General features: G+C 39.5%; 13 protein-coding genes and 1 long non-coding RNA gene across 15 annotated transcripts; 9 read left to right on the plus strand and 5 right to left on the minus strand.

Moving 5' to 3' along the window:
- The first annotated feature begins 8465 nt into the window (after window positions 1-8465).
- Window positions 8466-9854, plus strand: LOC107303781 (dof zinc finger protein DOF5.7-like). The gene has a single exon (XM_015834474.2). It carries the CDS (start codon window positions 8539-8541, stop codon window positions 9592-9594), a length of 1056 nt encoding a protein of 351 aa, XP_015689960.2. The 5' UTR covers window positions 8466-8538; the 3' UTR covers window positions 9595-9854.
- Window positions 9855-16065: 6211 nt separating this feature from the next.
- Window positions 16066-17772, plus strand: LOC102706365. Its single transcript, XR_423305.1, has 3 exons — window positions 16066-16123; window positions 16519-16583; window positions 17712-17772. It is a non-coding gene; the product is annotated as an uncharacterized LOC102706365 (long non-coding RNA).
- A 7656-nt stretch (window positions 17773-25428) lies between these two features.
- On the minus strand, window positions 25429-32648 carry LOC102706084 (arabinosyltransferase XEG113). The gene is made up of 11 exons (XM_006650241.3): window positions 31760-32648; window positions 30606-30862; window positions 30235-30370; window positions 29768-29862; window positions 29610-29663; window positions 28959-29072; window positions 27970-28068; window positions 27741-27860; window positions 27144-27230; window positions 26366-27045; window positions 25429-25728 (listed from the first exon to the last, which is right to left on the minus strand). Exons 1-10 carry the CDS (start codon window positions 32481-32483, stop codon window positions 26875-26877), a joined length of 1857 nt encoding a protein of 618 aa, XP_006650304.1. The 5' UTR covers window positions 32484-32648; the 3' UTR covers window positions 25429-25728; window positions 26366-26874.
- A 6645-nt stretch (window positions 32649-39293) lies between these two features.
- LOC102704410 (protein POST-ILLUMINATION CHLOROPHYLL FLUORESCENCE INCREASE, chloroplastic) lies at window positions 39294-41629 on the plus strand. Its single transcript, XM_015835266.2, has 7 exons — window positions 39294-39663; window positions 39734-39818; window positions 40116-40194; window positions 40354-40467; window positions 40599-40711; window positions 41076-41183; window positions 41277-41629. The coding sequence occupies exons 1-7, from the start codon at window positions 39485-39487 to the stop codon at window positions 41394-41396; spliced, it is 798 nt and encodes a 265-aa protein (XP_015690752.2). The 5' UTR covers window positions 39294-39484; the 3' UTR covers window positions 41397-41629.
- A 60-nt stretch (window positions 41630-41689) lies between these two features.
- LOC102705798 (DNA-directed RNA polymerases II, IV and V subunit 6A-like) lies at window positions 41690-44803 on the minus strand. The gene is made up of 6 exons (XM_006650240.3): window positions 44637-44803; window positions 43457-43490; window positions 43202-43374; window positions 43065-43116; window positions 42245-42312; window positions 41690-42165 (listed from the first exon to the last, which is right to left on the minus strand). The coding sequence occupies exons 1-6, from the start codon at window positions 44669-44671 to the stop codon at window positions 42096-42098; spliced, it is 432 nt and encodes a 143-aa protein (XP_006650303.1). The 5' UTR covers window positions 44672-44803; the 3' UTR covers window positions 41690-42095.
- A 5160-nt stretch (window positions 44804-49963) lies between these two features.
- On the minus strand, window positions 49964-62476 carry LOC102704692 (paladin). The gene is made up of 19 exons (XM_006651512.3): window positions 62227-62476; window positions 61433-61564; window positions 60394-60465; window positions 59922-59992; window positions 59741-59840; window positions 59565-59663; window positions 59072-59198; window positions 58700-58833; window positions 58568-58627; window positions 58246-58481; window positions 55622-56051; window positions 54813-55136; window positions 54099-54704; window positions 53841-54014; window positions 52379-52606; window positions 52030-52313; window positions 51665-51943; window positions 51388-51510; window positions 49964-50486 (listed from the first exon to the last, which is right to left on the minus strand). Exons 1-19 carry the CDS (start codon window positions 62386-62388, stop codon window positions 50354-50356), a joined length of 3774 nt encoding a protein of 1257 aa, XP_006651575.1. The 5' UTR covers window positions 62389-62476; the 3' UTR covers window positions 49964-50353.
- A 7263-nt stretch (window positions 62477-69739) lies between these two features.
- LOC102704968 (lysine--tRNA ligase) lies at window positions 69740-77033 on the minus strand. The gene is made up of 17 exons (XM_040522651.1): window positions 76776-77033; window positions 76610-76685; window positions 75410-75484; window positions 75147-75312; window positions 74972-75065; window positions 74044-74129; window positions 73721-73803; window positions 73392-73472; window positions 72546-72671; window positions 72173-72455; window positions 71729-71825; window positions 71454-71610; window positions 71025-71168; window positions 70870-70938; window positions 70411-70554; window positions 70242-70310; window positions 69740-70076 (listed from the first exon to the last, which is right to left on the minus strand). The coding sequence occupies exons 1-16, from the start codon at window positions 76883-76885 to the stop codon at window positions 70272-70274; spliced, it is 1830 nt and encodes a 609-aa protein (XP_040378585.1). The 5' UTR covers window positions 76886-77033; the 3' UTR covers window positions 69740-70076; window positions 70242-70271.
- Window positions 77034-77260: 227 nt separating this feature from the next.
- Window positions 77261-85579, plus strand: LOC102705241 (DNA-binding protein SMUBP-2). Of its 2 annotated transcripts, XM_015835825.2 has the most exons (15): window positions 77261-77422; window positions 77511-77603; window positions 77691-77759; window positions 78437-78526; window positions 78612-78695; window positions 78968-79132; window positions 79843-80030; window positions 80205-80277; window positions 80614-80667; window positions 81296-81553; window positions 82179-82385; window positions 82498-82601; window positions 83475-83619; window positions 84363-84497; window positions 84938-85579. In XM_015835825.2, the coding sequence occupies exons 1-15, from the start codon at window positions 77309-77311 to the stop codon at window positions 85109-85111; spliced, it is 1953 nt and encodes a 650-aa protein (XP_015691311.2). In that variant the 5' UTR covers window positions 77261-77308; the 3' UTR covers window positions 85112-85579. The 2 variants fall into 2 exon arrangements, with proteins under 2 accessions (XP_015691311.2, XP_015691310.1); XM_015835824.2 differs by lacking the exon at window positions 77261-77422 and having other exon boundaries at window positions 77515-77603; window positions 77686-77759.
- Window positions 85580-88358: 2779 nt separating this feature from the next.
- LOC102705514 (inositol monophosphatase 3) lies at window positions 88359-91430 on the plus strand. The gene is made up of 10 exons (XM_006650239.3): window positions 88359-88528; window positions 88611-88661; window positions 88849-89036; window positions 89137-89221; window positions 89403-89457; window positions 89546-89589; window positions 90574-90642; window positions 90723-90823; window positions 90913-90969; window positions 91067-91430. Exons 1-10 carry the CDS (start codon window positions 88472-88474, stop codon window positions 91161-91163), a joined length of 804 nt encoding a protein of 267 aa, XP_006650302.2. The 5' UTR covers window positions 88359-88471; the 3' UTR covers window positions 91164-91430.
- Window positions 91431-92329: 899 nt separating this feature from the next.
- On the plus strand, window positions 92330-94135 carry LOC102705235 (probable cytokinin riboside 5'-monophosphate phosphoribohydrolase LOGL5). Its single transcript, XM_006650238.3, has 4 exons — window positions 92330-92667; window positions 92734-92862; window positions 93100-93284; window positions 93389-94135. Exons 1-4 carry the CDS (start codon window positions 92380-92382, stop codon window positions 93789-93791), a joined length of 1005 nt encoding a protein of 334 aa, XP_006650301.1. The 5' UTR covers window positions 92330-92379; the 3' UTR covers window positions 93792-94135.
- A 206-nt stretch (window positions 94136-94341) lies between these two features.
- Window positions 94342-100090, minus strand: LOC102704962 (kinesin-like protein KIN-12C). Its single transcript, XM_040522006.1, has 15 exons — window positions 99725-100090; window positions 99493-99636; window positions 99284-99367; window positions 99058-99183; window positions 98908-98967; window positions 98718-98771; window positions 98535-98627; window positions 97930-98025; window positions 97581-97729; window positions 97238-97384; window positions 97036-97165; window positions 96054-96965; window positions 95885-95980; window positions 95057-95806; window positions 94342-94708 (listed from the first exon to the last, which is right to left on the minus strand). Exons 1-15 carry the CDS (start codon window positions 100016-100018, stop codon window positions 94457-94459), a joined length of 3387 nt encoding a protein of 1128 aa, XP_040377940.1. The 5' UTR covers window positions 100019-100090; the 3' UTR covers window positions 94342-94456.
- A 13689-nt stretch (window positions 100091-113779) lies between these two features.
- On the plus strand, window positions 113780-115714 carry LOC102705520. Its single transcript, XM_006651515.2, has one exon. The coding sequence runs from the start codon at window positions 113803-113805 to the stop codon at window positions 115372-115374; it is 1572 nt and encodes a 523-aa protein (XP_006651578.1). The 5' UTR covers window positions 113780-113802; the 3' UTR covers window positions 115375-115714.
- Window positions 115715-118151: 2437 nt separating this feature from the next.
- On the plus strand, window positions 118152-120029 carry LOC102722734. Its single transcript, XM_006664919.3, has 2 exons — window positions 118152-118923; window positions 119594-120029. Exon 1 carries the CDS (start codon window positions 118215-118217, stop codon window positions 118896-118898), a length of 684 nt encoding a protein of 227 aa, XP_006664982.2. The 5' UTR covers window positions 118152-118214; the 3' UTR covers window positions 118899-118923; window positions 119594-120029.
- Window positions 120030-125837: 5808 nt separating this feature from the next.
- On the plus strand, window positions 125838-129146 carry LOC102723012. The gene is made up of 3 exons (XM_040522541.1): window positions 125838-127092; window positions 127666-127838; window positions 128325-129146. Exons 1-3 carry the CDS (start codon window positions 125838-125840, stop codon window positions 128922-128924), a joined length of 2028 nt encoding a protein of 675 aa, XP_040378475.1. The 3' UTR covers window positions 128925-129146.
- The last annotated feature ends 13375 nt before the right edge of the window (window positions 129147-142521 follow it).

Genomic DNA, 142521 nt, shown 5'->3' on the forward strand with positions numbered 1-142521 from the left:
TGTCTACACCGCCAATCTCGTACAGTGGCCTGTTCGGGTATCGTATGGGCTTTGGAACTAGTGCACTCCATCTCGTTTTATGGGCTTCAGCCCATTTGGCAAAGTGAGGGCAGAAGATGGGCTTCGGCCTAGCCGGTCTGATGGAGGAGAAAGGATAATAGGAAACGAATTTGGCTGTTTTATGATCGATTTGGTTTTGGATTTTGTAAAAAAAATAAAAAGGACATAAACTGCTGAAGAAGATGGCCGAAGACAGTACGGAAGAAAGCTGAATTAAATAAACTAAAAAACTTCTGTCAACTTTACTTTATTCAAAATAGCTCCTAATTTATTTATTGAAAAAATAAAGTGAAATGTATTGGAACAAATTCAGATAGTCTCCCCCACACCACTCCACCAAAAAAAAAAAAAATCAAATTTAGGCTTTCGGAATGATTTCGTTACTTCTTTTCCCAGGTTTGTACAACTTCTATCTCCAAATTACACAAACGCTCATATACAGGCGCATCCCCCTCAACATATGTACAGACATGACTCCGTTTGAAAGCGATAAGCGATAATGATTTTGGATTTTTTTTATTTTTTATAGCTATTTGAGGTTATAAACAATTGAATTAACTAGTAAAAAAGTGAAAAATCTAGCTTTAGAAAGATCGGATGAGAAACTTTTATAAAATGTTTTACAACGTTTAACTTTTTAAAAAACGTGCCAGCAAAAATCAGTAATCCATAATGACGTATGAATACATCTTGGTAGTAATTTTCTTTTAAGCTGGGACAAGCCTAACGACAAATACAAGCACACAGAACTATATAGGCCGCGCTCGGCAACCACCCATAAGTTACCTTATAGCCTCTCGTTTTTCGCGCGTACGCTTTCTGGGGTGATAAACGGTGTATTTTTGTAAAAAATTTATATAGAAAAGTTGTTTAAAAAATCATATTAATCTATTTTATTTTTTTAAAAATAATTAATAATTAATTAATCATGTACTAATATATTACTATGTTTTCCACGTCGAATAACTACCCACCTCCACCCTCCTACCGAACGCAGCCATAGAAACCGAACACAGCCATAGAACATTATCACTTCTATCTTTTCGCTTCTACTTATATGCATATGTCAAAATTTAAATTTTTAATCTTAAATTTAGAGTTGATTTTGAGATTTTTTTCACCCAAGTTTATTTTCCAGTATTGGCTTTTAATCGTAAAAAACATGTATAAAAGTTTCATTCATAAATTATTTTTTATTTACAAATATATCGTTTGACTTTTTTAAATAAAAAACTCAAACGATCATCCCCTATACCTATCGTAATGCCTCGCTTTCCATGAGAGTTAAAAAATATTTAATAAAATTTATGTGTGAAAAAGTTTACCCCTGTGATCGGTGAGTCTACGATATGCCAAGGTTCCAATTAGTTTCTTTCCGTTAATGCCTAAACGAGTCCCAAAGTTCGAAATGGAAATTATCTCAAAGCTCCACTTCTTGTATTCGAATTCTCTTCCAAAACCATATCGACGAATCCCATCGAATTTCATCGTCCCACTTCCAATAATTTTAAAAAAGGAGAGAGATATATCAAATGGCACCATTAGTAGTTCTAAACAGGATATTTTATTTGTCTTGTGTAGGTTTTTAATTCTTTGCACATGATGTCGGGTTCTAAAATTGTTGTTCCAAAGTGGATTTCTTGAATATTGCGATGACCTTGAGCTAATAAGCAAGTCACCCTTTGATTATATTGCACCCATAATTTTTGAACTAAGTATGTTTATTGCAAAAATTGCATGATCGGTTACACTTGAAATGTTTGACCGTGGACCGTGGACCGTGGTCTGCAAGGCAACAGGCTGGCCTACCTATCTAGTTGCATTGATCATTTGTTGATAATTGTTATACTCTGTTTTTCTTATAACCTCCCTTGTGGTGCCTCAGTATCAGTGGCGGAGCTAGGATTTAGGGTATGGGTGGTCCGACCAATTTTTTTCGTAAACACAGGATGCTAACACACACACACACACACACATATATATATATATATATATATATATATATATATATATATATGCAAGTATAGATAATAGAATAGTCTACAAGTATACTATAATATATGAATAAAGCATCTTAAAACATATAAAATTAGTAGTTAAGTAAAATTTTGATTCAAAGAAACATATATGTCTTCCCCGCAATAAATTAGAAGCTTAAATGCCTAGAAAAATTTAAAGAATATTACCGTACTATTTCCTTCTTATCAAGTCTATGCCTTCTAAATTCTAATGGCTATAAAAGTATTCATTATATCTTCTGCATCCATTTTAAAAAAACATCCCGCTCAATAAAGATGATCATGTTACGTCATTTGCGAGAATATCAATCAATAAAAATTATTATTTTTTAGGTATTAAGGGTTGATTAGTATTTTATTTTGGGTGGTCCGGGGACCACCTGGACTACCCCCTGGCTCTGCCGGTGCTCAGTATGTGTGCACTCCTACATGAGTGCCAATAGTCACCCTCTTGACTTAAAACTTGAGAACATCTTGGATGAAATTGTTTTACAAAAGCTTTGGAAAAGCTTGATACCTGGGTTGGTTCCTTGTGAAAGAAAAATGAGTTTTTAAAAGAAATTCTCAGGACACAAGATCGTTGGTGTGGTGGCTGTGTGTTGCCCTTAAGGACGGATTCCCTAGTATTCCATACAAGTATACATCAGTACATACATATCGGTGGAATTGAACACCCATATTTGAGTACCCAGTCGATTAAGGGAAACTGTGGATGCAGATGAAATGGATTTGTTAGGAGGGGATGGGGAAAGCTTCCTAGGCTTTTTGGCAAAACATGGTCTAGGGCCTAATCTGTGTATGGTCTTAGAGCCTCTCTTGTTGGCATAAGGTGAACTTGGGCTTGCCTGGGAAATGCCTTGTTGTAAAAACCACTAAGTCATCGGCCATGACCGCACAACACGTGTTGGTGTTTAGAGTAAGTCATGTCATATGGGTCAAGTGTACCCGTCTACCGTGGTTAAAAAAGTTTTAGAACAACTGTGCCCATGATTATGGGTTAATGCAAAATGGTTCATAGCATAGTTTAACAATTTTACCATGCATTGTGAAAATATGTGGTGATTTAGGAAACCTGTGTGTTTCTATGAATTGGCTGTCTAGGACAGCAGTCAGCAGGACTATGGAATGCCGTGAAAGAGAATGGTTATCGAGGACAACAATATTCAAGGAGTTCAAATAGTTATTTCGGGTCATGAAGCCAATCTTTAGGGCAACTGGAGGAGTTGTGCAAAAATTTGGGATGGAATCAATTTTACTCACAGTTTACTCCCATCTGCCCCAAGCCACAACAATTCCCCAATGTTGTCGGTATCCCAATCGTTGCTTCTACCTCCGACTCTGCCCGCTGTGTCGGTGTCACCGGTTCGCTGCCTCGTCGCCCCATGCACCTGCCAGCCCGTCGCAACCCCCAAGCCCCCATAATGCCTCCCAACCTGCTGGCCAATTCCCGACTCCGAGAGCTACAGTGATAAATAGCCTACAACCAGCAGTAGTTGCCGCATCGAGTAGTGGATCATCCAACAAAGACTAGGGAGGCAGCCAGGTCACGTATGGTGAGCGGCGTGATCAAATTTTAGGCTAGGAATGTGGCTTGCAGCTATATATTTCTAGTTTGCTTTAGCGTGCCATCATCTAGAATGCCCTATTGGGCTTCCTGAATGAGTTGCTTGTATCTAGCATGAAGCGAGGAATCTCATCTCATTTTAGAATCTGATGAGCATTTTGCCTGGTTGCGGTGAAGATGACATTGAGCAGCAGGAGGCTGTCTAGTAGATCATGTTGTGAGATCATCAGGTAAGCATAGTAGCGCAATAAAGCTATTGACCACCAGGTAGTCTCTTGAGTTCAACAATTTCAATTTATGGTCAACTCTAATAATTCTCAATTGAGTGTTATATCTGCTATGTATTATATACCTATTAGTTTAGAACTATGTGATATATTATATATACCGAATATTAGGCTTGTGGTTTCCCTTCCCATTTTGAATACCCGGCATTAAGAAACGCACCAATTGATCATAGCTCAGCTCTCTAGGTTTGTACTTCTTTAATTCTTTTTTCTACACATCAAGCGATTTTGGGGAAGCAAACATACATTGATCTTACTGCTAGGAAGCTGTAGTCAAGCCGTTCAACACATTTGTAAACCCTAGAGCGTAATGTGTGTGATTTCTTCTAAAAAACATATGTGGGAGGCGTGCACTTTTCTATACTTTTTGGTGGTATATGAATGTATCGTGCTGGTTTCGGTGCACCTTTTTTATATCTTAAAGGAAAAAGGATTTACTAGAAAAAGAAGGAAAATAACTTATTCTCTAAACAATCTATTATTATATTATAAAGACAACTTTGGAAGAGTCACCACATTCGTTCGTTCCGGAGGTTAGAAATTCTCATGTTAGTCGAACGAATAGAAAAGAAAGGATTTGAATGAAATTCTCACATTACTCAAAGAAAAAGAAAAGGAAGATTTTATCCCTCAGATTGTAGTGGGTTTAGATTATAGCGGTATAGATTGATCACTATAGTTGTATAGAAAATACAACTCTATCTATAAAAAGAAAAAAATAAAGATTCTATATTAAATCTAATTTTACTTATAAAATATGTTGTATACAAATTGTAACCATATGCATGAAAACATAAAAGAAAATATAATAAAATTATATTTCTTGTTTTAAGAGTTGTATATGAAAACAATTATATTTTCACTTTTATACATAAATGGTGATTGATTGTGTTGATAAAATTATATATAAGTGTTGTCTATCAAATTCAAATCTATTTTAGGGTGCTCTATCTTACCTTTCGAGATATAAGAGAGCTATAATATATCCTAGCCGTTCAATTTCGATAGTTTTTCTTATTAAAAATATTCCTTTCCTACCATTAATAAATTATCAAAAGGGAAGTACCATTTGTTCATAATTATCTTCCTAAGTTAATCTTGCTTGTGTATGCATGCAATCCAAGCAAATATTGCAAATGTAATCAATTAAATAACCAAAATTTTAATATTATGTTTTAAACTAAACATGAATTGTATAAAATTGAAAATAAAAATTGTGCATAAAGTATATTTGAGTTGTAATTACTATATAATTGAAAAGAAACATATACATATACATATATATATATATATATAAACTGAAGAAAAACATTATAAATTCCTGCTGATAAAAATGTATTCAAAATCAGGAGAAAGGAGTTGTAAAAATCACGAGTTTAATTAATTGGATTTATTTTTGCACTAAATTTTGATTTTTTTTCACATTAAACAAGGAAACTTCAGTCCCTTCTATATTAAAGGGCAATAATTGTAATCAATTGTCATTCACTGTTGATTCATACGACCGATGAGGTAAGATTAATATTAACCATGCATGGGATAAATGTGAAATGGAGGACCCATAATAATTTGGGTGTATCATTCAAAGATGAATATATTTTTATTTTTATTTAGATGTGCGCAAAATTGGCTGACGGATAGGTTGAGAAAACCACGGTAGCTGAACGGATGGGTCGGGCACTATGGTGATGCGCTCTGATTATTATCGATTTTTTCCATACCCTTCTCGGATGGCTATATATATATATATATATATATATATATATATATATATATATATATATATATATATATATATATATATATATATATATATATATATATATATATATATTCAAAAAATCTATATAAAATTTTATCTTGTCATATTCTCAAAATTGATTTTTTACGTTGCAGTAATTAATTCTATTATTTGTATCATAAATTAACTACTAATAAATTAGACACAATTTTTCATTTAATAAAAGAATGAAACCAATATATCATACCTATCTGGAGAGATTTGACAGCTATAACTTCTCACGAAATATTCCTATTAGCTTCTAATTATCTGAAGTTATAAAATCTAGAATAAACTAGATCGAAAAGCTTCCGATTTTAAAAGGCTAACTCCACGCAAACTAATTCTACCAATCTTAAGATACCAACCAGACCCATTTCTATTTACTACTACGTACGTTTAGTTACGACTGATAGGCACCGTACAGATCGAGGAGCGCGATCCGGCCCGGCCGGCAGCCGGCAAGCCCCGACGGGCCAGCATGTCCAGCACAGCACTCGCACGTACTACTACGTCGTCACGTATCAGCACTCGCACACGCCCCCCCTCCTCCTCTGCTCTACACGCACTTTGCGTCAACCCGCATATGCCTACTGCTGCTTTCTTAGGTCCTGCTTAGTTCCAAAAAAATTTATCCAAAACATTAAGTCGAATCTTTAAACACCTAAATAAAATATTAATATAGATGAAATAAAAATTAATTACACAGTTATATAAAAAATCTCGAGACGAATATTTTAAGCCTAATTAGTCTATAATAAGACATACGTGCTACTGCAGTAATCCATATGTGCTAATAACGGATTAATTAGTCTTAAAAGATTCGTCTCGGTTTCTAGGCTAGCCATGAAATTTATTTTTTCATTAAACCCCTTTCGACCTCCAGTAAAACGTTCGACGTGATATTTTTTCTAAAAATTTTGTCATCTAAGTGACTGATTGGATCCAGAGACTTTTTATAGTCACATGTCACATCGGATATTTTGATGTTAATTAGGAGCATTAAATATAAACTGATAACAAAACTAATTGCATAAATAAAGGTTATTTCATCGGACAAATTTTTTAAGCCTAATTAATCTATGATTAGCAAATGTTTACTGTAGCATCATATTCGCTAATCATGGACTAACTAGGCTCAATAGATTCGTCTTGCGAAATAGTCCAAAGTATAAGGTAGGTTTTATTAATAGTCTGTATTTAATACTTCTAATTAGTGTCCAAACATTCCATGTGACATAGACTAAAAAAAAGTTGCAGGGATCCAAACACCCCCTAAAACGGGGCCTTAGGGCATCTTTAGTGTATATTTTCCTAGTAAGTGCTAAGGATGGACATGTCATGAGGTGTTAGCTTGGTCAAATATACTCCAATATCTAGACTCATGAAGCTTAGACTAAGGTGGACCTACTAAGATAAAAAGATGTTATTCTTCTCACATTTATCCACCATGCAACATTAAATATTTAACTAAAATATTTTTTAATCTTAGCACTAGTTACCTAAATAAACAATGAGTGCTTAGAAAATTTAGCTTATCACCCTCCCTCAATATATAGCATCCATCCTATACATTCTCTCTTATATATGCACCTCACTAAGTACTAATACGACTCTGCCAGCACGACTAGCTAGGTACAGCCACCGTCGTCGTCCTCGCCGGCACAGACAACCCCTCTGACACGCCGGCAGGCGGCGGCAGACAACTTGTACCAGAGCGTACTATGAACTGGGCCCATCGGCCGATTAATTCAGACCTCGCTCGGCTAGGCAGGCATGCAGCACCATTGATTTAAATCATACTACAAGTGATTAGTATTATTACTTACTTCTACTTCATCCTAGCTTAGTAGCTCCGTTCCAAAATTAGCACCAGTACTTCTGATTATAGTTATAAATAAAATTTAAATTTTTAGTCTTAGTTTGAAGTTAATTTTAATGTTTTTTTATCATAGTTTATTTTTCAAGCTTTGCTCTTAGATAGATAAGAACACGTATATAAATGTTTTATTAATATATTATTTTTAACAGTAAAAATGTCAGTTTGGCATTTTCCATGAAAAGAACAAACAATCACCCCTAAATTTTTTTACTGTATCTTGGTTATTCTAAAATAAATTTATTATTAAGTAACTATAGCATCGAAATACACCCTAAATTTTTTTACTGTATCTTGGTTATTCTAAAATAAATTTATTATTAAGTAACTATAGCATCGAAATACACGAAAGTAGAGAATAAATATATAGAAAGCAAATAAAATAAAGAATAATTGTGTTGAGATTTAACAAAGTAAAAGATATTTTACTTATTTTGGTTTTGTATTAGTACGTGTCCAATGATTAAAAAATAAAGTTATTTAGAGCTAACGAACCATATTAATTGTATTTGCAGCAGGCTGGCTGGGCTTAGATGAGACTATGTGAGAGGCGAGAGGTGAGGTGTGGTGGTGAGCTGAGATGAGCACTTGATGGCAATCACAGGCGGCAATCCGAGAGAGAGAGACGTCGCTTTTTTACCTCCCATTAATCCCATGCATGCAGCGAAGCGCAGCGCATGATCCTCTCTCCCTCTCCCACACATGAGACGCCATTCAATTAGCGACCCCCCCTTCTTCCCTCACCCGCAGGAAACCCTTCTCCACCATTGATCCATCTCCACTGCAGCCCAGCGTCTCCCTCTTATATGCACGCCGCGTCACGGCCTCCCCTCCCCTCCCTCTCCACCTAATCACTCAGACCAACCAACCCTAGAGCCGAGCTAGCCATCACGAAGCTAGAGCCAGCCCCTGCAGCTAGCTTAGCTTAGTTGGCTACAGGTGTTGTTTGTATGGCGCCGGCGGCGGGCGACGACGCGGTGGGGCCGCGGAAGGGTGGTGGTGGGGGCACGACGCCGCCACCGGCGCAGCAGCCGCCGCCGCCGCCGCAGGACCAGGGGCTGCGGTGCCCGCGGTGCGACTCTCCCAACACCAAGTTCTGCTACTACAACAACTACAGCCTCAGCCAGCCGCGGCACTTCTGCAAGACGTGCCGGAGGTACTGGACCAAGGGCGGCGCGCTCCGCAACGTCCCCGTCGGCGGTGGCTGCCGCAAGAACAAGCGCTCCCGCTCTGCCGCCGCGGCGGCCGGCTCGCGCCTCTCGCTCAACCTGCCCGTGGAGGGTATCGGCGCCGGGGCGGACTCCGCGGCGGCGGCTGCTGCCGCCAGGCTGGGGTTTCTTGGCAGCGCCGGGTCGACGGTGATGTCGTCGACGTCGCCGCTCGGTGGCGCCGCTGCCGTGACCGACTTCCAGCAGGGAGGCGCCGTCGGTATGCTGCCGTTACCGAGGCTCCACTCCCCTGGCGGCGGCGGCGTCGGGGTCGGGCAGTACGTGCCGTTCGGGGAGTGGCCCACGGGGGACATTGCCGGCGGCAACGCGGTGAACGGCTGCCATGGGGCCGTGAGCAGCACCATCGCGTCGTCCATCGAGTCGCTAAGCTTCATCAACCAGGACCTGCACTGGAAGCTGCAGCAGCAGAGGCTCGCCACCATGTTCCTCGGCCCGCCGGGCACCTCCACCACCGCCGCCGCCGCCGCCCAGGCCAACGACGGTGGCGTCAGCGGCACCGCCCAAGGACATGCTGCCGTCGGGGGCGCCTTCCTGCACATGGCGGGCAGCGTCCCCAGCATTGAGGCAGTGCCGTCGGCGACGTCGTGGTTCATGGACAGCTGCTCATACGGGCTCCCTTCCCCGCCGCCGCCTGCCGCTGCCGCCGTGGCCACCACCAGTAGCAACCTCAACAGTGGCCGGAGTAGCGGCGGCGGCGGCGACGACAACGCCACCTCCAACTGCGGCAGCGTGATCCCGGCGTGGGGCGACATCTCGACGTTCGCGATGCTGCCCTAGTGTGGCGATCGACGCACTTGGATGGGTTCAAATTGACGGCTAATTCCGAAGGAATTGGGCTTAGCTACAGGGGCTAATTCTTTACTACTAGTAATTAACTAGTTGTCTCTAACTTGGATTGATATATTAATCTAATCATCCAATTATTGTTTAGCTATGTGATATAGTATTTATCATAACATTCTGACACCAAATTAAAGTCTGTATCATGTCAAGGTCTTTCTTTTTTCTTTTTCTTAATTCTGTTTCTTTTTCACTTTTGTTGTGTCCATGCTTATTGTGATATATCCCATGCATGTGGATGGATCCATTTTGTTCCATCTAGCTAGGTTGCTCCTACTTTCTACCTTTACCTTTTCATTTACATGTAAACAAGCTACAAACATCAAATGATGGATTAGAATGCTACATGATTTATTTAGTTTTTTCTTTGTTTTGTGATTAAATTATAAGGGGTTTGGTGCAACTATTTCAAGTGTTTTCTGTTTGATGAGCTGCTTTTCTTTTAATATAATTCAATTCGCAAAGTATAGCACTATCTTGTTCCCAAAAGATAACCGATGGGACAATATGGTTACGTAATATATGTATTTCTTCTAACGTTATAAGTTTGTTGAGTACAGCCAACTCAAACAATACATTTCCATATCGAAAACAAATTAAATTATATAGATAAACCGATGCAGCACCACACAACAATTATAAATTATTTTCAATGGAACAAATATCCTGATCATTGCCCATGAAGATGCACAAACACCGTACATAGTTCACCCAATGATTACTTACGACGGTGAACGGTCTAACTTTATCGAAATCGGCAACCTCTTGTTTTCCATGGTGACTACGTTAACTGATTTACTGCTAGGTCAGATAATCCATACATAGTTGATAGTTCTACTATGGTTAACAGTAAAAACAGTTCACATATAGGCAGAGGGCAATGTTTGAAATTTCATTTCGGAATTTTTGAAATTTCGGGAATTTTGGCCACGCCGGCACAAAATAATGCTAATTTTTTTTGTAAATTTAATAAAAACATATTCAAAATTGGTCAAAAGATTCTTCAAGAGTTCAAATAATTTTGGACAGAAATATTTTGACATTTCTGAGATATCGGATTTGTTGGTGCCCTACAAAATTTTTAACGAAATCGAAAATGTTAACCCCACCTGTGGGGCAGGGTGCTCACCTGTCAATTGCAAGACAATCCCCCATTACTGGTAACCCCTCTCTTGATGGTAATGCAAACAGTGAGTTGGACAGCCACAAATGGAGCCAAAGTACTGAACCTAGCTAGTAGTCGAGGAGATCATCTTGCTAATAATCTTTTAATGCCTACTACGTCCAAAAAAAAAGATTTCTGAGTTTTGTAGTTTGAGTATTTAATTATCCGTCTTATTTAAAAAATTTATTAAAAAATTGAAAAAATTAGTCACACGTAAAGTGTTATTCATGTTTTATCATGTAGTAACAATAAAAATATTAATCACAAAAAAAATTTCAAATAAGACGAAGAGTCAAAAATTCTATCCAAAAACTTAGAAATTCGTTTATTTTGGGACGGGGTTTGTATTTTTTTCACAAGATTCAGAGAGAATCGCCATGAATATGTGCTATTATTCGCTCTTACTGGCAAAACTGAGCAATTAATAATTAGCTGTCTCTCTCTCTCTCTCTCTCATGGTTCATGGTCTGATGGAGGGAAGGCAAGTAGCTAGTCGATCTGACGCATGCAGTGGCAGGAGATATAGCTGTAGCAAGTACAGTACGAGTGCGGTTTCCTGTGGGTGTGAGCTGTACTACGCGTCGATCGATCGATCCATCGGTTGTGTCCAACCAACCAAAATATAACCCCCCCTCAACATATGCCATCCATGCAAGTGCCCCCTGCGCGCCTGTGATCTCGCGTCCACGATGCGCTGGCTGATAATTAGCGGGCGCGCGGGCGAGCGAGCGATCGATATATCTGTTCACGACCCAGCGCCAAGTCACGGGAATCCTACGCTACTACGCACGCAACACAGCTAGCCTCGATTGATCTACGAACCACTGCACGGCAGGCAACGTACGCACCCTCTGGCTAGATACATTTATATTGGAGTTTTCACGCATTGATTTTATGATACAACGTATAAATTTTACATATTATATTTATTTATATAAATTGTTCACAAAACTACGTATTTAACTCAAAAATTGTTTGCATAACTATAGAATTAAGACATTCTATTCAATTTCAGATTTCATGTCAAGGTTATAACAAAACTATAGCTTTTGTAACTTAAAAAACAATAGCGCTATTTATCTAAACACTAAAAATACATAGTTTTGAGATAAATTTAATACTAAATCTGTAGTTTTATGAAAAATTTAGTGTCAAATATAAGGCTTTAGGATACACGTAAACTGTAATTTTGTGTAATTTTGTGACACTGATCCTCTCATTTTTAGCGATTCATCTATGATGGACAAAAAAAAACACCATTATAATAAGGATAGTTGTGACGGCTCGAATTGGTAGGACACTGCAAGTGGCTTGTCTCATTAGTGAGCATTGATGTGTAACGGCTCGATCAGCTAGCCATTAGACTGGGGTTTGGAGAGGGTTATGTGCTGGTCGATAGTTTGGCCGAAGTATACATAACTCGTATTGCGCATGCATGCATGGCTAGCTCAGCTAATCTGCTGCAGTAGCACAGTTCATCGTTCTACTACCCAATCTCTCTGATGATGATATACAGGTATACTTATGATGGATCGGCAGAGATGCAGATACATTTGCAGGGGTAGTAGGAGCACATTCGGTTTGGGTCTGACAGAGTGGTGTGCCCTATCCTAGTAATGGCCTGACAGGTGTGTCAGATGTGTCAGCTTCTTAACTCAATCCCCATATCATCAATAGGACAGAGAAAATTACACTCCCTGGTACTATATATGCATGCATGCTGAGAGAAATTAAATAGAGAGAGTGTGTGTGCTCATGGATGGTCGTTGGGACCCAGCTGCAGGCTCCTTCACTCTAATAAGTCTTCCAACTAAGATTCTTCTATTCCTAGGATCATATAGATATCGATCACCCACCCAAATGCAAGAGATCTGGATCGAGCAGCCAGGCGACCAACTCCCAGGCAGACATCAATTCCTCCCTCTCCGACTGCAGCATGGGCATGCATGCATGCAAGACAGATTCTCAGCAGCGGAAGCGAACGACTGATCGTTTTGTTGCTAACAATCTCGCTAATCAAGAACCCTTCGATTTGTCCCCGTCTCGATCGGTATTTATCTGCAGTATTTTCCATTAGTAACTTATTGTGACTATGAATTCAATAGAGTAACTTGCTATTATCTGCAGTATTTTTCATTAGAGGCAATTGCTCTCTATATATATACTGTTTTGAAGTCTAACTAACAAAATAGCCATATTTTTTTTCACTTTACTCATTTGATCCTTGTTTTCAAAGACGAATCAGCCGCACGTGAGTACGAGGCTTACTCCACGGTCTCAGGTTGGTTGTATCCGTAGGAATCAGATGATTGTTATTTCGTGCAAATTCTTATATCATGGTCAGCAAAGTCATGGAGTAGACTTGCGTTGACGATGATATGCATGCCTACTGTCAGGAAGTGCATAAACTAGGGAGCAAGTTTGATGGACTTGAGATAATCCATGTGCTACCACATCACAATGGAGCGGCTGACAAGTTGGCGAACCTCATATCTAAACACCTACAAGTTCCGACTAGAGTCTATCCTCTCAGGCATATGTGGAAATCATGCTTCATCAAAGACACGGGTCGAGGAGGCATATATACAAGGATTCTTCTAGCCAACGATAGTTACAAATGCACAAGAGGTGGTTAAAAATATGAAGGGCACAGCTAGTTCTTTGCAAGACATACCCATGTTCCAGCTTAGGATAAAAAAAAACTATCCCTTTATCATGGTCATTTACGATATGGGGGCTGGATATAGTCGGGCTATTCAAGAGGGCACTTGGAGAATTCACACACCTATTTGTTGCTAGATGTCGATAAATTCACCAAGTGAAAAGATCATAAAATCCTTGCTTATATGCCTTCCCAACCAGTGTCTTCGATGATGCATGATTGTCGCATACGCCCGAGTGAATAGAGCGTAAAATATGTTGGCCTTTGCTTGGCCCAACACATCTCACTAGCATTCGTGAAGCACTCCTATCGAGTAGCTCTCCTTCAGATATGAGGTAGCATTGGCTGCGACGACGCTTGATCTACTCAGTGTCTGCCATGTCCTTGAGGAGTTTGTTTTCAATCAAGAATTTGACGACTGGTGAGCTAGTTAGGAAGTAATTGCCCTCCTTTGGCCTCTTGTCTGCTTCGGTTTTCTTTGTTATGATTGGATCCATCAAGTGCTTCATGGAGACCTAGTCGGAACTTGTAGGATTTTCAAACCAAGGTTCGCCAACTTGTCAGCTGCTTTATTATGTTGTCATAGCATGCATGTGGATCATCTCGAGTCTGTCAAACTTACTCTCCACCATGTGCACTTCCTGACAGTAGGCCTATATGTTGTCAACCGCCAAAGTCCACTCCTTCGTGAATTGGTTGACCATGAGCTCAGAATCCCCGTAAACTCTTAATCCCTAAGAATGCAACCAACCTGACCCTATGAAGTAATCCTCATACTCAGTAACATTGTGTGATGCCGAAAAGTATATCTAAAGGATGTGTTCATATTTTTCTCCATTGGGGGGAGATCAACACCACTCTAGCTCCTTCCCACCAACACCTGTACAGAGCCATCAAAACACATTGTCCAGTAGGACAACTCTTCTCGTGAGGTCTCTAGCGGAATATTGGTCCACTCGGTGACAAAATCTTGTACAACTTGGGATTTAATTGCGGTGACCGTAGATGACTTCCGAACTCATAAAGTGTCATGCCCAAAAATTTCACACACGAATTTCTGAACTAAAAGTGCATTAAATCCCTATCCAGGACCAGTCATGGTACACAATTCACAAAGTTGAATACAGTTACATGTTTTACAAACATATAAAATAAATATGTTCAAGGCAGTGGCGGCGGCGGCGGCTTCCGACCACGGCGCAGCAGCTTCCCAATGGCTCGGGTGCGGCAGATAATGCGGGCTGAGGACGCCACCGTCCGCTCTTCCAATGAGGCATTCTTCCTCATCAACAAGGCCACCGTATGGTTCCTTTCTTCTGATTTCTTTTCACTTTACTCGCACTTAGCTACTGAAATTTAGTTTATGCAGTGATTTGTGGTGGCAATTACAAATGGTAGCATTGGAGCTACTCCATTCTAATGTGATGTTTTGAGTTGGACTGTACACAAATGTTTGATGTACAGGTTGCATATGTAACTTGCTTATTGTTGTTGCTACTACCAGCCTCAACCTTAAAAGTTGCACTTAACAGTTACCATTTGCAGTGCACCAAATAGTGTAATATACTGTTACATATGTCTGACATGCGCTGGTTGTGTCAACACTAACCTTTAATTATAATTTTACCCGTGTGAAGACTGGAGCCGGAAAGACATACAACATGGAGGTAAAGTGTATACCATTAATTTATAGGATGATTACTGACAGCATCATTTCAGCTTTGCCTTTTTTTTCATTTGGATGTGGCACAGGGGCCAAGCATCTTGCATTGCAATAAGTAGATAACCGGACTAATCCAGAGAGTTGTCGATGAGCTTTTTCAATCTCTACGATCATTAGAAAGCATGGCTCTGTGGAGTGTGAAGTTGTCGATGGTAAAATTTCCAAATCATGTTCTGAATTTGAACTCACATAACTAAATATTTACTCACATTGATATACCATTTATCAGGTGGAGATATATTTCGAAAAAGTAAGGTCAGTATTGTTGAGAATTGCTTGTATTTACTTTCTCCCTTAATTACTTTCTCCCTTAATCACCAACATTTACAATAGAAACCACCAAATTAATTGGGTCAGGAGGTGCAATGGTTAATTAATACAATTCATGTGCCCCTCCTATTTCTCTTTTATAATTCTCTTGCAAACCTTTTGATAGGCCTTAATTAGGTCAAGAGGTGCAATGGTTAATTAATACAATTCATGTGCCCCTCCTATTTCTCTTTTATAATTCTCTTGCAAACCTTTTGATAGGCCTTAATTAGGTCAAGAGGTGCAATGGTTAATTAATGCAGTTCATGTGTCCCTTTCTATTTGTCTTTTATAATTCTCTTGCAAACCTTTTGATAGGCCTTAATTGGGTCAGGAGGTGCAGTGGTTACATGTGCCCCTTTCTATTTGTCTTTTATAATTCTCTTACAAACCTTTTGATAGGCCTCTTGCAATCCGGTCTCTCCTGAAATCCATGCCTTCCTCACTCAACTGTTATGTGTGCAAGCCTCAACCCTGCACCCCTCCTCTTGCAACCCGGCCTCTTCTCAAATCCATACCTCCCTCACATCAACCGTTCTGTGTGCAAGCTTCAACCCTGCACCCCTTCATCCTACAAGCGCACATGATTGCAATCAAGTCATGTAAGGTTAGTTGTCGACCAACTTTATCGATTCTATTTACTGATTTTATATGTCTGAATTGGTTATTTGCCCTAAGTACTGATTTCAATTTCTGAAAAAAAAGTGTCAACTTATTCTATTTGGTAAACCTGAACGGTTGTTTTAGTTTGTTTATAAGAGATTCATGATTTAAGATTAGTTGTCAACCAACTTTATCGATTCATTGCATGTAAGCCTATTTACTGATTTTATATGTCTGAATTGGTTATTTTCCTTAAGTACTGATTTCAATTTCTGAAAAAAAGTGTCAATTTATTCTATTTGGTAAACATGAATTGTTGTTTTAGGTTGTTTATAAGAGATTCATGATTCCTGCATCCTATATAAGTATATGTTGTAACACTCCAATTTATTTAAGCAGTTGGGAAGGACCCAGAGGATTGCTATATAGCTGGACTAACATAGCGAGGAGCAACAACTTACTCGGTATGTATTTTGTTCGGCTCATCGTACACTATTCATGTTTTCCCTATAACTTTCTATGCAGCTGATTCTTATATTCCATAGAACTTTAGTTTGTCAGTTAAATATCCCAGTTGGATTAGTTAGTATCAGCTAACACTAGCTGCCCAAGTTTCCCCTTACAAACATCAGTTGTGCTTGCAAACATTCATTCATGACTTTGCTATGTTTTTCAAATGAAGTGCTTATCTATGTCTCTCACATATTTATAGATCCAAATACGGTATTGCTAGAAATTATTAATCTTTTATAAGTTTCTCCCCCATTTCATCTCCACATTAACTTTTATAATTTTTTATTATAACATGAGCAAGATTATTAACCGAATGGCTGATTGACTTCGCATGTTTAACTTTTGTTGGATCGATACAATTAAGTTAAGATAGTTTAGTCAAAGCATATAGATGGTCAGCCTTGGTGTAATGCACTGGAGGCCAAAAATTCCTAGAGTAAACTGTGAAAAGACGATATTTTTTCTCTAAATAAACTGATAAACTGTGGGGTTATATGGAGCTAAATCAGACAGCTTTTATGAAGCATCCTGTTCCCTTCTTTTTTCTTTGTTTAATAACAATTTTCTCACAGTTCATTTAAGTTTCCACCTCCCCAGGTACATGGCCCGTAGCAATTGCTTTAATGGCTCTATTCTTAAATCAAACTTGAACAAATAAATTGATAATAGATACAATAATAAAGCAGATATATCATGCTGTAAGTGCAAAAAGGATATATGAAGGCTACCTAAAAACTGATCAGCAAAACAGAGAAAAGGAAACTAATGTGAAATGATAATACAATAAACTGACCGAGACCGGTTAAACTGTGCCACACAATCTACAGTGTTTTTGTTCCAACAACCACAGAGAACAGATAAAATAGAACCTTAAATTTCATTGAAGCCCTAAGTTTAATGGAAGACCTAGGTTTGTGGGGCAAAAGGTTTGCGTAATGTAATCTTTATATATACTTCTATACGTGCTAAAGCGTTCTTTTTATTGTTGAACACACTCTTCATTCTCTAAAATGTGAACAGAGGATGAAAAATGTGAAACATAGTTTTACTTTCACCAATTCAAAATGATTCTTTTGTAGGTATCACAGTCATGCTCGGATGTGGCTAGCACCAATAAGAAGTGGTCTGGGTGAAAAAAAGATGGAAGATCTTGATATTGCTATGCATGCCTGGAATCTGTTTGTTGAGGATACTGAGTCTTATTATGGGGTCAACTTGAATGTTTTGACAAAGGCATACTGTACAGAGCATGGAAAATATTATCGCAAGGTATGCCTGAATCAGTACACATACTAGCATGTTTGATTTAATCTTTGTGTTGCATGTGCTGTGTGCAAAAAAAGCAATTTAGATAAAATTCAATAATTATATTTGTTAACTTTTAGTAACTAGCAATAATCAGATCGTGATAAAGATAAAGATCAAGGTGCTTGCAACATATATTTGATAAGTCTAACTCATTACATTGTATTCCCTGTGTAATATAAGATCAACGGATTAAATTGTTTGTTTTTCCTAAGATCTCAACATAAAAGAATAGTGAATGGAAATTATTGTTTCATGTGCGTTTTCCAGCAAGTTCAGTGTGCATTTGATTATATTCTTCTGTAGTCTTCCATATGGAACAATCTTCATCCAAACCAAGTTATAGGGCAAACTGTTGTTATTAAGGAAATTGATTGCTTGCTAGCAACAGTTGATGAGATCCGAGAAGTTCGAGCACAGGTTACAATGCCAATCAAAATTGATATGGCAAGATTAGCAGCTCTTGCTGGATGGTTTTGTTCATTTTCAAGTATGTCAAACTGAATTGTCACTTAATTTATCTCATGATTCAGTGAGAGATACTCACTATTTTCTCTTAACACTTTCTAGGATGGTAAGCAAAACCCAGCAACTCAAGAAGTCGAGTTAAGCAGAGCTCCAGATGAGAATGGTGGCACTCCCTAGGGTCAGCAGGTTGGCTTCATGGAATTCAGCTATTACTTTTGTGCTTGCAGAAATTTGTTACCAGCTACTATATATTTTGAACGGTTATACGTTTTGAAATTGTATACTACATTATATTCCTGTTTGGTCAGTAGCAGAACTACTCACTTATATCTCCATTCTTCATTTTGTAATTTTTTTACACATTTTAATATTGTGTGTGCATATAGCTAAATTTGAAGGAGTTTTGTTGCTTCTAATGTTTCCAAGTCATCATATGCTAACAGGAGTAAAAAAGAGCTCCACATTGTTAGCTTATGAGCTCGATATCGTTTCTTGTATTTCTGGCTTGAGTGCATATTTGCCTATCAATTTATTTTTAGGTTGAAACAATACAATCTGATTATTCATACTTACATGTATATTTCATCTTTTCTAATATGTCCGCCGCAACGTGCGGGGTTTCATCTAGTTTTATTAACTTTAGAGTCAAAAAATTTAAAAATGATGAGATTGCCCTCAGTGGCCGGGTCGCCGCCGTCCTCGCCGTAGCCTGCTCGGTCACTCTGTAGGCTAGGGTTCGGGTGTGGTGCGGCACCAAGACCGACTGGGTCTGGTTCAATCGGACCCGGTCGTCATATCGGGTTGGCCACCGAGGATAATCTCGTTATTTTTAAAATTTTTGACTCCAAAATTAATAAAATAATGGTCGAATTGTCTACCAGCTAATTACCACATTTTTTTGGTGTCATGAAGCAAATTTGTGATCTTACGGTGTCCACCGGCTAATTACGCATTTTTCGATGCCATGTCGTAAATTTTGCCAATTAATTAATAGAATGCAAATTGAATGGAATTAATTGATTGCATCCAACTTTGGGTATCTCATGGATGTGTTTAATAGATAAATCTTGGTGCATGATATGATATGGGTGGTGGAGATTCGTCGAGAGATGTACCCAATGATGTTGCACGTGTAATGGGGATGAGACGCTTTAATCTTGGAGCGTGGTGTAATTAATTAACAGAAAATTTGACAGCACTAATCCTATGTTCATCAGAGTAATTACGGTACATAAAATCTCCTAATTATCGCAATATTTCTGTGTGCGTGTATGATTAATTATCTAACTGGAGTAGATGATGTTGTGTCATCGCTCGTTGAGAAGATGCGAGATTGATCCATAAGATCAAGATGATAAGAATTATGGCTTCTCAAGCAGTTTCTCCTAACATATTTGTGAATACAGTGTAGGATTAATGGTGATATATAATTAGTCATAAATATTATGTATACACATATATACATAGATACGTTTATATAGCATAATTATATGAGTTATATACATGGAAAGTATATATATTTGTATTTTATAGAAATTTTTAATATATAGAAAGAAATTTGTCTACGCATGGTTGTGGAAATGTAGAGTCAATCTAGTTCATTCGATTGTGTAGATGATTCTGGATCGTTGAATTTATCCCGTGAGTCATAAGTCACACCAATTGGTGCATTGTAGGCTAGATAGTTATTTCTTTTAAACATGCTTGTCCTAGAAAAATACACATAAAAAAATTATACACAAAATATTATATGGATAAATATTATACACTAAATATACATACATAGAATGTTATTGATACAAACTTGATATATAAAAATATACACAACTTTATAAACACAAACTTTATATATAAAAACATTTAATACACAAATATCCCATATATAAAATTTTAAGGTTAAAAATTATATGGCCTATTACAAATATTATGTATCTTAGGCCCAAACAACCACATAAAAATATGTGGAGAAAAATATTAAAGAAAAGGCATTTTGTGAAATAACAGAAAAAGAAAACATGTCGTCATCTCTCATATTGATTTTGTTGTAAAACAGAAGATTAGATGATCAATTAGTTTATAATGATGCAATTAGTATATAGATAGGTATACAGAGACACATCTCTTGGAACCAACCATCCCAATGGACGCGTCTGTACGGACCGTTTCACACATCACACATGTTGGTTGGCTATAAATGGAATTTGTATCGTGCAGACATTTTTGATGATGTGGCAAAGTATTAATAAAGAAAGAGATGAAATGAGTTTCATGGAGATAAAACATTCTATGCGTTGTTACCTAGACAGCTTGTGTCTTACATGTAACCTAGAAAACAACAATAGATGAAACTATGCATTGAAGCCATCCTCAACATAAGTTTCATGGACACGATTACCTAGAGTGACATGTCATCTAAAAAGTTTAAAACTAAGATAAAACCTCATCTCTCAATGCATGGTTTTATCTATTGTTGTTTCGCAAGATACAAGTTATCTAGGTAACAGTGCATAGAAGGTTTTATCTCCATAAAACTCATTTCATCTCTCTTCATTAATACTTTGCCACATCATCAAAAATATCTGCATGACACCTTATTTATTACCCATAAAATTCCCATTGAGATTGGCCTGAGAGAGGGGTGTTTTATCCTAGTTTTAAACTTTTTAGATGACATGTCACTCTAGATAATCTTATCCATAAAACTTATATTAAGAACGGCCTAAACAGTGTACATCTCAATCAGTGCAAATCACTCATGCACTAATCAATGAAAAGCCCATATACTCCACTGACACGAGAAGAAGAAACCAGTAGTTTTCTATCCAAGATTATCATACGAGATCAATCCAAATGGAGGATGAAATGTGTTTAGTGGATAGCTGCACCACTAATACTATACCTAGAGAAATAGTAAAGGAAATGTCATGTCATGACGCTGTAATTGTAGATTCAGATCGAGCCACAATCATTCTACATATGGGTATACAACTAATAATCCAGGATGCATTCGATTATCCGGACTCAAATCGTAATGATTTTCATGTTGAAACACATAATCACAACAAAAATGAATTCTTATTCATTACTAAAAATAGCGGATACAACAAGCAAGTGCTTGAGCAAATTTCTTCTCTATTTATTGGAATGTATTACACATACATCAAACCTGTACAACATGTTGTATATAAGATAATTTTCAAAATCTTGATATCTTCAAGATTTAGCATGACCGACTTTAGGGACGATGTGAAAAATTAGCAGCAATTCAATTGGTCATCAAATCCAAAACACAAAAATTTCCAAACCTTCAGATTTTGTGTGCACCGCATGTGTCACAGGAAATTGATTTTAAGACATTTTATATTAAAATCAAAACTGAACCACTGTAATTTGTTAAACGAATTCAAGGAGATATTTTTGGACCTATACATCCATTAACAAGACCATTTAAATATTTTATGGTTCTTATTGAGGTATCTGCTAGATGGTCACATGTATGCCTACTGTCAACTAGAAATCATTCCTTTGCAAGGTTAGTTGCTCAAATTATCAAATTAAATGCACATTATCCCGAACACAGAATAAAATCTATCAGGATGGATAATGCTGCTGAATTTTCTTCTATAGCATTTAATGACTATTGTATGGCTATGGCATTAATGTAGAGCACTCCGTACCCTATGTGCATATATAAAATGGATTAGCCAAATCTCTAATTAAGAAAATAAAACTGATTGCAAGACCATTATTACATAATTGCAATTTACCAACATCAAGTTGGGAACATGTGCTTTTACACGCCACAGAATTAATTCAAATCAGACATATTGCATATCATATGGCTTCCCGTTGCAGTTAGTAACTAAGAATCAACCAAATATTTCCCATCTACACAAATTTGATTGCACTGTATATGTACTGATATCAACACCGCGGCGTACGATAATGGGCCCTCATAGAAAACTAGGAATATATGCAAGGTATAAATCACCGTCAATCATAAAAATACCTTGAACTTTTAACAGGACACCTATTTACTGTCCAATACGCTGAATGCATATTTGATGAGGACAATTTCCCAGCATTAAAAGGGGACAATATGTACCAAAAAGAATGTCAGGAAATAAATTGGAATGCCACGGGTATTCAGTCCTTAGATCTATGTACTATTGAATTAGAACGTGAAGTTGAAAGGATTATAAATTTGTAAAACGTTTCAAATAATCCGTCAGATGCTTTTAGTGGCTATATTGGTATCACAAAATCACAAAATACCGTTGTTAATGTACCAAAAAGGTGGAGGTACCAACTAAAACCAATAAACTCCCAAATCAAAATAAGAGGGAGAGAAGTACAACTACAGAAGAAAAGGTTCCTGAAAGGTCAGAGCGGAAACAACCGAAGACCGCTTCTAAGTCAGATAAAAATCAACATACTAAAGTTATGAAATAACATATTAATAGACCATACTGCAATACATACTCCCTCCGAGTAAAACAAAAAACTAACTTTTCAGTTTTTGTGTCAAGCGTTTAACCATCCGTCTTATTTGAAAAATTTTTAAAAAATTTAAAAAAATTAATCACACATAAAGTATTATTCATGTTTTATCTAAAATTATTAATCGTAATTTTTTTAAATAAAATGAAGGGTCAAATATTATATAAAAACTGAAAAGTTAACTTGTATGGGGACGGAGAGAGTACGCAGCGGACCAGCAAAAGCAAACGCTCGGTCACCGCTTTACAGGAAGCTGAATTAATTACTTGGCTAGAAAAAGGACTTTATTAATTGATTGCAATCCGTGGTGTGAGTGCGTTGTGGGAAAATAGTGCAGTGGCGCGGTAGACGAGGAGGTAGCGCCTTCATTAGCGACAACAGAAGCGTACGCTGCAAGGTGGTAGCTTATGAGGTTGAATCGTGTCTGCTCATCTCCCTTGATCAATATGGGCCTTGTACTGCCATGGGCAATCTGAATGTTTTACCTCTACGACGGTTTTACGGTATACTCGGTTAGCATTGAAAAGAAACCGCACCGATCACCAAACACCAATCTAGCAACAAAAAAAAAAAGAGTAACCGGGAGCCTAGAAGCACATCGAAAAAACATCTCTTCGGTTCGGTGATCGGTTTTTAGAAAAAAAAAGTGTCCACCCCTAACCATCCCTGTCTTTTGCCTACCATAGATTACCATCACTACGTGCCTTGCCGCTTCCTCTCTCTTGTTCCGTCCCGTTTGATTGTGTTTATCTGTCCTGTTTGGTGGGCCTATCTACACTCGTAATGCATCAACTATTCAAATGGTCCCATAAAGGCCTAGAGGGTATCTTTGGGTTTTTAAAAGTAAAGAGCAAACGGCATAACAAAAACTAATTTGTAAATAAAATTTTTGTACACATATTCATAGAGATCTAAAAACTAAGGCTGTAAAATAAACTTCGGTAAAAAAATCTCAAAATTAACTCTAAATTTAAGATTAAAAATTTAAATTTTAGCTTATAAGCATAAGCAAAAGCCAAAAGATGAGATGCTCTATTCAGTTATTTTATTTAGCGTCATTGATTTTTATATTTTGACCATTCGTTTTATTCAAAATTTTACATAAATATACAATATTATAAATGATGCTTAAAGTTCACTTAGTAATAAATCAAATTAGAATAAAATAATTAATAATTATATGATTTTTTAAATAGACGAATGGTTAAATTATCCAAAAGTTAAATGCATCCCATTAAGAAAAAGAGGGAGTATTATGTTTTCGCTCTTTCCTCTAAATCGAACGGTACCTTTTTCCAATCACCTTCTCCATCCACATCGACGACAGAAGCCGGGACGATATTAGCTTCGACTTTACTGTAAAAACTAGCCTAATGAACTAACAATACGCCAGATCAATCGATACACGATTCGAGAGTTTGATTATCTTTGCCCTGCTCATCTCTGTTGGAGCTAATATTTTTATAAATTGCAATCGTATCCTTCTCCGAGATTTTCGTGCTTCCTAAACTACTAAACATTGTATATTGTTTTTTTAATAAAAATTCTCTATATAAAAATCCATCGTGCTACCTTTCTAAAGTTCAAATTTATAATAATCAATTCTATCGTTCATATATTGTGACCTCGCAACGAATCTCTTGACTAAAAAAAGTGTCCTTTCTCGATACATAACATTGTATAAGTCAACCCAAGTCGCTTCTTCATCTCCGGGAATCCAGTAAGGTATTTTTGGAACACCAATGGGCATATTAGATTAATATTATTAAATTTAAGTAAGAAAACTAAACTTTAATATGGAAACGTAAGAATCGAAGAGAAAGAAAGAAAGAATCCGCAGTTTATTGTTTTCACCGAAGTGCAAGGCCCCGTAGCCTATCCGTGGTCGGGAAGGCAGGCGAAAAGCGCACACAAAATAAAAAGAAAGCAAAAAAGCTTATTTTTTATTTTTTTAACCCATTATCAGGCTTTTGGTATTCTATATATATAATTATAAAGCTATTTCACTGGTTTGATTTACATATTTCAGTCATGTTATTTGTCTAGCCTTCAATCAGAATAGCCTCCCCACCGGTTCCGAAGATTCTTTCGGCATCACAATGTGCTTTTGGAATCTTCCTATGAAACAAATAACATTCTGGAACAGTTTAGGACAGAACAGGCCAAGCAATCCCTACCTTCTCTTCCTATTCCTAAGGCTTTTTCTGTTTCAAAGTCCGACTGCTAGAATTCTTATAATGAAAGTCTTCCTACCACGGACTATGGCTGCTTATTAATTAAGTAAGGGAAAACATCTTACCATAGGATCGATCATAAGGCCTAGGCCTTTCTTCAAAGATAAGTACTGACCCTGAAAGAGTAGTGGGTAGATGAAATATTGTCTAGGAAATTGAAGTTTTTCTAAATACCCCTCGAATTTTTCCATTTGTATTTGTACTTAAATTTAAATCAGAGAGAAAGAAATATTTCTCGGTTTATCAAATGGTGATACATATTGCAATATGGTCAGAACAGGGTGTTGCATTTTTTAATACAAACCCAGGGGAAGAAAAGGAGTCTAATTCACGAATCTTTTTCCGCTTCTTTTCTATCCAATTTAGTTTATGTTTGTTCTAATTACAAAAGAGAACAAATTAGATAGCTAAAAACTATCTTCCGGCTATCTCAAGGCAATGAAAGCATTCGGTTATCCACTCGATCACTCGTGATTGTTCGAGGCAGAGATTAATCCATGATCATTGCAATTAACCGGTCGCCCGTGACCCTTTCTTTCTCTTGGTCCTGGGAGAAAGAAAAGGAGAAGCCGTAGCGTTGTGGGCCCAACTGCAGAAGGATCTGAGAGTTCAACCATAGAGCGGCGGGGATTATCTACAGCACTATTATACAGTAGCTGCAGCTGACATATGGACCCTATATCCTATGTGTCCACATGTCAGCCTGTGCAGTAACTCCTAAGGATCCATGCCCGCCATATAGAGCCATCGGGTGTACGTGTGGATGGTCCCTTCTCCATCTGAAGTCAGCTTGTCTTCCACACATGGAACTTAAAACTAAATTACTGCTATCTCCATCCATAAATGTTTATCTTTATCCATAAATGTTTGACGCCGTTGATTTTTTTTATAAACATGAATATTCATCTTGTTCAAATTTTTTTGTCAAGTATGGAAAGCTATAAAGCTATATATATATATGCATAAAGATATATTTAACAATAAATGAAATGATATAAAAATAATTAATAATTATGTAAATTTTTAAATAAGACGAATAGTCAAACGTGTATAAAACGTCAACATTTAGAGGAGGAGAGAGTACTAATTACTACTGGAGTAGCTCACATTATCTAAAAAGAAAAACTACTGGAGTAGTTCACAGGAATAGTTCACAGAAATAGCAAGTAAATAAATAACTTAAATTTTCGCACATGAAAGTATGGACAGTTAGGAACTGAAATTACCCTTTTATATGGTAATAACCCATCATCGTGGAATGATGTTGTGAACTTGTGATGGCTACTCTCATTTCTGTACCAACCAGATAACTGCCAAAGAATCAATTCCAGCATTTTGCATAAAAAAGCTCCTCTCCTTTGAAGCTGATACCTGTGTGAACTATGAACATAGCACAACAGTTCTGAGTACAATGCCTGTATCAAGTCATTATCTACAACAATATCTTCACAAAAGTATGGATAAAGGTTAATCAGACATCTGTGCAAAGAAAGAACAGAGCAAAGGATCACTGGTTAACCAGAAGTGAATCAGCCTATCAAAGATCAGATCTGCAAAACTGATTGCCGTTTGATTTTTTTTCCTTCATTAATCAGTCGAGAAAATTCAATTGGATTTCCAACAGATAGGAGCAGACTGCTCTGGTCACAGAAGTTAACCTGCAGTAAGATCTATCTTGCCTTTGTATCGAAGATAACATCCATGTTTGAGTTAGTCTCATTCCTGTACCTCCAATTCAGGACCAAGGTGGATGGTCCTCCTCCTTTGTCTGTGGAGGAAGAGGCTTCCAGCCTGGTTTCTCATCCCAGTACATGTCATAATATATGTGCCCTATTTCACGGAATTGCACACAGCACCATAGGCCCACATATCTCTTTACTCGATTCCGAAATTTTGTTTCCACAGCCTGGTTTAAATAATTAAGTTACTATGCATCCTTTCATGAACTTACACAAAATTGCATAAGACTAACAGCAGTAAAATTGTGAAAGAGTAGTGGCTTACTGCATCAGAGAAACCTCTAAAGGCATCAACCATAGATGAGAACTGTAAGATTTTGATATCCTTGTATGGTTTGAAGATATTCAAAATCTGAAAAAGAAATAAAGAATACCAGCTTCCGCGTTTTTACAGAAGATCCAAAATGATAAAAGCAGACCTTGCAAGTAGCAATAGGAAACGGCTGTTACTAGTAGGTGTATAGGAATTCTATTCTATGTTCCGCAGGTTATGCTCTTTCCTCTTATCTGTGGTGTGTATATTTCTTGATATACCTTTATGTTTAGTCCACACTTCTTGTCTGGTAACTTGTCAGCTTGTCACACAGATTTCTTAATAAAATTGGAGTTTTGTATGAAATAAAATTTTAATGTTGGTAACTTCAAAATTACAGGATTAGTTATGAGTTTGCATGACATGCCTTTTTCTCGAGTTTTCATTTGTTTCATTTTTTAAAACCATATCATCTCTTTATACCAGTGTAGTTTCCTCATGTTACAACAAATAATTATCCTCTGGTCTAATCTAAATATTGTATGCATGACCACGTGAGAACAATTAGACATATATATATATGCATAATGTGCAATCAATGCCATTTACCGTTTGTTCTGTGCTATTCCTTGGTAAGAGAACAGGTGCGCCTTTATTGGTTCTATTAGTTGCTGAGCATCTGGTGCTATGCTCATTGCAGAGCTCAACCTCACGAAATGATTCTTTGACCTATGAAAGATGGAAAACACTAATTATTAAAAGAAAACCCCAATTTTCTTACTGCCAAATATTCATAGTGAACTGTTAAACTAATAGTAAAATCGTATGATAGCATTACCTGTTTAGGCAACGATGGATTCTCAAGAAATGAGTATTCTCTAAAATCAATAAGTGGGCCAAACTCATCCTCAGATAAGTCCTTTAACATAACATTTACCTGTAGAATTAAATCATTGTAGAAGAAACCTTAGCATCATATTGGATGCTCAAATTCAACTAGAGAATAAATTTCAATTCACAAGAAAGACCATTGTAAGGAGTAAATTGATTCTCTACAATATGGATTCAACAAGAGTTGCATAAACTCTAGCCATTTATTAGAAATCTGCCAGTGGACTTCTCTCGGCTGTCTATCATGTACTGCAAAATACAAGAAACTTTTATTCCTGTGTTGTTGATCAGTTGATAGGAAGCACCATTATTAAGCATTCTCTCTGTTTACAAAGATCTAGGATTTGCCTAAAACTATCTTGCACATACTTGTCTTTTCACATTTCCCACAGTATTCACGTTTATTGTACCCACAATAAACCCCATTAGTTTACCAGTCATTTGTTATTACTGCCATAGCAATATAAAGGTACTTTTGCTATATTTATCCAAAACATAAATGGCTGGATATTTCAATTTATCTGCACATTCTGAGAATGGCTGCAAGATAATGAATAATGCACCTCAGTAGGGTGACCAAAACAGCAACAATATGTTGAAAAGTAGTTCTCAGTGCATGTGATCTGGAGGAAAGTCACCAAAGCTTGGACAAGAAAGCCGAGCATGGCAAGCCTGAGATACTTAAAAGAGTATATTCCACAAATCTAAGGTATGCTGACACATGTAACATGAAATCCCAGTTTTATAGTTTACTTTACTTAACCATATATACTTTTGCAAAATGTTTTAAATGTGATAAATATCCTGCAAAATATGACTCATACAGCAACTAAGGAAAATATTTATTTCTAACCACTAATAACATGGTATGTAAAATGAAAAAATGGAAAATAATGTTATAATAACAATAATGAAAATATTTCCCTGTTTAATCACCTCAAAAACATGATCCATCGGACAGAGAAAAGGCTGTCTGGTCATTGTTCCTTCCATAACTCCAGGATGTCCAAACCACATCCTATCAAGCCTGCACCATAATGGAGGCATTACCTAAAAGTACAAACAGTAGTCAGAAATTAGGAGTTCACAAGTTTGAACACAATATGGTGAGCATCATAATTCTGCTCTCAATCACGTCCATAAGTTATCTAAGATAAATACTTATTCTCACAAAAAGCAAGGATGAAGCACCTACTATACATTTTTATTCAACACCTCAATACTCACTATAATAGCCGCAGCTTACTCATTTAAGGATAAATACATTCTGCAGGTTGTAAAATGTGTATCAAGAAAAGATGGAGGCACAGAACATCAGTAAAGACAATATTAACCTCTGAAACATAAAAACATACTGATAATCATTGCATCCCCGCAACATATAGAAAATTTCTGGAAAGAGAGCACATTCAGGAAATCAAAATTGCTGGTTAAATCAGTTCAATGAAATGGTTACACTTAATGATATGCATGTCCACTACCTCACAATCACAGATAGTATGTATGTACAAGAGTTCACACTAATCATAAATGAAGATCATCATGGGAGTTCAAAACAAACAATTACAGGAATGGAAATTCACTGACCAGGGTCCTCTTTAATACAGAAGCAATAGCGAGTGCAGTTCTTATTTGCTTCAACTGAAAATTTTGAAGCATGTGACTTGTTAGGAAAAAGGAAAGGAATAACCATCAATACAAGTGAAGCCAGAAATTTGCACAAATATATGTGTAGCTGCAGATACCTGGTAATTGACCAATGCAAAATGAGATTCAACAGTATGAGCACCATCTAACAGCAAGCTTTTAGGAATGTTGGGTCTAAATGATAGGAAACCTCCTGCATCATAAAACCAGGTAAGTTATGGACATGATGAGAAAAATAGTAAGTAAAGATTGTAAGATTCACAGTCTAAATAATGTTGTATGCATGGCAATAATTTCACATGTCAATCTTTTCATTTTGCCTTCGATCATATATGGCTACATGGTTGTTTAACAGGATTCAATAATCCCAGGTGCCATTATGATGACATGCAACTCTGAGATAACATCTACAGAGGAAGTATTTGAACACTGGTACACATCATGATCTTCAAACATGAAATCAAAAGAATTCAAACACTAGAACACATCATGATCTTCAAACATGAAGTCATGAACCTGTGTACCATAGATGTCTCATAATGATAAGGTCAGAGAATGAACATACCTGGTGAGTCATAATATGATGGCTGATCAAAGAAAAGCATTGCTTCACGCAATCTATGACGTTTTCCTGCAGTACCTGCATACTGGAAAGTAGTATGCACAGCATATGGTTCTAGCCGAAGCTGCTGATACATGCCCTGACAACTCAAGGAAGAATATAGAGAGTTTTAGGTATAATAAACTCAATAAGACATAGAGAGAATTTTATGTGTAAAAAGGGTACTATGAACAAGATGTACATGCTGAAACAAAAGAAAAGGAACCAAACAAATACATGACAACAAAGAGAGAATTCAATTTCTAACTAACTTAAAAATATTTTGACATACACGACATTTAATTGGCCAATCTCAAACAAAAAGGAGATTCTACCTGCACAAAATACGTATGACCACTACAGAATATACTTGCTGGTAGGACTCCAAGTTTCAGTTTTCCATCATAAGAATATACAAGTCCATCTTCTCCTACCACTGGGTGTCCAAAATTTTTGTGCACCAGATCATTAAAAGCATTCTGGTCCCACAACTTATCATCAGATAAGACTAAGTCTTTCCATTCTTTTGCTAGCCTCTTAGCAGGTTCAGTGGATCGCCAATGGAAAATACCAATATTGTATGCACCAGTAACTGTGCATAAGAAAAAGGAGAAAAAGCAATATGTTAGGTTCTAATACTGACTGTAATTTACGTTAAACAGGAAAAATAACAATTATATGGATAAAAAGGAAAATTGTAGCAGATTTTCATAGACATAGGAAAAATACAGTAACAAGAGCATTCAGGGGGTGTTTGTCTCCCCCTGACTTTTTTTTAAGTCCCTATCACATTGAATGTTTAAACACTAATTAGAAGTATTAAATATAGACTATTAATAAAACCCACCCCATAATATGGACTATTTTACGAGACGAATCTATTGAGTCTAATTAGTCCATGATTAGCGAATGTGATGCTAGCTACAGTAAACATTTGCTAATCGTGGATTAATTAGGCTTAAAAAATTTGTCTAATGAAATAGCCTTTATTTATGGAATTAGTGTTGTTGTTGGTCTATATTTAATACTCCTAATTAACATCCAAACATCCGATGTGACAAGAGACTACAAAAAAGTCCCTGGATCCAAACAGCCCCTCATTCATGTTATGTTCTAGTAGTTCTCTAGGATTTGCTGATACAAATTGTAAGGTATAAATACAGACTCTACAACAACGGTCTTTCTTTCACCAACAGAAAATCTTGTTCCATTGACTAATTTCGCTGTAAATATATTAAGATTAGTTTTTTTTTCCCCTCGTAAGTAACCAAAAGTAAATTCCAAACATGCAGATTTTAGTGACAAAAGGTCAAGAAATTTCCTCTCGGTATTGCTCAGTTCTAATTCCCTGATCACAAAGCAGAGCAATGATTATTTGTAGACAGATTCATGTTAGGTAATACTTGCAAATAGGCAATGCATCGCACCATTTATCTTCTCAACACATGTCTGAGATAAGGTGCATTATTGCAATGCGCGGATGATTTACCTTCCCTCCAGTTCTCCAGGCTGTCGTCGGTGACCGTGGGAATGACCTGGTCGCTGGACGAGAGGAGATCCGCGTCAGGGTAGCGGGCGAGGTAGGGCAGCGGGTTCTTGAGCCACACCATGTCCGTGTCGCACATGAGCAGCTCGTACCCGAAGGGCAGGAGCGCGTTGATGAGCAGCACCTTCTCCCTGCCCATCTTGTGGAAGGTGGGCGAGCCCCAGCCGGCGTCCTCGGTGGCCATCCTGCTGCCCATGTCGAAGACGGGCACGCCCCTGAGGTAGAGCTCCCGTACCAGCTTGGTGTCCATGGCGCCGACGAGGAGGTTGACGACGCCGAGGTCCGTGAGGTGGCGCACCCAGGTGAGGATGAAGTCGAGGAAGGCGTGGTTGCCGAAGGTCACGACAATGACACCGCCGCGGGCGCGGGCGCCCACCATCTCGCGGGTGAGGCGGAACGCGCGCGGCGGGGGCATCCGCTCCCTCCGAGGCGGGGGCTTCCAGATTGGCCGGTTGTACATGGTCTCCGGCTGCGCCGCACCGGAGGCCGAGAGGTTGGCGGCGCCCCAGGCGGCGGTGGCGGGAGGGAGGGGGAGCGGGGGCGCGGAGATCGAGGAGAAGGAGGAGAGGAGGAAGAAGAGCGCGGAGACGGCAAACCCGCCGATGACGGCGCCGTAGATCCCGACGAACACCGGCTTGGTGGACTCTGCGGGGCACCACGGCGCCATTTCGCCGGCAGGCCCGGGCCGCGCCGGATCGCGGTCGCCGGTGGCGGCTCAGCGCGCGGCCGCGGCGGCGACAGTGGGGACGGGCGCTTCTGCCATGTCGCGCGCCGCGGCGGCGAGGGGGTGAGGTGAGGTGGGTCGTGGGGAGGTGGGGTTTGAGAATCGAGAGAGACGCGGCGGCGGCGGCGGGTCGGGTCGGGGCCCACCTGCCGTGACGGTGCCCGTGCGGGTGCGGGGGCGGCTCGCACGGCGGCGCACCACGTGCACGGCGTAGACCTAACGATCCCGTTACGGTGAAGGGATCACGATGGAAAGCACACTGACGTTCCGCTGGCCATTGTCGTCCAGGGCCCGTGGTAGTGAACGGGGTGGTGGGGCCTACTTGACAGTGAGGGAGAGTAGTAGCGGGTGAGGTGGTACTTGTGTCTGGGGGCACAAAGTATACGGAAGCAGTTTTTTTTTAACACAGAACGTGCATCCGTTCCTTACATGTTATTTAAATAGTCATTAAAAATATGAAAAAGTTGATATGATAGATAAATATAAGTTATATCACTCTACAAATATGCAAGTTTAAATTCAACTTCTATAAGTCGTAAAAATAACAAAAACAATTATGGATATGTGTATAGTTAGTCTTAGTTTTGTTTTTTTATAACTCGTAGAAGTTAAATTTAAACTTACATATTTGTTTATGTAGTGATATTACTCATAGTTATCTATCTTGTCAAAAATTTCATATTTTTAATAATTTACATAGTATGCAAGCATATGAGGATGTCTACCGTATGGTAAAAACTGTTTTCCCAAAGCATACGGCTTACACTACCGTATTATCAATTTCTCTCTGGTTAGAAGTACTGCCGATGTGTTTGGTAGTATATAAGACTTTTAATATGGAATATTTATTTAGATTTATATGCATATTAACAAACTTGTACATGTATATGAACAATATATATTAATTAATATATAAATCTCTTCCAAAATAAAACGGAATGAGTACAAACCACAAAGAATGGGCAAAGTTATGCACCAGTATCTTTTCGCTTTTGTTTATATTGATACACCAAAATTTGAATTTTCAACCGTTGATTAATTTTGTATTTTTCACCAAATTTTATTTTTTGGCCTTAATGTTTAGATCATTAATAAATACGTATATAAAAGTTTTATTTATAAATTATTTTTTATTTATATAAGCATATCTTTTGCAACAATCACCCCACGCATGTTCAATATTGAAAAAGTTCATAGGTACACGTTGAAATACTAAGCTCCTAACGTGCCCACGGCCTCGTCCCCTGGCCTGCTACTGCAGCGGTCTCCCACGGGCATGGAGTTCCGTTGCCCCCTCCCTGTTGAATGGCAAGCTTCAGACGTTGGTCACGCAGATTTGCATGCTTAATGTATAAAGCTTATGACTAATTATAGACTAATTAGGTTTAAAAGATTCGACAAATAATTTCCATGTAATTTGTGCAATTTATTTTACTCTTAGTCTATATTTAATGCTCTATGCATGTTTCGAAAGATTTGATTTGGTGTGGTGTTTTTGGGTAAAAATTTTTGCCAACTAACATGCCCTAACTTGTGAGCAAATTAGCGAAGAGGATAAATACCGTACTTGAGTAATGACATACAAATGCTCTCTGAGCAAATTAACAAATATTCTCGCTTTTGTAGGGAGCACGGATCACTTTTCGACGCAAAACGTCAAGGGTTAACTAAATTCTAAGGCTATTAGAACTCATCCATGAACAGCGGTAAGCCGATAACAAACAGAATAAACACATGGAAGGAAAATAGATAAAAGTCAATGGTGTTACTGTTTAATTTTTTTATGGAAAAAACCAAACGAAATATTTACAAATAAAAAATAATTTATAAATAAAACTTTTATATGCGTAGCAATCTAAAAGTCAATACTGGAACATAAACATTGGCGAAAAAGCCTTAAAATTAACTCCAAATCTAAAATTAAAATTTTACATTTGACTTGCAACCATAAATAAAAACAAAAAGATGGGGTTATATATATATATATATATATATATATATACATATATATATATATATATATATATATATATATATATATATATATATATATTCGATGAATTCGACTGAAGGTCTCCATGTACGCTCCAGTATGTATATATTGAGATCGAGGTCTGATCTTCGGTATGTATATCGCGAGGAAGATAATTTAGGCTTTTGTTTACTTCACGATAAGAAAATTTTAGCTGTTGATTGGAGTTTTCGGATACAAATAAGAAAATAAATTTCATAGCTCACATGAAAACCGCAAGACAAATCTTTTGAGCCTAATTAATATATCATTAGCATATGTGAGTTATTGGCTAATGATGAATTAATTATGCTCAAAAGATTTGTCTCATGATTTTCCTTCTAAGTGTGCAATTACTTTTTTATCTATGTTTAATGGTATATTTAGGTGTCTAAAGATTCGATGTGATGTTTTTAGGAAAAAAATTTAGGAACTAAGGTTGTGTTCAGTTCCTAAAAATTTTTAGGAGAAGGGTCACATTAACACGTATGGTCACCCATTTGAAGTATTAAACGTAGTCTAATTACAAAACAAATTTCAGATTCCGCTTGAAAACCATGATACGAATCTTTTGAGTCTAATTAATCTGTCATTTAGCATATGAGACGACTCTTTTGAGTCTAATTAATCTGTCATTTAGCATATGCTGGTTACTGTAGCACTTATGGCTAATCATATATTAATTGGACTTAAAAGATTCCTCTCATAATTTCTCTCATAACTGTGTAATTAGTTTTAATGTTCATGTATATTTAATGTTTCATTTAGATGTCTAAAGATTCGATGTGATGTTTTTAAAAAAAAGTTTTTAAAACTAAACGGACCCTTATTTAAGAATCTCCCAAGTTCTACCGTTGATTTGATAGAATGGAGGCGCACATTCTACTGCTCCCGATCGACGAAACGCTGACCACGCATGCGTGGCGATGACTTGCTGCACTAGCTGAACACAGGTCTCAAATGAATTGATGGCCATTGGCCAACATAAAAATCATTAGGGGGGCAATCCAAACAATGAACCAACCAATTTACACCGTTAACACCTTCTAGCTAGCGCAGTGACGGAGGCAGAACGGAAAACTAGCTATAGTGAACTTAATATTACTAAGACCACGTTCATCCCCTATAAGTTAACTTATGTTCCTTTTTTTCACGTGCACGTTTCCCGAACGGCTAAAAGGTGTATTTTTTTAAAAATTTTCTATATGAAAGTTGTTTGAAAAAAATCATATTAATCTATTTTATAATTTTTAACAATTAATAATTAATTAATCATGTACTAATCTATTACTACGTTTTTCGCGCCAGATAAGTTAACTTATCTCCTACCCCGAACACGGCCTAAGTTCTAATTTATGTATAAGAACCACATATGTAAAATAAAATGAAGCTATAATGTATTAACTTATAAATCATCATACGAATGGTACTACACATAAATCACAATACTTATAAATTATTTTCGCGTATGATGAGGGATTCTACCGATGGCCAGGTATGACGGCCGTCATAGTTGCCATATTGGTGGCTCCGCCACTGAGCTGGCTAGAGCGATGGCCAATGAGCAGCTTTCACAAGCACACGGATGCAGGAAGACGATGAACGCCTCCTCCCAGTTGTGCTACTGGGCTGCGATGGTCTCTTGTTTGGGAGGAATGGGCCAAGAATTATTTGTTCGGTCGGCCTATTTTTTTTCTGCCCAATTTGCTATGGAAAATGTCTAGTTTGAATCGCTTGGATATGTTTCGAGTCTGATTATCTGTCGCTCAATCCTAAATCTGGGTACGAAGACTCCAACTTCAAAAACCGGCGCAAATCCATAACTTACCTCCCTCGTTTTTCTCGCGCACGTTTCTCGAACTGCTAAACGGTATATTTTTTACAAAAATTTTCTATAGAAAAATTGTTTTCAAAAATCATATTAATATATTTTATATTTTTTTAATAATTAATAATTAATTAATCATATACTAATCTATTATTATGTTTTCACGTCAGGTAAGTTAGCTTACCCCTTCTCTCACGAACGCGGCCTCCCTCGGTTATTTTCGCAGCAGTTTTGGCTAGTGCGGAGGATCTGAAGTCCCCTAGCATGGAAGCAGTAGCCCCCTCTTTTGAGGTTCGGCCAACGAGTCGTGATGAGTACGACGGGCGGACAAATGTTGATTGAAGAGGCGTTAAGATGTTCTCAAGGATTTGCTCAAGGAAGACTCAAACTCGAGTAGAAAGTTGACGGAAGATTAAACTTCGATGACTTCGGTCTAAAGAGAGATAGGTTCGGATCACCTATCCTACGCTATGGATTAATGATCGCTAGCACAACTTTTCTAGTGTTTCTTTGTGGAGGTTGACTCCTGATCCAAAATTGGTCTCCCTTTTGCATGGCGATGGCAGGTTGGCAACACCTTTCATACCTTAAGAGGAGCCTAAAGTGTCGGCTATCTCATTACGAATAGCTGACAAATAAACTACGATCAAAATCTAATATAATATTTAAGATTAAAATTTAAATTTTGACTTAAAAGCATGAGAAAAAGAAAAAGATGGTGATGATAAAAGCAAACATCGTCTCCGAGGATTAGAATTAATCCATTCCACAATATGTCAATATATACGCTGATCGCCTGATCTACCAAGCGAAAAAAAAATGTTTGTTACCATTGACACACTCTACCGTACACATGCACACTAGACTTGCTCTAAGAGTGCACGGTCTCTACGACGGTGTAATGTTTGGTTAGCGTATTTACAAATAAAAATAACTTGTAAATAAAATATTTTATATACGTGTTCTTATCGATATAAAAGCCAAGGATGAAAAATGAACTACAATGAAAAAACTCTAAAAATTAGCTCTAAATTTATTGTTGAAAAAATAAATTTAGACTATAAAGATAAGCATAAGCGAAAAGATACGATGAAAACCAGTTCTCAGAGGTCAACCGCACCGCAGGGTCTTCAGGCTACCATGAAACCGAAGAGTTTGATTTGGCTCTCTTCCATATTAAAGGTTGAGCGTTCATAAACTTTTGGTTATATCATAACTCCATCTTACCAAGTTCTATAAAAAAGTTGTGAGAAAAACCATCAAATAAGTAATAACCGATACTACCTGCCAGAAATTTGTCTCTTTTCCTCCTCCCAAATGAAATTAAGTTTAGACTTGATATTTAGTGGTTATAGATCGTGTCTATACTTACATCCAGTAACTGTCTTCTATAAATTTAGAAAACTTTCAGGTCTGATTTTAGCGGTTTTCACACGATATTCCCCAAGATCCATAGTTCATACTGGTACTTCACAGTCATGCCAGGCTGAATACCTATCAAGGGACCCATCTATTGATCAATTTCTCGTAATACACCACTGACGTATTAGTGAAAAGAATAATTTATGACTAAAACGCTTATATTTGTGGTCTTATCAACTTAAACATCAATATAAAAAAAACTAGGATAAAAAACTATTCCAAAATTAAGGGTTGGTTTGGTTCATGGTCTAAAGTAGCCTATAGAAGATAAATTTTGGTCAAATGAATAGTAAAAGATAAACTAAATTTTGGTTTAAATTCAAACTTTAGCTAGCCTATAGAAAAGTGTCGATGATAAAAGCTACTCCCTCCGTTTCATAATGTAAGACTTTTAGCTATGCTTAGATTAATCTATTAACTAATGTATATTGTTTATATATATGTCTAGATTCATTGATATCTATATGAATTTGATACGCTAGAAAGTCTTACATTATGAAACGGAGATGAAACGGAGGTAGTACTAACTAAGAAGGCCAATTTTGGTCCATAACGAAACAAGATTTGGCCAAACAAAATATTGGCTAGCCAAAATATGCCTATGACAAAAGAAAAATAAATATTGGCTAGCCAAAATATGCCTATGACAAAAGAAAAATGATAAGACATATATAAACATTTCTACACTAATTTCCATGATTTCAATCATTCCAATGATTTTAGAGCCTATTCAGATTAAAAATCTAATAAATTCAAAAATTAACCACTAAAGTGGTTAATAGATTATTTTGGTATCTACTCAGTCTAATACTCTCTCTATTTTATACTGAGACGTTTTGGTTACGGTTAGATTCATCTATTTACCAATTTATAATGTTTGTATATATGTTTTATTCATTAATATTCATATGAATATAGACATTAAAAAAAGTCTTATATTATAAAATATAGCTAGTGCTATATATTTAGAAATCAGAATAACTATGGGACAAAATCCTATCCGAGCAGTATATATTATTATTATGAACTAGATAATACTAGTTGGTGTTATCGTGTATTGTTAACACCTCAACGCAAGAACATCATGGAGGGTGCGGAGACGATGCAGGTGAGCAACACGAATGAGCGGCACCGGCACCGGCACCGGCGAGCAGCCAAGATGAGGCGAACGCGCGCATACATACAGTCAACCTGTTTAGTTGATTCCGTTCGGAAAAAAAGTCCATACGTAGACTTTATGTTTTGTTTTGGAATAAATTCAAATAATGAACACCAACAACGCTAAAAAAAAAAGAGATATTTTAGCGGAGCGGCGAAGATTTTTGTCGCGCTACACGGCAAAACCGCAAAACCGAAAGCGCCTACCTGTACTTGAGCCGCGTGTTGTTCTCTTGCGAAGAAACAAACAAAGAGAAAAGGAAAAAGATCAAGCACAGTAGCAAGCATCATCATCCACTCTTCCACGCGCGGCCAGCTCGTCGTCGTCGCCACCTCCCCCACCACACAACACACGCCCCTCACCTCCATCCATGAACCATCCATCCATCCTTTATATATGCCCCAAGAGCAACCTAACGCCGGATTCTTTCTTTCAGCCATCGCAGCTCACAAGTTTCCTCGCAAAAAAATCACAGCTTGGGGACGACGTACGAGGCGTAAGGGCACTGCTGTAGACTGTAGAGTATGGCCACGCTCTCTTCCTGCAGCCGCCTGAGCACCGGCGGCGCCGCCCTCCACCGCCGCCCCCGGCGGCCGGCAGGCGCCGCGGTCGTCGCCTGCCACCGGAGCGCCAGGGTAGTCCGAACTGGCGCCGCGGCGGCACCTGCCGCGGCCACGGCGCCCGCCGTGCCGCAGACCAAGCAGTAAGTGACAGACTGAGGAGCTCTCTGCTATATCATGGAAGTATTTTGATTTTGATTTTTTTGGCTGCAGGTGCTCGCTTCCGACATGGGCGGAGTTCGAGCTGGGCAAGGCGCCGGTCTACTGGAAGACCACGACCGGCCTTGCTCCATCCCCGGTAACACCCTTCTCTTTCTGGCTTCTGCTTACAGTTTATTTGACAAAATTCAAAATTTTAACTTTAGATTTAGAATTTTTATTTAGGAGTTTTTTTAATCATAGTTTATTTTTTAGTTTTGGATTTTTAAATCGCGAAGAACATGTATATGAAAGTTTTATTTATAATTTTTTTTTCGTTTGTAAAATATATCACCTACTAAGTTTCTCCAATTCTGACACGCACACGACGAGAGAGAAACTAAAGATTCATCAAGGAAATAGCTAAACCAAGAGTTGCAAATTTTGCTCTTACCAGGGAGAGGGCCTGACACTTTTCTACAACCCAGCGGCGAACAAGATAACTCCCAACGATCAGTTCGGCGTCGCGTTTAATGGTAACCGAACATATATACTCTCTCGATTCTCTTGTATCCAAGTGTTGAGTGAGAGAGAGAGAAAAAAAAAGGAAAATTCAGGCTGCAACTTGGTTTGGTCTGGTCTGATCTGATCGGGGATCGAGTCGGTGGCTGAGAGTGATGACCCTTTTGCTGCAGGTGGTTTTAACCAGCCGATCATGTGCGGTGGTGAACCGAGGCAGATGACGCTGCAAGAAAGGGGCTCAGCTGATCCTCCCATATACACCATCAGGATACTTGTGCCGCAGCATGGTCAGTAGCTGAATTTTGTTTCGTTAAAATTTAAGCGAATTGTTCACAGTTTCTCATTAGTTTTATGCTAATTGGCTGGTATGTGTTACTTCATACGGTTGAAATTTTGTGTGCTTGGTTTGCTTTTGCAGCCATGACCCTGATCTTCTCCTTCACAAATGGGGTGGATTGGGATGGGCCGTACACCCTCAAGTTCAGGGTCCCCAAGCCATGGCTGAACAAGCCCTTGAGCTTCTTCAACGAGGTAAATTTTTTTCTGGGTTTGTTCCTTTTGCCTCAAGAAAGCTTGATTTGTTTGTACCTGGACAAGGCAAATGTTACCGTTTCGTGATAGCCCAAGCGCTCGAAATTCCTCTTTGCTGGTTCTGTGTTTAGTGTCTGCTTATGACTTCAGAACTAACCATTGCTGTTCAGGATTACAATGCTTCACCAAAACTTCTACGTTGCATTTTCTTTCCGTGTTTCTCCTTGGTTGTCCAGCATTTTTTAAATATATTTCTTTTAGATTTCTTTCTCGTCTTCTTAATAAATAATGATGCACAGCTCTCCTGCATTTTTTTTCACTCATAAGAAAGAGAGTTTTACTTAATTTTGTGACGATGCTACAGGGTCTCGCAGACGAACTGAACAGGGAAGGCGCCTGCGACAGAGCCATCTTCCCAGATGCAAACATTGTCATCACAAGCTGCGAGATGGGCAGCTACTACGAAGAGGGGGTAAATTTTCAGACCATTTTCGCATTGGTGTTTCGCTCGAATTCATGGCCAAGTTCTTGCCGGTTTCTGAGCTGTTGTTGCATGCCATGGCAGGGAGATCGCTGCAAGCTGGACATTGTGTCCGGGTGCATGGACCCGAACTCGCACCTGTTCGATCCTCTCGCAACCGTGGATGACGGCTCCTGCCCACTGGAATCTGACTCCGAGGAATGAATTGAACCGCAAGTTCTATTAGCAACGAGAAGCTGTAAATCTGTAATGGCCACTGTTGTTCATGTTGTATAGAAAAAGAAAGAAGCGACATGGTGCAGTTTGATATGATACGTAGCCACACAGGAAATTACAGTTCTGTGATAGAATGATATTAGGTCATAATGTCTGCTGCATTTCAGTATAAAGGGGAAGAATATACAGCTGAATTTAATAGAGATCAACCTATACAAATATGATCAGTGTCAGCAGGTTGCAGAAAAGACGGCATAGATCCTGATGAAACAAGAAGCAAAAAATACTGTGTTACTTCATACTGGAAGTATACACACGAATCACCGAAATTAAGTACTGCCAGCCGGAACAATTCCAGTATTTCCATGCATTCCGCCCGTTTGAAGCGATTCTGTTGTCTACGTACTGGAAAAATGTCGTTCATGTCTATTAAAGGCTGCCACCAAATTAGGCCAGGGGAAGCCAAGCATAAAACCATGAAAATCCACGGAAAATCTGCAAATGGTCCAAACAAACTGATGCAACCACTCCTAATGGAGTTGCGCATACATGTCAAGGTAACATGACATGCCATCATCATGCCAGTTCATACAGCATCCACTCCTAATGGAGTTGTGCATACCATCTTACTACAAGGGCAAAGGCAAGTTGCTGCTCAAAGCGGTTCATTTTGAGTAGCCTCACAGCTTAACCGCCTCCAACCTGGCGTTTCCAGGAGTCCTCCACAATAAGCTCGTTGACTCCCCAGTCCTCGTAGCTATTTGAATAGAGTAAACACCATTGAAGCTACGAAATAAAGACCAATGAGGCTACAAAGTCTGTTGTTCAAATCTCACCTTCCATCAGGTAAGTACCGCCTGATTGTGAATGGGATCTTGCGTGCTCTCAACTCTTTCATGGCAATCTAACTTGCACAATGACACAAGGTTAGCAGAGCATGTAACTCGAAAGCTAGAATAAAATAGACTAATAGTTCAAATTCTGATAGAGTGAGACAAGCTACTAGAAAGTATTTACTCCATTCCGCACAGTGAAATACAAGATAAAAAAAACCTAAAACATTCAGTGCAGTCAACATTCATCTTATCTAGATTTTGTGGGAGTTGACAAGTTCAGTTAACATTCATCTTATCTAGATTTTCTGGGAGTATTCTACCAAAATATTTCAGTTATCATGCCTAAAACATTCAGACCTCCAATGAAATACAATATTAAAAAAAACAATTACATACTCCCTTTGTCCCAAAATATAACCATTTCTGGCAGCATTGTAGCCCCCCATAATTGGAAAAAACAACACTCCATTGGAATGGTGCATCAGCATTGATTGGATTGCTGGCCTATCACAACTACACACAAGTAACAAAAACACATTGGATCATATATTCAATCCTTAATGGTATTAATTAGTAGGGAGTTAGTTATATCGTATTATGCCTAAAAAAGAAAATTTCATTGTTTGTGGATAATTAATGGTACTATGAATACCAATCTTCATTTTGGAAACAGATGTTCATTGTAAAATTTTATTCAAGTTATAAAATTTAAGTATAGTTTGGTAAGTGTAACCGGCAAAATCAAAATAATTAATATCTAGGTTATCATTTGTTTGAACAAGTATCAATTACATGTATAGTTCATAAAATTAGAATTTACCTCTAGAGGATCAGTTTCTCCCTCAAGCTCAACCATAACTGGAGCATTCATGCTTTAAAATAGAAGAAAGGTCATTAAAATCATAGAACAAACTCGTTAACCATTAGATTGGTAATACTGTGCAACAGGAAACATACCTTATCTGTAATGCACGTGTACCCAGTATACGTGCACGCTCATACTTTGTCATATACTTTGATGTTTTACGTGGGCGCTGAGTCTTATCTTGTTCCTTATCTTCAGCCTCTGCCCCTAAAACATCATCAGGAGCATCCTCGTTGTTGTTCTCAAGTTCCTCTTCAGCCCCTTCCTGTTCAACAGAAGTGCATCAGCATTTTGCTTTTTTCTTTAACAAAAATCACATCAGCACATGAGGATAGCAACGTGTATACCTCAATCTCCGGTTCCGGGGGCTCATCCTCGTACCTGTAGAGGAAAATGCCATGCAATTTGTAAATTGACATCCAACAAAACAATCCTTTAGAAATGACATAAGACAATTAGTGCTTGAGCAACCAAATTGTACATGGATAATGGTAGATATTGCACTAGAATGATATTTAAAACTTTCAAAAATGTCACTTCTACCGATATTAATGAACATATCTTTGGTCTGTGTAATTACACTATAATGGGAATGTGTCCTGAGAAAACAGACTTAACCAACAAAATTCAGATCTTTCAACCGGAAAGCTACCACACGAAATACAGCTGTGTTAAGCAGAGAAGAATGAACCACACATCCGTTCCAATTAGAAGCAAGAAGTTAGAGATACTTTTAGGTGACTTTAGCTAGCGAAACAAAGGTAGTTTTCCATTCTAGTACCATGAACATCTTGATATGTAATAGATTTTTTCCCTCTTTACTTTCCCCATTCCTTCATACTGCTGCTTACATGCTTTTGCACCAATCCTCTTGCAGATCAGACCCATGTCCACCAGATCACGCAGGGCCAAACCCATGTAAAAGAGCAAGCAGGACCCGAGCGCAGTGCACGCAAAGCACCTCCATTCCAGACCATGTTCAGTGTTTTTTTTTCTCAACGGAACGGTATAGAATCATCAAAGATGCTCCTATGATTTGTGCCCCAAGTTCCCAACTAAAAAGTTGAGCGGGATTGTCCCATTAACCCCCTGCCTATTCATCCAACAAAATCTTAATTTCAAATATTTCCATGCAGTCAAACCAAACCAAACCAGCTGGGAAACAAAATTTCACTCTTTGCAGTAACCCCTCTTCTGGCAAAGATCATCTCACTGCTTCTAAGAGCCATTGCAGTAACAACGAAACATGCCCTAAGACTTAAAATATTCTTCTAAACAGTTCAACCAATCGAGTGAATAGTGGCAATCGCCATAACTAGCTTCGACTCTCGAATCAGGGAACCCACCCCCCACGCCCCCCTCCCCCTATGAGGGGCGCCAATCAATCACCCAACACCGACGCAAACAATACACAGAAAGTTGGTTCGTCCGGTCTGGGATTAGAACAGACGATACCTATCCAAACCCTAGCTTAGATTCCCAAGGATCATACGGAAAAGGGACTAGAGACTAGAGAGAGAGGCGAACCCCATGTCCACGTCGTTGTAATCATCGTCCGCCATGGCTTCCGCCGCTGCTGGTTCCGACCGCTTCAACAGCTAGGGTTTCGCCAGCGCGGCGGCGGAGCGTTGCTCAACGGGAAGAAAGGGGTAGAGAGACAAACTGACAGAGAGAGGGGAGTGCGACGGCTCAGGAGTCCAGGAAGGAACGAATGAAAAAAGGGTCGGAGACCCGTATTTATCTGGAGTTCGAGCCCGTCCATTCCGAGTGTTGCAAGAATTTTGTTAGGACTTATTTAGTTGTCAAAAATTTTTGGTAAAAAAGATCACGTCGAACGTCTGACCGGAGGTCGAAAGAGGTTTTTTCACATGAATAAAAAATGAATTTCACAGCTCACTAGAAACCACGAGACGAATCTTTTGAGACTAATTAATCCGTCATTAGCACATGTTGGTTACGGTAGCACTTTGACTAATCACGTACTAATTAGGTTCAAAAGATTTGTCTCTCGATTTTTCCTATAACTGTGCAATTAGTTTTATTTTCATCTATGTTTAATGCTCAATTTAAATGTTTAAAGATTTGATGTGATGTTTTGGGAAAACTTTTGGGAACTAAACATGGCCTTAGTTAGTAGGGATTTTTACTTCGTGAAACTTTTTGGGTACGTGTTACATCAAATGTTTGATCGGATGTCGAAGACTATTTTTGTGAATAACTAAAAGCTAATTACATATGGTGTCAGTAAACTACGAGACGAAATTTTTAAGCCTAATTAACCCGGCATTAGCACATGTGAGTTACTGTAGTAATTATGGCTAATCATGGACTAATTAGGATCAAAAGGTCCGTCTCGTAAATCCCTCTAAACTGTGCCATTAGTTATTTTTAACTATATTTAATGCTCTATATATATGTCCAAAGATTCGCTGTGACGGGTGAAAACAAAAATCCTCTAGTTTTGTCGTACTATTCCTTTCCCTCGTTTAATACCTCCTTCCTTAGTATTAAAAAAACTCATTCTTTTATACTCCCTCGAGGCCTCAATCTAAAAAAACTCATTCTAGGGGTGACTCCTCCTAGTAGTAGGCTAGTACAAATAATATTGACAATTTTATAAATGGCTAGATGGGTCCCTGGCCCAGTATGGCTAGGCACGAGGGGTCATGCCCACTCACGAATTGCACCACAACCTATGCACGCACGAGATGTCATGCCCACTCACGAATTGCACCATAACCTATGCACGGCCCAATAAGACTCGGGTAGGTCCAAGGCACGAGGAACTATTGTGTTTCTCTACTAAATAAGTCTATTTTTTCTCTCATATCTCATTGGGTCATCTCTTATGTGACTAGAATAAGTTTATTTGTCATATTTCTTTGCTTGTGTCTTCTATGGCTAGAATAAATATATTTTACATATTTTTTCTCTTTGGGTTAAGCATTATATGGTTGAATTAAGTCTATTTTGGGTCCCTAAACTATTTTTCTTGCATACTCACTGGATCGGGTCGGCCCATCATGCCAAGGCATCGACTCAGGCATGGCCCAACAGTCGGGCCAAGCAGGCACGGGCCCAACACTAGTCATGTCATGTCGTGCTTGGGCCAGGCCAAATGGGTTCTGCCATGGGTCGGGTTATCGGGCCTCGAACCTCGTGGCCATCTATAGACAATCCTATGTCCAAATTAATTATACTAAGAAGAGTCATATACACTCCTAGGTTGAATTTTTATAGGGCCAAGGAAGTACCCCCTCCGTTTGTTCCAAAACATAACTATTTGGATGCTACTATGTCAACTATATCCTTATCACCAACTCGCATTCACTAATCACTTTTCTCCCTAATATCAGTGAAGGATATAGTTGGTCTTTTACATATATATTCCTTAATGCCTCTAGAAAAAATGCCACTTGCCATCCCACCATGTTGAACAATGGACATCAATGTGTGTTGTCCTCCGCACCATGCCATCTCCTACCTCCATGAGCCAGCGGAACCTCTCAAAGGGAGAGCATTGTCAGGAGACGACATGACCATCTTGAATTATGAGAGGTGGATATGACACGACGACCTGTGACACATCAACCTAACAACAATGGGATTGGACTGGTACACATATGGCACTAGGGATGGATGTCAAGCTAGCTTAGCTCGATTCTACTCTACTCACTATCCTACCAAGCTAAAACCTTGGCTCGGTTTGACTTGTTTGCCAACTCTTTGAGTTCGGGAGCCATGGTTGATGGGGGTGGTTAGTAAAGTGAAGGAGGAGATGGGCTAATGGATACCAACAACAACAAACAATAGAGAAATGTGTTCACCTCATTGAAGCCAATGGTAGCATGAAGAATTTGAGGTTATTGTCTGTGCATGTAGGATTGAGGAAATACTCGTGGTCGTCATGGCATTGGTCATTGGTGGTAGCGATGTAGGATGTCGATGGGTGGTGCCACTGGGCATTAGGGGTAGACGATGCTGCACACCTGTAACCCTGGAGATGGGTGGTGGCACTTGTTTTGAGCATTACTAGCCACCATCTAGGTGAGGGATTGTGAACAACGCCACGGAGCGTTGTTGTCATCGTGCCAAGGCCAATGGGCACTAGGGAGCACCGTTGATGTAGTGTCGAGGGGCATGGGGAGCCTCGCTGCCGTCGTCACCTTATTTGGGATTTTGTCGATGAGACTTACAAGTTTCAATGGAATATTTAAGGGTTTTTCACTCTTAGAAGTGGCGTTTTGATTTGCTATCCTATATATCTATGACGTGTGGGTCTCGGGTCACTTGTCATAGACACGAATGGCATTTTATTAAACATTAGTACATCACTACTATAGCAGTGCAAAAGAATATTAAATGCCCTGGATTTGGTCATGGGACGGATTTGGTGTGACATGGAGAAGCCTTGAGAAGATAGGGCAGGAGGTAGCCATTTTTTATTTTGGTCATTTGACTTTATAGATATTGCAAAAAGTCCTTCTTGACTATATTGGGACTAGCTACCTACGGGTCATGAGCTAGGATGCCCCTGTCTTTGTTGGCCTTGGCTCATTTTGGCTCGTGAGCCATCTCAAGCTGGTTAGTTATCTCTAAGAGAATCTCTAACACTTTGGTCATTTTTGGCTCTCCATTTGTCCATTTAGTCAACTAGTCAAAATATTTCTCTCCATCCCTGCTACATACTCCAACATCTTCATTTCTAAGCCTCTAAATCCTACAAACGACGGGTTGCTAACGGCGGCAGCAGCGTCTCTCGGTCTCAGACGGTAGCGGTGACCGCTTACTCTGAGGCCGACGACTCTTGCTCTAGGAGTGAGCGACAAACACCAGCAAAGGGGTAACGGTCGTGGGGGCTTTATCTGGAGAGGAAAGGATGGTGATGCACTCGTTCTAGGATGGCGGTGGCGACACCTTGCTCTGACGACGACGAATCATGTTCTGGGGATAGTGGCGGACTCGACAGTAGGCGAGGAGGCGACAAATGCAGGCAGAGGCACCACGACCAAGAGGCTCGATCTGGAGAGGGAAGAGTGGTGACGCACTCAGTCTGGGAGGATGGAGAGTGTGAGCGACTGGTAAAAGGGTTCGATCTAGAGAGATGTGTGGGGCCCACAATTGGCAAGTCTATTTTTGGTTGGCCAACTTTGGACACCACGAGGGGCGGTTTGGATGGCCAACTTTGGTCACCACAAGGGGCAGTTTGGCTAGTCGGATGGCTTGGTCATCTGGTTGGCAAGCCTGCTGAAGTTCAATTTTTAATTTAAATTACCATAATTTAGCTTGGAGAAGCATTTCTCTTGGAGATGCTCTAGCTTGCTCATACATGACTAACATGAGCTCAGCTTGTTAAAAGACAAAACGAGCCTAGTCAAGTCGAGTCGAGCTAGTCACAAGCCGATAAAGCTAACAAGCCGACGGAACCACACTGTCCACCGAGTCAGGGGCGAATTTACCACCGGGGCTAGGGGGCTTAGCCCTCCTACCCAGTCGGCGCCATTGAAGCCCCCCTTGGCCTCCTCCCCAAACAAAATTTTTGGTATTACTAAAGAGAAGGAGGGCTAGAAGTAGTCATTAGCGTTCATGGGTCTTTACTTCTCTTTCGTCCAGCCCCTCCTAATATTTTTCTAGATCCGCCACTACACCGAGTCCACCCCTCTCTGCACTACACTAGGATCCAGCCATAGTGTTGGAACCCGTCTCGTCCTTCTCCAGGACTGGAAGCAAGGTTCGTAACTTTCCCAAGGTCTCCAACATCCAACGAGTCTATCGATTTGCGTGCAAACTGAAGCTCAAACAGCCATCGAGGTTGGCGGAGCTCACGGGTTGTCGAGCAATGCAACCAACCTAGACTCTCTCTACGATTTAGTCTCCCTTTGATTTTTCAGCTTTATACCAAGGGAAAGCCTAGCATTGCACGATTCTACACTGGTTCCTAATCCTCTCCGTTGAATTTGGTGCTCTTTCCATCCTGTAATATAAGATGTAGCTAAGATCAAAAAATAGTTATAACCAATTTCTCGTTTAGATTACTTAGGTGCATGGATGCATATAATGTGGTTAAATGTTTTGATGGTAAAAAATTTAAAATAAATCAAATTTTGAGAAAAGATACGTGTTGGTTAATGTGTGCTTGAATGCATGTCTTATATTATGGGATAGAAAAAAGAAACATTTACATGTTATATTATGGAATGAAAGGGGTAGTGTTTAAATTACTTCAATACTAAAGAATCTGCTTGTGCTAATTGATATTGACATTGTTGGAATTACTACTACTATCTACCATGACTTGTAATGCATCACTTCTATCATTGAATTAAACTAGTAGAGTGAGTCTAAGATGTTCGATTTGGTCTGATAACTAATATTCCCTCTGTTCCACAGTGTAAGACTTTTAGTATTGACTAGATTCATATGGATACTAATAAATCTAGACATATATATAAGTTATATACCTTTATCAATTGATGAATTTAGATAAGACTAGAAAATTTTATAATATGAAACAGAGGTATCTACTTTCTTACCCTCAATTTGCTTGTATGTTTGTTTAATGTATAGAGAGAACTTTACTCTGCAAAAAAGGCAGGAGCTCTGCCTATTCACACCTTATCTTTTCGCTTTTGTTTATACTTAGAAGTTAAAATTTAAAATTTTCACTGGAGTTGATTTTGGTTTTTTCATCCCAGATTATTTTGTAAAAGTTTTATCGTAAATCATTTTTCGTTTGCAAATATGTTATTTGCCTTTTTTTTCTTCAAAATAAGAAAAAAAATGTCTGGGTTATATGTTTAATATTATTCCACGTTTTTTTAATTTATGCTAGTGTGCAGATAACTCATTCACCCATATATACATATTTTCAGCGAAAATTGACCTATATATATTTTTACAATGTACTGTACACTTGCAGAATACAGCGTTCGGGAGTTACGGGAAAAGGAGCAGATATAATATGCAAACAAATTACATACTAATATTTATTACAAAAGAAATGGAGAGAAATAAAACTAGTAACCTCAGCTATGTTCCTCTACAATTTAACCTTTGAGAATATATATACATCCTTGCTGGTGCCAATTGGCGCCAACTAGTCTGGTAAAATGCCCTAAAAACTACTACTTTCTGGCGGTTCTCATGTTTCCTCCTTCCTAACCAATTATTTCATCTCTTTCTTCCTCAGGTCCACGAACTAGCAAAACAGTTCAATAATCCAATGAAGAGAGTACTCATTTAATCTATTTATCCAGTTTTAGATTATCGCAGAGATGGCCAAGTTCAGGCCTGGCGTCCATCCACGATGCAAATGTTGGTTCACGCAAAGATGAACAGTACAGGTAGGATCGGAAGGTGATCAGGAAGAAGTACCGCCTGAAGATAAACAGTTGAATCAGATATAAATTCAACACAGGGTGTTCTACAGAGACATTAAAGAAAATGAGATATAAATTACGCGCAAGGTATTCTTCAGAGAGACATCACAGAAAATGTTCATTTGGAAATGTATAGGCATACATTGATCATCTAAAAGCATGGACAAGGTGTCTAGGAACTAGGATACAGTTTACATAGACACAATGTTTGTATTCCTTAAGCTCAGAAAAACTAAATCTCTACTGTAACTTTCTGTACCATGCAACTAATTGTGTGTAATGTCATTATTTTTAACCATGCAACTAATTGTGTGTAATGTCATTATTTTTAACCATGCAACTGTTTAGTATTTAACCAAACTGAGCAGCCTCCTAAATGGATGCGCTAAAATCATTACTGTATCCAATGTGAATTACTCTTTTTTATTTTATTTTGAGAACCTATTGTCTATTTATTGATATGCAGTCCACACACGGACAGTGCAAGTTTTGAAGGAACAAATTAAGAATAGAGGTGGTTTTTAAGAAGCCAAGCGACCAAAGCTGATATTTTTTCTTGAACATTTGAATAGGACCACATCTAAAACTGCTTATGAATAAAGTATCGATATCAATTTTTCTATGTGATTCTTCATATAACTGTTATCCTATATATTTACAATGAAAAATATCGAGCCAACACAATTAAGCACTTGCAGTATGCATAAAAGATTTTCATGAAATGGTATACTGAACTCGGTGCTCCCAATAAATTGCCGAAAGCAGGGCAAATTCTATTCACAAATTTGCATGGCTGATCACTCGATATAAAGGACAAGGGGTGTGCACATTTAAATTACCATAGTTTGTAATATTTCTAAGTATAAGGAGATAGTAGGGTGCTCACAAAAAGCTTATACCTCAAAGCTTTAGTGCCCATATCCATAAGATATGACCATGCCTCATCATCATCCGGTGAACAATCTTGCAACGCCTTTCTGTAATGAATAATATCCTCCCGCAAATGTCCAGCACCAACACACCTTCATGAAGAAATTGATTCTCAGAATAGATGCATAACAATAATCAGACCGATAACATTATAAGTAAACTATTTCAGTTACCAGTTAGTTCATAACTGTGATTCATTGATTAATTCACATAAATGCCTGAATGAAGTTCAAAACAGCACAATACCTATCAATAACGGTGTCAACCTCTTCTTTGCATTTTGGGCCATGTACCAGTACCCTTGTAAGGTTTAGTATGTCACGGTAATCACCCTGCCTGAAGGCTATTTCAGCAGATGTTTTGATAGACAAATTTTTTGTAAGAGAAGTTGACACGAAGTGTGTTTCTGCTGTTTGTTCCATAACAAACTTTTCATCTGCTCCTAGTCCCAGGCATGTAATGGCCATTGCATAAGCAACACCACCATATCCTGTGTGTGAAATAAACAGGTAGTACCTTGCATTCCTATAGAGAAGCAAGTCTTTCTTATAGGCTGCAAGTGAGAAACACAATTTATCAAGATAAATAAAGTTGTGGATTAGGGCACATACTCATCAACTGACGATTTTATCGCATCTACATCAGCAGCTAATGCTTCTCTTTCCCTGGTGAGAGGTATTCTTTTGTAGTCGATACAGTACCCCTGATCTTTCAACAAACTATATACTTCAGCTGGTGTCATCACATCCTCTGAACCTATATGTTCCCAAAAACCTACAATACTTGATTGACATGTTGACGAGTTAAATTCTTCTTGGTGCAGAAGTAGCCGACCACCTTGTTGTTTAACTTCGTAGAGTATATCCTCCTTTAGTCTTGTCTCTATGCTTTCAACCTGCATAGACGATCATTTAAGGATTGCCATGAAAACAGTAGTTCGGTTATTGGAGCAAACCTCACCATTGGGCCACTTATGCCAACATGCTTAAGGGTGTCAACAGGTTGATCTAGCTCTCTCAAAACAAAAGGTGTTCCCTTGATGTAAACCACCACTTCCTCCCTAACATCTGTGACAACCACCTTTTGAGCAGTGTTTGTTCCAGTATCTTTTGAGCTCAAATATGACAAAACTTCTTTTGCTCCATCAACAGTTGGTGTTGCCATGCTATACACAGGGTATCCATTCACCTGAAAGGCGTGGTACAAATTATATGTATTTGACCAACTATCCTTCATTATAATCAAGGTGAACTTTCATTAAGTACATCCACTAATTTGGTTGCCAGAAGAAATGCAACCACTGTTTTTTCTTAATTAGTATAAGCAGAACACAGACAGAAGTGAGAAAATGTACAAGTTTTCACACACAATGCACATAAATGAGATGAATGTTTAATCATAATTTCATGATGCGGCTCTGACATCTATCAGCCTGAAATGAAAACATTACCAATCTTTTGGCTAACATCATCCATCTGGATCGAGATGATGTACTAGCCACCTGTTCCTAAATATTTCTTTGCAACTGGATCATGAACATAAATATTTCAATGGGATTTGGTTGGAATTGGTAGCATATATTATTTGAAGTGATTTTTTCCATCACAAGAACCATTGCAATGAGTCAATATAATTATAGCAGTTGAACTTCTACTGTTGGCTTGTGCTAATCTTTTTGAGGTCTAGTCCGAGTACGCCTTGGCCAGCTCCCTTTTTTGGGAAATATGAACTCCATAGCAGTCAGAAGGAGTAATTTTAGTTGAGACAATACTACTAGAAGGAATATTATAATTATAACACCATAATATGAGATTTTACATGTTTTATAAAATATTATGGGAATCGGCAGAAAGACTGAGATAAGAAAGATAACATGGAACTGTTTGACACGAAAAAATAATGGGTTGATTGGTGTAATGTTGCTAACCAGGATACAGCTTCAAATTCTAGTGGGACCATTCGCGTAGGCACTGGTTAGGATACTGCAAACATCTTAAAGAAGACCAAACAAACAAATAACTACTGCAAAAACATGTTTCTACTTAAGCTGATGCTCCATCACAACATACTAAAAATATCTTTGACAATTCAAACAATTCAATGTGAGACATGACACCAAAGGTTCAAATTTTCATCCTGTTTATTATTAGCCAAACTAATATTAGAAGCTTACAGCGTGAACCATAAAGTGAGGCCCCAAACAAATGGTGGCTGAATGGTGTTTTTGCTGAATAACTGCACCATAGAGTGAAGTAGACAGAAATATTTGTTAACTAGAAATAACATTCCAAAAGATTACCAATGATGGATCAGAAAGTTTGAATGGCAAAGTTAATTGGCAGAACTGATCTATTGATAACAATTGCACAAACATTGAATAGGTAACTACTAAATGAAATTATTTGCTACAAAATAAAAATACCTTGAAAACATGTGGTGCGCCAGATATATTAATGCTGCTTGACCTTTTCTGTCCAGGAAAGAAGTACATTTTTAGTATTGATCCCTTCCCCAGAACAGAACCATTACGAGCTTTGACAATGGCTTCCATCATTACATCGCCTTGTGAAGACTGTTGAGATGCTTTGGATTCATCCTACAATGTAAATAATTCTTAATGATGTTATTTCCTAAAAGGTGCAAAATGATGTTTTTGGCTAGAAGAGATTAGGATATGTACATGAACAGTGAAAAAACGCCCAGGTCGTAGCCTTATGCTCCATTTCATGCTTTGGATCTCTGGCCTCTGGTGTATCCATGCTTTAAATGACATCTTTGCTTCTCCTTGCCCACAGAAACCATTGAATGCTTCACTCCAAAGATAGGCTGAGAAGGCAACTAATTTCAAGTACCTCTCCAAATATTCAGCACCACGATTTAATGCAACCCTCTTAACTCTTTGCTCCACATGCTGTTGGTTAATTACTTTTGTATACTGCAAAACAGCTTGGCGGATATTCTGTAAAGCTGAGCATTTGTCAATAACATTATCCAGGATTTGCCTACATTCAGTTCCGTTGTCAAATAATCTTGTAATCTTTCGCAAAACAAGGATGTCGTCAATTCCAAATCTAGAATGCTGTTCTGTCACCGTATGAGGTCTCGGTGGACTTGAATTAAGGTGACCATTGTGATCTGTTGTTTCTTCTCCACTTGAGTAACCCAATTCATTTGAATCCTCATGGTTATATTCACAAGTGGGCAATCTAATAGGTCTGCCATGATCAATACGCAATCTCAGCAAACAAGCAATCACAGTGCCTGTAGTTGTTCTTCCCCTGCCCATCTATGAAAATCAAAAAGTCAAATTCAAACATTGTAGCCTTTCATATAGTTCAAAGGTTAAGGCTTAGTCTAACATGGAATTCTGGATAATAAAACAACAGTGTACTACCTGACAATTAAACACAAATGCAGTATCCTTGCAAGCAGCTGCCACATTTAAGGCTATCGTGTCAAAATCCGAACTTTTGGGGGCTTTACCATCAGTGATTGGCACTCGTGCATACTTGATTGGAAGACCTTCAGACTCCAAAAGTTTGTACACCTCCAGTGGAGTCAGAACAGCTTCATTATTTACATTTTCCCAGGCATCAAATATCTCACCATTGTCAGTTTCATGAATAACCATTATGGCCCCACTATAGCGTTCTGCTTCCCGTAAAATATCCTCCTTCAACCGAGCTTCCATGCGTTCCACCCTATCACGATCAATTCCCTGGTGTTGGCGCATTTTCAATCATTTAGACCAATAGAACAGTTTTGAGAATAAGCTCAACAGAGCACATAGTTTCAAGCATTAGTTTGTTAAGCATAGTGAAACAGAATAACATGAAAGTATATGAATTCTGACAACTGAGCAAATAACTAGAGCTTTCATATAACCGGAATGGGAACTAGTCCTTTGGATAGTTACTTCAGATTAGTAATTGTCTGAAGTGATTACAAGAAGTGTTTGAGAATAAGCTCAGCTATGGACATAAATAGTCAAAATAACTTATAAGAATTCATTAATTGGTGCATGTGATACATCATGAAGGAAGAAAATTATAACCCTATGTTAGATCAGAATGCGCAAATTTAACATAGGGTTTGTTGATGCAAAATTCGTTAACTTCAAATTTTAAAAACATTAGTTAGAGCAAGCAAATTGAGCATCCATTATGCTACATTTCTCTCAAAGCAACTGGACATGATGCATACCGTGTACTCCAGCATATTCTTGTATGGTCTTTCCACTTCACGTAGCACAAATGGCTTCCCATTTATATAAATAACAGGTTCTTCTCTCATATTATGCCACAGGATTGGTCGGCCTCCCTTGCTTGTACTAACACGCTGAATAACAGCTCGAATGCCATCAACAGTGGGGTTTGCAACACCATAGACCGGAAATTCAGGAATTTCCCTAAAATTAGGTGCACCCTCCACTCTTTCTGGTAAATGAAGGTTCTGACAACCTGGGCAGTGGTCACTTTTTAGCACAGTTTGACGTCCAAGAACTTCTCCATTCCTCATGGCAGCAACAATATCCATCTCATGAGGGCGTCCATCAGCAGATTCCACAATTTTTGCAAGAGGAGGTTTTGAACTTGAATAACCAAGAGCGCCCATTGGATCTCTCCTCAACAACCTGAATTTATAAATGTAGCAAAATGAGTTTACTGGTTATGTCAAAGAACATGCAACCAAACATAGAAATTTCAGAAGTTATATGGTATTCTTGCATATGCCTCATTATGCACACTTTCCAATATTTTAAAGCATGCAAAGCATGGTGGCAATTGAGCAATATAGCAGGCTCAAAACAAACACAAGGTCGCGATGTCTGCTATTCCTTTGACACTGCAAGAACCATCTGATTTATAACATGAAATTTGCATCAGGACTCCTGAAATACCTTTGTACTCAAGTGCTTCTACACACTATAATGGCTAAAGCAGGCTTCCGTGAAGCAGAAACCACATGAAAACAAGACATAGAAGCCGCAAGATGGGGCCAAGCCACCTTGTCCTATATGAAAACTATAATGTTTAAACTTAAGTAAGATTTCAGTTTACAGTTAAAAGTGATTATACTAAACCGAAAATGGCAGGTTCCATGTAACACTAAATTATGTGGCATGTGTTGGTTCCTTATGTTTACGCTCTTCAAAAAATTCTGAAAGAATTCCAAGACATGCTACATGCTAGATGCTTGGAGCATACGTGCAGATATGATCAGAGTTTTTCACGATGTTTCCAAACACAAGTTCTAAACTAAGATCTTTTCCGGACTATTGAAATGCACATACAATTGGGCAAACTCGAATATATGTTTGCACCAATGTGCATAAAATCCACTACCAATATCAATATGGTATGTCCATGCTAAGAATTCTTTACGAATCATTGGGATAAATGATAAAATGCAAGAAATGCCTAAATTAGTTGGAAAGGAAAGGAGGGATATTTTAACCCTCGTTTCCTCCCCTGTTCTCAAAAGAAAAAGATGGGAACAAACAAAAAGACAAAGATGAGAGTACTTTTCAAGTGTCATGTATACAGAATGGTCATTCTAATATTTGGGCTAACACAGTAAATCAACTGATTAGATTTAATTATAAGTTTATAACAAATGTAGCAATTCTTCAAATGCAGACATGGACAAATGAGCCGTAATATTGAGCCACAAATCTATTTCAGTAATTGATTTCCAATAAAAGTCTTACAAATGTATGGTTTTTTTATAAAAAATGTGGTAATCCTACGCATGGTCACACACTATAGACTAACTCCTGAACCACAAACTGCGTCAACGTTGTGATTTGCCATTTGATGTCAGGAATGGGTTGCCATGTCATGGATTAGGCCCTGTGACAGTTCTCGCTAATATGAAGAGTTCAACAAATACAAAGTTTGAGAACCGAAAGTAAATATGGCCTCTGGTTGCTGAAGAATTTTCAGATATCAATCACATCATATCAGTTGGCTGAGATATGGCAGAAGTTAGGAGGATGACTAAGGACAGGAGCAAAGAACACATATCAAAACAGCTTTTAACCACAGAAGTGTGCAAAATATGACACATATGCTCTCCGTAGACCAGAAATTGAGTTTGTTATGAACTAATCAATGCCAACATTAATATTGTCTATGCCATATAGAAACAACAACAACAACAACAATAATAATAATAACTAAAAAAATCAAACTACCTGTGTTGTTTAAGTAAAGTTGTTTACTCCATTATGCGAGTTGATAAGGAGCTAAAAGGTTAGCTCGCCGATTTACCACCAGTTCTCACCATAAAGAGGTGATTCCAAACTAATTTGGATAAAATCTTGATAGAAATGCTTACCAAAGATTTTAAAGATACGATACTTAGAGAAAAACGTATTGGAAAAGGGGAAAAGAATAAGCAATGAGCCTAGATCATTGGAATAGTCAAGACTACTTTTTTTTAATCCTTTGGTGTTGACACCAGGCTGACATGATTCGAGAAATGTCAATGACTAATATTTCTTTGACACAAAAGCTCCTACTATAAGTGCCTGTGCACCCTAGAGATTATTCCAAATGAACTATTGAAGAAAACATTAAGATCATATCTAAAACAAGATCTGAAATGGAAATCCAGAACGTGTTACAAAGGAAATTAAGCATAAATCGGTACACCGAATATCAGAATTCCAACAGGTAGTGAATAGTTTAGCGATATCCAACAAAATGGAAATGTTAATTCTTAAGAGCTCATGTCACATATAAAAAACTGAACAATGTTTAGGTTGCATTCACTCTTACAAGCTGTACATGGTACCATTTTGTATAGTAGGTACCATGGCTCACCTTCGAAGAATGCTGTACAGTTCAGGTCTTGCTCTCATCCAATCAGAAAAACTAACTTCTTCTGAAAAGTTGGACTGTTGAGCAGAGCATACTGAATGAACATAGACAGCAAAGCATATGAGGAAGTAATAACGTTCCAAGTACTCAACAAAGAAGGAAAGTGATGCCTCCCGTTTCATCTCATCAGCTTGCCGTAGAATACTATTGCGGTATGTAGCTATAGCCTCTCTTAAGTTCTGCCATAGTCACAGCAAGTCAACACGACAAATATACTAATAAAGCCGCATTTCGTTAGTATCATACAAAGCAGTAAATGGTATACCTGCATCGTGTCACATTTATCAATAACTTTGTCAACTTGCCTTTTTCCTTCAACACCACCCTGAACAAATGCAATCACACAGTGACCACACTGAGTGCCTAACAAAAAAGGGATATGAGATCCAGGACATACCTCAAGTACTCGTACCAAGCTCCTAATGACAGAATACTCTCCTCTGAGGATTGCTTCTTCTGAGCTAGGCATATAGTCGTCTACATCATTTCCAGAATGGAAGACCTTCCCAATTGAGCTTGTCCTAGGGATACCTGCAACCAAGAGCACCGGACACCTCAGTACAGAAAAATTCAAACACAGGACCTACAGGCATAAACTGTAAGCATATAGCCATATAATGCAACAGACATCTAGTAATATATTATGTGCATTTAGTTTACTATACTTGGAGTCAATAAATATTAAATAACCACACGATGGCTCAAAATAATCATAACAGTGTGTATGAGGAATTCACAGTTTATCAATCAAATTACAGTATGTGCTTACCAGACGCTCCTATCCGGTTCAGGTAAATCAATGTAGCTATAACCATACCAGTGGTTGTCCTCCCCCTCCCCATTTGGCAATTAAATATGATTTCAGTTTCTATACCGACTTGAGAGATTCGATGTACCTGTTAGAAACATTCAAGTTTAATGTTATGCAATTATCAGCTTATTTGCCAAATTGAAAATCGTATGCTGTCCAATTTCAGCATACCATATGAAGCGTGAAGTTTCTAAAGATGATTTAACCCTGGCAAATTTGGATCCTATCAATGGGGGTAAACTGGTAAAAACATTTCCCAACTAAACATAAAAGCTAGCACTTTAGGGGAACAACATGATTAGCACAAAGATCACAACGAACCAAGTAAGATTGGACAAGTTGATGTCTAATTTAGGAAACAGTGTAAGAAAAGTCTAATTTTCACAAAAAGAGTGAAAATATTTGCATGAGCAGCTGGGTGGCATATTTAACACTAACATACAGAACTAACCAGATTGTCGAAATCTCCTTCTTTTGGGGCCTTTTCATCGGTAATAGGAACACGCTCATAATCCACAAGGTATCCTTGACATTGCAGCTCCTCATAGACCTATAAAAAGGAAACAAATCCTCAAAGGGGCTAAAAGAATGAAACAATATGACCAAAAATCCATAAGTTTGTGCTACCTCAAGAGGGGTCTTGACTGTATCAGATATGACTGACTCCCACTGGTCCACCATCTGACCATTTGGCAGCTCATCAGTGACTAGGATCTTATTACCATATCTGCCACATCAAATATTCAGGTAAATAACACCTCTTAAGGGTATATAGAGGCAGAAACAATATACTTGGCAACTGATGTACCGTGAAGCTTCCTGAAGAATATCTTCTTTTAGGCGAAACTCCATTTGCTCCACTCTTTCCCGGTTAATTCCCTAGGTTAGTAGTAGAGGTACAAAATAATTGTTTAAATGGAAAAATATGATAACAGAACAATGGTAGCTTCATGTGGAACCAAAGTTGTTTTTGAGAAGGGATATGCCTTCTCAATATGTTCATGTTTCTATAACCTTGAAAACATATCTAGAATTTATCCAAATTAAAATGAGATATCACAGGAAAAAGACATTCCATCTGCAACATCATTATTCCTCTATAAACAGAGGTATATATTTTTCCTGGGTCTCAGGAAATTTACATCATAACTTCCGCTGTGGATTTTTAGCAAGACAAACTGCTTTTGGTTTAAGACATTCATGGATTTCTTACACAATAAACGAGTAATGACCAGAACAATTCAAGACAAACCATTCTCAATTTAGGGATTAAATAATACCGTGTATTCAAGGTTTGAGAAGGGCCTTTCTACATCCCGCAGAACAAAAGGGCGACCATTGATGTAGATAACCTGTACAGCATTGGTGGAAACAAAACTTACTAAATCCCCTTATTGTGAAATAAGAAAAAATGGCACCAAACCCACTTGAATTTTGAAAACTATATGATGTTAAGGCATGGATGCCAAGTTATGTAAATTTGATAATTACTCCATCCTTTCCAAAATAAAAGCATTTCTGGGATTCAAATTTTGTAACACAAAATAAGCATTCATGAGCTGATTCTCATCACATCAATGATTCCCTAACCAATGAGAAATTTGGAAAGGGAATCTAAACCATTTAGAATTCAAAAGTTGACCACTGATGTGACTAAAAAGGTATCTTTTGACCGAATCTTAGGCCTTGTTTAGTTCCCAAAAATTTTTCCTAAAAACATCACATCGAATCTTTGAACACTTAAATGAAGCATTAAACATCGATGAAAATAAAAACTAATTGCAAAGTTATTGGGGAAATCGTGAGACGAATTTTTTTAGCCTAATTAGTCCATGATTAGCCATAAGTGTTACAGTAACCCACATGTGCTAATGACGGATTAATTAGGCTCAAAAGATTCGTCTAGCGGTTTCCAGACGAGCTATGAAATTCATTTTTTTCATTCGTATCCGAAAACCCCTTCCGATATCCGGTTAAACGTTCGATGTGACCCTTTTGCCAAAAATTTTTGGCAACTAAACAAAGCCTTAATATTTGCTAAAAAAACCTATAAACTTTTGTATTTTGAAGCGAACGGAGTATATATTACTGGAGAACTTTTATCATATACCTTTAAGAAAAATACCACCTGGTTCTCTATTTTTATTTATTTTTTTATGTCACCTATTGCGAGTTGGAAAATGATGTTCTAGACAGTTCAAACTTCATTGTTCATTCCAATCTTTTGTAGTTCCTGAAGTGGTGAGCATCTTAATATTTTTATGCTGCTGATGCTTTATTTTCTACTGATTATTCTGATTTAGTGACTAGAGTTCTTACCGGCTCCTCGCGAAGACTATGCCAAAGAACTTGGGTTTGTTTTCCTTTCTTTTGTGCTCCTATATGATTTAACACATTTACAATTCCTTTCATTGTTGGCATTGCAACGCCATGAACACGCAAAGAACCCGCCTGAAAAACAGATGGACATAGTGAGTAGATGACAGAAAATTATCAATAATTGACACCTAAGCTGTTGCTGAACTTTTACCTGAAAGAAAGGAAACAACGAAAGTACAATTTTGGAAAACATATTATGTATAAGACTATCTACATGTCAGATGGATTGTTTAGTGCATACTAAAGTCCGGTGTTCCCATCTAAGACTATGATGTCAATATATATGCATTGATTGTTATATTAAGGAAAAAAAGTGTTGCAATGTGCATGCCCATCATTGTGATCAGCAAAAAATCATGAAGAAACCCAAATGCAAGTTGCAGAGGATTAAGTATTACCACTTTTTTATTTGTTTGTTTCGAGATTCAGATTGAACACTATGGAAACAAGCAAAGGCAGTTCAGGGAAGACCAGGAGATTATCATAGGATGTGCGCACGAGAATCGAACAGGCTACAAAGTTCGCACGCACGCAACCAATAAAGCAGACGGGCAGCGCACGAAACATGTGTGAGACAGAAACAAGCAGGGCAGTTTGCTTTCGTGGTCGTGAAGATTGGAGCGAAAAATTGCCGCAGATTCCCGTCCCAAACTTATGGAATGGGGCGGGGGTCCAGGGAAACCGAGGAATTCGCGGCAACCATCCAGATTAGGACGACGAGTAACGCAACGCACCTGGCGATAATTGGGCGCGCCGTCGATTTGCGGCGAGAGGCGCTTGTTCTGGCACCCGGGGAAGTGGTCGCTCTTGAGGATGGTCTTCTTCCCGAGCACGGAGCCTCCCCTCGTGCTGATGACCTGCTCCGGCGCCACCTGCTCCACCTCCACTCCCTCCATCCCCGCCACCACCTCCTCTTCTCAATCCCACGCGCACCCCTCCCCGGCACCGACCCAGGCGCCCCGGCGCATGCAACCAGAGAAACAAATAGGTCGTCAATCAGCCACCCACCCGGCGGCAGTGGCGACAGCGGCGGAGGCGGCGGCGCGAGGCGCGGGGAGGGAGGGAGGGCGGGGTGGCGGAAGCGATAACGCGCGGCGAGACGGGAGGGAGGAGGATGCGGGGCGGCCAATAGGAAGCAGAGGGCGAGGCGAGGCGACGAAACGCGGAGCGGAGAGCGAGCGAGCGAAAGAGGGGGACGGTTGGGCTCGGGGGGCCTCTGCCTTATAGTACCTGCTGCTGCTGCTACTAGACTTGGCGTTGCAGCAGCGGAGGCATGTGGCATGGGTAGCGAGCGGTACAGTACAAGCCCTCTGGATTTTTATTTTTTAAAAAACTTTTTTAATAAATAATTTTATTATTAAACCTCGGGAGAAAATATTTTCGTCGGATGAACTTTTTGGCCACGCCAGTGTTGCTGGTGTGGCAAGACGACGCTGCCACGTAGTTTGGTTGGCCTGCCGCCAAAAACTCTGCGTGACCCTGTTTTGCCATATTAATGTTGATGGTGTAGCCAAAAGGTTTATCGGTGAAAATATTTTCTCTCGAAATTTAGTAATAAAAGTATTTATTGAAAAGGCTTTAAAATAAGAAAAATTAGGTGGCTCTGTTCCTATCTTTATGAAAGGACTATAATAATTAATATAAGTGAACTTTAAAATTATCATATCATTTTTTTACATACATGGGAATATAAAGAAAAAATAAAAACAGACTACACATCTACAGTCAGATGTATGTAAGTTTTAAAGACACAGTGTATATGAGAGATAAATTATACATTAATAATTATTAATAATGTAGTATATAATTTGTATATAACTATTGTATAAATTAGCTCTCTGGTACGTCCTTCATTTTTTTATATGGCACAGTTGACTTTTGAATCATTTTTTTATATGGCACAGTTGGCTTTTGAAATCATTTTTGACCGTTCGTCATATTCAAATTTATATCCAAATATATAAAATTATAAGACATACTTAATGTTTTTATAATAATAAATCATATTATAACAAAATAGTCAATAATTATATAATATTTTTAATAAGACGAATGGTCAAACGTGAAATTAAATGTCAACGGCGCCATGTAAAAAAATATGGAGGGGGTAACTCTGAATAATATAGAAAATTTTAAACCAGTTAGATATTTTATTGAACTTCGCTCTTATCTCTCAAGCCCGATTGCCATGTGTTGCAGTACAAGTTTAGTACTGCCACTCCAGTTTCCGGTAGATCCAGCAGGAGGATTTGCTTGGTTGCCGGCCACACACGAGATACGCGTGCCGTTGCCACTACTGGTTAAGAACGGTTACTAATCGTCCAGTTGTCAGTTTATTACTCCTCCCCTTGTGTGTCTTCAGTTGACAAAATGTGTGTTTCCTTAGTTGTCAATTTGTTGGTGCCTGGGTGTGACTCTGAGAGAGGGGTTTTCGAGATTGCAAAGAGATCTTGGTTTCGAAAAAGAAAAAGAGAGAGAGAGAGAGATTGCAAAGGGATCAGCGGTCTGTGGCAGGAAGCCCGTCGCCGCGGTGGCCGCCGAGGCCGAAAAGCGCCAGGCCGCGCGCGGCATATTCCCCCGCACCCGATTTGCCTGGCTGGCCGCGCGCGCGGTTGCTGCAGGGCGGAAAAAAAGGCATATCCGGCGGTGCAGCGGCCGGACGAGCGGCATATCCACCCATGTATTGCTCCGTCGTCTACTTGGGCTCTCTTGTTTTTTTAATAGAAAAAATCAAACGACTTATTTGTATATTATTAAAATAATTTATATATAAAAGTTTCTATATAGCTATTATTATCGATCTAAAAGTCAAAATCTAAAAATTAAACCATGAATAAAAAAATTCAAATCAATTGTAAATACTAATGAGTATAAGCGAAAAAAAAATGAGGGCTTAGGTCTAGCCGTGTGGGCCTCCGGGCGATGGGGGAATTGATCCGGTGACACTGCTGCTGCCGCTGCTATTCCGGGGCGTCACGACACGGCGCCGCGTCAGCGTGCGTGCATGGCCCCGTCGTTCGCGCGGCGCGGTTGATGGCTCGGTTTCGCGACTGCTAACGTTTTCCTCCTCTTGCCCATTTCGGATTGCGACGGACGGGCTGACTTAAAATTTCCCTCCAATCCCCGTCGTCATCGTGTTAGCAGCAGTAGTCTTGCTTTTCTTCTTCTTCTTGGCACTGTTGTTTAATGGACATAATATTGCTTCCTACTGTACAATCTCGTTTACCTCAGATATATATAAAATGTTGTCTCCACGTGTGCATTTCCAACGTGCTCCAATCAACAATTCAACTACTTTCCATCTAAAATACTAAGCTACTTCGACTATCCAAATATATATTATTAAAATAGAACTATTTGTACATCTAACTTCTCACTTGAGCCTTGCACATTCATTTAGATGTGGAGGTCGGTCAATTTATCATCTTAAAATAAGTCTACGTTCTCATCTCAATCAACTATAATTTTTTCCTATTTAATTTGTTCATCAACTTTTTTATCATAGCCAACCATATCAATTTCTTACCTCCCTTCATTCCTCCGAAAATATCATAATTCACTGTATTTTGATACCGAAGCAACGTAGAATTTTTTTTATTTTTAAACCTTTTTAATAAATAATTTTATTACTAAACCCTCAGAGAAAATATTTTCACCATATGAACCTTTTGGCCACGCCAACAATATTGGCGTGACGAAACAACTTGCCACACTATTGTCGGTGGTGTGGTCGCATTGTCTTGCCACGCCATCGACAATGGAGTGGCAAGAATGCCACACCATACTACACCGACCAGGCTGCGTGGTAGTATTGTCTTGCCACGCCACCAATACAAACGTGGTCCAAAAGTTCAGTTTTAAAAAAATTTTGCCCGATGGTTTAGTAATAAAATTACTTGCTAAAAAAGTTTATTTAATAAAAAAATTTAACAACGTAGGCATGTACGTCACATATAACAAATGCATTATGCCATAAAGGACAAGGCACGCTCAAACCCAGCCTGCCTGCAACTAGCAAAGAGCTGCACGATCGATCGGCGTATGGGCAGAGCTCGATGCACCGTGATGCGAGTTGCATGATCAATCAATAAAAGGGGGTGCGCGCCGATGCTTTTTTCCACGAGTTGCATGACCGAAAAACGCTTCCAATGTGATGACACGAGATGGCCTCGTAATACTAACGGTGAAAGGGAGGAGCCAAAGCCAAAGCCAAGCCAAGCCAACCGCAGATTCGCAATGTGCGTTGTGTCAGAGAGGCCACTCGGAGTCTCGGATCGAACGGACAAGAAGGCCTTTTTTTTCCTCCCTATGCTAGCAATACTGGCTACCAATGGAGCTTGCACCACAAGTTCTGCACCGACAAAATGACTTCTCCACTTCTCCGGCCACTACTTGGCAGTTTGGCACCTTTTCTTGTCCTCACATCCGGAAAAAGGAAGTACCCTTCCATGTATTAACAATTTTAGCATGGAGTAATCAATTTGCTATGATTGATATTCTATCCTCAGCATTTAGCATTTGTACCCTTGGCACTTTACCAAAAAATTATGCGTTCACCTATCACATCGAATCTTTGATATATGTACAGAGCATTAAATATAGTTAAAAGATTACTATATTGTTTACAAGGAATTTGTGAGATGAACCGTTTGAGATAATTAGTCCATGGTTACCCCCATATCTGCTACAGTAGCTCACATGTTCTAACAACGGGGCATTTAACTTTTTACCACTCTTATAAATATTCATAATAGATTTGTCACTGAACTCACGTGTCATAGACTTACGAGGACTCATATGTCATAGACAGCGAGTAGCAAAATGTTAAATTTTTCGCTAACGACGGATTAATTAGACTTAGTAAATTTATCTCGTGGTTTTCTAACACCCTATGTAATTAGTTTTGTAATTAGACGCCCGAATAATCTTTCGACATCCGGTCAAATATCCGATGTGACACTTAACCCAAAAAATTTCGCGACTAAACGAGCCCTAAGTCAAATATACTGCTCCATTTGGTTTCCAATATATAGTGTTGGTTAGTTCGTTATTTATTTGAAAATGGAGAGAGTGCATTAATTCATTGGTACGAGGGTCTTTATGGTGTGGTCACTTAACTTTAGAAAGATATATTAGTTACTCATTTCAGTTTCATAATAATTGTTGTTTGGATTAGGAATAGCGTTTAAAACAGAAGCATGGAAACTACACGTATGCATTAATTTTGAAAAATATTTCAATAATATAATTTCTTGATATGTCTATGAAATTACAATAGAAAGTAGTGACCATTTTTGACAACATATTCTTATCCAAAACTACAAATATTATGGAACTGGACGGAGTAACTAGAATTATTCCAAAAAGAAATAAAACGCTGATTAGGACTAATCCTGATTTGCATAGAATCATGAACAGTGGATTCACTAACATAAATTACAACCACCATGTAGAGGCGCCATTACAAAAGATTGTTAGTTGGACCTACGAAGATTAGCATTTGCTCTCTGCCGACGAGGCATCCATGTTCCACTCAAACAGAAAGTAGAACATGTAGGTTAAGATTATTGGAATTGGGCATCTTTAATTGGGATGGTTGTAGATCTCAATTGCAATCGTACATAGAAGTGATCTCCACCTCAACAAAGGGCTGGTGCGGATGTGCTCATCCATTTGGTGCCAACAATTCTCCCTTCAGGTTTCACAAATTCGCGAGATCTCGCTTGAATTCCAGGCATGTAAGTCCAGCTCGAAAGGATACTCCACGCGTTGCTGCGGAAAAACTATGTGATAATGTTATGTGATAATGTAGTAGATATGAGTTCTAATTTTTTCTTACCTATTATACGATTTTTTTCATGTGTTTATATATTTTTGTGTCTTTATCAATTATCCATAAGTTACAAATGATTGGGTTGTATGGTGTGTTTTTTGGGAAAAGAGAGGAAAGTGATGCAATTATATTCTCGATGAATCATGTATTGGCTAAAAATGATTGAGGTGATGTGAAGTTAAGAGATACAATTTACATCCTTGATGTATCATCCTAAGGCTAAAAATTTACATCCTTGATGTATCATCCTAAGGCTAAAAACAATTAATGTGACTTCATGGTGATATGACTTTACGAGAGAAGAGAGAATTAACATTAACTACACTTAGCGGACATAAATAGAAAGAAAGGATGAGATCTGAGGGTGCATTTTTCAAACGGCCTGTTTGAAATATATCAAAGTTTACTCAAAATTTGTTGATTTTGTACAAAATTAGGAAATAAAATGACATCACGCTGGGCTCGAACTTTGCCGCCTAATCAAGATTTGTTAACTATGCCTCCCACCCGATCACGAAATACACACCCTCGATTGGAGGGGAAAAAATATCCCATCAGAGATAAACACCATAGATCAGCAAAGGGGAGCCAAAAAAATTCGTTCATCAGTGCCACGGTGTGTAACAAACTAATCTCGTTTAATTTATAGATTGTGTTTATTTCCTAAACTATTTATCAATAAATTTTGTTGGGGTTGTTGAGGTCGCCGGACCCCGACAAAATACTGTAGCTCCACCGCTGGACCGAAGATCAATAATAGAACCAACTAAAGCCTTTAAAAATTGACACACCATCCCTAGATTTAGATTTATATAGACATTCTAATAAACCACTTATACAAAGACAGAGGTATAATGCATAATTGATACATGGTCTATCTCTCTCACTTACATTTTATTAGAATCCATATTAGAACTACCAGGTGATCATCTGACTTATTCATAAAAAAAAATCAAATGTATTTGTAAATAAAAAATAATTTACGAATATTTTTTATATACACGTGTTCTTAGTAATTTTAAAACCAAGGCTAAAAATAAAATATAATAAAAAAACCAAAATATACTCCAAATCTATAGTTGAAAATTCAATTTTGGCTTATAAACATAAACAAAAGCGAAAAAATAAGACTCTAGTTATAAATTTACAACCCTTGTTTCTCTATACTCTCCTTTCTTAACTACACCTAAGCATAAATCTAATGCGTATTTTTTATATTATGTCTACATTATCGTATTATACTCGTCATTAGCATACATCAATTAGAATGGTAAAATCATCACGACAATTACTTGCGATGGAGAATGCATAGAGCCAGTGAGCGAAGAAAATGTGCTTGACTGTTTAAGACTACCTGATTTTCTTTGCTAATGATTTTACATATTTTTTCTCGATCAATTGTAACATTTTCATATTTAAGTTCACATACTTCCATAAATACTATTACCCAACCTTAAACGCCTTTTGAATTAAAGAAAAACTATAATAATTTGTGGCATTCCAATCCTGTAGGGTTTTTAATTCCTATGGAATGCCTCTTCCATACAACTTTTAGAGAAAATTTAACCTTTAGTTCAACCTTATGAAAAGTTCTTCGAGTCTCTCTCTCCTCAGATTTCTATATTTTCTAAGGACCAATAAAATCTTTATTCATGTATTTGTCCTATATTTTCATAATCACTTGTATTCCTATGTTTTTTTCCTGTTCATCCATTTCCTCAATCTTATTCATGTATATGTCCTATCCTTTGTTTTTCTAATCACTTGTGGCACTGACTTCACTCCCAATCACACTTTTATCATATCCCAATCACACTTTTATTCAATATGATACCATAGTTGAAAGTTGAAACCACAAGGTGATTCAGTATATTTTCCAAATGAAAAATAATTTATGAATAAATTTTTTTATTATGTATTTTTAGCGATATAAAAAATAAGGCTAGAAAATAAATTTCAATGAAAAACCCCTAAGCATCAACTCTAATTTAAGATTAAAAATTTAATTTTAGCTTATGCATGAGCGTAAACATGGTGTAATACGGTGCATCAATGATATATGGGATTCATGGCTTGCCAGATGCTGCTTGCCTCGACGAAGCGAGCAGACGTTCGACATTCTTCAGCCAGTCAACAAAATAACGGTTTCATTATTTTGCTTTTGCTTGATTTTAAAGTTTTTCATGGTAGTTTAATTTTCATCGTATGATGCATATAAAATTTTTATGCACATTATTTTGTTTGCAAATATGCTTAAAAAAGCCAATCAATAACCTCATAAATCTACTCAGCAGGGAATTGTGCGTTAACACGAAATATTCCCCTGCCCTTAGGTCCTGCGAGGAACAGCATCGACACATCTAAATTCACAAGGTACTTCATCCCAAGAAAAAATGGGTTTTCACGACGGAGGGAGTAGCCTCCAAGAAAGCTTGTATATTCCTGTAAGCTCCATCCATTTCCACATTACTCAAAATTCAAGACCATTTATAATGCGCCATCATAATTGGACTAAGGCCAAAGAATTGCACAAACTGAAGTCATCCATTCAAGTTATGCTTGATATCTTTTCAGCGAGATAAAACATTTGCTTGACTGACCAAGATACCATCAATGTTCTCAAAAAATAAATCATAATAGAACATGGAACCTCACATGCACAAATAAAACAAAATTATAAGTTTCCTTCAATACTCCATCTCGAGGGCCAATTGAAATCCTTCAGTCAGTCGGCGTTCAGCCTGCTTTAATCTGCAGCACATAATAGTTAGCCTAATGGCAGTTACAAGGGCGTGCAAAATTCCAGCAAACACAGATGTAGATACATTGTACTCCAAAATCTATAGATGCATTATAAAAAAGCATTACAGAATCTTTTGTTTTTCCAGGACGAAACACTATCCAATATATACATACCCTTCTGCCGGTTTCTTGCTTTGTGGACATCTAATCTTGAGGCTTCATAGCAGGGAATAGAAGAACTTCCTGAATTTGCATCAAAAGAACATTTTTCAGATCTCAGCTGAATAAAGGTCAACTACAGGAAACACCAGGAATGAAAGTACAAATGAAGAGACAATTAAACCTTGATGTTCTGAGAATCAGTCAGCAACATTGTAAGGCGATCAATTCCCAATCCCCAACCACCTGTCGGTGGTAGGCCATACTCTAGGGCTGTGCAGAATGTTTCATCCAATGCCATAGCTTCGTCATCACCAGATTGACGATCCTGGCACAGAATACAAAAAACATGTATAGCTTTTCAGCAATCCACATTGGAAGATAGAAAACACCATGATGTAGTTTTTATATCTGCCACTAGGACAACAATCCGTACTCTTTCATGTATTACCTGCTTCACTACTCTTAAAAATGCAAACATAAGCGCATATACGATGAATCCAAAACTCCAAGCATTGCCAAATATATACTATGCAAGACTATTTAGATGTTCACCAAATTCCAAAAAACTTCAAGCCTAGGGAGCAGGTTGATATCAAATAAAATATACAATTTGCAAATGTTCATAAATTCTAACAAGTACCTTTAGTTGTTCCTCAAACCGTTGCCTCTGAACAACAGGATCATTTAACTCTGTATATGCATTGCACACCTAAAAAATGGATTTCAAGGTGACACTGTAAGGAAACAGAAAGGTGTACAAGTATGAAAGTGGCAATAAAGACTAGTGTATTGTACCTCATGCTTGTTAACAAAGAGCTCAAACCTCTCAGTTAGTCCAGGTCGAGACCTATGCCACTTTGCCAATGGACTCATTATCTCTGGATGATTGATAATAAAAGTGGGATTCACACAAGTCTCCTCCAAGAAATGGCCAACTAGCTGTTAGAGCAGAACATACCATATCAATCTGGCTATGGAATACCAAAAGGGAAACAAAAGCAAAGGGTAGATAAACAAATAGCATCACTTTGCACTCTACATGAATCCCACACTTTTAATTTGTTTGCGACCTAATATGAAAATGTTAATGGAAGCAACATAAATGATTACAGTAGCGAACTTAAGACATTCTTCTTCATAACAAAGAGTAGACATCAAACCACCTAATGAAAATCATATGAACATACAGTGTAAAAAACATGTAATTGGGTAAAGAAATAAAACCTTATCAAGCAATCGTGTTGTCGTCTGGGGGGGTGGGCATTTGACATCATATTGGGCACATGCATCTATCAAATACTTGTTTGCCTCATCACTTGATAGATCTTTTGGTATATTGAGTTTGGCCATAGCCTCTAATTCTTTAATCATGTCTATCTTTCTGCATTAAGGTAAATGTGATGTAAAGTCATAGCAAGCGAACATTTACTATTAAAATTAAAAATGCATATAGATCAATAAATTAATCCAAAGTTCCAAACACATCCCAATGTATCTACCTGAAGGGAGGCGTGAAATCAATCTCTATTGGTGGATTGTCAACTCCGTTAGCATGATATTTAATCTTGTATCCACCTGTCAACTCTTTAACCATGCCTGACAACCATGAAATAAGATTATTAGATGAAAATGAACAGACTACAGCTTTCTGTTGATTTCACCAAAAAAAAAAACTCAGCACTGTAAAAGGTAACATGACAGAGCTAATAGTAATCCATGCATTGCCTGCAGAATAAGCGAAAATACATTTAGGGTCATTTTGCAGTTGCATGATCATTATTCTGCTGGAATTTATTAACAATAAAATTTACTGATTCCAAAAATATTTACACCTAGTAGAAATGATATGATAAATAATGCATGTATTGAGGATCAAACACTAGATGATTGACATGAAGGTCCAAACATTAAAAAAAAGGTTTCAGATACATGAAGATAATCACCAGATAACATGGCTTCAGTAAGCTCCATCAAGTCATTGTAATCTGCATATGCCATATAAAATTCACATGTAGTAAATTCAGGATTGTGTGTTAGATCAATTCCTTCATTCCTGAATTGTTTCCCAATTTCATAAACACGGTCCAGCCCCCCAACAACCAATTCCTTCAGATAGAGTTCAGGTGCAATACGCATATAAAGCTTCATGTTTAATTCATTATGATGTGTGACAAAAGGCCTTGCAGCTGCTCCACCTGCAATCATGTTCATCATTGGTGTTTCCACCTAGAAAAGATATAGAAGATTCAGATTCAAAGGACTGGAAGTTTAGAAGAATAAACAGAACAATTAACTAAATAGATTGTGTGAACCCACCTCCAAAAAGTCAAGATCATCAAGAAACTTCCGAATAAAAGAGACAACTTTTGACCTTGTCTTGAAAATATGCCTCACTTCATGGTTTACCATGAGATCAAGATATCGTTGACGATATCTGGTTTCCTGATGTCAAAACAAACAACTGATAATCAAAGAACTAGCAAGTGTCCAAGGCAATGCTTAGAAATGCATAATTCATAGTTCACTGAGTCATCAGGGCTACTAAAGCAAACTGCATCAAATTTATGATTTGATCATGTAATTAGAATTGCAGAATTTTAAATAGAAACACCACGATCATCTGATCAAATTAACTTGGTAATAATGGAAGTATTCAGGCGTTGTACAACTATTCATGAGGTACAGCATGATGTGAATGAATACATGGGATATAGCTCAAGGAAATTGGAAAGATTTCCATGATCATGCCAGATATGGCATTCATGTCAACAAATGAGCACTAACTTTAAGATTTCAAATCTCACTTAGTGGGCTAGATATGTGTCATCTGTATACTTGTTGAGCTAGAATTCGATCACACGATAAGTTCATCCACCTGAATTTACCTTTACACTAAATATCATAGCTGTCTTAACCTAAATTTAAATGATTTTTTGTGCACACAGATATAGCAGATCACATATTTGCATCCAGAACCTTAAACTTCTAGGAATCCATCTTTGTGGGTGAACTATATAGGAAGAGGGGATTCCCAATGTTTGTTAATTATGTATTATAACATTGAGCATCATTGAGCATGTTGCTACTTGCTAACAATGAAATCACTGTAATAAGCATTTACAAAGACTATTCAATCAATAGGTATACAGAGAATGAACAAACCTGGTCCCTCAAAACATATTTTTCGATGTTCCTACCCATTCCTGGAGCCCATGGTGTGGGAACAGCGCTTCCCTCACTCTTCTGTAAAGATGTATAAAATACATGTAAATAATCATGTTCACTAACATTTCAACCATTAAAAATGAGCATTAAAAAAAGAAGACATCACTACTGAAAATGTCTTGACTCTTTCAGTCATAATTATTTTATGATCTCTATCTAGCATGTACAGATTAAAAGTTAAACATTTAGATGAATGTTGAGTAAATTGCTCTGAAACATGAAGTAGGTCATCTGTAGACATTTATTTGTAACAGACTGATTATCACCTGGCGAGGCATCATATGTAGACATGGGGAGAGGACAACAAGTTTCTTTGGGAATACACTGAGCTCCCCTCTATTGCTCTTTCCTGGTATTCAACAAAATCGAAACTCATAATTTTCAGAAATAGTATAATAGTACAAGAAATAGTTTTATTTTCAGTAACCAGACAAATATTTATTCTCCTAATTGTTTTGAAACCAACTAAAATCAAAGTATGGGCATAATCTAGAAGTTTAAAGTATTTATATCAAATTAAATATAACTCAAATCAGATTTAAGATCTATGTAATAATTTCAAAATGAACTGCAATGGATGTTTACAAACCTGGATAACCACATACACCAACAATATCACCTCGTTTCAAACTAGAGTGATACTTAATGAATTCTGTTTCTTCCAACTCCGAAGTCCTATATCAGGTAAAATCAGTTACATAAATAGTTTACTTTATATGAGACAGATGACAGTAGGCAGTATAGAATAGGTGTAGTAGTTAATCATGAGCAAAACAATACTACAATAGCTCCATGTTGTCCACTAAATAACACTGATAGCCACTGAACCGTTGGTCAAAATAACATCATACCTAATGGAAAAATGCAAGTAAGCAAGACCTAGAGTTTACGTGATACATGGATTGTATGGGACCTCATGTTTTTCACTATTATACAAACATACATATTGTTAGCATAATCATGAAGCATATATACCCAAGATGGTAAAGCATGCACTAAAACAGCAACAAAACATTCTAAGTAGTAATATGTAGAGCACCAAACAAGAAAACCCAGCTATGTAAAAGAAGGCTACACTTGTCCATGTGATTATTGCCAATACAGAATGTACATAAGTAGCCAGATGCCAAGCACATGTAGCACCCAACATACCATGGACAGGAAGATATCAAGCTCTAAAACTAACATTTTCATAAGAATCCATGACCTAGCATGTGGTTGCAAAGTTGCAGTGAGCATTCTCTGGTAATACAAACTTCATGAAATTCATGAACATTAAAAAGTAGATTTAATTGATATAAACTTCATGAAATTCATCAACATTAAAAATAGATTAAACTGATACAAAATAAACCAAAGGATACGTACTTAGTGAGGCATATTGTGAGATTTTAGTGAAATGCTGAAACAAGTAAACCCTAGAAAGTGGCTGAGAATAAACTGACCAATGGCATAAAAGGTAAGCAATAAAGTTAAAGCAGACCAAACAGATATCATAGAGAACTTGAAATTTTTACCTGGCATCAGCAAAAATTTGAATCTTAACACCACCACCATAAAAATCATAGAACAGCAGCTTGGAAGATTGTGCTCTCTTGGTCATAATCCTCCCTTTAAAAAAATAGAAAACACAAATCATGCACATGTATCTCTAATCAACTACACTATCCTATCTAATCAAAAGAGAAAAACCTGCTAGGCACTCTGTGACATCAACACGCTTCTCCCCAACATTCAAGCTCTTGTATTTCTCGATATAATCAGCTATGGAAATATTAGCTGAAAACTTATGAGGATAGGGGTTTACACCCGCAGCCTTGAGCGAATCAAGTGTCTTGAGGCGATTCTCATAATATTGCTGCAGCAAGAAAGATATATGTCTGAATTTTCCTAAACAAAACAATTCTATTCCACTAATAGCATAGCATCACCAGAGGGGCATCAATATCACATACAGTGGGATCCATGTCCTCATCATCAGCAGCAGATTCCTTCTGGGGCTTTCCACTGGCAGCAGCAGCAGCCGCCGCCTACAAAACATATTAAACAGTGAATATATATACAGAAATGCATAATAGAACATATGTTTATCTACTCAAGCAATCTCTACCATCCATCCATCATACATACATACACTTATATACATACGCATACTTAGATATATACATACGTACATATATATATGTGTGTATGTGTGTGTATACATGCATCTATCCATTTTGATACACACACGCACATATATACACATATATGTATGTATTAGCAAAATACCCATGCTTTGCTATGGAAATACATCACAAAATGTTATAGTAATTTTTTCTCAACTATACTAATATCACTTGTTTGAACCAGATATAGACTATTCCATAATATCAAGAAACACCATGAGCTAATTTGTAAAGAACTAAAGAAAGCAGTGGGGTGGCAGATTCACTGCCACCACTGCTAGAGGCATTTAAAGTAGTATAGAAATACCATGAGCTAATTTGTAAAAGAACTAAAGAAAGCAGTGGGGTGGCAGACTCAATGCTACCACCGCTAGAGGCATTTAAAGTAGTATAGATATACGAAAACATCTAATAGAACATACTCTTCATCTAATATGGTGCACACATCTTAAGGATATATGGAGGGCAAAGATTGTATGTGTACATGAACATATGTTCTAAAAATCCACTTTTATATGTGTATATATATATTTATAATTCTTCTGTTTTACTGGACGGAATTTTAATAAATTAGGTTTCTACTAACCAAAACTACAAAGTCGTTGTTTTTCCATCCAAAAGAGCCTTTTTACTTTAAGCTCTACATTTCTAGACATTTTGGTGGTTCGACTGTGAAATTTTTTGGTTTTGGTATCTCTGGAATATGAGTGTGTGACTTGTTAGAATTTGCTTATATATTTAAAGTTCAGCAATCACCATATATGAAACTCTCACCATATATTTTGAGTTCAGCAATCGTGATATATAAAACTCTCACACCCTAGATGCAGAGGTACAACCGTATTTACAAGAGCAAAGAATGTTGCTTTTTGTAAGATACGGCACACTGACATTAGTACAAGTTAACTCATCCAAAACTCGCTCCATGAAAACATAATGTTAAAAACAAATTAATCAGCAAGGGTTAAGAAGTTCAAACTGCTTCACCTTGTTCTTCTTCTCTTCCTCCTTTAACCGGCGCTCCTCCTCCTGCTTCTTCCTCTTCTCCTCCCTCTTCCTGGCACTGCACCAGCCACAAAACGCAGATTAAACAGGATTTTTTTAATAAAAAAAAGAAAGAAAGGCCCGCTGCGTGCGTGAGGAGAAAACGCACTTCTTCGAGAGCTGCTGCTCCTCCCCGCCACCGGGCTGCTGCTCCTCCCCGCCGCCCGCGGAGAGCCCCGACAACCTCTCCTCCAGGCCCGACGCGCCCGAGTCCGCCATGCCGCGGCGGGCTCCTGAATCGAGAGAGATCGAGAGGATGAGGCCCGCGAGGTGGCGGCGATGTGGTTCCGGAGGCGGAGGCGCAGCTGCGCAAGGGGGATGGGTAGGGTTTAGCTAGGGTTAGGCGCCACCGCCGCCGCCGCGACGTCGCCGAATAAATGGCTCTCGATTCTCATTTCTCAAGGCCCGGGCTGGCGTGCTGTCCACGTGAGCCAGGCCCACGTAGCCTACCTCTAATAGGCCAACGTAAATTGCCTAATGGGCCTAATTAGTCCACATGGACCAGGCCTATGTGGCTAGTTTGGTGGGCCCGATTAGTCTACGTGGGCCAGGCCCACAGCGCTTTGCTTCCCCTCTTGTGGAGGTGGTGATGAGTCGGAAGGGGAAGGCGATTACGCCGTCGACGCGACGAGGAGTGCGGCCATGGCGGGGCGCGGCGGCGGCGGCGGCGGGAGCTCCGGGAAGAGCGGGACCGGGAAGATGATGTCGCTGCAGGAGTTCGTGTCCTCCATGGCGCCTCTCATAGACCTGGAGAAGGTACGGGTGTGGTTCGGTCACTCGGTTGGGGGTTGAATGGGATGGTGGTGAGGTGGTGACGCGGTACGGGTTTGTTTGTGCTGTGCAGGCGGCGGAGATATCGGCGGAGTCGGCGACGAGCCCCAAGAGCCTCGAGAGGAGGGGGTGCGTCATGGCCAACCTCAAGTGCACCGACGCCCAGGTTGTTTGCTTCCATTTTTTGCTGCTTGCTTGCAAATTGCCATCATCGTTGTTCTGACCTCGCTGGACTGCTTGGTGCGTAGAGTAGACGGGACTGATGGGGAAGACGCTCCTGGAGTTCCAGCCCAACAAGGGCGACGTGCTTCCGCCTCACAAGGTGAGCTTTCCTTTGCCCTTCTGTCATTTTGTTGCTTGCTGATACCACTCCGGTTAGAAATTTTGTGTAGTATGTGAGTGCAGTTTGTAGTCCAGAATAATTGTCATCTTAAGTAGTGCTGTGGAAACCGGCATTTGCAGGATTTTTTTTCCTTTTATTTAGCAATGTACTAGGCTACTGCTCCATCCATTTTACAATATATGGCGTATTTTGTGTTTCATTAGGATAAGAGTTTGATCAAATGTTACTTTATCATTATATCATTCATGTGGCAAAAATTAGAATTGTAAGAAAGTACTTTCGAATACGAATATAATGATATCAATTGTGTGTCATAAACATTATATAGTAATAGAGTAATCGTTGGTCAATTGTCCTAACAAAACAAAATGCGCGCTATATTTTGAAATAGAGGGAGTAGGTACCAATGTATTGTTAATTGTGAACAAGTAATGTGGTTGTTAACTGATAATGTCAGTTAGATATTGGATTGTTTGTGAATCCCATTGCATCACATCAGGTTTGTCGAGATTTGAACTCTATTGCTGTGATTGGAATTTCTCAGGAGTTGATATGGGAAAGGCTCATGCATGCTTCTTAATTTACTTGATGCTGATTCAAAGAATTTATTTTTTACTGTACCATTGCTGATGGCCACTTATCTTTTTCTTCTCTAGTTTGGAACACACGATGTGGTTGCTCTGAAGCCAAATAAGGCAGATGCTGGATCAGCTGCTCTTGGGCAAGGTGTAGTTTATCGCTTGAAGGTACCTGTCTATCATCTAAGGGCTGTCGAGTACTTAAAGTTTTTGCCTCTGGATTAGCAGTGATGACTGTAATTTGAACAAACAGGATTCTTCCATTACTGTTGCTTTTGATGATATTCCTGAAGATGGATTAAATAGCCCTCTTCGTCTTGAGAAGCTTGCGAATGAGGTATCGCTATATTTTCTTTGCTTTCTCTTGCAACTTTCCTTTTAGAAATTGTACAACCTCCAAGTAATTGCATTAGTATAATTGTCTCCTAATGCCTCTTTGCTTTTACTCCGTGTATGTATTTCTTTATCGTTAGTTGTTACCCCTTGTTGTCTCTTGATGCCTCTTTTTTTTTACTCCATGTATGTATATCTTCATTATTGCCCCTTGTCCTCTAATACTGCTTTACAATTCATTGGACCTTGAATTTTGCATCTCGATGCCTCTTCTAGGTGACATACCGCAGGATGAAGGATGCACTAATTCAACTTAGTAAGGCCATTCAAACAGGACCTTCAGCAAACCTTGTTCCTGTGTTATTTGGAGAGAGTCCACCTATGAGCACAAAGGATGCTGGGAAGTTCAGTCCGTTTAACAAGAATTTGGATGAGTCACAGGTTACCATTTGATTTGATTTTTTATTTCTCTCTTGTTGCAGAATTATGTTTCAGTTAACTTATTCAAATAAGGTGAAGAGAATCAATATCCATTTGGGCCCTGGGGGTGTTTAACAGAATAGTATTATCTGCAGTAGAATTTTCCAGTGCAACTGCAACTGCTTTGTTCTGCTAATCTATTTCAAGTATCATTAGGATTTGTATTATTAAGTACCAGATGATCTGAAATTTATTTAGTGGCAGACGGTCATGATTTTAAACAAATAGAAGAATATATTGAAGTAGGTAAGTAGCACCTAACACTAGCACCCGCAGTTTAGGACAGCAGATTTTCCACATTTTTGGTGTTGCAATATCAACTACATGTCATTCTCACACCTGCTAGTACTGGCTTGGGAATACCACATTCTTCTGACAAGGAAGTAGCATATATTTGTGATGCTTCTGTTGATGGTGTCGCTGTTGCCTTCATGAACCTCAAAGCTAATTGTGTTGGCACTGGTGTTTTCCCTCCACGTTTTTTATTTTCTCTGTAGGAATTGATTGTTTAATAAGAATAAAAATTTTACAATTGATGCTTTATGCCTTTACCATGTATGTCTACTTGTTATATTATTTTTTTTTGTGCAGTTGTTTTCAAATACCAGTTTCAATACGTATTCAAATGAAATAAATTACATTTTTGTGGGATCCATATCTTTGTTCTGCAGAAAGATGCCATTTCGAAGGCCCTCAGGTCAAGGGATGTTTTCTTGCTTCACGGACCTCCTGGCACTGGGAAGACAACAACTGTCATTGAGATAATATTGCAGGAGGTGAAACGTGGATCGAAGATTCTTGCTTGTGCTGCTTCTAACATTGCTGTGGATAATATCGTTGAACGACTCTCCCGATATAGGTTGCTAACAAAATTGTGAAAGATCTTTTAACTCAAACTTTCTATTCCCCTTTTATCTTGGTAATGTTCACCCATTTGCCTCGGTTAACCAATAACTTCGAAAAATTCTCACTATCCTGTCAAAATAAAAGGCGTGTTATCTCTCAATATGACATGTTATTGACATTTTGCTAGAACTAAATTGGTGAGGTTAGGCCATCCTGCTCGATTACTACCCCAAGTGCTGGACAGTGCTCTTGATGCACAGGTATAGCTCACTTTTAGTGCTTCACTTTTTCTCCTCTACTGGGGATTATTAGGATAAAAATGCATGAAGTTTATGTTCCATAATTATTTCATAACAGTTGCTTTGGCTCTCTTTTAATTTTAACTGTTATCTTTATCCAAATACCTCTCATGAAGTGTACCAGCATACACGCCTTTTTTGGCATCTTTAACATCCACTTGACATTATCTTTGTGGTCTATTTAAAATGGGATAGATTTTCTTACGAATTACAATTCCAGCTATACTATCTCTGATACATTCATGCATTCATTTGATTTGGTTGTACTTAATCTGCTTGCTATCTCTAATGAACCAGGTGTTGCGAGCAGATAACAGCAGCTTAGCAGGAGATATTCGCAAGGAAATGAAGGTAATCAGCTACTACATGGTTCTTGGGTTCTTGTATTAAATGAAACTACCCTGCTTTATAGCATTTTACATTCGCATGTGTATCCATATAAGGAACCATCTAGTTAGAAACTGTCATGTTTCCATGTGATGTGAGCCGGCAGAGGCCTGAGAGGCCAGCAATGTGTTTGCAGTGGTGGCGAAGCAGCAAGTGGTTGAGTGGATTGTTGCGGAGAGGGTAACAATGGTGATCACCATTGCCCTCAGATGTTGCTGATCTTCCTGGTGACAATGAGGCTCTGAACGTGCCTAAACTTGACTTAGATTGTTTCTTCCTTGGAAAACTGATACATGCCAGGACTTCTTTTTATAGCCTAATGACTTAACTATAACCGAACAACTTCAAGACAACAACTAACTCAGATAAACAACTCAAAGAGATAACTAGACTCTAAAGTAACTTGAACTGAATTCTGAATATATGTCCTGGTACTGTAGCTTGTCATGCCTTGTTTCTCCTGCACTCCTGCACTGGAACTTGCAGCTGAAGATTTTGTCCATAACACCATGATAGTAATGAAACTGCAATTTCAATCATGGTTTCCATTGTAGTTAGATATTTGTTGATTTGTTCTCTTTTCATCTTTTAGGTGCTTAATAGCAAATTGCTGAAAGCTAAGGATAAGAACACAAAAAGGGACATCAGGAAAGAGCTCAGAACCCTTGCCAAAGAAGAGAGAAAACGACAACAGCTTGCTGTTGCTGATGTGATAAAAAATGCAGATGTTGTACTGTCAACTTTGACTGGTGCATCTTCCAAAAAGCTAGATGGCATTACATTTGATTTGGTCATTATTGATGAAGCTGCTCAGGCACTTGAGATGGCATGTTGGATAGCCTTGTTGAAGGTTAGTAATAACTTAGTTTTAATGTTGCTGCTGGTTTTGACAATGATAATTACTATGGACAGTCATCAAAGATTCTCATAGCATTTGTGCTTTTTGCTTAACACAATAATAGTGTTCCTTTCAATAAGAGAGCACATACTGTTTCACAAACTTTAACCTTTAAGCTTAAAATGTGTCTTAACTAAGCCATCAGTTGAGCATGATCACACAGTTGGTCATGTACAATTTTAAAAGTGCCATGGCATAATAAGAATGCTGCATTAGGAGTCCTTTAGAACAAAGAAAGGATCCTGAGAAAAGTTGGGAAAACTAAATAATTTTCTTGGAAGATAGCTAACCTTGATCTCAGTAGGTTACACATACTTAAATTTGTCCAATCAATCTTGTATGAATGTATGTAAAATCTAACAAGTTCTTATGATGAACCCTGCTCTACTTCACACTCCACATAAAGTTCACATTGGTTAAACTATTTGTGATTGATTAGTTGGCTTCTCTAATTACGCCAGTAAACAATTTCATCACCTATTTTGTGTTTGGCATGATTCAGCAAGCACAGTACGTTGGTTGAATGGTCACCATACTTATTGAGATCAGTCATGGGGCTTCTTGTTTTGGCATACAGGGTCCAAGATGTGTTCTTGCTGGAGACCATCTTCAACTCCCTCCAACTATCCAAAGTGCTGAGGCTGAGAAGAAGGGGATGGGAAAGACACTCTTTGAACGCCTTACTGAAGCTTATGGAGATCAAATTACATCTATGCTCACTATCCAGTACAGAATGCACGAGCTCATAATGAATTGGTCATCTAAAGAACTTTATAATAACAAGGTGCACTTTCCATTGTTGTTTGTATGCTAACCACCAATTAGGTAACTTGTTTTCAGTATTTTTCTTTAGTCCATAATTTTCCTCACGTCGTTTCTTTGTTTCTTCTACTCAGATTAAAGCTCATTCTAGTGTTGCTGATCATATGCTTTATGACCTTGAAGAAGTAAAAAGATCTTCTTCCACAGAACCGACTATCATACTCATTGACACGACAGGGTCAGTATTCTCCTATGGTTGGCCTATTCAATGTGTTCATTTTTTAATTGTTTATGGTTTGAACCTTGGCAACTTTGCTTTGCTCGTTGCTTTCTTTCCTTCACATGACAATGTTGGCAAGTTAAAACGTTGCTTTCTTTCCCTCACTTGACAATGTTGGGAAGTTAAAAGATAGAACTAAGGAATTCACTTCAAGGGGATGTTTCTTACTTTAGACAATAATTAGATAAAAGCAATGTTGTCTGATTGGCTGATCGAACCTGATCGCCATGGCACCGATCAGGTCGATCAGACCGATTAATCGTCGATCAGACCGATTGATCGAGTCTGATCGGTACAGTACTACAATCTATGCAGTGTACTAGTGTGCAATATAAAATACAATAATAGAGGAATTATTTGACAGTTAGATGGTAATTACCTTTGAGCTTTGTTGTTTGAGGTGCCCATAACTCCAGATTCTAATCCTATACTCCATATATTTCGAAGAGACTAAAATTCTAGTCCCATACTCCATACTAAAATTCGACAAGACTAAAGATTGCCCAGCCCAACTCAAAACTCCAAAGTCACATGCTGATCGGTTGATCGCCACCCCTTCTAATCGCCCGATTAATCGGACCTAATCGCCGGCTAATCGGACGATCAGGTTTCTGATCGGTCTGATCATTTCGAATGGCCTAATCGAGGTCAGGGGACCGATCAGCCTGATTAATCACGATTAATCGCGATTAATCGGACGATCAGATAACACTGGATAAAAGTAATGTTTCAATGTCTGGACATCTTTTGGCTGATGAAAAAAAGGATATTTGCTTTACCAACATCAATGTTTATTAGGTACAGTTCTAACACTCTCAAATAATCATTTAGATGTGACATGGAAGAAGTAAAAGATGAGGAGGAGAGCACTATGAATGAAGGCGAGGCTGCAGTATCCATTGCTCATGCCAAGCTGCTTGTTGAGAGTGGTGTTCATGCATCTGAAATTGGAATAATTACCCCTTATGCTGCACAGGTTTGCTCCTATCTGCTCTGAATATTACCAAATAATTCTACAGTGATTTGCTCAATAAAACAAAACAGAACAAAATAAATGTGTAGTGAAATTATGTTACTAGTCTTTCCTCTTAGTATTGCTGAAACCATGTACAGCCAAAAAATTTAGGGAAATATCCACTTTACGAAACTATTCTATTGGACCACTTAACCTACTAAAGTTTTGTTCTGCACTTTCATCTAGCTTTACCTCCTGAATTCTAAAGCCTTATAGATATTAGTACCTGTTGGAAATATTAGCATTTTTCCATAAGATTTAATCCAGAAATAAACAACGTAAATCATGAAGATGATATAGACAGTAGAAAACAAATTACTCTCAACACAGGAGATAAACCAAATAGAAATGCACCATTTGAAAATAGAAGGAACGTGCATGTCTATCTCATTTGTGTATAGAAGCAATCAAAACTTTAGTTGAGAAAGCGAAACAAAACATACGGTATAGCCACAACAGAAGTAGAGCTAGAACCACCATTGCTGTTGATGTTCCCATTTCCATACGGTCCCTCCCGTACTGTATTAAGAGAAATCATCGGTTCTTGGGTGTTGTTTATGGCTCATCCTTGTCTTTTTCTTTACTCCGTTAACCCCTTATTTAACTCTCAGCCTGCAATTCATCTCCCTTGGATTAACTTATCGTGCCTCCTTCATGGCATTGAAGTTTATAGGACTGATTCATTGAATGGTGTGATCCCTTAGGTAACCTGTCTAAAGATGATGAGAAACAAAGATACTAAACTGAAGGACTTGGAGATATCAACAGTTGATGGGTTCCAGGGTAGGGAGAAAGAAGCCATCATCATTTCAATGGTCAGATCCAACTCAAAGAAAGAGGTAAGCTCCCTTCCACTATCTTCCTTGGTGGGTGGATATCCTATGTAAAATATTCAGTTGTACCACATGAATAATACACATGGATGAGGATTTGATTGTTACTGGACGGTTGATCCATGAAATTGGCATCTGGGGACACTTCAACTCTAGGAAAATGTCTAATCACTAAAGATATGATGTGAGCGACCTGTAAATATTGTGTGCAGCGATGCAAAATATCTCATTATTGACACATTGTTTTTAAATAAAAGGATTGCCTGATTGAACTATTGAAATAAGAATTCCTAATTCCTAAACATATTTAGTACAAAAAATGGGAATCTGCGTGGGCTTCTCTGATGCTGTTGCAGTGTTGCAACTGCATCACTTGGACCGAATCAGAAAATTTTCTATAGTATGGACTGACTACTGGTCTGACCTTATGCATTTACATTTTTCAGGTTGGGTTCTTAAGCGATCATAGACGGATGAATGTTGCTGTAACACGAGCCAGAAGGCAGTGCTGCCTAGTGTGCGACGTAGAGACCGTAAGCAACGACAGATTCTTGAAACGCTTGGTTGAGTACTTTGAGGAGAACGGGGAGTACTTGAGTGCATCAGAATACCAGAGCTGATGACTGGGGGATGTTAACCCTTAACCATGATAGCCCATGCTTCTCCCATGGAGGCTCCTCCAACTGATGGTAGTGAAGATCCAACCGATGCTTGCGCTCGAAACAACGTGCGCTTCATGACTGTTGCCAAATGGCCAAGGGAGATGGTGTTTGAATTTTATAAATTGGAACAGATCGCTGTGAAACTGAACAGATAATTAAGCTTAGGAGCTTCTAGACTTGACTACTGCCTGGCCCTGTTCTGCTATCCAATTCTGGCTTTTGTCATTTTTTCTGTCTTCTGCAGCACATGGAAATGAAACTACAACTCAGTTGTTTTTGTTGCAGTCTGTTGTAGAACACTATTCATCTATATGTAAAAGACTAAAACATCTAAAAACAGTTTCGATGAGCAAAAATCGTCCATAAGGATGATCCATCGTTTACCCAACCGTTATAAACAGCTACCAAAATTTGAACATTATAACTCAATTTAGAACTGATTTGGTGGCTTTTTTCAATCTTAATGTCTTTTCTAGTATTTGTATATTGGTTTATGGATGAATTTAAATAAGACTAAAACGTTTTATAATATAAAATGGATGGATCAGTAAACGATTATAACAGTAAAAGAAGTTGACTGTATTGCATGTCTGCGTGTTGCATCTCATATATCTTGCCTTTTTTTTTTTACATCTTAAACACCAAGTGGCACCTGTTATGGATTTAGATTGTGCCATAACCACATCTCATGATGCAAGCCGTGTGAAAAAGCGAAATGATTAATCCAATGGGCAGGTGGTAGAGAGCATGGTGGCGAGTTGGAGTCATTAGGTCCTTGGAGCAAGTAGAAGGGAATGTGCTAATGCCCACATCTAAACAATCTCTAAAGTGGTGCACTGAACATCGGGAATGAGATGCCCAGTCCAGGTGGTGTACTCACTTCGTTCCATCATGGAACGTGTGAACTTAAGAAGAGAGGGAACGACCGCAATATGCCTTAATCCCAAAAAAAAAATAGAATATGCCATGATTCCCTCTAAGGAAGATTCCGTAGAAGATGCCGATGCAAAACACAAATGTCACAAAGCGGGACCCTAGCTTTTAAAAACATTCTTTTTTGGCAAATGTTCCCACGAAAGTTTGGATGATGGTAAAATTTGGAAATGATCACTTAAGAAAGTGGTGATTTTCTGAATATCGGTTTTAGATTAACTCATACATTTTGTTACTGGATAGAGATGGCATTTTACTTTTTTTAACACATTTTACGTATGTGGTGTGGCAACGTGCCAACGTGGATGTATATGATGTCCTCTATGTTCACTAAGTAGTGTATTTCCTCTTGATCTTGTATCGGTGTCTTGTGGTAACCTATCTCCTTCAATGATAGTGAATTAGGACAGAATTGATGGATCGACACCCGTGTGCTCGACTTCACCAAATTCAATCACCTCTTCCCCCCGCAGACCTCCTTGCCATTGATCTCATCCTAATTCTTGTGCTCCAGTGCTCCACCACCACAACCACAACGAAATCATCTCATCATCATCCGTGCACCTTCCTGTTATACCGGAAGATGAGATAGGGTCAAACAAGTTGTTGGTCATTACTAGGAAGAAAGTCGGTCAAGACTGACCACCAATTACTATGGGCTGCTTCAACAAGGTGGAGTGGGGATTGGTGTTGCCCTTCTGCTTCTGCCTCTCCACCTTTGACTAAGACCTCTAGTTGTTGCTCGGTGATGTGGTGCATGGTTTGGCCGCCACAACCTTATTAGCATCTACATTGTCACCTCTCTCTCAACCGTGAAGGCTGACCATGTTCTTCCCATCCACATCGACCTAAGAATTTCGCTCGACATTAGCTCGAGATCATCACAAATATTTCCTATCCTGCATGCACCATTCCGTCGACCACACCAAAACTTCCTCCTCTTCTTAATATGCTTGTTGGAGTTTGTTGTGTCACTAATCACATGTTCTATGATGCATTGGTGCTGTCGTGGCTTAGGAGTCCATGCTAGCATATCAACATATCATGTAGACTAAGGTTGCGAGAAAGAAAAATAAGTTATTTCCTTATTGGTATAATAAGCGTAGCAATAAATTAAAAGAGGTATTTGAATAGTAGCCCCCAAGTTCTTTAAAAATAGTAGACACGTATAAAATAATCCTATTTGGTATAGCTTTAGATCCTGGATCTATTGTAGAGTTTATATGGTCTAAAATTTAAATATTGTCCATAAAAGAAAAAAAATAGTATATCCATAAAATCCAGAGAAATGAATCTATAGCTAGCTTTGTTATTAATGTAATAATAATCCAGATAAGATACATGAATATATACCTATGAATATATCAAGGTTAAAAACTCACGTATCCAAAAGTATACCATACTGTCACCGTCATCCTTTTGCTCTTGTTACACTTGTAAGCTAAAATTTGAATATTTAAAAGGGTGATTATTTGGTGACATATTTATGAGCAAAAAATAATTTATGAATAAAACCTTTATGTACGTGTTCTTCGGGATCTTAGCCAAACCTGGAAAATAAACTTTGGTAAAAAAACCTAACATCAACCTAAATTTAAGGTTAAAAATTCAAAAATTAAGACTTATATGAATAAGCATAACTGAAAAGATAGGTATAAAAAATTAAATTTTATTATTGATTTTTTATCGTACTTGGACTCAACATTTAGCTGAGCGAGAACGCATATATATTATTAATAATAAATTATATTTTCGTTTGGACTGGGCAAAGTGGCTCGGACTGGACTCACTGTGGCCCTGCCGCAAAGATCGTGTGCCCTCGAAGCTATGATTCAATCCAATCAACCGTCGTACTTATATAATATGTTTGGTTTCAGGTTGGGATGGAACGAAACGAACTCATTCCTAACTCGGTATGGTTGGTGGATAGAAGAGATGAGTTAGACCCTAGAGAGATATTCCTGATCTAACTCATTCGACTAAAATGACCGGACCGATACATCCTAAGCCGACCATGACGTACGGAGAGGGTACCTATTTCATTTATTAAATTTATTTAAAATATATTACTTATATATATAATTACTTTAGATTATCCATATATTAATCCTATTATTAAATATTTTATGTTGGATATGAGAGGTTGACCTTTATCCTACTTCATAAAAAAAACAGATCAAACCTATCCCATCTTATCTTTAAAAAAAAATACTCTAACTCACTTCAACTAAAAAGAAAAATATCCTCCAACTAAATAGAAAAATAAGACCAACCCTGCCCCCGTAATCCAGACCCATCCTACCTGGTTCGTAACCGAGCGGAGCGGAGGAGCCACCAAATTTCTCCTCTAATCGTAGTTGCGGCGTGAGATTGGGCGGGGAGCGCATGGCGGAGGAGCAGTTCCTCGCCGTCGCGGTCGACGCCGCCAAGAGCGCCGGAGAGGTACCTACGCCTTCCTCCCCCCGCCCCCCTCCCCCCACTCGATTCCTCCTTCCTAATCTCCTGGGTTCTTTCATTTCCGCAGATCATCCGCAAGGGCTTCTACCAGACCAAGAATGTGGAGCACAAGGGCCAGGTCTCTCCTCCTCCTTCTTCTTCTTCTTCTTCTTCTTCTTCTTCTTCTTCTTCATCCAATCCTCCTCCCGCCGATCTCGTCGCGTTCCTTTTTCGTTCCTTCCTCTGATGGTGGAGTTGTTCTTGCCATGGTCTGGTCTGGAATTGGGGTTTGGTGACGCCGCCGCCGCCGCGCATTGCGATTGCAGGTGGATTTGGTGACGGAGACGGACAAGGCCTGCGAGGACCTCATCTTCAACCACCTCCGGAAGCACTATCCGGACCACAAGTTCATCGGCGAGGAGACGTCCGCCGCGCTCGGCGCCACCGCCGACCTCACCGCCGACCCGACCTGGATCGTCGACCCCCTCGATGGCACCACCAATTTCGTCCATGGGTATAATGATGATAATAATAACCTAAATGATAGCATTCGATTTTGAGCAGTTATGTCTTTTATTTTGTATTTTGTATGAACATGGTACATATACTTGCAGCTTCCCTTTTGTGTGCGTCTCAATTGGTCTCACCATTGGGAAAATTCCCACTGTCGGAGTGGTGTACAACCCCATTATGAATGAGGTAAAGCAGATTTTTAACTTCATTTATTTCAAACGTATGCATTGTTGTTGGATGGAAGGATATAGACTATTTCTCTCCATCCATCCATAGAAAAATGGCTTAATTCCTTCATATATAGGACTTATTGTTCAGGTACCAACTGAATTTTCAAGTCTAATTTCATTGTTACCTTTTCATCTAGCTTTTCACAGCAGTTCGTGGAAAAGGTGCGCTCCTCAATGGTTCACCAATCAAAAGTAAGTGCTATGTTTTGGTTAAAACTGGGTCCTGATGTGTTGACAGTCAACACAGAACTTAGACATCTTTTCCTTCTCTAATGAGCAGCTTCTTCTCAAAACGAGTTGGTGAAGGCCCTTCTGGTAACAGAGGTAGGTGCTTCTATCAAGAAACATTCTATTATGTCTAGATAAATTGAACGAATATTAGTTTGTTATGATGATATATATGTGCCGAAAATTCCCGTAAGATTTCATCTCAATAATGTAGTTTTAATAAATTCATTTTTACTGCATTTCATTAATCAGTATAAGAAGTCAAATAACCTAGATATGGTCACTTCTGTCTTCACAGAAAACATCGTCCAACAAAGTTCATTAGCTCAATTGTGCTACCATACACTTGCAATTTGTTGAATGCTCATATTTGGCAACTATTTCTGATGGATAAACTTGAAAACATTATTTACTCTCCATACTTCAAGAGTTTAAAAACTATATAATCAAAAGTTAACTTGTGTGACTCATAAAGTTTTGGGGGTTTGTGAAATCTCTTCATATTCTAGGTGATCCCGTTCAACCTGGATTTAATTTAATATTCCACACTCAAGTAATTAGGTTGATTGAGATTATCATAACTGTATCAATTAATGCTTAGTTAATCATGTTGACTGGACTTTTTGGAACCCCCACATTATCTCTTGAAACAAAAAATTAACATCTTGCTATTAGCAGATTAATCTATTTTTAAACATAGGCTAATTTGCCTATTTCAGCATGTCAGGCTTTCTGTTGGAGTATGTGCATCGATATTTTCTCTTGTGGTACCTATACCATTATAAATGTGTAATTCATGCTACCTTGGAGAAAATGAGTTTCTTGTGAGCCCTTTTCTACATGACCGATCCCCTTTGTACGTGACCAATGGTCAATAGGCATACTTCACATAGTACATTGTTAGATATCTGAAACTTGATTTGTACTGGATGGCCAATGGTGGTGTGTGCCTGGCTGCCTGCTCAGCATACAATACACTTTGTTAATAGGCTATATCAGATATGCGAGTTCCAGTTTCTATATTTTGAATGTCATAATATTAGTGGAAATATTTGACCAATAACCTTGCCAATTGAGCAGGTGGGAACCAAAAGAGATAAGGCCACTTTGGATGATACAACAAACAGAATCAACAAGTTGCTATTCAAGGTAAACCTGCATCGATATTTTCATGAAATATGATTATAGGCCAACACATTAGTGCCCTAAAATGGTATTCAATATTTCAGATTAGATCCATACGGATGTGTGGCTCGTTGGCCTTGAACATGTGTGGAGTTGCCTGTGGTAGGCTTGATTTGTGTTATGAGATTGGATTTGGTGGCCCCTGGTATGGTTAAATTAGTTAATATAAATGCACTCTCTTGTTAAAAATCTAAACTACCTAAACCTCTTTTATTGTCAATTCTCCACTCTTAGGGATGTGGCTGCTGGAGCTCTGATTATTCAGGAAGCTGGTGGTCTTGTTTTTGATCCGTAAGTTACACTGTTTAGAATGGCATGTTACTGATGCTGCTAAACATAGCACAATCAGCTTGAGTATCTATGATTGATCGGTCATTCTGGCTTGTAGGAGTGGTGGAGAGTTCGATCTGATGGCACGAAGAATGGCAGGATCAAACAGCTATCTGAAGGATCAATTCATCAAAGAATTGGGAGACACAAGCTGAACAAGATGTCCATCAATATGAAGTAGAATAAGAACATAAGATCTCCCTGCCAATTTTATTGAGGCACAATTTTTTTTTAGTTGTTTCTGCATAAAACATAACGCTTCTTGCAGAGAAGTTTTCGACGCAGTATGGCATCGTATTATTTTCAACATATTTTATATGTGGATGCGGATATGTTTCTCTGTTGAAAGCCAGAGCAATTATCCAGACTTAGATAACTGGTGTATTGAAGTAGAATAGAATACCCAGAATTTTGAACCAAAAGTCCTGATGACCGATAAGCTGTGTATTTTCCCCTCGTTATTTCATCTCATATGAACATTATGCAGAAATGCAAACATAATTGTCAGCTACAGCTAGTAGAATAGTAGCAGGATCCTACTCTTGATGTGCAATTGATTTGCTCAACTTTTTTTAGCACGGAAATAATGCAAGTTGGAGGGATGCAAAACAAAGGAAGATGCGGCTACATTGCTAACGTCCTGTCCTATACACAAGTATTGTGAAATACACAAAAAAAAAACGCATAAATTGAATGAAAGAGAGAGAATCAAAAGGAAATTTTTCATTAGGTTGGGATTCTTGTTAATTTCTCTAAAATCTATATGTATGGTGCCATTCCTCAAAAGTTTTATATGATTTGGAAAGCTCCGATCCTTCGATCTTAAAAGACCATATATATAGTAAAAAAAATTTAAAGATCATATATAGTAAAAAAACTATTTCATCCCTTCCATATTAAGATTTTCTGGGTTTCACCAAATTCATACATAAATTAATATTTAATGTCGTTGATTCTTTTATACACGCTTGACTATTCATTTTATTCAAAAAATTTATATAATTATTAATTATTTTATATTATTTTATTTATTATTAAATATATTTTTATACATATATATATATATATATACATATTTTAAAAAAATTGAATTGAACGAACGGTCAAACATGTCTAGAAAAATCAACGGCGTCAAATATTATTTAGGGACGGATGAAGTATGTATTAATGTATATGCTTTGTAGATATATTTAGATTTATTAACACATGTATATAAATGTAGTTAATATTAAAAAGGTGGAACGGAAGAAATATATAAAATTTAAATCCGACAAAATTACAAGCCAAATCTTTTGATTCGAAGGGTCTGTGTTAATTAGCAGTGCTGAGACTGCGTGGCCAGTGACAGCCAAAGCCGGAGGGACAGAATCCATGGCGGCGACGGCGGCGAGTTTGGTGGGAAGCGGACTTAGCTCCCAGCTACGGCTCGCGCGTTCCTCCAGGGCCGGCCGCCTCCACCGCAGCTGCTGTCCCCTCTCTTCTCTGCATCCGCCATGGCCGGGTCAGGGTGCCCCGCGCCTCGTCAGGAGCAGCGGAGGCCGGCCATGGGAGAGCGCCGTGGCCGCATCCGCGAATGCCCCGCGGCAGCAGCAGCAGCAGCAGCTAGGGGAGCATGAGGCGGCGGCGGCCATGGAGCCGGAGAGGAGCAGTCCCCGTGAGGTAGGTCATCTCACCGTCCTCTCTTCTCCTTCCGTTTTTGGCGATTGATTGGTTTGGTGTGTGCAGGTGAGGGCGGAGATGGCGAGGTGCTTCGACCTCGTGCGCCGCCTCGGCCGTGGCGCCGTCTACCTCGGCTCCTCCAGGGTGCCGGCCACCCACCCCCATTACCTCCAGGCCGCCGAGCTCGCAAGGGAGGCAAGTACTCAACCACCTCCCCTTTCCTTCTTGCTAGTTTCACCATCCTAATGTTCTTCAGCTAGCACCATTTTCACACTCTTTTCACCGAAAATATACACTGCTGTAAATTGGTGGTGAAAAAACAATGGTAGTACTGTAGCTCATAAACATCAGATTGCACTAGATTTCGCTCAATTGCTACGAGTGAACATCTGTGTGCCAAATGATGCTCAACCTTCATCACATTTGCAACAGATAGCTAGTCTGCTGGACTGCACCACATGGTCCGGAGCCGGTCCAGGTTTGATGGATGCTGCTACCCAAGGTGCTCTCGAGGCAGGCAAGCCGGTTGGCGGCTTCAAGATTGGCAAGGAGGCCGGTGAATGGACAACCTCCAACTTCCACCCTTATCTGCCATCAGAATCCTATCTCACCTGCAGGTAGGGGGATCTTGATCATACAAATTTAGCCTGATTGGGATTTGGGAAAGCTTAGCATTGGTACGTGCGTGCATGGAAATCACTTTGGTCTAGCTGGATTTCAGGTTCTTCTCTGCGAGGAAGCATGGCTTAGTCGATGCCGCGATGCGGAACTGCCCTACTGATAGAACTGCTGTGATTGCATTGCCCGGTGGGATAGGGACCATGGACGAGCTTTTTGAGATGATGACGCTGATTCAACTGGAGAGGATCGGTTCCACGCTTCCAGTCCCTTTCTTGCTTCTCAACTATGATTCTTACTACTCCAAGCTTCTTGAGTTTCTGAATGACTGCGAGGAGTGGGGCACCGTTGCACCAGGAGAAGTGGCATCACTTTGGAAGGTTTGCAATGGGAACCATGAAGCTTTGGAGTACCTGGCACATTTCTACAATGTACCTGTTGCTGAAAGAAATTATTGCGTATCGCCTCGGTTGAATCAGCAGAGAACTTCACACACCGCAAGTTGACGAAGACATCTTTGGGTGAATTTGTTCATTAGGACTTTTCACTCCATTATCTGCAGTGCCCCCCAATTATCTATACTACTTTAAATGTCTCTAATGATGGTGGCACCCCATTACTTTCTATGGTTATTTTGCAAATTAGCCCATGGTATTTCTTGATATTATAGAATAGTTCATATTTAGCTCAAACAAATGATATTAGTATAGTTGATAAAAAAATCCTATAACATTTTGTAATACATTTTCATAGCAAAGCATGGATATTTTGCTAGTTGAGATAAACTTATACAGGCCAATTTCAGTCCGATGAGGGATGCAATAAAAAGTTACACTGTTGCTCAGTGAATTCAAATCCCACATTACTTATCTCAAGAGGTTTTAACCTGCACAACTCAATGTATGAAATATTTGCAACTCAAGAAAAAAAAAATCAAGAACTTTGCAAACTCAGTGAGATACAAATGGCAAATACAATACTCATACAACAGCTATTGATGCAAATTTTACCCAACCAGAGGGCAGGCATAGGAGAATAACAATCTATTCGTATCAATGTACCTGAACAAACATAAAAGCAAAAAAAGAAATAGTAGACCAAAGCAATGCACATTCCCAATTTGTCAACCAGTCTCAGTTGACCCGACCCTTCGAGCAGTCATCATCCAGGCTCATTCGTATGCAGATGTAAACGCAGCCCGCCAAGACTGATCATCGTCGCATGCAGACGCGGCGGCGGCATGGTTGTACTCCGGCACATCCTCGCTCTCCTGGCGGTAGAACCCCCCCAGCGCTGACTCCGGCAGCCGGCTGTCCGCGAGGAAGTGCTTCATCGTCTCGATCTCCATCTCATGCTTCTTCTTCATCTTCTCCAGCTGCTTCTTCAACTTGTCGTTCTCTTGCTGCATGGCTGCACTCATCTCCTGCAGTGCAAAAAACCCGAAAGCAAGCAAAATGAAATAACAACATCCATGTAGGTATGGTGCTTTACACTATACAGCACAAAACTAAGGGGTGATCATCTGACTTATTAAGGAAAAATGACAAATGACGTATTTGCAAATAGAAAATAATTTATGAATAAAAATTTTATATTCGTTTTTTTAAGTATCCTAAAAGCCAATAATAGAAAATAAACTTCGATAAAGAAAACCTTAAAATCGACTTTAAATTTAAGGTTGAAATTTTAATTATTGGCTTATAAGCATAAATAGAAATAAAAAGATGGGTTGTAAGTTAAAAAGAGGTTTTCTCCAAGTCTTTGAGCAAACCTTTTCTTGTGTGGATGCCTCCTCTGCCTCTCTCAATCTGACAAGAAGTTCTCCAGCAGCATGGACAGCTTCAGCTGTGTCGCGGAGCTGGATGCGGAGTCTTCTGTTCTGCTCTTTCAGCTGCGCTCTTTCCTTCTCGCGGTCAATCCTCACCGTGGAAAGCTCTGCTGCAAGAGCAGCAGCGAAGGCCGTCCCGCAGCCCTTCCTGCCTGCCTTGGCAGCTGCTCTCTTCACCTCGGAGATGCCTTCCATTACACGGCGGTGCCTCTCAAGAAGATCATTGTACATCTCCTGGAGCTCGGCATAGTGCTCAATTATCCTGGCGTGGCCATAGATGGCTCGTTGGAGGGCATCATCCAGCTCTGCAGTGCACTTCTTCTCGTTGCTAAGCTCCATCTCTGTTTTCTCTGCATGCATCCGGTTTGATTCAAGATCAACTCTCAGCTCTTCAGTTAGCGAAATCCATTTGCTTTCGGACTCCATCCACTTCTGTCTCTCTTTGTCTAGCTCATATTCTTGATCTGTGCTGCCATTCCTTATCTGTTCCAGAAGGCTATCATTTGTATATCTGTCTGCCTGTTGTTTCAGCTGATCCTTCAATCTCTGAATCTCACTAAGAAGCTCTTCCCTATCATTCACATTTAGTGACATCTTACTGTCACCAACCTTGGCGTCATCCGCTAGTTCTGTTGTGGGTTCAACACCATCTGAATTTTGAGCATCTTCTGAGCCCTTCTTATATTGGTCAACCTGCAATTTTACATTGCAAATGTCAGGAAAAGGGATATTATGCCTGAAGCAAAATGTTTAGTTCATCATGTTTCATACCAAATTGCTCAGCTCCTTGATCTTCGCTGCTTGTTCTTCACATAAAGCTTCAAGTTCAACCTCTCTCTTCGAAGCAGTTGTTGAGTCGTTGTCCTCCTGGTTGAAGTAAATATTTTAAGCATATGAAAAGATATGAATAAGAGTAGATGTTTGCCATCAAGTGATATACCTTAACTGAAGCATTAGCTGATTCATTAGATATCGCACCAGTGGCTACTACTATCTGCTTTTCTGTATTTATGCTTTCTTTTTGGTTCCCATCTATATCCATCACTTTCTTGCAGGATGAACACAGGGCAGAAGAAGTTGCTCCTTGATTCACTGGTGACGCCAGAATTCCTGAACTGACTTTTGCAACTGATTGATGGGGATTCAGTGCAAAATGATCAAATGAAAGGCCAACAAATGATTTTCTTGGGGCTTGGTTCTGTTCATGGTACTCCATAATGTGCAAGCCCCGTTGGAGACTTGCAGCCAGTGAATCAGTTGGGCTAAGCTTGCTTGACTGTAAAGAGGAACGAACTGCACTTTTTCTGGACACTTCAACATTGCCATCGCCCGGACAATCAGATACACTAAGTTTGCTTGGTGACAGCCCGGGTGAGGTTATGCTTTTTCTAGCCTTGCTGTGAATCTTTGGAGATGAACACAATGTAGGATCTTGCATTGGTGACAGGTGTGGGGAGGCACTAACTGATAGCAAAGATTTCCTGTCAGACAATAGATCTTGGTCTTCCTGAATAGGGCCTTCATAATCATCTATTACAGGCTGATCATCTTCTTCACTTGGTTTTGGATTCCCCTTAGAGCAAGGAGAGTCATTTCCACTCTCGGCATCCATGAAATCCTCAAAAGTGTCTTCAGATGAGGAGTGAAGCTTTCTTATTTGGTCACGCAGTTCTTCTACATCCTCTTCATCCACATCCATCTCTTCCTCTGAATCAATTTCTATGTGAGGCAAGATTAGAGAGCGATTGAGACTGACTCGCAAATTATGCAGGCTTTCACGGGCATTCTGTGCACTGAAATACCCATTCTTGCAGGTTCCAGTGTCTCCGGATTTTGTTCGTATGAGTTCATCCTGCAAGTGATAGAACAATTAGGAGGTGCCAGTAAATTGTTGCCACATGCATCTGCTGCTAAGGCAATACCTTCAACTGACGTATTTGATCGCTCAAACCATTAACATCATCTTCTGATATCTCATTTACCACGGCCTTGTTTGGCATGAGCTTTGCTCTCTCACCGAATCGTAGTGTGCTCAAAGTCCCAGTTCTGCACCTGCATTCCCAGTGACAGGAATTTAAATGGCATAATGAAATATATATGGTTATGTATATGAATAGAAAATACCTGTGTTCTGAAGAAATGGAACATAAGAATGTAACCCTTGAATTTCCACCTAGTGTATCCTTCAGCACATGCGTCAAACAGGATTGCTTGTGGGGAGAGTCGTCTTTCTGGGTCTCTGGTGCTTCTGATAGAATATTGACGAGTTTCCTGAAGTATTAATGTGTCGGTCAGTATCTGGTTACATGTTTAATCTCCAAAGAAAGCAGTTAGCTGGAGTGTGAATAGATTAAGAAAGAGAAACTGATTAGCATGAAAAAGAAGCATTGAAGATATTTCAGTGCTGAAAATTGTGCATGAGATATTAAAATTTCTGCCAAACAAGCCATCATATAAATTTACACACCCAAGCTTTGACAGGGACTTCTTAACATGTCTTTCTTCTCTTGTACAACACTTGCTGCCACCATCAACTTCATCAGTATCAGGACCAGCAAGATCAACAAAGGTAATTCTGCTAGTCCGCGAGCTGCTGAAGCCATTTGATGAGAAACCCTGTAATTTGGTTGAAAAAATTAAATTCACAAGAATGAATATTTGCTAATCAATTAGTGGAACTTTAAAGATAAAATAGAAAGACAAAAACAGCATACTGATTTTCTAAGTGCTCTGACATGATTATTGCACTAACAGACACCAAATATAACTGGCTATGAGGTATCCAACAACAGAAAAAAATAAGATATTTAATTTACCTTGCTCCATGCTTCAATAACACAAGTGAATATGACATGAGAACGTGAACTTTTCAAGTTCATGCTGGTGGTGCCAACCTTTCTGTTTGAAAGGCCCTGTATATAAAAACAAGGTAGTGGCTCAATTATCGGAAATACAACATGAAACAAGCAGTTTTAAGAGAGCATGAAACAAACGCTTGTTAGAAGTAGTAATGTATGCTATCTAAACAACCGTTCAGCTTGTTATCAAGACAAGGGGAGCTCAAGCAGAAGTCCTGGTTTTGATCCTCATCAATGCAGAGGTGAAAATAAACCCAAGTTTTAAAAGCAAAGTAGAAAGGGCAAATTCTTTTTGCTGGTCTTATAGGCCAAAATTGTCCCACTGATGTGAACTTATAGTAGAAACCAATTTCGGGTTGGGTTGGTTTTATTAGCATCAGGCAAGGGAACGAAACAATCATGTAAACAGCTTATATAACTGCTAGCATTTTCCCCCACATAATGCTAACTAATTCAAGCACGAAATGCTAGCATTTTTTCCAACATCATGTAAGCGGCTGAATAACTGCTATTTTAGTGCATCAACTTACTGAACAAGTACACGGATAATGCAGTGATTATACCTTTATTAAGATCTGATTGATGTCCTCAACCGTTGACACATACTCATCGGTCAAGTTCTCAACAAGGATACCATTGCCAGCATTCTCTCTTATCTAAAATAATGGAGTTGGATAAGTTTACTGCAATCCATTAGCAAACGCCTGATGCAGAGTTAGTTTTCTGCTCTCAAGATTAGAATATACCTGAAGATTACGCTGAGATGGATCCAACAGGTCATTAATCTGCTCATTATATACCTGGAAAGTACAGTGCAAAATTGCATAATGTCAGATCTGGAACATTGTTAAACTAACTTAAGTTCAGGAAAGAAAAAAACGTATATTATATGCGTTTTTCTGTTCAACTGAGTTCGAGCAGATGAGTGGTACTCACCTCAAGAAACGAGCACCGGCATTGGTAGCTTGTCTGTTTCTCCGGTGAGCTCTCTTGCCTCTGCATCAGAAAAAGAACAGCAATGAGACCACAGGAAGGCACAGACTTCAGTCGAATTTCTACAGTGGCAGATGGCAGAAACGCCCTTACGCCTTGGATTTTTGCAAAGAGGTTCTGGAAGACGCGAGGCACGACGCCCCTGTCGGCGTGGTCGGAGCTGCTGTCAACCATGGCCGCGAGGGCTCCCCACATGGTGTACGTCTTCCCCGTGCCGCTCTAACCACAATTCGAACACACACAAAAGCAAAGCTTCAGAGGCAGTACCGCAAGGAAACCCACGACTCCAAGCTGAGCAGCAAGGAATGAGAGGAGCTACCTGGCCGTAGCACACGAGCGATGAATTGAATCCAGCGAGGGCGCTCTCAATCATGGGCACGCCGACCAGATCGAACGCATCCGCCTGCCAAGGAACGCCCCAAGATTAATAGGATTCGTTTTTAGGAGCACGCAGAATTGGAGGAAGCTTAGCTTCAGCAAGGACGAGGACGACGGAGAAACGGGGATATGCTATTATGCTGTGGTTACCTGGGAGGCCCGGTCGTCGAGGAAGCCGTCGACGGCGAACAACCGGTCGCCGACCGCGACGGAGCATGGGGAGGTCTTGCGGACGAAAAACAGATCCTTGCCATCCACCGGGCGGCTCACCGTCGGCCGCACCCTCACCACGACCTGGCACGACGCTCGCGCATCAGCAGAAAGCTCACACAACTTCACGAGGGGAAGGGGATTTCGAGTGATCCGGCGTGCGAAACTTCACCTTGACGGCGGGCGCGTCGTCGGCCGGCGCCGAAGCCTGCTCCTCCTCGGCGGCGGCGGCCTTCGCCGGAGCCACGGAAGGAGCAGCGCTGCTCGGGAGGGGCTTCGACCGCGGCGACACGCCCGGCGTCGAGGAGCTCTTGGCGGCGGGGGACACCGGCGGCGACGCGGCGGCCAGGTTGGGGTGGAGATTCTCCTGGTCGCCTGCGGCGGCGGCGCCCCGCGGGGAGGCCACCGCGAACGCTGAGAGGGACCGCGACGCCTGCCGCTTCAGGTTCCGCCTCAGCATCTCCATCGCTGCGCACCGACTGCTACGCTACTACTGCCCCGCCGGCGAGATCGAGATCGAGATGGAGATGGGAGGAGAGGAGAGGAGAGGAGAGGAGAATAGGAGGAAGGAGACAGGTGAAGAGGGAATTGTAGCAAAGCAAGATGCGGGTGGCGATGAGATGAGACGGTTGCCCGTTGGGATTCAAAATAATTTGAAAGGCCGCCGCAGGAGAGAGAAGAGGAGAGCGCTCGATCGGGGGGAGGGTATCACGTGATGGACGGTCAGATGATCGCCGCGTCACTGGGGGACTGCCGTCCCCTTGCGTGGACAGCGCGTCGAAACTAGCCGTTGGGGAGCGGGGTGCCAAAAAAAGGTCAAATCCGGCCATGCGTCCGAGGAAAGGAAATATAGGGGGCCTAATCGTAGGCCATTATTTTTTTAGAACCCTTGTATAAAAAGGTGGCGTCCACGTCTATTTTCTTTCAGAATCCAGACTTATTTTCGGAAACATAACCAATCATTTGGAAATTTTTCAGAAATATTTAGAAACAATATCGATATTGGAATTTTTTCTAAAAACAAAAATAGATATATTAAGAGGACTATTCGCCGGAACTCGGAATCGGTTAAAAACTTTTTGAAAATTTTACCATAATTCCGAACAGTAGCCTCAATAGAAAATGAGCAATTGGCCCAACCGGTCAGGGCAGCCCAAACGTGAAAAGTTGAAAGCCTGTGAAAGCGTGTCCCTAACCCTAGCCGCCACTTCTGGTTGCCTCTTGCCTGCCAGTTGCCACCCATGCCCATGCATGCAGAGTGCGTGCCCTTGTCGTCCAGACCCCTCGTCGCCCCCTTTTAGCCCCACCGCCCCTTGCTAGCCCGTTGCCATGTAGATCCCACGCCACCCCTTGGGTGCTAGCCTCGACGCCGCTAGCTCCCGACACCATCCCTGCCAGCACTAGGCGCCGATGTCGCTAGCCCAGCGTCGCTCTCGGCCAGCCCCCCTCCTACCGCCGGCCCTGCCTTGCCTCCCCCGATGCTGCCCATGCCTCATCGCCCACTACGTTGGCCCTGTTTTTATATTTTGACAACATTTTGATAACATATTCAATCCGCTTCGTATTCACTCCATTTTCGTTTTCGATATTGCTGATTCCGTTTTTGTATCCGGGGTTTACGATTCGGTTTCAACTCCGAAAAAATGGAAATGGTAGAGGTGGTTTTCGTCCAATTCTGAGCTGTTTTCATCCCTAGGTTAACCCCATCAAATATCACATTTATCTAAAAAGCACCCAACAATTTCGATGAAGGATATAACAAACCGTCCTAACTCTTCTAAACGTTTAATTTACCCTCGATCTCAATCTAAAATATATATTTTTTGCTTTACGAAGTGCTTCAGTGATACTAGTCAGCAATAAAAATAAAAACCTTGTGGGGTCTATCTATATATCAGTCAAATATTTGCTTTTTCATCCTCCCCTTTGTCTATCTATCCCCTCCTCCCTCTATACTTTGTAGGCCGTGGGACATCTTGATCTTGACCTCAAGCTCCACCCGCTGTCTCCTCATCCACACAAGAGGCATTCTCCTCCGGTGCCTCTTGGTCCAGGCCATAGCCAGTCATGGGTGTACCGGTGGTAGAAACGTCTCAAAGTTGTAGATGGCACCTTAACCTACTTCTAGATCTGGTGGGCGGTGGGTCCCCTTTTCAAACCGTTGCTTCCATTATTTGCCTATTGCCGCCTTCCCCTGATATATGCCTTCTTGAACTCGTTAGTGGTGTCAGAAAGAGGGTGATTTGAAGGAGAGAGAGACCCGAGGAAGGAATGTACTCATGTATGGTCATCAATAGATCTCGGCAAGGATAGGCATAGTGGCGGAGCTTAGGCAAGAGGCAATAAAGGGAGCTTAGGAGGAGGTATGATGTTGCGCTTGGCGTGAGGAGAGGGAGGAGGAAGGAGATGATAGAGGGAAGGCTAATGGGTAGAGGCTCTAGGGTTTGTTTGGTAGATCTCCCTATTATGTGATTACATGATTCTGATTCTGATTGTTCATGAATCAAATTTCAGATAGAATTAGAATCAATTTGATTAGGCATTTGGCTAGAAATATAATTTTGATCACAATACGAGACTTCTAGATAAATTGTCTATACTATCCGTAGCATAGCAAAAGATTTAATTTTCTATATATTTCTTTGTGCATATCAATGTAACTTAGTACTTCTAGGTTCGGCTCCCTCACTAAGTTAACTTATCCCCTCGTTTTTCACACACGCTTCCTGAACTGCTAAACGGTGTATTTTTTACAAAAATTTTCTATAGGAAAGTTGTTTTAAAAAATCATATTAATCTATTTTATATTTTTTAATAATTAATAATTAATTAATCATGTACTAATTTATTACTACGTTTTTCGTACCGAGGTAAGATAACTTACTGGCTCTCAAACGAATGCAGCACTAGTCATCTATGCCAGTTTTTTTTCAAGAAATGATAATTAACAAGACTTAGACCGCTGGATTTCTTTCGTGTGCACGCTTCCCAAACCGCTAAACGATATTTTTTTGAATAATTTTTATAGAAACGTTGTTCAACAAATCATACCAATCCATTTTTTAAATTTTTTATAGCTAATAATTAATTAATGATATGTAAATCCTCTACTATATATATCCCATGTCGGTTACATACCGCAACAGAGAACGTGGCTTTAGAAGGTAGGAACGATAATCTGAATCTGGCAACTTTTAGACATACAACTCAAGGAGGAATAAGGCCGCGTTCGCCGCCCCGCTTAGTTAACTTATCCCCCGTTTTTTGTGCGCATGCTTCCCGAACTGTTAAATGATGTATTTTTTGCAAAAATTTTCTATAGAAAAGTTGTTTTAAAAATCATATTAATCTATTGTATATATTTTTAATAATTAATAATTAATTAATCATGTACTAATATATTACTATGTTTTCTATGTTAGAGATAAGTTAACTTATCCCCCACCATGCCAAACGCGGCCTAAGTAAAGGAGATCGGCAGAACAGAGTGATTTGTGCTACTTTTGATATGCAGTCTCAAGACAAAGCAAATTCAGTCAGAACTAATTCCAAAGCATGTCTTGTACTGTACATTTTCTAAAATGAATTTAGTCTGCATTAACTAATTCCAGAATAAAAAAACAAATTCATGTTTCCTCTGGTTGAAAACTAAGTTGCTTCATTTTTAGTCTACTTTTGTATTAAATGAAAAAAATACTGACCGTTCAAAAAGGAGATCAACAAATACTTAAACCACTTCTCCCAGGAAATTCTCTCACTTTCTGATCTACAACAAGTCCTTTTTTTATATAAAAAAGCATCCATCTCAAGGTTTGTCGATTGCTAAATTGAGTCTTCTCCTACCATAGCATACAGAGTTTCATCCGGATGCCACTTGGTCAGTGCCTCTCTTAATTCAGTTCAGACCCGATTGATTCATGGACATCCTCACAGTCTCGGCTAGCATCTTGTCCTGAAAATCCTTGATCTATCTGAACTTTGCCGGCGGCAAGGTTATATTGGTCAGCCTGGCCACGGCCATCTTCGGTGCCGTCTTCTGCTACATCCGGATAATGAGGAGGAACAAGACTACAGAGCCCTAAGTCTTGATTGTTTATTCTTTGTCACTACTGGTACTGAGTGTATGTTTGGTTGGTTGGACATCCCTGAATGAAAGATGGTCGTCTAGTTCTTTGATGCGTTTGGTTCGTGGACGGAGCTAGATAGGGCGGCTCAGAAAAAAAATGTTCTATAAAGAAACTGGACGAGTGTATCTAGCAAAATTAGCTGGATGAGCTCATCTACCTTTACTAACATGGATCATTATCGATTATTTAGTGATAATTAGACTATTTTAACATTAATTAGTAATTAATGAATTTAAGTTAGTGTTAATTAGTGGTCATAGAATGATTAATTTATATTATTATTTATTTGTAATTTAATATGCTCATCCCATCCATACTCATCCATCAAACTAAACAAAAAACTGAATCATCTCATCCAACCAACTAAACAAAAAACTGGACTACCATATCCCTAAAAAATATGGATGACCATATCTCATAGCACCTTGACCACTAACCAAACACACCATAAGTTCTTTGCCGTTGTCTTCTGTTGCTTGGAACCGGCAGTTGGCAGCGGGTGCCAACAGCTAGGAGGCGGTTGGGAGTGGCCCGGGGTAGGCCGGCGTTCTTCTCCCCTCTATTATTAACCCAGATTTCCTCGTTTTTCGTGCGCACACATCCTGAACTACCAAATTATTTGTTTTTTATGAAAATTTTCTATAGGAAAGTTGCTTTAAAAAATCATATTAATCTATTAAACAATTTTTATCACTAGTAATTAATTAATCATGTACTAATCTATTACTACGTTTTCCGCACCAGATAACTTACTCTTGTCCGAACGCAACCATACACGCCCAACTGGGAGGGCGCTAACAGCGGCAGTCAACCGGGAGGAAACTGGAGGGCGACGGGATGGAGCCGAGGGCGGTGGTCGGCCAAGAGGAGACCCGAGGGTGACGATAACCGAGGAGACCCAAGGGCGCGAACAGGAGGAGGCCAGATGCCAACGGTGGTTGGAGAGGACAGCGACGGCATAGGAAGGAAGTCACCATGCTCCCCAAACCCTTGTGTTGCGGAGGTTGAAGAATGACATTCTGCTCGGTCTGAGACAGAAGGATGGTGTACCAGCAGGGTTTCCGTTACCGCGGTAACCGTGGCCGGAGCCTCCACGGGGGCGCGGTATAGGGGGATATAAAAAATTTTGAGGAAATTTAATGGAAATAATATATGTTGCATAGGTTGATATATAGTATAGTTTTGTCAAAGAAATTCATGAAAAAGTGTATTTCAGGTGTAGTTAAAAATCATAGATAAGAATTCCAGGGAAAAAATAGCCTATTGCAAATAATATTTCATAAGAAGATGGCTAAGGATATTTTGTTGTTGAGTCATTATTAATTTGCACTAGACACCAGGTACATAATGTTGAAATACAAATATATAACAATGGATATAGGGAAAATATGTATAGAGGAAAATTATATGTGCATGTTAGTACATATATAATAGTTTTGTTCGTAATAATGGGTAGCAGGTATAGTTGTGACGCAACAATCAAAATAAAGTTGTTACTTGTTGTCTTGATGTGAATTATTTGGTGAATGATGATATGACAGTGTATGTTTGTATGTTGCAATGTCAAGAATTTAGAAAAGGTCATGCCAAAGTTTTCTTGTTTTCCCTATAACATGTCCAAATGTCACAAATATAGTCACAAAATATTTTTCCTATATTTTTTTTCAGATTTTCTAAAGTTCTTTTTTTTGTATTTGATATCTCACAGATTTTCTTGTTTTAAAATCTTCTTCTTCCCGGGTTTCCTCGGAGTAACCGTAGTTTCGGCTACGAAAATCGTTCGGAAAACCACGGTTTCCGCTGTTCTCATGCGTTGTTCCAGCAAGCACTAGCCGCAGTTCCCGTGTAAAGCAAGCATTTGAATTTGAATTTTTTGTTTTCAAATTTTTTGTGGTTTTTACGGCATCCGCAGTTACCGCGCTACCGCCAAGCCACGGCAGGGGCAACCCTGATAACCAGTGGCAGGTGGGTAAAAGGGTAAAATTTTGGAAAAGTGTAGGGTAATTTCATATTTGGTTGGTTGGATAAACAGGGGAAGCTAACTTTTACCTGATTCTCTCCCTTGTGTAAAAACGAGAATCGATTCAATTGATTCATGTTTGAATATAAGATGAGCTCCAACATATTCCCACAAGAATCACAAGGTAGGTCGCGTTCTTCTCCTATTACTAACCTAGTTTCCCTTATTTTTCGCGATCACGCTTCCCTAAATGCTAAATGATATGTTTTTTATGAAAATTTTCTATAGAAAAGTTGCCTTAAAAATCATATTAATCTATTTTACATTTTTCTATAACTAATAATTAATTAATCATGTACTAATTTATTTCTATGTTTTCCGCATCAGATAACTTACCCTCGTCCGAACGCAGCCGTAGGTGCCTAACCAGGAGGGGCTGACATCGGCGGTCAGCCAGGAGGAAACCCGAGGGCAGTGGGATGGGGCAAGGGTGGTGGTCGCCCAGGAGGGGACCCAAGGGTGCGGATGGGAGGAGGAGGCCAGATGCCAGCGACGGTCGGAGTGGATGGCGGCGGCGCAGGACGGAAGTCGCCATGCTCCCCAAACCCTAGTGTTGCGGAGGTTGGAGAATGACATTCTACTCAGTGGGAGGCAAAAGGAGGGTATACCCAGTGGCAGCTAGGTAAAAGGGTAAAATTTTGAAAAAGTATAGAGTAATTTAATATTTGGTTGGTTGGATTCCCACGAGAAGCTAGCTTTTTTACCTGATTCTCTCCCTTCTTGTGTAAAAACGAGAATCGATTTAGTTAATTCATGTTTGAATCTAAGGTGATTTTTGTCTGTTTGGCTTAGCTCCAACATTCCCACAAGAATCACTATCCAGAATCCTTACCAAATGGGGCTATAGATGAAAACCAACCTCATTTGTAATTGGGGGAGTGGGTTAGTTTTAACGATTCTGGTAGTTAACGAGGTTAAATATCCGATATTAGGGTTGAGAGGATAAAATATACTTCACCATAACTAAAAGTAGTTATCCCTTTGATACTCCTCATTCAGATGTTGTGTTGGCTGCGTTTGATCTGCTGAAACAGTGCACATTTCCATCATCTCATACGCGCCCACATCCCGATCTAATGAACGACGAGTTTTATATATAAAAAATGCTTGAAGATTCATATTAATTCACTTTTGATGTTTAAAACAATTAATACTTAATTAATCATGCACAATGGTTTATCTCATTTTCCATTCCAATAAAATCTCCATCATCCACCCATCTGGTGGAATGCACTAATACAGTAGTTGTCATAGGTCAGCGCACGAGAGAGAGAGAGAGCACGCCAATTTTATGTGGACAAATAAGAGAACCAAACTACTTCGAGGGCAAATAAAAAAATCTTTTTCTAGAAAAACTTATGGTCTCTAAACTATTCACAATAATATAAATAATCTCTAAATATAAAAAATTGTCTAAACAACATATAAACTATTGGTAATGGCCTAAACAACCTGTAACATTTGAAATTGTCATGGAGACCGTATAGTTTACATATTTAAAAGTTTTTAAATCTAATTTCGGGAACAAACCATATAATTTACAAATTTTGAAGTTTTTAAATCTAATTTCGAGAACAAAACTTCGTGTAAGTCATTTTCATGCATAAACATCTTGACCGTGTTTTGACCATTGGTGTGATAGAACAACTCCATGGCTGTGTTCTTTTGCCTCAGATTATTCCTAGCCTTTTGCGTGTGCTTTTAAAGTGCTAAACGGTATATTTTTTTATAAGAAGTTTTTATATAGAAGTTCATTATCTTTGTACATTAGATTTTTAATTTTATATTAGTTAATTTCATCATTTATACTATTAAATAGCTATTAAAAGTAAAATAATCTTTCATCCTTCATCAAGCAAAAGAACATCGGCATAGTGAAAAAAATTTATTTGATATTTTTACTCTTGACAAGAGAAACAATGACATAATGATACGGTGCCATGTCATTGTTCATGGCATGGTAAGAATAGTTTTAAATGCAACCAAAGATGACAAAAGAAAATTAAAAACATAATTGATCTGTTGGGTTATTTTAAAATTCTAAAAGCTTATATACATAATGAGGAAAATCTCTTGAGGACACCACATGTAGCTCATTTAATATAGTATTTGATAAGCTTATCTACTTTGTTGCCAGACATTGCTCCGTAGGGGTCGATCCAACATTGGGACGGCAGGGGCCAAGCTCCTCCTACCCCTAGGTCCCCATAGGAAATAATGAGGGAGGACAGGGGAAAGAAAAGGGGTTGAAGCAAGGGGCCTCGGGCCGCGTCACGCCGTGCCTGTACATACGGTGCCGGCACCTCGTCGGTAGGGAACTCGTCACTGTCTAGGCATCCAAGGGCTGGCAGTTCACCGCTCGCGATGCCATGTTGCAGGTCGACCTGCTCCAGCTCCTCCAAGACTCCAGTCAAGGGAAGGAGAGGTAGGGGAAGGAGCGGGATTCCTAGGGTACGTGTGTACACGCAACTCGATGATGCCATGGCTGCTCTAGAGTATGTCTTTGCCGACGGATCACCGTGCATCATTGAGTGCTATATGGGAACCTCCCCTAGCAATGACGGTAGAGCCTGCACAGACCATCAGGGCCTCTTGTGTAGCTCACGAGGCATGTCACAGGATGTGGCAGGAGCGTGGCCGGTGGCTGCCTGCACTACCGACGCTTCTTCTAGCTCCTTTGGCTTCACTCGGTGGCGATTCTAGTCAATGATACTATTCAGGTCTGAACAGATTAAATAGAGCTTCAGTCCTTCTTTTTATTAACCTTTGACATAAAAGTTTTAGGAGGTTTTGGTGAAGACCCCCATGGATTTAATGGGATATCGAGGGCTCAAGCCCTCACCTCGCCCATACTGGATCCAACCCTGTGCCTTAACTCTGTCTGCAGTTGACCCGATGGCGATTCTTGCTGTGTCCCCCTTTGCATATACTAAAAGATAATCAAACACGCAGAACAATGCTACTGTATTGCACTGATTACACCAGAAATAAGGATTCTGATTGAAGTTCCTTTAGGGTATTTATAATACAATGACTAGGATGTTATCCATAGAATTAGATGAATTGTCACATAGGATAAAAGATGATGTGACAAATGATTAAATGAAGAAAGAGATTGGAACCATATCTTGCATGCGACTTAGTTTCTACAAAATACCTAATATATAATGAAAGATGAGTAACATTAAATTTATATGTGATTAGTAGTATTTGCATTATAAGAGCAACATCTAGTACTCTCTCCATCTCACAATATAAGACGTAACTACCACTAATACATAGACCAAGAAAAAGTTATAACCATATTCTCGTTTAGATTACCTAGCTGCATGTATGCACGCATATAATGTAGTTGGACGTTTTGACGGTGAAGAATTTAAAATAAATTAAATTTAGAGAGAAATATATGTGCTAATTATACCTTATATTATGGGACGGAGAGAGTACTAATTTCTATATAATATGGAGGGTATAGAAATCATGACTAATGTATTGCGTTAGGCTTGCTCAAATTATCATTTGCATTTCTTCTTCGAAATGTGAAAATCTAGAATAATTAAGGAGCATTTGCAGCATTACTGCACTGGCTTGCCATTTGTTCTTAGAAAAATTATAAGACTGTCATTATAATTTTGCTAAATTAAGATATGCTATCATGACCCACGTGTCATTGGGTCATAAGTGTCCTATATATTATTAAGGTAGCAGTGATATATCTCTAACTTTAAAAAATTATAATGGTACGACCGTAAATTTCCCTTTGTTCTTAAGGTTGCAGTTTAGTTAACCATGATTAGTAGACTGGTAGTATTGCTCACCACTAGCTTTAAGAACCGCAAACTCCTCCGCTACGGCGTCTCATGCGAGCCGGGATGAAAATTCCCGACCTCCCAAGACGTGGATTAGTTCCGCGGGGACGCAACCGGATTGGGTGGGATATTCCCGTGACGTGGGCTTCCAAACAAACTTTTTTTTATAATTTTATTTTTAAAATATTTATCAAACTATATTTTATTTATATTGAAAAGTTTTGCAATTCTAAACTTCTTACACCCAAACAGAGAGTATGTTATATAAAACACCATCTGTAATATCGTAACAGATAACGTGGGATATGATGAATAGGTCGCTGGCGACGGCGGTTGTCACGCCCAGAAATTCGTCACACGAATTTCTGAACTTAATTGTGTATTAAAATCCCTGTCCAGAACCAGCCAGGGTACAAAAAAGACAATGTTGATTACATAACCATCGTTGTTAGAAACAACTGAAAATAACACTTATTCTAGCGGAAATGCAGCGGAAAGAAAAAGGTAGACTAGCTCCAGCGGGTACGGCTCCAGTCCACAGGTAAAGCTTCGACGTTAGATCAGCTCACTCCTGAGAGACACCTCTATCGGACTCAACTTCTAGCTCTGAAGGGGGAAAAAGTTGGGCAAGGCTGAGTACAAACCACCGTACTCAACAAGTGACATGGAAAAGAGGGTAATAAATGATGCATAAGGATTATCAAGGACAGGCTAGGGTTAGTTGCAATAAAGCAGCAGTTAAACAAATAACAGAGATTAAAAAGAATAAAGGTAATTGAATACAGTAAAGGATAAGTAAATAACAGTCGTAAAATACCACAACACTGTCCAACGTTACACCATGTTGCAACAGGCCCAACCGCTACTCAACGTTACACCACGTTGCAGTAGTCCCGAGTGAAAAACCAGTTTACTCAAGTTATTAGAGGTTCACTAATCACAGTGAAGCTGGGAGCTCGCCCGTAACCGTGGGCACGGCTATTCGAATAGATTATATTCTGATCAGAGGTGCACTACTGTACCCACAAGACACGACTCCACTACACCTAAACGTGCGCCGATATACCACCATGGTATACCGGAAAGGAGACCGCGATAGGACCCGTCACATAACCCTCCCTATTTAATCGCACCACACTTCAGGTTTCACCCCCTCCTTTACACCAAGTCGGGCAGTCCCCTCTTGTGCCTTGGTAGATCCGGAAGCAGCAGAGGCTTTCGTTACACCACGATTGCCTGTCCATACTCCATCACGCCTACCCTTGCCTCGGTACGTCAAATAGTTCGAAGTCATGCTCCAAATCCCACCTACCCATTTCGGCATGTGGTTAGCACTTAATTACTTCCAGGGTTTCCCGTGAACCGGTCCTTAATTGCCATGGGTGCGACTCTCAAAACCATGCACCCACAGCCCACCTTTATCAATATTTTAGTTGACATTAACCCGAACCGGGTGATGAACCATTATCTCAGCTATTCACAACTAAGCATGATTTAATGTGATCCCATGAGCTACTTGTTCTAAGCACGGCTAAGCATTAACCTAGGCCTAACATTAATCAAGTTACCCTTGGTCCATCATGAATAAAGTTAGATAATCAACGGCATAATAATAAGGTCTACCCGAAAAATAACATACAGTAAATACTTTAGTTGAAACAATGCATATTTAAATAAAGAAAGCAGGGAGTTTGCAATAATGGGTTCAATATGATCAAAGATGAGTGCCACTTGCCTTGCTCTGGCCCTGGGGAACTTCAGCGACGATCTCGAAGTAAACCGGCTCTTCGGCGGGGTCCGAATCTAAGCGACAAAGCACGAAAATAAATAAAACAGGCACAAACTCTACTGAAACAGCAAAAGAAAGTATTTTTAATGGATTCTTGACAATTTTATGTATTTAATGAAATTTGAATGGACCTAAACGGAGACTAGATGAATTACTTACGAATTTTAGAAGTTTTCTGGGTTTTTAACTAAACAGAAAAGTCCTAAATTAATTATTGCGCAATTAATGGGGCTGCTGACGTCAGCGAGGAGAGAGGAAGCGCTGACGGCTGACAGGTGGGGACCACCTGTCGGTGAGGGAGAGGGGGAAGGAGGGACTGACACGCGGGCCCGGGAAGGAGAGAGAGGAAGGGCGCGGCGGCGGCTGATGGGTGGGGCCCGTCGGTCGGCGAGTGAGAAACAGAGAGGGGAGCAGGGAGAGCGGCTCGGTCGACGGCGGCAGCGGGCGGCGGCGGCAGCGGTGACGCACGGCGATGGCGCGTGGCACGGTGGCGACGGCGCGACGGCGGCAACCGGCGTCCGATGACGGCGCGCGGCGCACGACCGAGGCGGCGGCGCACGCGGCGCAGCCGGGCAAAGCGGTGGCGACGGACTAGCGCGGCGACGACGACCGGGCGACGAGCGCGGGCGCGGACGGGCGCGGGGTACGGCGGCTTGACGACGGCGTCACGAAGGCGACGACGACAACAGCGGGCAACGGCGACGACGAGCTCTGCACACGTCCTGCGACGGCGTGCGGCTCGGTGGCGGTCGGCCGGGAAGGAAAAGAGAGAGGGGAGGAGGAAGGAGACGCTCACCGGCGGCGGCGACCGTGCGGGTGAGTCGGCGAGATCGAGGCGGAGGTGGTGACACGGGTAGGCGCGGTTGATCGGCGATGGCGGCGGAGATCGATCGACGGCGGTGAGGAGGTCGGGCGCGACGGCGACCAGGTGGCGAGAGGATGCTCGGGTGCTGGAGATGCCCGCCGGCGACGGCCGGGGCGGCAGCAAGTCAGCGACGGCGAGGCGGAGGTGATGATGCGGCTAGACGGCGGCGAAGGTCGTCCGTTAGCGAGATCGAACGGCGACGGCGACGAGGCAGCGCGGCGGCGGCTCGGGCGGAGAGGAAAAAGTGGGCGACGGCGTGGCGGCGGTGGGGATTTATAGTGCGGGGAGGCCGGCTAGGGCGGGGCGGAGGTTGGAGACCGAGTCGGGCGCGGCGAGGACTCGGCGGCGGCCGTTGCGGTGGCGGCGGTTGCGGCGCGGCGGCGGACTCGGACTTGGTCGGCGCGGCGCGGCGCGGGCTGGCAAGGGCGCGATCACTGACAGGTGGGCCCCACCTGTCAGTGGCGCAAAGGTGGAGGGAGGCGGCACGGACTTTGTGGGCGAGCGCGGGCGAGCGAGCGGGGCCGAGGCGGCCCGGCTGGGAGGAGGCGCGCATGCGCGGGAGAGGAGCGGGGGCCGGCTCGGCTGGGCCGGCCGAGCGAGGAGAGGTGGGCTGGCTCGGCTGGGCCGGCCCGGGAAGGAGGAGAGGAAAAAGAAAAAAAAAAGAAAAAGAAAAGGAAGAGGGGAAAATTGGACTTCGGCCCAATTTGAGAAGGAAGGGAACAAGAAAGGAAAAAGGAGGGAAAAAGAAAAACCCCACTTTTGCTGAGTTTTAAATTAATTTGTTTGGCCAAATTTTATACTTCTGCAATTTGAATTTAAATCCAGTTAGTCGATTTGCGAGCCTCGATTTAATTAAATTAGATTCTTTTAGAGGGATTTTTCCTGAGTTAATTAAGCCAATTATTATTTATGAATTTGTTTTTACGATCTTAGGCTTAGGACAAAACTCCGGGTGTGACAGCTATCGACGTGTGGGAGGCCCCTTGGTGCCCTTATATAGAATGGCAATAGGGCTGAATGCAAAAAGCATCGTCGTCAGCATGCTACCTTGTAGTCCGTGCGTGTCTCGCTGTCCGCACACGCTGCCTCGCCGTTCGCGTGCTTAGATTTTTGCATTTAACCCCCTTGCCACCCTATGTAAGGGTGCTAAGGGGTCAAAATGTAAAAACCCGTCCCTGTCAACGAACGTAGTTCGTGGCCTTCTCGTCATTTGCCATGTCACCTATTGTGTTCTTTTACAGTGCGTTTTATATATCACACCCTCTGGTTGGGTGCAAGTAGGTTAGAGTTGTGTAATTTTTTAATAGAAATATAATTCCGTAAAATATTTTTAAAAATAAAATTAAAAATTCCTTCCAAACGTGCATGTAAGCAGGCCCGTGGAAATTTCTCCCCAGGGCTTTGTTCCCAGAGATTGGGCCGGGATCCCCGTGTGCCAAACGAGACAGTAATCGAGGGAGGGAGCAGTACGCCGCAAACTACAAACTCTAATCGTAATAATCGTGGCCTAATCATAATCCTAATCCTAATCCTATCCTCCTCGGACCGTTCGCGACCGTGCCTATAAATCGCGTCGCGTCGCGTCGCGTCGGTTCCCTTCACCGGTCGCGGCGAGCATCGATCGCGAATTGGCGACGGAGATGCCGCCACAGTCCGCCGCCACGCCAACGCCGACAGCGGCGCATCCTATGACGACGGCGCATCCTATGACGACGGCGCAGATAGAGACCGCCATCGCGGCGCTGCACGACAAGAAGCAGCGCCTCCGCGAGGCCTACGACATCCTCGTCCTCTCGTCGCCGATCCCTCTCCCCTTCCGCTGGTCCGACCTCGACGCCTACCTCTCCTTCCTCCATTCCTCCATCGACGCCCGCTTCAGCCAGATGCGGGCCCTCGAGGCTTCCCGTCCCGCGCCCGCCGCCGTTGACCCCCACGGCGTGGAGTCCGGCGAGGACGCGGAGATGGAGGACGTCCGACTGCATGAAGTGAAGGATGAGGACATGCCGGCGCCGGCGAAGATGGCGTCTCCGTCTACGGTGCGGGTTAAGGAGGAGGCCCCGGAGGTGAGCTCGGCTCCTCCATGCGGCGTCTCGGGTCTTGCGGCGGCATGCGCGAGCGCGAGCATGGACGCCCCTAGGCTGGCGGATGCCGCGGGCAAGCGCGACTGCGTCGTGCAAGATGGGTTCGCGTGGCACGGTGCAGCGCAGCCACCTCCGATCCCTGGTTGCCCTGTGCTGCAGAAGCAGCACATAGGTAGCGGCAGCGCCCGCCAGAAGGGCAGCCACCCTGACCCTGCTGTGCTTCGGAAGCGGCAGCACACCGCTAACGCCATGAACGCCGGTGGCTCCGTGTCCCGGCAGCACATGCACATGGGTAAACCCCGGTACGCGGGTAACTTGCGTCCGCAGCAGCAGCAGCGCGTCGTGGACGTGGCTAACGCTAATCCCACGTGCCCCTTGCCGCCGCCGGTGGTCGCGGGCTCCTCCTTGCCCCTCGGCCACTCCTTGCCGCCGCCCGAGCAAAGCGTGTGCGCATTCGTGTCTAATCCCATGAATCGCTCGCCGCCGCCGATCATAGGCTTCTCGACGCCGTCACCGGCGCGCGTGGGCGTGGCCAATATCACGAACACCTTGCCGCGGCCGCCGCCGTGCGGCATGGCCAACCCCCCTAACTCCGGCGACCTGCCGGCGGAGAGGAATCATCACCCCATAGCCAAGAACCACTCTGCACCGGTTCCAGCACCACCAACAGTTGCATCACAACAAAGTGAATCATCAGCCACGGCAATCGACAAGAACCAAAATTCCGGCGATGCCTGCGCGCAACCGCAACCCGTCGCGGCCGGAGCTGGCCCAAACCAAAACTCCGGCAACCAGAAGCAAGGCCGGCGAAAAGGTGGCGCAAAGAGGCGAGGCGGACGAGGCCATGGCAGCAAAAGCAACCACATCGGAAACACCAATCTTAGCAACATGAGCAAGGTGATTGGCAAGGGCAATGGCAATGGCAATGGAAATCATCTCCGGTTCAACCAGAATAGCAACAATGCAGGGCAGCTTTGCTACAGGTGTGGGTGCAGTGGGCATTGGTCTCGCATTTGCCGAACACCTGAACATCTAGTTATACTTTATCAGCAGCAGTTTTATCAGCAGCAATGGCATCTCCAGCATATGTGGGAGCAAGGACGGGTTAGGGATCATAGATGGGTACATTGACCAAACCTTTGTATGTAAAACACCCATTTTCGAGTTAACTCAATGCTACCATACTGATAAATACTATGCATTGCTTTGTGTGTGTGTGTGTGTGTTTTTTTTTTTACGACATTGTGTTTCTGAAATTTAAGAGTTACAATCATGTCGTTAGTTTCTATGGTTCTGTTGGATTGAAGAGTTCAGACTTGGTCAGTTTATTAAGCTAAATTTTAACCTCCAGCAGTAAAGCTAAAAAAGCACAATGACCTCATCAGGGTTCATCTGGACAAAGGCCAGGCTTGTAATAAATGTATCAACTTAGAGGGATCCATTCAAGAGCAGGAATTTTACATGATTTTATATCAACCAGCTGAATGCATGTACTTTGCAAAAGATAAAAACATATATGTTATGTGACCATCTATTTTATATAAAAAATATCTATATCAATTTGGATTTTATGTGGATATCCATCTAGATTTGATTGTTTTTTAAAATTACGAAGTTAAGGGGGTAAATTGTAAATATTCACCACTGAAGGCTTTTATAGTAGTAAAGATTACTCCCTCCTCTTTATTGTTCGACGCCGTTGACTTTTTGATCTATGTTTGACGCTTTGTCTTATTCAAAAAATTTATATAATTATTGATTATTTTATTATAATTTGATTTATTGTTAAAGTAACTTTTTGTATGATTTATAATTTTATATATTTGTACTAAATTTTTGAATAAGATCAAGGGTCAAATGCAAATCAAAAAGTCAACGGCCTCAAAGAAAAAAACTGAGGGAGTGGTATAATTCTCGTGAATATCTGTAAGATTTCTCTATCGTAAAGGAGGCCTAAAGTTTTGTCTTAAAAAAGAGAATAATCCGAGTATGAGCTAGTTCGGCTCCTAGCCATACAGGTGGATTAACTGAAATTTCTTGCAATTATGTATCTATCCATGATAAAGTTTTTATATGCAAACGATGTATGATTTATTTACTCCATTTCACATAGTTATCCATTATAATGAAACCTAGTGCAAAAAACCATTGTCACCATTTATTGCTTTGTCTCTCCTCCTCCCCTATATTTTCAATTCCGCTTATGCTTATAACCAAAAATTTAAATTTTAACTTTAAATTTAAAGTTAATTTTTTATTTTTTTTATCGAAGTTTATTTTTCATCCTTGACTTTTAGATTACTAAGAATAAGTATATAAAAATTTTATTCATAAATTTTTTTTTTGCAAATATGTATCCACATTGAGAAACGAAACATTATGTTGAAAGGGGAAAAAGGAACAAAGTTCTTCGCTCAAACCAAGCTAAGTGAAAATAGTATGATCATAGAACCCATCTTAATCTATCCTATAATGCATAAATTTGTTTTACTAATTAGACAAATCTAACGGCTCAAACCAATTGAAGAGAGGGACATAATTTGAGATATGAATGCGGTGAGGGAAAGTTGGTATAATATAAATCAGATGATATACCAAAGTTTATAATATTGTTCAACTGAAACAATATGTAGAGAAACACATATTCTATTTTTTGAAGTATTCTTCCTGAAAATGTTGATTTTTTTTAAAGGAAAGGTCTGATTGTGTGGTTGGTTGCTAATTAATTAGGTTAGTGTTTCAATGGATGGCATAGATTAAGTAGATTATAAGAGGTAGATGAAAAGTGTGCGCGATTTGTAGAGGTGGTAAAGGAAAGAAGTGTAGATGATACGTGGACCGTCCGATTTGATCCATCTTTATGAGATCACGCCCCAAATCACATGTCCTCACCTATCCGAGGTCAACCATCGTGCGCCATTGCTGTCCATGCTACCGCTGTCACCACCTCGACGCCTATATGCAGGCAAGAGAGTTTTTATACCTAGGACCCCATTATCTCCCTCAAACAATATTTTCCTCCATTCCAAGTTGAAGAGAAAACAATTCCCAACTTCACAATGACCATAAATAAATTTCAAGACAAATCGTTCCAAATATCAAGATATATCTTTCAGAGCTCGTCTTATCACATGGATAACTTTACATTGTATATTTAGGTAGCGTGTCAAGGGAAACAATAAATTTTGGCCAAACCAAATAAAAAAATAAAAAATATACCTCAGTAGAAAGAGCACAAAGAATACTATAGTGATGATGATTATTAATTATTCTTATGCAATACAGAATATGAAATCTATTGAAACCACATGAGTTTAAATTTTAATGCAAAAAGATATTTGTTTATCGATTTAGAACTACCCACTGTCACTTTTTTTTAATAAAAAGTGCGAGGTAATGTAGGTACGAAGATCGTTGACATATCAAATACTTTCTCTATCTCAATTATGTATATATACATGCAGCTTGTTATTTGTAACTTTAGTTTTCTAATGCTAATTAAATAGATTCTTAGTCTTTGTGGCTAAACCTTATATGATGATTAATTTAAGATGGAGGGAATATGGTGCAAATGCATTAGTTGTGACCCTACCTACTTTTAAGGAGCAGTGATGGTGGACCACCCAACCTCTGCTATTTTTTAAAATAAAAAATAATTAAGTCTTATATATCAAACCATTTTTACTATCTCCCATTTAATAAGATATCTATTTAATAAGATAGTAATAATATTTTTTAATAAAATCCTGTTATAACGCAGCACGGATAATATACGATTATAAAAAAACAAATCAAGAGAAGAAAGAAGGAGGGAAGTTCAGCTACAGTAATCTCACACGGAGTGGTCTTTTCGTCTCCTCGGCAGGCATTAATAGGCGAGTCCACCTCCCCCCCGTGTTCATCCCCCGCAATCGCAGGCACCAGTCCCAACACCCCACCCCGGCACCTCTCCTCCCCTCGCGGCGGCGGCGATGGTTTCGACGCGGCGGCGCACTGCCCATCCTGGCCCCTCCGACAAGCTCCGGGGCGCGCAGGCGAATGGTTCTGGGACTGGGGTCACCCTCCGGCCTTCCGTACCGGGGGATGCCGCTGGAGAGGCGCAGACCAACGAGCCGCGCAGGTTCGTGCGCGCCTGGTCGGAGCCGGATGACCTCCGCATCCTCGAGTGCCTCGCCGCGCACGTCAAGAAGCACCGCGCTCCCCCGGCCCGCTGCCAGCTGCTCGGCCTCTTCGCCGGCCGCGGCCTCGACAAGGAGGAGTTCACCGTCACCGAGATTTACGAGAAGGTGCGTCGCCTACGGGCGCAGTACGAGAAGATGCTCTCCACCCCCCGCCCGGGCCAATGCCACAGGAGGTTCGAGCTCTCCAAGGCCATATGGGGCAAGGGCATCGCGCCGGCGCCGGCGAAGAGCCCCGACGAGCTGCGCCGTCGTTACCCCGACCTCGTCGACACGGTGGAGCGGATCAGCGCAGCAGAGTGCCAAGGCAGGGCGGGCAATGCTCTCAAGAGGGGATTAGGGTTCATCGATGACACTACGGCCGGCCGATTGAACTCCCTGGCGAAGAAGCAACGTTGTCTGGAGATCAAAATGATGCTGAAGCGACACGACCTGAGGAAGAGGGTGCTCAGTAAGCGCATCAAAATCATCGACTGACATCTCAGTTCGTTCCTCTCTCATGGTATGATCGTCTTTTGTGAGCTGCAGGCTTTTGGTTTAGGATTCATTGCTCTTACTTAGTAGAATGGTGGTGATGATGCAATGGTATCAACTGCTTATAGTTTAGTATGCATTAGTGTGTTTAGTAAGATGATGCTGGTGATCCAATGGTATGAACTGCCTGTGGTTAGTACTTCTACTAGTGATTAATGAGGCACATAAAGAGGCAACTTTATATGCACCGTTGGATCCTTTGGGTCCCTAAATCAATGAATTAAGGGATCAAATCAATTGATTGCATGACCTATCTTTAGTGGACGTAGATTCTCTGCATTATACTCCCTCCAATTTTTTTAGAAGGGAATTGCTATACATCTGCCGGCTGAAATATTTTAGGTTATCAGCTGAATTTGTGGCCATCCGATCTATTCCAAGATCCGTGGTCCTCCTGTCAGGCATATTTCATGGATGATTATGTGAGACTTTTCTCCGCTAGCTCCGAAGTCCAGATTGGGTATTAGTACTGGTTTGGGGGCAAGATCTGTTCCTTTTTGTTCTCCATTTCTAGGTTTTAGGGGATGGAATTAATGGATGATTTAGGTGATGGAATCTGGCATTTCTTTTCAGGAATTTGTGTCCTTGATTTGAAATTTCTTTGTACTTTTCAAGGTTGTAAGTATTATTCTTTCCAGGATGTGGACATTTATTGAGGTCAGTGAGATTGCGAAGCCAAATGGAAGGAGAGAAGGATAATTAGTTTTGTTAGTTCTGTCAAAAAAGAGCATTAGTGCTTTGGGGTGATCACTAGTGAGCGTTACCTCTGTCATACACTAATATAATTATGCTTTGTCTGAAAAAGCAGCTACTAAAATAGAATCTGCTAGTTTTTGTTTGTCATTGGTGAATGGAGCCATGGACAACTTTCTTTTGCCCGCTTCTTTATGAAGGGGTGTGTGTGATCTGTTTATTTGAGTATGTTGGCACAACATGCGGATAGACATGCAGGTGCATGACTTTTGCTTCATATCTTTGCTATCAATTGAAGCCTTCCCTAGAGCTAATCTGTAATTGAGTTGCCACCTTTTTTAGGACTGAAATCTGAAAGAGATATGCATCGAGGCATTTCCCATGGCTTATCATGTTAGTGGATGATTTCTTCTATATTCTTTGTTTTGTGTTTTGTAGCTAATACTGATTTGTTCTGTATTCTTTGCTTTGTGTTTTGTTAGCTAATTCTTGGATTTATTACTAGTCAATAGTCTTAACAATAGTTAGTTTTGTTATTACTAAAATACTCATACCTACTTTTGTCATTAAATTCACTAAATCCTCTATCATGTTTTGTTACATTTGACAAATAAAGAATTTTTCTTAGTTTTGTCAGCACCAAGCATGAGCTGATTTTTTTGCACATCTAAGTCAATAGAGATTAGTTTTGTTAGAAAACATTAATGAAGCACTGAGATTAACATAGATTAATTTTGATTAGGTATATTACCTAGGGCCTGTTTGGGGGAGCTTAAAAGCTGCCCCAAACAGTCCACAACTTCTGAGAATCTATAGTTACAGATTATAGAAAATAAACCAAGAAGTTAGAAGCTGGAGAAGTTGGGTTGCGGAGCTTTTTCCAAATTCTCAAAAGCTGGCTACCAAACGGTTGTTTCTCGAATCTAAAGCTCCCCTAAACAGGCCCCTAGTTTTGTTGATAAAGATAAACTATATTAATCAGCGCTGACCATGTGTGGCTCTGTTAGAAAATTTCAGTCTATAGCTGGATATGAAAGGAAGTGCTTTCATATCAATGGTAAGTAGGGGTGAATCTCAAACCCTGCCCGGTTAACCCACCAACTCGTGTTGCTAGCCAGCCCATCATAGTTTTTGTTTATTTTGTAGCTTACGAATATATGAAGTAATTTTGGCCTGGCTGATCTTTCATTGGTTAGGTACTACAATTTCTTAGTTCAATCCTATACTTAGTTTTGTGAAAAAAATCAGCTAGCAGGTAGTATTTGGTTAGGCACTAGTTTTGTTAGCAATGTCAGAAATTATTAGTATCTTCTAGTTTTGTCAGCTAAATGGTTTTGAGAACTTAATCTACTAGATGAATTTGAAAAAAACTATTATGGTGTGCAGAATTAACTGCTCAGTTAGTCAAGCAAATACTAGCAAAACTACTGTTAACTAATTTCTGACATTGCTTTTCTACGTGGACAACAGATTTTCAATGTATAATAAACTATAATCAACTAATCAATGTTGCTGAATGCTTAGAGAAAACCCAAATCTGAATACACCATAGTTGAAAGACTGTTTTATATGCTGACACATGTTTTTAAAGACATATATTAGTGTTAATTTGATACTAGTCCCTCCGATAAAAAATATCCATCATTTATGTCAATATTTGGTCAAATTTCTAAATTTTAACAACCAATTTTGTGTTAGAATAAATTTATAAAATCTAATAATTTATTATATTTTGATAGTAGTTTTCAAGATGAATCTATGTATATAATTTGTTTTGTATTTAAACTAATCATTTAAGAAATTATTCATAGTCAAAATATTAAAAATGTAACCAAATCTTGTTCTAAATGATAAATATTTTCTAGTGAAGGGAGTAAATTATAGATGAAAGGCTGAGAATGGTAGGTATTAACGGATGTTCCATTGCAAAAACTCACTGATAAACTGATTTTTCTCATTTCAGAAAGAATGACAGATCTAGAAAGTAGGCAACCAAGCTATTTAAAAAAGACGATTGTGATAAGGTAATATAATTTTGAACCTAATGATTGTGATAAGGCAACCAAGCTATTGAAGTGAACAAATCACATCATTGTGGTGAGATTTTTTTTCTCCCCTTTTTTAGTTTATAATTGCTCACAGCTGTACCTGATGATCATTTCTTTTGTAGAACTTATTTTGTTTTGAAACCTTTTTTACTATAATTTATCTTTTTTGGGAGCATTTAGTAGTGTATAGTACAGTTGTGTTTGTAACTAAAAATGGCTTCGTTTGTGGATGGATCATGGGGCTAGCCGTGCGTTTTGAAGTCCATTTGTTTGTTGGTCCTTTTTAAGACATCAAACAAAACACAACAAACAAGCCTAGATCCGACCAAACATGACACAAAAGCGCTCACAAGTCGCAATGGTTGCAGCTCGCGTGGGGAGACGTGGTATGCGATGCTTACACGTGGTATATCAGACGGCCAGAAATTCAGCTGAGAACATAAAAAATATCAGCCGTATATCATATAGACAGATTTTTTTAATGGAAACTGTTGATTTTTAATATACGTTTGATCTTTTGTCTTATTAAAAATTATATAATTATTCACTATTTTGCTATGATTTGATTTATTAATAAAGTAATTTTAAGTATATTTTGTAATTTTATATATTTGGAAAAAAATTGAATAAGACAAATGGTCGAATATATATTCAAAAGTTAACTGCATCAATTTTAAAATAATAAGGGGAGTAGCTTGCGGACACATGGGTCCCGTGTGCTCCTAAACCCATAGGTCAACCCATGCACTGCTATAGCTCATTCCATTTTCAATAGATGGTTTGTATAAACACAATAAAACCCTAAAGTGAAGAGGTATTGGCCTGTTTATGCTAGCATGAAACCAGTTTAGTTTTTTTATCTTAAAGGAAATTTTCCCCTTGAAGTATGTTTGCTCCGATTGCCCCATGTTGTACTGTTATATTCATTAACAACATGTATGTATAGTTTTGGTGACTGTCTTTGTTCAGAATAGCTTCTGACAATTGATGTGCTCCTTATTATGCTCATAATTTTAAGGGTGGGTGTTTGAGGATTATAGGGTAGATGCCGGATCCGTAGCCGCTGCGCTGCACGCCGCCCGTTCGGTGGCCGCGGTGCCGCGTGCTGCCGTCCGTCGTTGGATCCGCGGGCGCCGCCACACGCCGCCCGTTCAGGATTTTTTTTTCTTTTTTTAATTTTTTTTTCATACTATGTATGTGTATGAATGATAAAAAATTAATGAATATATGTGTTATTTTTACTATTTGTTGGCCAGTTCACATATATTTTTCACCCATAAACTATAAAAGAGGAGATAACCAAATTCATATCTTTTGCGTTCAACCAAACAAAATCTCATGTATACAACATATATACATAGAGCCAACCAAATAATATCTCAGGGTATACAGTCTTAGCAGATATACCAACCAAACAACTTTATTTGTATCCACTTATCTAGGTCAGAGTCAGCCTGGATGGCTCATACGGACCAAATGTATTCCAAACGCACACAGGTTGTATTCGTTTAGACAGTGAGAGGGTTAGTTATCCGGCGCGAAAAACGTAGTAATAGATTAGTACATGATTAATTAATTATTAATTTATTAAAAAATATATAATGCATTAATATGATTTTTTAAAACAACTTTCCTATAAAAAATTTTCGGAAAAAATACAGCGTTTAGCAGTTTGGAAAGCATGCGCATGGAAAAAGAGAGGAGTTAGATATCTAACTCCCTTGACCGAACACGGCCATAGTAAGATATCAAATCAAGTCTTCTAGCTACTCCCTCGTGTGTTTCTTAGTTAACGTCATTGGCTTTTATCTATATTTGACCATTTATCTTATTAAAAAATCTATAATTATTGATTATTTAGTTATAATTTGATTTATTACTAAAATAACTTTAAGTATAAATTACAATTTTATATATTTAGACAAAATTTTTAAATAAGATGAATGATCACACGTAAATCAAAAATCAACCGCGAAAACCGGAGGGAGCAGTAGCGAACATTGTGGAACCAGTTAGTAACAAAAACCAGGTAATAATGATATGCTTTGCTGGGTGATAATAGATAAGAATATATTGATTCTCTCTTCTCTCCCTACTATATTTTCCCGTGAGATCCACCTTATTACCTACTTAAGTCATTATGTGGTTTTTAACAAAAAAATAACTACTCCTTCCGTCCCAAAATAAACAAATTTTCCACTTTTTATCTTCAATTTTTGACTCTTCGTCTTATTTAAATTTTTTTGCGATTGATATTTTATTTTTTATTAGATGATAAATCATGAATAGTACTTTACGTGTGACAAATTTTTTTCTAATTTTCTGAAAATTTTTCAAATAAAACGGATGGTCAAATGTTGGACATGGAAACCGGAGAATTTGTTTTTTTACGGAGGGAGTACTTTGTTAGGTCCCACCTTATTTATGACTTTATAAACAAACATTTGTTGATGCCCTTATATGAGTGCACCGTACCTGGATCGCTCCAGTTGAATTGTACAAACCAATGTTAGGAATTTCCATTTTCACATCCCTTGTACTTTCATCAAAGCCTATTTTTCAATACATTTTCCTTAATGGAAATCGCGTACTCCCTTCATTTCATACTGTATAACATTTTGATTTTTCTAAACAAAACTAGTTTAGCTTTTACCATGTTTATAAAAGAAAAATAGCAACATTTCTAAAACAAAACATATATACTCAAATATATTCAATGATGGATTTAGAAAATAATATGTTATTATTATAGATGTTTCTGTGCTTCTAATGAATTTAATCAAGCTTAAACAATTTTGAATTAGAAAAAATATGTTACCACAATCGATAAACAAAGGGAGTACATTATTTTAGGGCAACTTCGATGTAACTTCAAAAGATGTGCATAGAGGAGAGATAAATAAGTGGGAGAGGTGCAATACATTGGAGCAAGGGAGTTAGGCTATAACTTCTAAGCACATGCTACTCATTTGGACAACTGGTGTCAAGATAAAAAAATATTTTAGCTAAAACATTTAATGTTGAAGGGTAGAGAAAGTTGGGAAAGAGGGGAAATTTTTTATTACAGCGCGACACACCTTACTCTAAGATTTACAAGTATAAACATTGAAGTATATTTAGTTAAACTAGCACCTTAGGGCAAACACGGTGCGGTGAGCTGACGAGTTGTTCTAGCCCTCACATGGCGGCACCATAGATCCACCTCAGCTAGAGACGTGTAGAGCCACTCGCTGTCTACAGAGGGCACACGAGTCTCGTCAGGGTGAGGCTGCTCATGAGCAAGGCTAGGGCCTCTGCACCGTGTTAGGAGAGGGCATTGTCGCACATGCAGTCCCCTCCCCACCTTCACAACCCTGCTTGTGTCGTGACTTTATAGAGGGGAAGGTGGTGAACGACGACAAGATGGGCTGGTAAGGGCGGCGAAGGAGAAAACATGGCCGGTTATAAGGGATGATTATGGAGGGCACCACTACCGAGCTCGATTCTTGATCTGCGATCTATCACTGGTTGATCGATGCTTGAGCTCGGTTCACCGACGGTAGGGCTCAATCTGTTGTCTCGGGCTCGATTTGGAGAACATGTTTGCTTCTTGCCTCGATCTGCACCGCCACCAGAGAGAGGAGGACGTTGGAGAGGGGAGAGGGACGTGGAGACACCACCATGGGGATAGGAGGGAGCTATGCTGGTGGAGAGGGATGTGGACAGAGGGCGCTGATAGAGGAGGTGGGGAAGGCATCAAATATGGACCGAAATATAAAGTTTTCGTAGTCTCATTTAAATTAACCTGCATAGTAGAAATATCTCTATAGTGGTTTTATTTCAGTGACACACTAGACCACTCATATTCATTGGGCATACATTATAACATGTGTAGCTTTACAACATCCTAACAAAAGTATACATTTAAGATGACCCTAGATTGGTTGGATGGAGTGAGTCACGCTGAATTCATGAAGAAAAAAAAGACATGTTTTGTGCCATTCAGACGGCGGGCCCACTTATCAGAGAGCAGCAGCAGCATTGACCTCCTACGACTATAAAGCATCCTCACCCACCCCCCCGCCTATTTGGCTATTCCCCTCTCGTTTGTACCATCCCATCCCAAGCCGCGCCCGCACGGCTCGCTGATCGCCGCAGTGCAATGGTGTCCGATTCCCCGAAACCCCAGCCAACCCCCTCGCCGCCGCCCCCGTCCTCATTTCCTACGGCGGCGGGGATGAGGATGGCGGAGCTGGAGGCGGCCATCGGGGCGCTCGCCAGGAAGAAGGAGCGGCTCCGCGTGGCCTTCGACGGCCTGGTCGCCTGCTCCCCAATCCCCATCCCTTTCCGCTGGGACGACATCGACGCCCACGTCTCGTCCATCCAGTCCTCCATCTCCGCCCGCTTCCGCCAGCTCCTGGCTCTCCATCCCGCCCCCACTGCCGCCGCCGCCGCTGGAACGGCGATCCCATCCACCGCCATCCGCCGCGTGGAGCCACCGGTCGAACACCTTGTGGTGGAGGGCCAAGAGCCCCACGTCGAGCACCACGAGGACGAAGAAGGAAACGGTGGGGATGAGGGTAGCCTGGGAATGAAGGGGTGTCTGGACGTGGAAGCCGAGGAGGAGGAGGACACTATGGTGGAGGAGGTGGCAACCGAGTCGCCTCGCGGCAATGAAGACGGTGGGGTGGAGGAGGAGAACGACAAGACGGGGGAGCCAATCGACGTGCCTCCTAACGAAGAAACCCAGGGGAAGGACACGAACACGGAGGACGCCATGGAGGTGTTGGCCGAGAAGGACGGCAATGGGGAGACCAACACGGCGGCGGAGGCAGAGGAGGAGGAGGAGGAGGAGGAGGAGGAGGTGGCGATCTCTCCGGCTCCAGCCTTCACAGGCAGAGCCGGCGCGGATGCGTCGGTGAGGCGGTCTCTCGTGGGGGCGTGCGCGGACATGGACTCCTCGAGCCTGGCGCGCATGGTGCGCTTGTCCGACTGGGGCTGCATCTCCGCCCGGCGTCACTTCTTCCCAGCGCTTCTCAACGCCCCCGAACCGCAGGTACTCGTCGTCCGCGTCGTCAGGGACTTGCTGGCCGGGACTGAGCCGGAGCCCATCAAGGACAGTGTGTGGGAGACCTGCGTCGCGCTGCTCACCTGCGTGCCCAAGCTCGCCATCCCGCTGTCGGCGGACACGCTGGAGCAGGCCAATCTGCTGGCGAAGGAGTGGAAGGAGATGATCGGGAGCAAGGACCTCGGCCGGTTGGCCGTATGGGGCCTTCTCAATTTTCTTGTCACCTACAACATTGCCTTGGACTTCGATGCCGAAGAGATCACCCATTTCTTTGGAATTCTCCCGGGCAACAAGACCGAGAGCTGCGTCTCTCTCTGCAAGTATCTCGGCGTGGTGCACAAGTTGGCTGGTACAGTTTCAATGCCTCCTATTGCCCAGTCATAATTTCATATGTTGTAGGCAATATGTGCTACACATCATATGCTTAGGCAGCTTAGCACAATCACAATGTTCGCCCATATGGAAATTCATTGATTTGGGGCCGTGTTTTCACATTGCTTAATTATATATAAGTAGAAATTTGTGAAAAGGCACATAGCCTAGTGGTTGCAGTGACCTGAGTAGCACCCAAGCTCCTAGGTTCAAATCTCCGTAGGAGCATGAACTTCAGATTTGAGTATTTGAGAGGCTAAATTTTCAAAGTTCTCAAAATAAAAATGGCTGCATATATCCGAGTGGATATAGAGGCCGGGTAAAAATATCCTTCTCTCTCTATATATAAGTAGAAGTTTATGTTTTGTACTTTTGGTCACAGTTAATATGGAGCATCTTAATTTTATCTTTTGATAACCTAAACTCTGACTTCAATATTACACTTTTGTTCACATTGTATTTGCTAATCCATAATTATATCTCATGAAAGTTTTCTATATCCAATAAGGGTCCATGTGCACTTCTTATAATTCTCTCTTGTTCTTTACAGATTCAGTAGGTTATTTGATTAAACGCGGGCAACAACTTGTCGCTGTCAGATTGGCATGCACTTTGAATTTGACAGACAAATATCCTCCACTTCCCATCATGGAGGAATTTATTCAGAATGCCAGGGAGACTGCTCAAGAGATAATGAGCAAGGAAAGCGATTCAGAGTCACTGGTTTGTCCTTTTTCATGCAGTACCCTATCTTATTTATACTTGAACTTGTTTTTCTAATCAAATCCGTGTGAGTATGAACGGAAGAATATTGCATTCATCTGCTATCTGGTTCCTGTAGCTGTTTTACATTGCAAAGTTAGAAATAACAAAAACTATATTCTTTTTCTTTTATAGGACAACCCTGTTATTATGATTTAAAGGAAAACGACCCTGTTGTGTTTCTGGCTTTGTAAAAGCTGCATTATACAAAATTTTGAAGCATGCACTTAAGGATGTTTTTCATATAATGATGTAATTAGGATGTAGGTAATAGTGGGTACTTTAAAGTTATATCCTCATACTGCTTTTGAAGAATAATCATATTCAATTTATTTAAAAACACTAGGATCACTTACCATGATAAACGGTTGCTTGCTTCACATACTGATATACAGATATGCTGTATTCAAAATTGGTTTAATACCTTATGCATCTTGTGTTGAGCAGAAACAGGCCATCTCAAAGCAGGTCAATGCTCTAATATTGTCATGGAGGGTTGTTGGTGAGTGCAATATTGACTCTGTCCATTGCGACAGAATTAAGGCAGAAATTACCCAGCTGTTACATAAATATGCAAACAAGACGCATAGCCTAGAAGATGTTTCTTCTGATACTTCAAGTCCACATCAGAAGCATCACCAAATGTCACAAGAGCAGCAACACTTGCATCAAAAGCATCAAGAGGAACAGCAACAGCAGCAGCTTCAAAATCAACTCGAGGAACAAGAAAAAGAACGAAGGATGCAAAAGTTCCGAAAGAAGAGGAAGAAGAGAAACAAGAGAACTCAGCGTAGAAAGCAGAAGCAAAATGCACAAGCCATGGAGCAGCATCAATTTGGCAAACGACGAAAGCTATATCATGGTGGTTCATTTACCCATTCTCAAAGCTATGGTTATGTTAGACCAGAAATTCACCACCACCTCAGCCAGCACCTTTCAGGAATGATAGGAACACCTTTTGCACCATATACCGGACATTCTTGGCAACTGAGGAATGGTCTATATAATGGACCAGGATCATCCTGCTTATATTCAACTACTATTTAAGTCAGATAACTAGTATTTGATGCCGTTACTGTTTGACTGTTTGACTGAACTGAAGATAAAGATAGTAGGAGAGAACAGAAGTTGATGTGGAAACAGAAAAACAGAAGTCACTCTTGCTGATTGGCCGGTGTTGCTTAGCTTTTCTTACTGGACCAGCACTAATTCAAATTTCCCTTGCTGCACTGCTACTTTCTATATGCAATGTAAAATTACTTGCTTTCATGGTGCTGAACTGTTATTACTCAGCTTGTGACTTGTGCTGACCCTGTAAGCTTTGTCATTCGGATTGTAAAACTTTTATCATACTAGGGGAGCTCTCTTCGTGTATGTTTGGATATCCGGTTTTATCCAAACTAGATCTCGATATACATATTTTAGAGCCTGATAGCCCAATTTATTTGTTTGGATCGCATGAATAAAATATTCACATTTTTGTTATGTGATTCAAACATATTTTTAGATTATAAGGCTCTAAATCATCTTTAAGAAATTATAGTACTGGTAATCTAGAGATCCAAACATGCAATTCCTTCAAGTATGAATATCTCTAGTATAAATATACTTAAGCACGAGGATCTATATACGTTTTAAAAGAAAAAAAAATACAGGGCTTACATTCTTTGCATTTCAATTCCATTCAAGACATAAGGTGTGAATGCTCTTTATCTTTTTGCATTTCAATTTACATTATCTTCTACTTGCGTCAATACCAACCTTTTTTTTTTCCAATCAACCATCGTGTGATACTGAAAGATTAATCAAAATTTGCAGGCAATTGTGTGTTTGAAAAACAAAGTTGTGTCCACAATATAACTATTGGGCTTGTTATATTGTCCTTATAGTTAAGGGTTCGAAAATGAGAAATATGAAATATAGGTAGAGACTATATAGGTTCATGCCTCTTTAAAGAGGATGGTAACTGTACCAATTGTGGTTGCTACCGAATTACCAATTGCATGTCAGAGGTGAAAAAATTGCTATTCTACCACTCTCAAACCCTGAATTCGCTAAAATGTCATTTTCAGTTTTGAATTCGCTAAAATACCATCCTCAAAAAGTGTAACACGTTAAAATACCATATGTTCTGCCTCCTCTCAATTAATTCAATTTCACCCTTTTCTTTCTCGGTGAGATGACAGAATTGCCGTGATTATTTATGTGCCACATGTTGCTCAATCCGAGCCAGCCTTGTTTCTTTTGTTGAGTAGCGGTACGTTCTGCTCCTAGCAGTGTTCTTGTTTGCTCTTGATACTATTTGCTAATATTGTTTGTTTGGTGGTCATTTGTATCCGTGGAGTTGATTTTTTTTACCTTCAAAACATGTCCTAAAGAATAAAAATGATGTTGAATTTAACTGGTGATTTATGTGATTCTTTTAATCTCATGACATTGCTATCTTGCCATCACATGCCTTGTAGAAGAACAAGCTAATTTGACTAGCTCAAAAAAACTCACCAAGGGCAATTTGGTCAAGTCATGGGAAAAAAACATGGCCAAAACATTTATTTTACATCAAGTGAGTGAAAATGGCATATTAGCTTGCCACATTTGTTTGACAGTGGCATTTTAGTGAATCCAAAACTAGAAATGACATTTCAGATAATTCTGATTTTGAGAGTGGTAAAATAGCAATTTTCTCAGTGGAAGAGGTGGTGCCATTTCTTCAGCTGGAGCCGTCATATAGTAGTTTGGTTCATGTATAGCTAAAAGAGGGAGTTCCAAAATGTGCTCTCCCTTATATCCTCTTTTCTTTGAATTTTTATTCTACTCGAAGTCACAACTCAAAACTAACACTGCCACCTGGCTGATCCTCCAACTCAATCATTTACCCCTTGAATACAAAGAACTTAATTGAGACCAACGAGACCTAAGTTCTCTGATGAGCTAATCGGTGATCATTTAGGTGAGTTCTTTCCCCTTTAATTCCTCCCCACCTCCTGTGCCATCATTGTTAGGCCAGTCTTAACGGGGGTTTCGTGAAGGTGTCATACACATTAATTAAGTGATACATCAATACAAAAGAGTATATTTGGATGAAACTATGAGGAGAGAGAGAAAATTTATTTCATGGCCATGAAACCTTTAGGCACCGTTACCAAGTTCTCGGTAACACAGTGAAACTCGTATTGAGAGACTTGAGACGTTTCATGCAATCAAACACTGTCTACATGCAATTAAACTTCCAGCAGTAATTAAATACTTTATTTAGCTTTGAAAATGATACAATGAAACATTGCATTGTGAGTAGTTATTTCGTGCATTGTTTCATCGAGTTAGCTGTTTTGAAAACCGTGTAGTGAAACTAAACACTGAGACTGCCCTTATGTTCACTATGCTCTTCCCAACCACCACCCTCTGTCACATCCTCCAACCGCAGTCGACCGCTCCCATGGCCATTGCCTCTACCTCCCAATTCCTCTATTCCCTCTCCCACTCCCACTTCCTGCAAAACCTCACACTTCTAGGTGTGCAACACGCCTCGTGTTGTTCACTTATCCCAATAAATTTGTTGAAAACCATTTGTGGGGTTACGAGCATATGCTAATTTGGATATCCATGACTATAGGAATGCATATTTGTCTACCTAGGTCTTTGAGTGTATGCTCTAACTAATTTTATATTATAGGTTGTTTTTATTACATGATTAACCTGGTGAACTAGCCCCAACCTTAATGCATGACAAAGCGTGCAAAGAAATAGAAAATGAAAAAAGAAACAATTAATATTAATTATAATGAATCCTGGTAGGGCTAATCGATGTGAACTGTGGGTATAGCTTCCATGGTGGAAATTCACCTTCTTGTATGATTGAAGCGTACGGCTCCATAACCTTGCATACATGACGGTCCTGTAATCTTCCGTCATGGATTCATTCATTGACATTATATCATAACATTATGAGGGAACCATAATGGATCAATGAATTTATGTTAGTAACATCCAGGAGAAAATCGTGTTCCCCTACAGAATTCTAGACATTTTCCTGCAAATTTTTGGCCCATAAAGATATATGCTACTTCCATTCTAATTTTTGCTGGTCACTGTTGACCATCACTCTTTTTAACTTCCAGATACATAGTTTCTGTGGTTAAACTTCCAGATACATAGTTTTGAAATTGCACAGTATATATTATAAGGTGCTATTGTAGCTTTCATTTTTGGGGCTAACTCCGGTAAATTCTATTTGTAGCAGAATTTAATCTACATCGATCTATTTTTACGAACGATTAAGATTAAATTATACTACCAACGATATTAGGTGTAGTAGAATTTCAAAGGGATAATATCGTCTTTGATATTTATTGCTAAAAACAAAATTATAAAATACTGCTAACCAATTAGTTAACAAAGTACAAAAATACCCTTTTTAATCAATGACTGAGATTAGTTCTGCTGGTATTATAATACTACCAGTAGATTGTAGCAGAGAGTTGTCCTTCATTTTTATACATATTTAAGTTGATTTATTGACACCTCTACTAGATTTTGGATGTTTATGTGACTGTTTATTATGTTAATCACTTCACGTTTAAGATTAATCCTATTTTATTCTCTACCTGCCATTCTACTACCTTCATCCATTCCGTATTTATTAAAAGAATTTATAGTATTTTCTTCTCGGCTTTAAGTCTCGCTAAAAACCTAAAATATACTAACGGCTTTGTATTTTCAGTGGTAAGCGACATATCCATCCCAGCGAGGCGCATGTGGTGACTTCGTCAATCTCTCTAAGATATGCCGATCATGCTTCGGAGATGCTCATAGAGGTAGGATTTGTGTCCGTGTGTTCTCAGAAAAGAGTGTGCATGCGTTATAAGTATCTGTATTATATGGTGTTATAAAAAAAGAAATAGTTATAGATAACATATGGATGTGTTTGGTGCCTGCAGCATGCCTCAGGCGCCTGCCTCGGTAGGTGCAGGAGAACAAGTGCATGTTTGGTTGCCTGGCTGAGCTGCTGAGGGGACGAGCGGGCCTGGCCAAGGCGACCACGCACCTGCATATATATATATATATATATTGTGCAAAATTGTAAATTGTAAATTGTGAGGGGGAGGCACGGATCTGGAAAAATTGTAAATTGTGCAAAAAAAAAAACCCTTGGCACCAATTCAAAGGGCAGCAAGAGTCCTAATGTAATTTTTTTTCGCTCCGACGTCATCCCCTTCCCTCCCATCCGCCAAGCCGTTAGCCATGTAAGCTTTTCGTCCTTTAGGAGGTTAGAAGTGTGATCTTTTAAAATGCAAAATCAAATTTATGAATTATTGAATAAATAAAATCGAAAATCCAAAAAAATTCCATCGAAATACAATATAAACATCTGCGACAAAGCCCATGCGGTCGTCCAACCTGCTCGGGAGGTGGCTCCACCGCTGTGAAACAGGCCCATTTAGGACACGCTGAATAATACGAGCCAGGAGAGGGAGACACCCTGTCGCATGCATATTTGGCTGGGCTTTGGTTTCAATTCAACAATTGTTTTTAGTCAAAAAGAACAAATAAACACCCTACACTGCCAGCGATGCCGCATTGCTACAACTTGATGAACTGAGCAAATTCGTCAAAGGCCTTGTTCAATTTTACATCTGACAATTTTTTTTTGTCAAGGTAGGAAATTGTCAGAGTTATAACTCCATCTAAAGCTTCTTACTTTGTTAAACACATGGAAGCCGTCGTCTCATTTTCGACCATATATACATAATGGAAGTAGCCTTTCAAAAACCAATGGTCTATAAATATTAAATAAGTACTGCTCTTTAATCTGCGTCAATTCTTTAATTTAAATTGTGATTTGTGTCTAACTTGGCTAAATTTCTTGATAATCGTCTTCAAGTTGCATAAATTTGGTTATTCCAGGCCTTTCTATTAGTCAAAATTTTGTGGAGAAAATGTCACCCCGAAGTTTTCCAAATTCGGTGCGTTTTCACTAGATGCAAGATAGAGGTCTGAAACAGTTATATTTGCTGTGTTTCATATTGCAAGACTTTGTAATATTAACTAGATTCATCAATTGATTCATGTATGTAATTTCTATGGGTTAGATTCATTAGCATCTATATGAATCTAGACAAAATTAAAAAAATTTATATTACGAAGCGGAGAGAGTAATTATCAAATTTGAATGAAGCCATTACTTCTCCTACTGGAACATTTTGAATTTCTGGAAGAGACTTGTCAACTTTCCAAATTTGGAACACACTGGAACAAATTATTTATTTGCACAAACCACCCTCCCCGTTCTGTATACTTATGTTGGTCATATGCAAAACAATTTGGATCAAACTAATTTTAAGTTGCATATGGGCCGCACCTCATCTTGTCGGTACACACTGATCATTATTTTCAGAAGTAATATGCATAAATAGAGAAACTAACTACTCTCTCCATTTCAGGTTATAGGCCATGTTTTGATTTTTCATAGATTCATCTATGAACCAATGTATATTATATTATATTATATTATATTATATTATATTATATTATATTATATTATATTATATTATATTATATTATATTATATTATATTATATTATATTATATTATATTATATTGAAAGTCTCTATCTTACTGCCAGGTATAACTACTCCCTTCACGTTTAAGATGTAGAAACACTTGCATACATGTTTCTGCTAGCACCCAGTAGAAAGTACAATCTCCATATATATAGTTGTATAATTCATATAAGATTTAATGATGTCTATCTTTCTACTGGGTGGGAGCATAAACATATATGCAAGTGTTTTTACATCTTAGACGTGAAGGGAGTAGCTATACCTGGTAATAGGATCTAATTTTCCATATTATACTAGAAAGGTCGCGTGGCCTTGGCGCACATAACTACGAATTGAACAGTTTAGATTTATAGAGATTATAACCATAAATGCATAGTTAATGGTGCTATGGATTTTTTTATAAATTTATTTTAAACTAAGCTTGATGTATTTTAGAGTGCATCGTTGTAACTATTGGGTACCAAAATAAAAATCTATGTCATTTATTTAGCTATTCATTGGAATTTGGGAAATTGAGGCAAAAAAATTGAAATAGTAGTCAACATTAATGTTTGCAAGATTATTTCATAATTTGGTAGAAATATAGGTGTTGTTTTACCAAATAATCGCATGTTTTGGCCTGTCTAACGCGTTGGCGGGGCGCTTTGTAGATATGCCAAATAATCTATCTGTACAATCTAACCATACGACTGTCATCGATCGTAAGTGTTAACACCGCACGTAATTGTAGATATGTCAATTTAGTTATTTAGTCATTGGAACCACATATGCGTTTTTAGTGCTTAAATCAATATATGCAATTTAGTGTTTGATGTATTTACGTGTGCACTATTTTTTACCTGAATTAGTTTATAAATATTAAATTGTTTAGAAATTTCATTTAATAAAATAATAAAACAAATACTACCTTTACAGCTAGCGTAGGTGTGGAATATTTTTTATGGCCTCTAGATTGTTCGATCGGCTTGTTTAGTGCGTGGGAGAGCTAGCGTTCAATGCGATAGCTGAGCGTAGCCTTCGATCGTGCCACGTGGACGTGCTGTCCGGTCGGGAACGAGCCCGTCTTTCGTATATTATATTATATTATAGAGATTTGTCAATATCCATATGAATGTAGGGAAAGCTAAAATATCTTATAATGAATATAATATATAACATACAAACTACATGTGCTATGTAAGCTAGCATTTCATATATATCACAGTTAAGTACCAATAACTTGAGGAAGGCCCAAATTGGTATGTAATATTTGTTAGTAGTGGTTAGCAAAAGTGTATTAACATTAATAACTTTTCATCAAATTAGGGGGAGGTTTGTAACACCCTTCCCTAGTGCCACCTACAGTTATGCCAAAGAAGATATGCCGTAGGAGATCGGCATGAACCAACTCCTGAGGAACCGTGATGCAGACCTAGGAGATGAGTGCTAGTATCCGCAGTCAATGGAGATGCATCATTGCAATCCTTAGAGTAATTATGTCTTTAATAGTTGTCACTTCGGGTAAGCCCTGAGAAGCAACCTTCAAACATAATTCCAATAGTGGAGCGATAGCACAACAAGAATTCAATCTACGAGCAAGAGCTTGGGTCTAAGAAAGAAACCATAATCTTCAACTTTGCTTTTGCCTTTCTTGAGGAGGAAACAACACAATTGAGTACATACATACTCAGCAAGCCATGCGGAATATGAGCATGCAAGCTAAAGGGCTAGTTTTGTTTCACCAGCTTTTGAAAATATTTTTCAACACACTAAGTGTGGGTTGCTTACCATGATTAGAAGGAGGATCTCGCCTTGATTCTTTCCTCAAATGGCTTCGAAACAACTCAGGGAGACTAAAATTTTCGTTCATTAGAACGTTAGTCACCTGAAAACTCTCAAGTCATTCCTTATTTATTAGTTTCTTTTCACTTTCATCATCTCTAGTACATCACTCCATCTTTTCACTTTCATCATCTCTAGTACACAACTCCATCTCATATTTCATTCTCTTTGTCTCACCGAAGCTTCAAAAATCTTAACTTACAGCACACATTGTTTCCGCCTAGCAAGCTTCACCTATGATACCAATTGACATTTTAATCCACATAGGATCATTTCAGACCACATAGTGGTCATCCATTGCTCATCATGACCGATTCTGGTAAGATTCCCAATCCCACAAATCACTTTCAAAACATCAACACAAACAAATTGGTGCTAGAGAAAACACCACACACTCACCCATGACATTGGGTATAGTTGTTTGAACAATTTGACAACCTCTATACAGGGTATACACTTTACCCAGAAGACACAATCTTACTTCCACACTAACCAAGTAAGGAGTTTTGTGACAAGGACTTTCTAAATTATTCTAAGGATAGTCGGTCATCAACCGAACGTGTCCCAAACCAAGTGGACATTAGAGGGTAAACATTTATAGCCAAGTGTGGCAGTAAGCAACATTGGAGAGAGGCGGGACATGGCATGACCTCGTTGGATAAGGCTTTGTGGTTGTGTGGTGCAAGGGCAGACTGTGCATGCCATCTTTAGGGGATAGCGGCACAAGGATGGCCTGCGGGTGAGGTTCAGGCGTCGCAGCAGTGGCAGTGTTGGGTGCAAGCGGGGCAGGTTGGTCGAGACGATGATGATAGCATGATGCTTGCAACCTTTTTGCTGAGAATCACGTGAGGGAGACATAACAGAGGTAGGGGATGACCGCATGTGAGCCTATCGGCAAGTGTCTTATGCGCTCTTGCCTGGGAGGACAACCTATCGGCATGTAGGGCCTAAGGAATGGTAAGCATTCGCTGCCTAACGCATGGAGGGGCACGGTAGTGGTTGTGTCACGTGGAAGGATGGCCAGGAGTTGGGTTGGCATGTGTGGAAAAGCCTAGCCTAGGAGGGCAGAAAAGGGTAGGATAGTTAGAGGTCGAGTGGGCTAATTGCAAAATAAAGAAAAATATGCGGCCTAATGAGTAGTACTTTTTAATATTTTTTCCCACAAAGAGTTTGGGACATAAAATTAAAATTAAAGAGCTTGAATTTGGATTTGAATTCAATTTAAGATTTGAGCTCACTGAATATTGGCAAACTTTTGGAGAGGAGAATTTCAAGAACTTTTAGATTTGGAATGTAGGATGTTTAGGAAGGATTTTGGAGGAATTTTGAATCTCAAAATTCAACTTCTGGTTTTTGAAAATTTATGGAATATTCTTGGACTTGAGTTTTTTTTGTGTCTCAACGAGGTCTTGTTGAGATCTCAGCACTGAGATCCTTAGCCACACATAATGAACCAAGATTTTCGCAAATAGAATTTTATTTAAATAGTTTCTAATGGCCTGAAAAATCGAGGCATCACAAGGTTAGAGTTTTAAGCAAACATTAAATATTTTGGCATTATTGTAGTAAGATTAAATCTACCCATGAACCATTTTTTCCAACTACTTTTGAAGTTGTCAATATTGTGTAACAGGAATTGATAGTTTTGTGTTTATTAGAAATGATCCATATGCATCAATGTTTTGAATTAATCTTTGTAGTATATTTTTTTGACTGAACTTATTTCGTGTGCCTTGGCCCTTGGCATTAGATTTGAGATATAACTCATGACTTACGTTGATTCAATGGTTAGGAAAGTCTGTTATATCAATTGAAGAAGTGAATATCACTACAGTTGATGACATGAGAAAATTTAGTACGGTCTCTTCAAATCTAGCAATTTTTTTCGAACTCCAAATATATACAAAAATATCTTAGCTATATCACATAATGTCCCATTGCTACATCACTATAGCTTGATGAGGTAAGAAAATCGGCAAGGCCTTTTCACCCGACGATTTTTTTTGAAAGTAGCAAATTGTTGTGATTCCATTTATTACTTTCCTAACATTGATTGGATACAGAAATGAGCACAACCGGCAAATAACACAAGTATGTTACCAACTGAAGTAGCCTTCCAGAAACTAGTGGTCCATCTCCACAAGTATTTCCTAAAATACTTGCACATTCTTTGATCACCATGGTTCAAAACTTTTTTTTCTTCTTTCATGTTTTCGTTTCTCATGTGTATGCAACTTACGTTCCAATGTTACAACACTAATGCTTATATTTGATCTTGGTGCACACGCCTAGCTGCACAATATTAGTTAATTTTATGTTCTTCAAAACTTAATTCATTATGTGGACAAGTTAGTTTAAGCCAAAATAACTTTAAGATACATATTCACCCGTGAAGGCATAACATGCATAAACATCTTTTATGAGCTACCATAGGTCTACACTGCTTTATATCTTGTGACATGAGCAAATTCAGCTAGTACATGGCATTGCATATTTGCATACACACTATATTATAAAAAGTATTTATTACGTACTAAACTTGAGGTGACTCAAACTGGTATGTAGTTGTATTCATTAGTCACAAATAGCAAAATAGTATCAACGTTTCATTAGTTCATCAAATCAGGGTACAGTTAGAGCTTTAGAGCTCCTTTGGAACGCATTTCTCAAAATACAAGAATAGAAAAAAAAGGATTGAAGTACCATATGAACCTGAATCCATGGATTGGAGAAACACATGAAAATTGTAGGAATAACTGTTTGGATCGAGCTAAAAAAAAACCTAGGAACGAGAGATAGATACAAAGGAATTTCTCCAAGAGGTTGGACCTTATGTTGAAAATACTTCAAAATTCCTATGTTTTGAGGCATTACTAAGGAATTTGGAAGAGGCATTTCTTTGTTCCAAAGGATCATATGTATGAAATTTTTCTATGGGAATTTAATCCTTAAATATTCCCTCTTAATTTCTTTATTCCAAAGGAGCTCTTATTGGTTGGATTTGCTAAAGTTGTGTGTGCCAGAAATTATTAATTTTGGTGTTATTTTGAAACTATTGGATAAACTATGGTTTTGAAATTGGGCAGTAAGTTGCTATTGTAACTTTTAGCTTTTCTGATACATTTAAGTTGATTTATTGGCCTTGGTATTAGATAAGATATGTATGTGACTTTACATATACCCAATAGTTTAAGAAAAAAAGTCCATTACGGCGAGTGAAAAATTGTTTGACATCCCACCAAACAGATAAATGCATAATGTTTCATGCCTACATCACCACAACTTGATGACCCGAGCACATCCTCAAATCAACAATTTTTTCAGACAGTCAAAAGGAAAAAAAATCAATATCCTACCCGACACAAAATGTCAAACACCCCTACACATCACTACAGCTTGAAGAGCTAAGAAAATTCAGCAAGGCCTTGTTTAACCTTACTTTCAGAAATTTTTGTCAAGGTAGAAAATTTTCATGATTATTACTCCATTTAACACTTTCCAACTTTGTGAAACAAATGGCAACAAACAATCAGAAAGAATAATACATGAATGTGTGTGTGATTTGTAATATGATACAAGTCCCTGAGCGATGCATGTTGGCATGTGAAGTAGTTGACCTATTGATCTGCAATGTCATTTGTATGTGTCATCGGTATAGGAGTTTCTCGATATGTGCCTACTTGATCATAAAGGCTAGGTAAGGCCCACCGAGGTACGCCCTCTAAGGCCACACCTAGCCCAAAGTGTTACAACAAAAGGGCTTCATGCATAAGCTATTAGAGGAAGATTATGCAACCCTATGAAGGGCAACCCACATGGATTGTTGGGAGGAGACCTCTTGACAACGTATCGGCTCGAGGTCATCCACGTGGGTTGCATGGGAGTTGGCCACATGGTAGTGTGGCTTACTTTTTCAGTCCGACCACACGGTTTGCTCAAGGGTGGCCACGAGGTAGCATCGCCAACTCAGGACTGCTCATGAGGGTTGGCTTGCTTAGGGCTAGACACATGGTAGTGTGCCCAAGCTCAAGGCATCTACCAATGTGCTTTCAGGCTAGCGTGTGGTGTGCTTGTGGAAGGATACACCTAAGATGCAAATGTATGAGGACGTGGGTCATGTAGGTGTTGTTCTTTGACATTTGGAACTGATGAGACATGACCTTGCACACCTTCTGCTTTACTGAAGCATGCTCCTGACAAGTCAAAGGTATTAAATATGGGTGACTCCGTGAATCACGAACCTCCCCCTAAATGGACCGTTTTGACAAGGGCAGCCAGTCATGTTAGCACTTGGCTCGAGGATGGGATGGTGAGGAAAGATAGAATCACATGTGACAAATGACATGCAGTCTGCAAGCTACAATTCCAACAATGATGTGTTTCAATAGTACCATGTGTGGGCCCTAGGGGGTGGATCCCAATAGGAGGGCTTTAACGATACCCTAGACATCCAATGACAAGACAAGTTCTAGTTGATGTATCAACAAAGAATTCAAACATGAGTGGGACTAGTACCCTTAGGCATGTCCGAACCTAGGTAAGATTGAGCGTGCTTCTGTGTGGTAGTTTGATTTGTGTGAGTTCAGATCCTTGAAACCCCACCTTTCAACACTAATTACCACTTGCTAGATCCTACCAACATCCAAATGCTAATTGCGGTGCATAGACTACATAGGACTTAAGGACTCTAAGTCTTATACATGTATCACATACTTTTTCTTTCTTCTTTGACTTTGCTTCGTGAAATTGTTTCAAAATTATTTTGCAAAAAGTTACTACATCCAATAGAATGTGGAATGGTTCCATTTCTATAGTTGCAATGGATGAAGTGTGTGCTATCAATTTATATGTATAAACATCACGTTTATAAAATTTATATGTGTCAAACTATTATCACGTAAATAGACACTAATAATACAATATAATACACAAGTCAACCACCATATATAGATACAGGTACATGCAAGGATAGAAGGCACTTCGGATAATGAAGGTTATTCGTAGTCCAATCTAGGTATGACTAAAATAGTCATGCCCGTATTTGGTAAGTTTGCCTCAAATTTTACACGTAGGTGTGATTATCTATTGTATAGATACAAGGCCTCCTAGGTGGAGAGGGTATGGAATCAATATTAAGACAAGGCAAGACACATCAAGTCATGTCACCGAGGAGAAATAGCCTTAGCCGCCGATTATTTTATTTGGTGTGATTTTCATTTTCTATAGCTCATATAAAATTGATTAGGGCTATTACCCATTACGAGGACCTAAAGTACTGTAAATTTCTATGTTCCATGTTTTTCTATCTACACATCATCATGAATACACTTGGTACTAGATGACCCTACATCCCCTAGCTAACATAGTTGGGATCTTAGTACTCAAGATATGCATAGGTGGGATAGGTATATACTCCCTGATCAGTGTAATTGGTGTGATATCATCGTCTATAGTCCATATAAATTGGATTAGGGTTATTACCCCTTTCGGGGGCCTAAACTAGTATAAATATTTGTGTTCCATGTTTTTCTCACAATGCATCATCATGAATACCCTTGGTATGTGATATCTTACGTCCCCTTAATGCCATAGTTAGGATCTTAGTGCTCGACATTATGTATAAAGTTTGTGTACATACATTTTCTATGTATAAATTTTCATTATCAATAAGTTGCTTGTTGGGTTTGAAAAAGAGTGGACTCAACTTAAAATAGATGGAGTGCATGCATATAAAATGGTTGAACACACACACTCTTGGGCCAAAAAGAGTACACGAGCACATTGACTGATTTTAGATTCACAGGTTTAGATTATGCAAGTGGACTACAACATGTATGTGACCATCGACTTGGGCAGTCCCTTTCTATTTTCTAGAAACTTCGGTCGCTCTGCACGGATCATGTCTATTCGAGCGGTAGATGCCCGAGCCATTAGACACAAAATACCTTCGTATTTTAATAGATGATGATGTTGACTTCTAATAAAAGTTTGACCAGTCATCTTTTAAAAAAAACTATGTAATTATCATGTATTTTGTTGTGATTGGATTTATTGCCAAATGTATTTTAATCATAACATATTTTTTTTACATATTTGAATAAATTTTTTGAATAAGATGAATGATCGATCAAACATATGACAAAAAGTCAATCACATCATCTATTTAAATACGAAGGGAGTAAGTCATTGTTGGCCAATGGTTTATACATATATAATTAGTTAACTTTTAAAAGGTAATTTTCTATATGCACTATACTCGTGTG

Source organism: Oryza brachyantha, chromosome 3, assembly GCF_000231095.2.
Source record: "Oryza brachyantha chromosome 3, ObraRS2, whole genome shotgun sequence".
In the NCBI taxonomy this organism is placed as follows: Eukaryota; Viridiplantae; Streptophyta; class Magnoliopsida; order Poales; family Poaceae; genus Oryza; species Oryza brachyantha.

Bases quoted from the DNA above. Each gene is read 5' to 3' on its own strand.
- LOC102704968 (XM_040522651.1), bottom strand. From the start codon at position 76,885: ATGGCGGACTCGGGCGCGTCGGGCCTGGAGGAGAGGTTGTCGGGGCTC. The intron at 71,611-71,728 runs GTAGATACATTG...ACCTTAATGCAG, and splicing joins GATTTCACGCCTCCCTTCAG to AAAGATAGACATGATTAAAG. The intron at 71,169-71,453 runs GTTTTATTTCTT...CTGCTCTAACAG, and splicing joins CAACACGATTGCTTGATAAG to CTAGTTGGCCATTTCTTGGA.
- LOC102704410 (XM_015835266.2), top strand. From the start codon at position 39,485: ATGGCCACGCTCTCTTCCTGCAGCCGCCTGAGCACCGGCGGCGCCGCC. The intron at 39,664-39,733 runs GTAAGTGACAGA...TTTTGGCTGCAG, and splicing joins GCCGTGCCGCAGACCAAGCA to GTGCTCGCTTCCGACATGGG. The intron at 40,712-41,075 runs GTAAATTTTTTT...ACGATGCTACAG, and splicing joins CCTTGAGCTTCTTCAACGAG to GGTCTCGCAGACGAACTGAA.
- LOC102722734 (XM_006664919.3), top strand. From the start codon at position 118,215: ATGGTTTCGACGCGGCGGCGCACTGCCCATCCTGGCCCCTCCGACAAG.
- LOC107303781 (XM_015834474.2), top strand. From the start codon at position 8,539: ATGGCGCCGGCGGCGGGCGACGACGCGGTGGGGCCGCGGAAGGGTGGT.
- LOC102705235 (XM_006650238.3), top strand. From the start codon at position 92,380: ATGGCGGCGACGGCGGCGAGTTTGGTGGGAAGCGGACTTAGCTCCCAG. The intron at 92,863-93,099 runs GCAAGTACTCAA...CATTTGCAACAG, and splicing joins CCGCCGAGCTCGCAAGGGAG to ATAGCTAGTCTGCTGGACTG. The intron at 93,285-93,388 runs GTAGGGGGATCT...GCTGGATTTCAG, and splicing joins GAATCCTATCTCACCTGCAG to GTTCTTCTCTGCGAGGAAGC.
- LOC102723012 (XM_040522541.1), top strand. From the start codon at position 125,838: ATGGTGTCCGATTCCCCGAAACCCCAGCCAACCCCCTCGCCGCCGCCC. The intron at 127,093-127,665 runs GTACAGTTTCAA...TGTTCTTTACAG, and splicing joins CGTGGTGCACAAGTTGGCTG to ATTCAGTAGGTTATTTGATT. The intron at 127,839-128,324 runs GTTTGTCCTTTT...TGTGTTGAGCAG, and splicing joins AAAGCGATTCAGAGTCACTG to AAACAGGCCATCTCAAAGCA.
- LOC102705798 (XM_006650240.3), bottom strand. From the start codon at position 44,671: ATGGCGGACGATGATTACAACGACGTGGACATGGG. The intron at 43,117-43,201 runs GTATGTTTCCTG...TCTATTTTAAAG, and splicing joins ACACGTGCATTACAGATAAG to CATGAATGCTCCAGTTATGG. The intron at 42,313-43,064 runs GTAAATTCTAAT...TGTGCAAGTTAG, and splicing joins GAGAAACTGATCCTCTAGAG to ATTGCCATGAAAGAGTTGAG.
- LOC102704962 (XM_040522006.1), bottom strand. From the start codon at position 100,018: ATGGAGATGCTGAGGCGGAACCTGAAGCGGCAGGCGTCGCGGTCCCTC. The intron at 98,968-99,057 runs GTAAGGGCGTTT...TTTCTGATGCAG, and splicing joins TCTTTGCAAAAATCCAAGGC to AGGCAAGAGAGCTCACCGGA. The intron at 97,730-97,929 runs GTAAATTAAATA...ACCAAATTACAG, and splicing joins TTATTGAAGCATGGAGCAAG to GGTTTCTCATCAAATGGCTT.
- LOC102706084 (XM_006650241.3), bottom strand. From the start codon at position 32,483: ATGGCGCCGTGGTGCCCCGCAGAGTCCACCAAGCCGGTGTTCGTCGGG. The intron at 29,863-30,234 runs GTATGTTCATTC...TTTATGATGCAG, and splicing joins ATCATATTATGACTCACCAG to GAGGTTTCCTATCATTTAGA. The intron at 29,664-29,767 runs GTATCTGCAGCT...CAAAATTTTCAG, and splicing joins TTGCATTGGTCAATTACCAG to TTGAAGCAAATAAGAACTGC.
- LOC102705520 (XM_006651515.2), top strand. From the start codon at position 113,803: ATGCCGCCACAGTCCGCCGCCACGCCAACGCCGACAGCGGCGCATCCT.
- LOC102704692 (XM_006651512.3), bottom strand. From the start codon at position 62,388: ATGGAGGGAGTGGAGGTGGAGCAGGTGGCGCCGGAGCAGGTCATCAGC. The intron at 61,565-62,226 runs GTGCGTTGCGTT...TCTGTTTTTCAG, and splicing joins GCGCGCCCAATTATCGCCAG to GCGGGTTCTTTGCGTGTTCA. The intron at 58,482-58,567 runs GTATACCATTTA...TGACTATGGCAG, and splicing joins ATAAATGTGACACGATGCAG to AACTTAAGAGAGGCTATAGC.
- LOC102705514 (XM_006650239.3), top strand. From the start codon at position 88,472: ATGGCGGAGGAGCAGTTCCTCGCCGTCGCGGTCGACGCCGCCAAGAGC. The intron at 90,643-90,722 runs GTAAACCTGCAT...TCAATATTTCAG, and splicing joins TCAACAAGTTGCTATTCAAG to ATTAGATCCATACGGATGTG. The intron at 90,824-90,912 runs GTATGGTTAAAT...CTCCACTCTTAG, and splicing joins ATTGGATTTGGTGGCCCCTG to GGATGTGGCTGCTGGAGCTC.
- LOC102705241 (XM_015835825.2), top strand. From the start codon at position 77,309: ATGGCGGGGCGCGGCGGCGGCGGCGGCGGGAGCTCCGGGAAGAGCGGG. The intron at 77,604-77,690 runs GTTGTTTGCTTC...TGCGTAGAGTAG, and splicing joins TCAAGTGCACCGACGCCCAG to ACGGGACTGATGGGGAAGAC. The intron at 84,498-84,937 runs GTAAGCTCCCTT...TACATTTTTCAG, and splicing joins GATCCAACTCAAAGAAAGAG to GTTGGGTTCTTAAGCGATCA.